Here is a 144,179-nt window from a genome sequence, read left to right on the forward strand (position 1 = left end):
TTTTACTACAAAACAATGCATTGGCAAACTACATCTTACACATACACAAAGTTAAAAAAAATCATACTTTTATTACATATCAGTGATGCAACCTTAAACACAAGATGTATGCAGTATTCTTCTAGAAAGGTCACCGTGAAGTGAGATGAGAACGTCTTGAGGTTGCAATACCCAATGTGAACACTGAATGACACTATAAACATTAATACGCTAATGAAATAAATTAAGAGTGTATTTTACTAAAACAAAGATTCCCAACCTTTAGTTATAACAGAACAGTGCTTGGGGATTTGGGGAACAGTGTTTGGGGGTGGTGTTTGACTGACCGCGAACCTTCAATTGGTAACGCTCTTTGAAGAAGTTTATTTAGCGTGATCGTGCTAGGCCGGTTTAGGGATCAGACTTCCCATACGTTGATGTGGCGACAGGCGGTGGAAAAAGCTCACGTTTCGCTCCGTTCGCAGCCTTATCTTTTTTGGTGCTGCATATTCTTTCCCGATTGCATCACTTCCAGGATCCATGCGCTTCCCCTAGAAGGCGATGCACCTTTTAGTGTCTACCTGCTTTGCGGTGTTTGTTTGTTTTTCTCCTTTTTTCCCATTTTGTTTGTCGTTGTCGTTCTTTTTTTTTTTTATAAATTACTGGATAAATTTCTCTGTTTCATCTTAGTAGGTTTTTTTTTCTTTGTCTTATCTTTTGCTGTGGGCCATACCCCTACACTGGCTCGTAACTGAATTGGTGGCTTTGTTCTCTGTTTCTCTCCAGGACATCTGTTTTTTTTTGGGGAAGACACGTGTTCGCCGTTCGTTGGGAACTCTGGTAAATTAGACGTCTCCAGCCGGATTTTCGGAATCCCTCCATTGGAGTGCATTTGTTGTTTTGTGTTTGTGCCGTTATGGATGCATGTCCAATGCAAGGGCTATTTAACTATCTCATATCACCACTCTGGAGACCGATGAACATTGTCAACAGGTTTACTGACATTCTAAAGAGTAAAACTGAAATCAAAACAAATGATACAATCAAATGAAAATGTGAGCAAAATAAAATATGCTTACAAACTGTATCGTTACTGTACAGCACTTAAAACATGTCTTCTTATATTTATTTGTACTGAGAACGCCATTTGAGATAATCACTTGTAATTAGCATCACAAAAGCATACATTTTACTACAAAACAATGCATTGGTAAACTACATCTTACACAAACACAAAGTTACAAAAATCATACTTTTATTACAATTCAGCGATGCAACCTTAAACACAAGATGTATGCAGTATTCTTCTAGAAAGGTCTCCGTGAAGTGAGATGAGAACCTCTTGAGGTTGCAATACCCAATGTGAACACTGGATGACACTATAAACATAAATACGCTAATAAAATAAATTAAAGTGGATTTCACTAAAACAACGATTCCCAACCTTTAGTTATAACAGAACATTGGAGTGCATTTGTTGTTTTGTGTTTGTGCCGTTATGGATGCATGTTTGTGCCATTATGCATGCATCTCATATCACCACTCTGGAGAATGATGAACATTGTCAACAGGTTTACTGACATTCTAAAGAGTAAAACTGAAATAAAAAAACTGAAATTACTTAAAACATGTCTTCTTATATTAGTTTGTACTGAGAACGGCATTTGAGATAATCATGGGTAATTAGCATCACATAAGCATGCATTTTACTACAAAACAATGCATTGGCAAACTACATCTTACACATACACAAAGTAAAAAAAAATCATACTTTTATTACATATCAGTAATGCAACCTTAAACACAAGATGTATGCAGTATTCTTCTAGAAAGGTCACCGTGAAGTGAGATAAGAACGTCTTGAGGTTGCAATACCCAATGTGAACACTGGATGACACTATAAACATAAATACGCTTCTGAAATAAATTAAGAGTGGATTTTACTAAAACAACGATTCCCAACCTTTAGTCATAACAGAACAGTGCTTGGGGATTTGGGGAACAGTGTTTGGGGGTGGTGCTTTGATGGGGGGGTGTTTGACTGACCGCGAACCTTCAATTGGTAACGCTCTTTGAAGAAGTTTATTTTGCGTGACCGTGTTAGGCCGGTTTAGGGATCAGACTTCCCATACGTTGATGTGGCGACAGGCGGTGGAAAAAGCTCACGTTTCGCTCTGTTCGCAGCCTTATCTTTTTTGGTGCTGCATATCATTCCACCCGTGTCTCTTGGTCTTAGTAACATGTCGTTGCCAGACGAGTTTATTCAGAGCCCTTCATACAAGCTTCTGTTGCATTGCACAAAAGAGAACTTGTTGCAAATTGCTGAAAATTATGTGATTGAGTTTATGAGCGAGCATAAAAAGTTGAGGGAATCTCTGTTTAAAGCAGTAGAACAGGGTTTATTGGGCAGTAATGCCATTGTCCCTGCGTCCCTGGAATCTGCAACCGGTAGTGTCAGTGAAATTGAATTAAAGATGCGCAAGTATTCTTTTCGGGAACGGCAGATGCAATATGAAGCAGCCAAGTGGAGTTCTGAACGTGACAGCTGTGTTGTGCGGGAGAAGGAAATCGAAAAGGAGTTGCAAATTTGTAAGTTGGAGATTGAATTAGAGGTAAAAGTGTGAGGAATGCAAAAGGGAGCCAAACCGGGAAAATGAAAGTCAGAGCGAAAGGGAATAGCGGGACTTTGTTTTAAAGAAGTTAGAATTAGAATTGTCAGCTAGAAAAGACGCCATGGTTTGCTAGGCTGGTTGTGTTGCTGTTCCTGGCTCTGTGTCTCCTCCTCAATCCCTCCTGTTGACCCGACTTCTTCTGATCCAGGGGATCGTGGGTTTGATGTGTCATGTAATATTCGTCTCGTCCCTCCGTTCAATGAACAGGAGGTCGAGAAGTATTTTAGTCATTTTAAGAGGGTTGCCATTACATTAAAACGTGTGTCTGGAGTCTCTTGTTACAGTGTGAGTTGTCAGGTAAAGCTCAAGAGGTTTATTCTGCCCTTACAGTTGAGCAGAGTTTGGACTACAATACTGTTAAAACTGCAATTTTAAATGCATTTGAACTAGTGCCTGAAGCATACCGACAAAAATTCTGTCAACTGTGGAAAAATGAATGAGAAGGAAAAACATTGACCGCTGGTGTACATCAGAACATGTTACAACCCGTGAACAGTTGTGAGAATTAATCCTGTTGGAGGAGTTTAAAAACTGCATTCCTGATGCTGTCGCTACCTATGTGAATGATCGGCAGATAACTACTTAAATCAGGATTTAGACCTCATCGTAGCACTGAGACAGCGCTAGTTAAAGTGGCTAATGACTGGCTGTTGGCCTCTGATCAGGGACGCTTCTCGCTGCTTGTCCTGCTTGATCTGAGTGCAGAGTATGACACGATTGATCACGTTATGAGAATGTTGTTAGGTTTAAGGAAACAGCCCTTGTATGGTTCAGATCGTATCTGACAGACCGATATCAGTTTGTGGACATCAATTGTGATTCGTCTTAAGTAGCTTTCAATGCTAGGTTGATGACACACAGTTGTATCTATCAGCAATGCCAGATGAGAGGCAGCAGCTGAACCGAATAGAGAATTGTCTGAAGGACATTAGACAGTGGATGCTCACCAACTTTATTCTGTTAAACCCTGATAAAGCGGAAGCTCTCGTACTTGGGTCTCAAGCAGCCAGGCTTAAGATGGCTGACTACATCATAACTCTGGATAGCCTATCTATCTCACCAAGTATTGAAGTAAATGATCTAGGTGTTATCGTTGATGCAGGTCATCAACGATAGAAATACATATACACGTGATACACAGCAGCACAGCACACAGTGCACACAGTGAAATTTGTCCTCTGCATTTAACCCATCACCCTGAGTGAGCAGTGGGCAGCCATGACAGGCACCCGGGGAGCAGTGTGTGGGGACGGTGCTTTGCTCAGTGGCACCTCAGTGGTACCTTGGCAGATCGGGATTCGAACCAGCAACCTTCTGATTATGGGGCTGCTTCCCAGTTGTACAGTGCAACCATCTGCCGCTGCTTCTGTTTGTTTTCTCCAAGTCACTGAATCAAGACAGACTACTGGCAGACTCCAGTGAAGAGACCAGCAGATAAATCCTGGTTCCTGGAAACTGCTAAATGATGACCTTAGCATGAACGAACCAGAGGGACACCACAGCCGCCACCACCATAACAACTAAAGCTTCAGGGATTTTTAAATGGACCAGTAGCATCATAATGGACACGTAATGTACACCATGACACTAGACTACACTTTGGACTGTAGGACTTTTTTTTTTTTTTTCGTATTTGGACAATCACAAACTCTGCACTGACACCATTTGCAGGCTCACTCTACCCTGGAAGGGGTCCCTCGCTGTATCACTCCTTCCCAAGATTTCTTCCTTTCTTTTTTCTCTCTCCTAGAGTTTTTTTTGTGTGGAATTTTTCCTTGTGTGCAGAAGGGTCAAGTGTGGGGGTGTCAACTGTAGGGCTTGTCAAAGACATCCTCTATGTGATTATAGACTATATAAAAAATGCTGTTGTTGTTGTACTTTGGCTTAAGCTGCTGTTTGTGCTGATCTGTGCTCTGACACACAAAAGTGTTTTCGTTCCATTCTCTTTGTCTCCCTCACGCTGTGTTCGCATGCCACCTTCCAGTCCGAAACAGAGCTGGAGGAATTCCCGGCTTGACCGTAAATCATCACCCCACAAAGACCCTCGTGGGTGTTTTTACTGTCATGAGCTGGGTCATTTAATTGCTGCGTGTCCTTGTTTACATAAAAAGAATCTAGCATCATCAAAATTGCTCCCAAAGAATGTTAGGCTGGTGCACACTTTGACTTCAGGGAACATTCACAATGAAATTGATCCTGGTTATGAGCCATTTGTTTTAAATGGAGTGGTGTCGCTTACTGGCCGTGGAAGATGATGTGGCTATTAAAATTCTGCGCGATACTGGTGCCATACAATCTTTCATCCTAGATTCTGTTCTCCCCTTCTCTATGGAGAGTTGTTCTCGGCTTCCGGTGAAAGGGTTTTTTTTCTTTTGGGAAATGATATCACTGGAAGAAAGGTCCTTCCAGTTCCGAAAGTCATAGAGATTCCAATGCCATTTACAGACGTGGACTCAAGTCTTGCCTCAGTCTTTCCTGTGGGTGTTGTTACTCGAGCTCAATCTCGTAAGTATCAAGATGCAGTCAGGTGCATGATCAATCTGACACTTTTATGTCGTTTGACCCCTCGCCTGAGAGATCGGCACCTGCCAGATGTCCACATCTGGTGGTCCTGCAGCTACTGAGCGTAGATAAAGTGTTGATTGTTGATTAACAAAAGACCAATTCTTCTCTGGCCCGGTGCCGTACTGCTGCTACCAGAGAAGGAGGGGTAGTTAACACATCAGTATCATTTTACTGGGAAGATGGTTTGTTAAGGTGGAAGTGGACTCCACCACACATTGAAGATTTGGGGTGGAATGCGGTTATGTGGTTTGTGGTTCCTGCTAAATTTAGAGGTCAGGTACTGGCCGTAGGGCACGACCATGACTTTGCAGGTCATTTAGGGATAAATAAGACATACCACCATATTTTACCCCTCTTCTTTTGGCAAGGTTGTTAAATACTATTGGTCATGCCATTGCTGTCAAGTACCAGGAAAACCAAATCAGGTGATTCCCCCTGCTCCGCTCCATCCCATCCCAGTGATTTGTGAGCCATTTGAGAGAATTCTTATGGATTGTGTAGGACCTTTGCCTATGATGAAGTCTGGGCATGATTATTTGTTGACTATTATGTGTGCTGCAACATGCTATCCTGAACCCGTCCCACTACGTTCACTCAGTGCGCCTGTGTTACGCGCACAGATCCGTTTCTTTTCTACCTTTGGGCTGCCGAAGGTTTTACAGACAGATCAGGGCCCTAACTTTTTTGTCATGCCTGTTTAAGGAAGTGTTGAGTCAGTTGTCCATTAAGCATGTTCTTATCATCCCGAGTCTCAAGGAGCAAAAGATTTCTGTACTGTGATGACAGTAAAGAGTGGGATGATGAATTGCCACTACTAATGTTCGCTGTTCGTGAAACACCCTAAGAGTCATTTGGCTTTAGTCCTGCTGATTTGGTCACACCACCCGGGGCCCATTGAAACTTTTGCGTGAGAAGTGGGGGATCTCAGGGAAAAGATCATCCATGGAACATTCTTGAGTGCATTTCGTGAGTGTTTGCATCGAGCATGTGAGTGTGCACGCGAAGCTTTATCAAAAGCTCAGTTAAAGATGAAGGGATGTTTTGACTGTGAGTCGGGAGTTCCAGTCTGGTGAAAAGTGCTTGTGCTCTTGCCTGTTGTAGGATCTGCTTTACAAGCAAGGTTTTCTGGCCCTTACAAAGTTGTGTCTAAACTGAGTGAAACAGATTACGGGGTTTGTAAGACTGATAGACGGCGTAAAACTAGAGTCTGTCACATTAATATGCTGAAGTTTTATGTTTCCAGGGATATGGAGAAAGTAGCTGCTGGGGCAGTTCCAGTTGCATCTGCATCCTCTGTGGTGACTCCTTGCTACAGTCCTAAGGAGGACGGATGTTCCTGTGAATTGTGCCCGTCTCCAGAATTCTGAAATTATATCTGATCTGGACTTGTTTCTGTCATTTCTATCTGATTAGCATGCTTGTGAGATGTGTCATCTTGTAATGACATTGACGTGGGTGACCATGCAGCTGAGGTGGCCTATCTTGCCGACCATAGGTTAGCCGTGCCCAGTTGTAGTACCTGGAGCTCCCCATGCATTCTGGATCGTAAATTTAATGCAGTCACACGACCTGAATTGTTTCCACTGCCTCGTATGGAGGATTGCATCGACCGTGTGGGCTCAGCTAGCTTTGTCAGAAAGCTAGATTTATTGAAAGGCTACTGGCAGGTGGCACTAACCCCTAGAGCTACTGAGGTCTCAGCATTCGTGATGCCGGATAGTTTTATTAAAAAAAAAAAAGTTAAGTGATTGTCACATGTGATACACAGCAGCACGGCACACGGTGCACACAGTGAAATTTGTCCTCTGCATTTAACCCATCACCCTGAGTGAGCAGTGGGCAGCCATGACAGGCACCCGGGGAGCAGTGTGTGGGGACGGTGCTTTGCTCAGTGGCACCTCAGTGGCACCTTGGCGGATCGGGATTCGAACCGGCAACCTTCTGATTACGGGGCCGCTTCCTTAACCGCTAGGCCACCACTGCCCCGCTGCACCACTGCAGTATTCCATGATGGCATTCGGGTTGCGGAATGCACCAGCAACCTGTCAGCGTCTTATGACAACAGTTTTGGCAGGAGTGCCTAATTGTGAAGCTTACCTCGATGATGTAGTCATTCATTTGTCTACCTGGTCTGAACATGTGCAGTCACTCCACACTGTGTTTGACCAGTTGTGTAAGGCTTCGCTCACCCTAAACTTGGCAAAGTGTGAGTTTGCTAAAACAACTGTGATTTACTAGGTAAACAAGTTGGTGAGGGACAAGTTTGCCCCATTGCAGCTAAAGTAGTAGCCATCTCTGACTTTCCCGTACCAACCACTCAGTGAGAGCTGCGTAGATCCCTTGGAATGATTGGGTACTACCGTAGTTTCTGTAAAAACTTCTCTGATGTTGTGTTGCCACTGACTAATCTGTTCCATCTGTTGCAACATTTTGAAGTTTATGTTGGGTCAACTTCCATTCCTGTTGTAGTGTTTACTGATCATAACCCTCTTGTCTTCCTCACCAGAATGAAAAATGCCAATCAGCGTCTTGTGCGCTGGTCCTTATATCTACAAGGTTTTAGTCTGGAGATCAGGTACAAAAGGGGCTCTGATAATGTTTTGGCGGACCTTGTCACTCTCCTACCGATAAATGTGTCTTTTGTGTTGATTTTTACTGGTGGGGGTGTTACGTCCTGGATTTTGTGGTGTGTTTCTGTTCTGCGTTTGTGTTGTGTTTGCAGGATGCCTGGTGATAGCAAATTCAGCCCACCGGTTCCTACTGTGGACAGCCAGAATAAAAGGGGCCTCAATTTCCATCTGCCATCCGCCCCGCCAGCCTCTTACATTTGCTATCATAGTTCCTTTTATAGTAGTATGATTTGTGTAAGAAAGTATAATGATAAATGAAGGACCATATGATTCAACATGAAAGACTGTATAGGAGAATTTGGTATAATGTTGTGTGTGCGAGTATATTGTTGTGTGTGTGAAACCAAGTATGGATCATTTATGCATGTGACAATTTCGAGTTGTTTAAAAACAGCTTAATTAATATCAAACAATATTATCACTGGAGTATCATCTTCTACATTTCACAGAAGCAAACTGTTTTGTCTAATTCCATATCATTATCCTCTAGATTTACCTGATTGGTTTCTGTGCTATATTTGTGTATATTCAACACTGGTATACTTACAGGATTGTGCTGACCTCAGAGAGGGAACTGAGTAGGAACTGAATAAATGAAGGGTAGCTTTTAAATTATAAAACAATTTGGTCCTGCTGGTTTGATCTTAGAACACATACGCACAAACTGCTTCAGCTGCCCAGAAGAGTCCAACATGGTATGCACACACACAGCATTCACTCACGCACCCCTATGGCAAAGCTGAGATTTAAAGCTGAGATTCTTAATTATTGATTATAGATATACATTTTTTAGGTTCAAAGTGCTTAAACACAGCAATACTTTTCTGAGGAGATATAGAGCACCGTTCTATATAGTAATGTTATTCATGCTTGTCATCTGCTATGCATTACAGGGAAATGTATTCTTTGTTGTTTTTTTCATGTCAAGTTGGGTAGTTCATAAAAATTGTTGTAGAACATCTTGTCTGTCCTTGCATAATATCATGCAGAACTTCACAAACCTTTCACAGTGAGTATGGCTCTACAATATTTATATAGCCACTTTACGCAGAACTACTTTCAGTATGATTGGCTTTGTCTGTCCCTTGTTTCCTGCCATAGTCTTATATATTTAATACCTCTGGTTTCCACATTTCATCCCGTTGTCAGAGTCTACCTGTTTTAGAAGTGTTAAAATGAATCATATAATTGATGCATCGTGATGCAGACATAGAGGATTCTGCATTGATGCAGTGCAGAAAATAATTGATCATAGTGACATTGCTTGATGGTTTTCTGGCAGCTGCATAAAATTTCACGTTAAACAGTACTGCTGTAGTGACTGTGGCTGCAGTGAGCTAGTCGAAAAAAAAATTAGTTTGACTGCCGTGCACCGTAATTGGGGAGACCAGTCTGCTCTTCAAAACACACATACAAAGCAGGAATGAAGGAAAAGCTTATTAGTCTCTGAGTGTCCAGAGTTCAACAACACAAAATTATTGTGCTACCAGGAGTTTAGAAAAATTGCTGACCCCACATTTTGAGAGAAAGCACAAAAGCAATTAAAACTTTTATTATATCAGCACAGCCTTATCAAACAGTAGATTAATATATCAGTCATTGATTAACATATCAATGACCTTATTTTACTCAGTTCATACTTAAAAAAAATCCCTATAAAATGTCAGCGTTTACTACTCACTCATTAAAAAGCTGTTGTAAAACTTTTGTGCTTTATCCTGGTACAAATGTCTCTCTCAATAATATATGACTGATCCACAGCTACAAAACAAAGAAGCCATCTGTCCATAAGTGATGAGTTAATGAGCATGCTCATTTCCCCATACGAAATAATAATAATAAAATAAGACATTTTTTTCTGTAAGATAAAATAGCTAAAACATATTAAATAAATAAAGAAAATCTTGTCTTCATGTGGTCCTGACAGCTGATTAATGACGATTCGTCATGATTTTTTGCCCCGTCCATTCTCACATATTGCTCAACAGATATGAGGTGCAGCTCACTTTAATTATCTTCATCATATATTGTACTATGTCATCAAAATGGTAAACATACAAATAATATCACAATAACAAAAGACAATAAAAGTTTGGAGCTTACAAAAACTGGGGGGGAGAGAAATGTAGTGGACACTGCAAACAGGAGCTTTCTTTGCTGCCAAAAACTGCCACTTTGCCCCTGCATCCCAAAATACAAAAAAAAAGTCTTTGTATCTTTTAGTCTGCCTGACTTCAGCAGAGCTAAAGCAGAAAGCACTCAGAGAGGAAGTTGCACTTAAGGCACAGTGACGTGGAAGGGGCTGCCAGGCACCATCTCATCACCCCACTTGACAATGAGGATGTAGTCGCCCTTCTCCTTGACAGTGTAGGTGACATTGTACATTCTGTTGCCCATGTGCTTGACATACACCTCCTCGCATGGCGTCTTGGGCCCATGCACTCCCACCATCAGCATGTTTGTCCCTATGGAACAGAAAGACACACTCATAACTTATATCCATTATATAGAGGTACAGACAATGTATCAACTTAATCAGGTCAGTAATGTTTAGTAATCGCAAATAAAAAGAAAACCCTACCTACAAGGTTGTTGGAACAAACATATATGATCCACTCACTGACCATTTTATAAATAAAAACTCCTGAAAGACCACCCATGTAACCAAACTCTTTGCCCATATTAGGGTACATACAACAGCTGGGTACAGCTGACACAGCACAAAATTACAGACTGAAGCCCATTTTCCTTACAAACATCAGTAAGTAGGTATTTCTATTTCTAATGACATTGTATGCAAGTCAGAAAATATAGATTAATATCAGAAAATGTAAATCTCTTTTTCTGTCTTACCTGCTTTACTGCAGTCAACTGTGAAGGTGTTCTTCTGTCCAATGAAGGCTTTGGACAGACCAGCACCCCTGGAAATCACTTTGCTGGCATCTGAAGAGAACTTTGGTAGGGAACTGAAGGCACCGCCCACAGTGGATGACTTAGTTACTGTTTCCACAAGCACAGACGAGGTTTCATGGAGGCTGTGTCCTCCAGAAAGACGTGGACCTGGGTTGAGGGAGGGAGAAGGTTTGGTGGGGGGTTGATGCCATCTCTACTTAAACAATAAAATTCTTATCTATACATGCCAGTGCTTTCTGGATGCCCACCTGTGACTTGCGTTTTAAACGGACTGCCAACTATGTGCTGCGGGCCCCCATATTTGATGGATATGAGATAGCTGCCAGGTGCCATCGGAGTGTACGTGACCTTGTAGCCTTCCATACACTCCTGGCAGTCCATCTTCACCTTGGAAGGACCATCGATAGTGACAGAGAGAGCCCCTGAGCCGGCGTTAGAAGTGTTCACAATGAACTCGGAGGCCACACCTACAAACCCAGTGAGTTCACAGTGAGGGAGTGCAGCCACAATAACATAGTCACAAGTTAACCTCAGACATAACAGATGTGATTAAGGAGGCTTGTACCTGTGGTGCCACTCTCTAGTCCTGGACCAAATGCAGACACCATTCCTGGGTCTCCATCCTGCCCTGGCTCCCCAACACGGATCTTGAAGGGGCTGCCAGGGATGTGACTCCCATTAAACCGGACATCAATGGAGTGAACACCATTCTCCCGAGGGATGAAACTTATGGCATGTTTATCTATAATACAGGAATATGAGGAGTTACAAATAGAAAAATAGAACAGAATAGAATGTCTATAGAAATAACACCTGACTATAAATACAGGGCTTAAAAAATACCGTAATAATGATATAATAACAATTATTACTAATATTGTTCTTGTGTTTTTGAGTTTCATTCAAACCTTGTCCTACTTGTCTTTTATTACATAGTAAAACTACTTGTAGATAACAATAATTGAGCTTTACCTTAAGTGCAAACAAGCAGTTATACCAAATCTGTGATTGCCTATGAGTGAAGAACACCACTTGCATTGGTATTTCTCCAAAATGTATGTAGTAAAATAAATATTTTACATTCTTAACAGAGGGATCATAAATAAAATTATGGCTTAAACTGTTTAAGCAGCTCCTTATATGCTTGGCACCTGACTAGTTGTTGTTTGGGTCTTGCCTCTAGTCTGATCCTTGCAACTGACTAAGCACTGTAGTAAAGACAAACAAAAAACTGAATGGACAGTGTTGTTGTGGAGATTGCTCACGAATGGTCACCATTGTCAAGATCTGTAATGTAGCACTCTTCCACAGCACCAGATGGGGTGTGGACTTTGGCATCAATCACGCCCTGCGCTCCATTAAGTTGCACTGCAAAAGAAGCCTCTTGATTTACCTTTAGTCCAGTTTCCTGGAAGACAGAGAGAGAGTGGGGTGGGGAATGGCGACCACAATATATTAACTGCTTAAAAATAGCAGTGGTTTAAATGCTAAGGGTACTCAAGGCTCGGATTTGTTATTCTCGGATGTTGGTTGAGTAGCATGTGCCTTGCTGCACTTTAATACAGATCCACACAGCAATTCTATTTTAAATGACAGGTTACATTCCATATGTTCCTTTAATCAGTTGCATTCACTTTATATCAGCAGCGGGAACCTACATTCCCTGCAAAGAAGGAACAACGAAAAACTGTCAACAGGATGTACCTGTACATGGATGTACAGGATGTACAGGATGTACCTGTATTTCTAAAGGTGCTATTCAAATTCTCTCCACATGTTGGAAGGAACCCATCCAATCCACACATGCAAAGAAATAAAACTATTAAAGTCCATAAATTCAGTTATGTGTATTAAAATGAAATGCAAAATAGGGAAAAATATTGAACACGTATACTGACATTTATTTTATACTCTGTGACGACAGCTTCAAGATGCCTCCTATATGGACTCAAGCGTGATTTTGGCCCATTCTTCCACACAAACACATGTAAATCGTAATCCAGTTCCCTATGTTTCTGCACATTTGTCCATTCATCCTTAAATATATTAAAATTTAAGTGTATGCTGACAAACAGCCACAGACCATGATGCAGCCACAGACCAAACTTCACTGCTGGTATGTTGATTGACCTCCAAACATGATGTGTATTATGACATGCAAAGATTACATTTTTGGTCTCATCTGACCAGGCAATATTCTCCCAGTATTTCACAGGCTTGTCTAAATGTTGTTTAGCAAAAATTAAACATGCCTGAACAAGCTTTATTACAGAGGTGGAGTCTTGTGATACAGGCCATGGCAGATAAGGGCATTACTTTTTTAACTATTGTACCTGTTAATTCCATATATTACCGAAGCTCTCCAGTGGTCAAGTGGCCCAGTTGATATAAATTTGCACTAAATGATAGGATTGCCCTGCGCTGTATAGTCGTTGGTACTGTGCTACTGCACTGAGTGGTCAGCAGAGGTCCCTAGCTACTCATGGCTCCTTATTGCCAGTGTCAATATTATTTATCCACATATAAATCTTATATAAATATAAAAATGAAAGTGTTAATAGTTTAATTTTAGTGAACCAGAATTCAGTGTGACCACCCTTTGGCTGCAAAACAGGATTATTTTGTCTAGGTACTCTTGAACACAGTTTTTGTACTGGTGGACTGTTCCAATCATCTTGGAGAACTAATCTCATAACATCATTATTCTACTGCAGATGTATCTGGAATGATGGATTCACCTGTATTTCTCAGAACTGAAGACCACTTCTGGCCAGACCTGGGTTCCTCTGGTTTCTGCCATGCTGATTGCAGTGCTGAACATCTTCTGATTTCAAAATGATGTGATTTTCATGTTTTCTTTAACGACTATGTGTACGATCCCCAACAATGCCCATGTCTTGTGCTTCATCAAAAGAGCACCTTGAAATCTTTGTATGGAAAGGATATTGCTGATGCAGTATAAATCTACCTTGTGTCTTGTTTGTGTGTTCAGTCTTGTCATGGTGTTTGACTTCAGTCAATGTGGTAACAGAGTTTGGCTGTTACTCACTTTTAAATCCTCATACACAGCAGTTTCTGTTTCAGTAAATTACTGTTTTACAACTTAAATGTGAAATTTATGATTACTAGCACCTGTCTGGTATAATTGATAGATCACACACCTCAATAAAATCCTACAAAATCCCTACCTGGTGCAAGTGAACCTATGAGAAGTTATACTCGTTTGAAAACAAAATAATTATTTGATTTTCCTTTTTTTGCTGACTTTGTCATTTCTAAATTGTTAAAATAAATAATTAATATTTGAGTTTGTGTGTATAAGTACTCACCAGCAGACTAGTTACCGTGAGGCGCCGAGCGTCATCAGACAGTGTTGCTATGGGAACAATGAAGGGACTGTCTGGGATGTGTTCATCATTAAACTTAATAGACACCTCATAATCACCTGATAACAAAAACAGGATTATCAGAACAGAGAATGTAATAAATAAAGGTTAAATGTGTAAAGATTACTCATGTAAAGGTTACATTTGAACGATTAAAAAAAAAGCAAATATTTTAAAATGTGCTCATTACATTTATATTGATAAGAGCCCAAATTAGACTAGTGTTTTAGAGTGAGAAAGAAGGTGATGAAGGACTGTGTTTTCACCAGGTTCTTGCACCACATAGGCCACCCCACAGGATCCATCTTTTCTGTCCTCAAAAGAAATTTCAGCCTTGCTCGGTCCTTCCACTGCAATGGACAGACCACCAGCCCCAGCCTCACGTGTCCAGATGCTGAATTCAGCTGCAGAACAGTTAGATATATCATACGCTGACATCTAGTGGATGATTCCATTAATGCTGTGGTCTAAACCTACAAATCAATTGCTCAAACCTACCTGGGACTCCAGCCACACCTTGATCCAAACCAGTGCCACCAGCCCGGACCTTGTGTGCCCCACCTTCCCCTAAGGGACCAACAGTGAACTGGAATGGGCTTCCAGGTACATGCTGGCCTCTGTATTTGACATTCACAGTGTGGGGGCCCATTTCTTGGGGGATGAAGCGAACACTGTACGTGCTGTCCTCCCCCTCTATGATCTCGGCATCTTCTGTCTTCCCACCAGGGCTGGTCACATGGGCAGTCATCTCCTGAGTGCCTGTCTCACCTGAGAGACAAAGAAAAGGCATTAGAAAATGGGGCCAGTTCTCTGTCTGTTTCTTTGAACGATTGAAAGATCAGCATTGACATCAAATTTTCCATCCAGGTTCTTCCAAACACTTTTTTCCAGTCTATGTTTGATGACCATGAAGACATCAGATGTGAAAAGCCACCTTCTGGTACCAGTTGTGTTCACACACAGACACACACAATATGACACATGCATTTATGACTGGAATGGAATGGTTGGCACAAGGAGAAGTGATATAATGCTACAGTTCACCACGCACACAATCACACACACCCTCTGATTGTCTGGCTTGAATTCCGCTGAAGTTTCCCAGGCTCTCACGGCCCAGGAACTCTCCAAACACGTCTCTGAAGGGGTCTCCCCCAACCTGTGTGCTCTCCTCCACCCGCACCTCTCTCTTGGTCTCTCCGGCACGGGTCTTGCTGATCTCAGTGCGCTCTGTGCGAGTGTAGGTGTGGCTGCTGCGTGTGAAGGTGCGCGTCAGCCGCTCCTGGGCTGACACCATCTGAAACCAGTTCCCTGAGGGCAGGCCGAAGAGCAGAGCAGGATAAGGAGGAAAAGAGAAAGAAGGTGGGTAAAATCAGATCCAATAATATGCAGAAGTTTTTTTTTTCAGAAAGTGAAAAGAAGAAGTAGGGAAAATTGGTTGTGTGTGCTGCCATGCATCTGCATATGTCTGTGTGTGTGTGTGTGGGTGCAGTATCCCAGTTTCCCATGTCGGCTTCAGAACGCTACAACATCTGCAACATTTTACAAACAACAGGAAAAGAAATAAGATAAGAGACAAGAGCTGGAATGCTGAACAGAGAAGGTAAAAGACAGAATGAGAAACCCGGGGGGGGGGATGTTTACCCGTGTGCAGACACCTCATGCCTTGTCAAGGTAGTTGTCAATGAGCTTATAGGACTCATGATTTAAAACAGTTTTTTCTTATCTTTGTCTCACCTGGAATTTTGAGATTGAGGTCGCACGTGCTGCCCACTGAGGCAATAGAAGGAGCTTGTCTCCTCCTGGTGATGCTTTCCTTCATCCGGCCCTCTCCCAACACTTTGACTGTAAATGGACTTCCTGCAAGGCCACGATGATATAATCAGAAAAGAAAAGTGCGTAGAATAAGAATTCTATAACATTTTTTGACAGTCCCTGTTTGAGACTTGAGCTAGCACAGCTTCAGAACCACACCCACCTGGGACATGCTGGTCTGCAAATTTGATGTTAATGATATATGTTCCTGGCTCTGTTGGGCAGTAGGTCACCTTGCATGTCCCATCCTCAACATCCTCACAGTTTATGTCCACTTTACTTGGACCCTCAATTGACAAGCCCAGGCCTCCATATCCTAAAAGGTGGAGTGATAGATCAGTAACATTTCTAACATTTTCACTAGAATTCTGTAACCCATATTAATTTATGTCTAATCAATATTTTGAATATTCATTTGTTCATTACACTTACATTTATAGCATTTATCAACATTATCATTTGTTCATTATTTATTATGTTCTTATCTTATTTCAATTATATATTCTACATACAAAATTATGTAGAATATCAGTGAATGAAGTCACGTGGTGACACAACGAAACATGTCCTCTGCTTTTAACCCATCACCCTTAGTGAGCAGTGGACAGCCATGACAGGCGCCTGGGGAGCAGTGTGTGGGGACAGTACTTTGCTCTGTGGCATTTAAGTTGCACCTTGGCAGGCTGGGATTTGAACGCACAACCTTCTGATTACGGGTCCACTGCCCTCTATTTTGATATCTAAATATACTTAGGATATCTGTTACAGAAATGTTCTTCTTACTAGGAAATATCCCATTGACGCATTGGACCAGAGTTGAGCAAGCATTTATTATTGTACAAGGGTACAATTAATCTGACACTCATATATGAAAAGATGGTTAAATATGAATGTATGCTGGTTTGTTGAATATAGTGGAATATAAGGAGTATATTCCAGTGAATGAATAAACCATTAATGAATATAAATAAAGAACAATTTCTTAAATGTCTTTTTCTTAATTGCATCATTTTCTGAATTACATTTAAATATTCATGGGTAGAGCTGTTTTGACAGAGAATTTTAAGGATTTAAATACTGCAGTAGTTACATTACCAGTTTACTAGTTTGTTGTAAGCTCCAGTGCTGCATTGACGTCTTACCTGCACTCCTGGTGTCCACAATGAACTCAGCAACCTCAAAGGTGTGTCCCTCCACCAGGCCTTTCCCAAACACCTTCACCTTACTCGCGTCTCCAATCTCAGACTGTCCAACCATGATTTTAAAGGGGCTGTTGGTAACATGCTTCCCATTCTTCTTCACACTCACCATGTGTTCTCCTACTTCCTTTGGTGTGAAAGAGATCCCTGAGCAAGAAATACCAGAAGCAATAAGAGAGGCAGTAAGGGCCATCTTCAGACCTGTGATGATGTATCAATGAGAAAACAAGCTGCTGACCGATGTGGCGATTGGGCAGCCTCTTCAGCAGACAGGGCTCTTCATGTCCAGATGGGGCTCTGATGCTGGCAGCTAGAGAGCTCAGGTCAGTTTCTGTTATCTTCAGTGAGACATCTGTTGCTGTGCCAACATTCAACTGAGAAGTCTGCATTGAGTCATCACCTAAAGAAAGAAAGAGAAAGAAAAGCTGATGCATATAAGAATGGATTTCAAAGACTCATCAATCTGCTAATCATCCAACATTGTCTCGACAGTGGGAGATGGGAGTCAACCGAGACAGATGGATTAGGAGGTGAGACCACATTATCAGCCTAATTTTGCACATCTTCAGGATTAGAAAGCCTCTGATCTTGTCACTATGTTAGAGACTTTTGCCTTTTTATTTAGTGATGTTCCATAGCAGACTCATGTAGTGCAACATGATGTTCAAACTATTACCACCCTTCCTTTAAGGCAGTGTGCATATCGGAGGCAAGAGGTAGTAAAAAGTGAAATAGATTATTTGTTGCAGAATGGTTTGGTGGTGCCGAGCTTGAGTTCTCGGAGATCCCTGTCTTTGGTAGGTTCTGTACTAATTACCGGCATCTGAATGCAACCAGATTCCAGATTTGTTCCCACTACAGCAAATTGCATAGTATTTTTTTTTAATCAGCAAATTGGATCTTCTGAAGGGTTATTGCAGGTGCTGCTGATACCCCGAGTGTCAGAGTTCATACAGAGTTCGCACGGTGCTTTGGTGACTTTGAATAATGGAAAAATAATGTCGAGCTGCTTTCCATCCCTTCCCATTTGCCATCGATGTGGAAACTGCTCCTGTATAGATTGAGATGCAGGGTAAAAATCATGTTTCGAAAATCAACTGAAGCACTGCATTATTTGCAGTTTGTGTGTCATCAGCGCTTCATATCTAGGGCATCAGGTTTTGCCCATTAATGGAAAAATAGAAGCCATATATAACTACCCGAGGCCCTGTACTCAGTATGAGTTAAGACGATTCCTGGGAATAGCGGCCTACTAATGTAGCTTCTGTAATAACTTTTATGTGGTGGCTGCCCCGTTGACCCCCTTGGTTAGTCCCAATAATGATTTTATTGTGGACCACAGATTGCAAACATACTTTTGTAATTAAACTTTTTATTGGGTTTAATACAATAAGAACAAACATATCAACATAAAATAAAATAACACAAACGTAAGCTAAGGAGAGGTAGAAATAAAATATAATGACGGAAAATTAATAATAATAAGATTAGTTATTATAAGTAAGTAAGCCATTGCACATACAACACACTTGTTCCAAATTACAATTTACAATGTCATGGCACTGTAGAGACATACACACAAAAACTGTCTCATTGGTCAGATCTCTACAGATTCTCTCACATGCTGCATTACCAGTTATTCTCTCCTTCCACATTTTCAGGGTTGGAGTCCTAGGTTCCTCCAAGGCAGGCACAAGTCACAAGTGCCGTGTTTAACACTCTGTAGCTGGATTTATCTAACTGTGGCACTTCACTCCTGTCCCCAAGCAATAGGTAGCTTACCTTTCACCCAGCCTTCCATGTATTTTAAAACACTTTTCCATATTGGAGTGACCAGTGGACATTCCCACAATGCATGCAACAGGGTTTCTTTGTTTCCTGGTATTTCCAACACAAATCATCTTTACTAATGCCCATTTTATGCCATTTTTTCTTGTTGGTGTGTAATAATATCTGTTGAGAATTTTTTATTGGATGAATTTACCTCTAGCATCCCTGATATACAACTCATCTTCTGAGATAATTGACTTCCATATTCTCTCATCAAAAATGCATATATTATACAATTTTGATGCCTTCATTACTAGGGATGGCAATAGCAAGACATTTTCTATGAGGTTTTTCCCATGAGAAAACTTTATTTTATCTTTCCAACAGTCTCTCTACTCAAACAGCTCATTCTACTGAGACTGCCCTTCTGGCTGTTTCTGAGAAGCTACATGTGGCCAGATTGTCAAAACTGTACTCATTCTCCTTGACCTCTCAGCAGAATTCGACACAGTTAACCAATTGTTACCACTGACTTTGTCATAGTCTTCCTCCGCTTATCCGGGTCCGGGTAGCGTTGACAGCATCCCAACTAGGGAATTCCAGACAGCCCTCTCCCCAGCCACCTCCACCAGCTCCTCTGGCAGGACCCCAGACCAGATTAGATATAGAATTTCTCCAGCGTGTATTGGGGCGACCTGCCCAAAACACCTCCCCAGGGAAACATAAAGGAGGCATCCTGACCAGATGCCCAAACCACTTCTACTGGCTCCTTTTGATGAGGAGTAGCGGGAGGAGGAGCAGTCCCTCCCGAATGTCCGAGCTCCTCACCCTATCTCTAAGGCTGCACCCGGCCACCCTACGGAGGAAACTCATTTCGGCCGTTTGTATCCGTGATCTCGTTCTTTTGGTCATTAGTCAAAGCTCATAGGTGAGGATTAGGATGTAGATCGACCAGTAACCCGAGAGCCTTGCTTTCTGGCTCAGCTCCCTCTTCATCACGACAAATCACCTGTCGATCTCCTGCTCCCTTCTTCCCTCACTTCCCCCCGAGATACTTAAACTCCTCCACTTGAGGTAGGACCTCTCTCCTGACCCGGAGATGGCGAGCCACCCTTTTCAGGTCGATAACCATGGTCTCAGATTTGGAGGTGCTCATCCACATCCCAGCTGCTTCACACTCGGCTGCGAACCTACCCAGGAAGAGCTGAAGGTCAGAGCCTGATAAAGCTAGGAGGACCACATCATACGCAAAAAGCAGAGACAAGATTCTCCTGCCAACAAACTTGACACCCTCCACACCACGGCTGCAGCTAGAAATTTTGTTAATATAAGTTATGAACAGAACCAATGAAAAAGGGCAGCCCTGGCGGAGTCCAACACTCATCGGAAACAGGTTTGACTTAACGAAACACCACTCGAGTGAAGATCTTGCGGGCTGTTCCTCCCAATCACACCCCTCCAGGTCATGCTGTCATTACCCACATGACCGTTGAATTCCCCCAGCAGGACAATGGAGTTCCCAGTGGGAGCACTATCTAGGGACCATCCCAGGGACTCCAAAAAGGATGGGTACTATGAGCTGATATTTGGCGCAAACAAGAGTCAGGACCCATTCCCTGACCCGAACACACAGGAAAGCTACAATCTTGTCCCCCGGGTTTAACCCCAACAGGCTGAGAATCTTGGGGCTAACAAAAAGCCAGTCCCTGCCCTCCACCTCTCACAGTGCTATGTGTCGACTGAATCTAGCCGGTACCACTCAACCTCTTCCACAAGCTCCAGCTCCTTCCCCACCAGAGAGGTGACGTTCCATGTCCCAATAGCCAGTTTCCTTGTCCGGGGATCGGACCGCCAAAGCTCCCGCCTCGGTCTGCCACCCGATCCACATTGCACTGGAATCTTCATGTTCCTTCTGCAGGTGGTGAGTCCACATTTGGATGAGCCCATGTATCCGGTTCGGGCTGGGCCTGGCCAGGCCCCATGGCTGAAAGCCCGTAACTAGGTGCTAACCCACGGGCCCGACTCCAGGCCTGGCTCCAGGGTGGGACCCTGGTAACCCTCCGGGCCGTGTACTTGGACTCTTTGTTTTTCCTTTCATGAAAGATCTTCTGAACTGTTCTTTGTCTCACCTTTTACCTAAGACCAATTTGTCATAAGAGACCCTACCAGGGGCACCAAGTGACCCAGACAACATAGCTTCTAGGATCATTAGGGTGCTCAAACTCTTCCACCACGATAAGGTGATGGTTCATTAAGGAGCCATTGACTTTGTATTATTTTTATTCACCTGCATAAGATGTAGTGCCCTCCCATAGTATTCCCTTCCTCTCTTTCGCCATTATCAGCACTTTCTCTCGGGCTGTATATCTGAGAAATCTTATCAATTTGATATAGGGAGGTTTGTTATGCTTCGGGCCCGGGCCCAGGCTCTGGTGACAACATTCAATTTTATAATCACCTCCAGTCAGTCCCAAACCAACTGAAAGTATCTTCTGAACATAACCAGACAAAGCGCCCTCAGTCTCTTTTCCTTCCTGTAGTCCAACTAGTCTGAAATTCTTTCGACAAGTCCTGTTTTCCTGATCCTAGATCAGTTGGTAGGCGCGATTACATGCTTTGCTTCTTCTTGTCTTTTTTACATGCTTCACTTCTTCTTGTCTTTTTTCCACATGTGCCTGTGTCATTTCCCAGATTAATAGCAGGTGTTTTAAAGTTTAATTTTAATTATGTTATCAGCGGGGTTCCGGAGCTCCACTACAGTGCAGCCATTCCCTGACACCTGGTAACAGTTAACCCTGTGCTCTCTACTCCATCTTTTTAATTTGGTGTTACGTGGTTGGTTAAGATATCCTATGGGTTATGTATTTAAGGATTGAGGGGTTGTTACATGTCTTTATGGCTCAATGTTTATGGGGCATGAATCCCGCATGTAGACAAGGTTTTCATGATAATTTAAAACCAAAAATGGATGCGCTGTCCACTCTTGCCAGTTAAAAGGGCATGACCCTGTATTCACAATGGTCTGTGGGGGTGATTAAACCAGTTTACATTCATCCAAATCCCATATTCACACTGGTAGGTATTCCGCAAATTAAGGTTTCAAGTCATGTTGTCGTGCCAGCCAGCTAGTATGCTGTACACAGCTGCCATATTTCTGAACATTAGGAAAAAGTGGTTTCTCTACAGGTCCATAATGTTTGTACATACAGCTAAAGTGCAAAAAGACATGTTTACAACATAATTTTACTATACCTGTGATTCTGGCAGTAAATGGGCTCCCTGGGATGTGTTTGTCATCAAATCTGACTATGATGTTGTAGTCTCCTGGTGCCATGGGCATATAGGAGACTATGCAGGTACCATCTTTGTTGTCCTTGCAGGAGATTTCAGCCTTGGAGGGGCCTTCCACTGCCAGGGAGAGACCACCTGGACCCAGAATGCAGGTTTTGGTTCACAGGCAGAGAAACTTTTTTTTCCTTCATGATAAAATACAGTTTTACCAATTCAGAGTGAAAGATGATCAAGTAGAAAGCATCTACAGTCTCCAGAATTACAGAAATACAGAATTTTCACATATTTTGTCAGTTTCTCATAAGCTTTTGATGCGTCTTTGTTCATCATTATTTTTCTCATCATTATTTCCTTTACATTTCGCAACAGCCACCTTAAGCAGAAAGGCTATGAACAAGTAATGCTCAAGGTCCCATGCTATCCCATCTAATCAAATTAGTTAAAAAAAAATTTCACACCATATATTGTCAATTATATAACCCAACACGAAGAGGACACTTTAACATTAATTAACACAAATTTAACACAAATTATTTACGCAGAAAACCACTGATGTCTGAATCACATATAATGGCATATTTAAGAACCTTCTCCTGCATCCTTGGTGACAATTGTAAAGACTGCTGGCTTGTTGACCATGCCATGACTTAGTCCAGGTCCATAGGCAGTCACGTGACCACTGTTAATAGCATCCACATAGAACTGCAGAGGACTTCCTGTAAAGGACATGAAGCAGATCAGACCTCAGACAACGGTTTCCTTGAGTTGTCCACAGCTCAGTTATACTCAGCAGTACAGTCATACCTGGGATGTGGTTCCCGTTGTATTTGATATCCATCTCATGAAGGCCCTTCTCTGTGGGAGCATATTTCACAGTCACTGTCCCATCCTTGTTGTCGGTGATGTTGGGCTGAGCAATTTTACCAGATGGCATCCGGACCTCACCTGAGAATCATGAGGTTACTATTTATGTGCTGCCTGGGTTAGTGCTGGGGCTGCTAGAATTGTGTGAGTGTGTGTGGTTAACACTGTAGCTTTTGACCATGTCATGATGCATTATGCTATAATGAAATCCTTTCAAATACCAGGAGATGATAATGATGGATAGAAAATAGAAAGGAGCATATCTGGGAAGTGGGAGAGTTGAGTATTTTTTACCCAAGACAACACCAAAAGACAAAATACACAGTGGGCTGGTATGGAAATAGATTTTCTGCAGATAAGAAATTCTTACCTGTGATCTCACCCTTCTGCACAGTGAATGGAATGACAAGGTTGAAAGGGCGAAGCACAGGCTCAATTCCCTCAGCAGCCATGACTGGTTCTTCTGTGGCCTGTAACAGAACAGCATCTGCATTTACGGCACAGATAACTGGTTACAGAAAAATACAAATAGACTGGGAAGATGAAGATTTAGGGAGGACAGGTGAGAATCCAGGCAGTGAAAGATAAAGAGGTGCCTTTGTTTGAGAATCTGGTCAGCATCCCATATATGTGAATGAATGAACACAGAATAGACAGAAAGCTGAAAAAAGTAAACATTTTTACATTTTTAAAGTACTTTTAAATATGATCAAAGTACTTTAAAAACAGTTTTTTTTGCAAAGATAATCAGACATCCTAAATGCAGAAATGTATTCTTCACTATTGAAATTCTTTAGTTCAAATAGCACAGCAGTTTTCCTCTGCACTGCAACTCTGAGCCGAAGAGCAATATATGAAAAATAAATTACAGCGTGAACAAGTCTATAGTCCTTTTTGGGTTGGGAACATGAATTTAGGAAAGAGAAAGGAGTGGAACAGTTCTGAGTATGGGAGTAAACATTCGGGTATATAGGGTTGGTGAGTACCCAGAGAGGGGCATAGCCCTGGTAGGGAGCGTAGGGCTGTTGTAACTGTATCTTATCACACGGTTCCTCAATGATAGGGATGGTGTCACATGCCTGTTAAATATTAAAACATGTTTTTTGTTCAATGCCAGTATTAACATTAATAACAGTTCGTATCATGGTAACTAGAATTAAATTGTGATATTTTATACAATGAACTTACCACTACATGGAAGGGACTGTTGGGAATGTGTTCTCCTCCAAAGCGGATAGTGATGACATATTTTCCTGGCTCCGGTGCAGTATAGTAAATGTCAAAAGTTCCATCGGAATTCTCCACAACATCCACATCCAGCTCTGCTCCATCGGGTGTTGACACCTTGCAGGTGACCTTGCCCTTCCCAGCAGCTTTCGCATCCACTGTAATCACGGTTTCCTCACCGATCTGAATGGTTGGTCCCAGTCCTGAACCTGTTGCACAATAAATAATTAATAAGCATCAAAGAGCAAGAGGAAAATCTTTCACTATACCTTTCAGATACAGACACTCACCCAACCCATGTCCACCAATAGAAACTGTGAGAACAGAATTGATAAATGTTTGTTAAATGTTACAAAAAAAATTTCCTTAGATAATTAAATCAGGTCACAACACTGACCTGTTACAAGACATTTGCTGGCATCTCCTGTAGGTATTGCATGAATGCGATAAGGGGAGTATGGGATCTCGTCTCCTCCATATTTTATGGTGATGGTGTAGCGTCCAGTCATGTCTGGCACATAAAACACTGTGTACGTTCCATTCCTGTTGTCCCGGATATTAACTTTCTTTTGTTTTCCTTCAGGGTCCTGAAGAAGGAAGTTTTAGATTAGTGTGAATTAAGTGTCCTTCACCGTTTAAAAAGAGAATAGTCAATCAGAATCCAGTCCAATCCACACTGATTTCTGGTTGATTAATCCTTAAAGCCTGGGCAGCAAAACAATCCTGAAACATGGTGCAATATTAGATGAAAAAATCCCTATAAAGAATGTCTGCTCTTCATAGATAGTGTAGGTGCTTCTTACATGATACTGAGTTTTATTTGATTTTCCAAATGCAAAATACATTAAAACCTGAAGATACAGGAAGGACTGTATTGAATAAAATTAAAACTAAAAGCACATATTACTCACATATTTTATTCACAACAGAACATAAATGTTCAAACTGGGAAATGTATCCACAAGTTTATCCACTATTTTTCCACTTCAACTTTAAAAAGTTGGGGGAACAAGTAGCAACTAGTTACGTTAATTTATATAAGGACTGTAACATGATTAATTATAAAAGAGTCGTCTTAGAGCGACAGTCTCTCCAATCTGTAAAAGAGTGGAGAAATGTATTTTGAATACTTGAAAAAACAATGTTCCACAACATCAAATTGCAAAGGCTTTATATTTCCCATAATCAGAAGATTCAGAGAAGCTGGAGATATCTTTGTGGATAAGGTACAGGGCCGAAGATCTTTACTGGATCCCTGTGGTCTTCAGGCACCCCGACACTGCATCACTCGTCCGCATTATTGTGACATAACTAAATGGGTGCAGAACCCATAAACATAATCTGCAGTTGCCATCTTAAAGCTCTATAATGCAAAAAGTGAGCGAGACCTTCCAATATGTTTTCAGTGTTCAGTTCGAAAGGTATGGGGGAGAGAATACGGCATGTGTAACTGTGTTTTTAGTACAGCCTTAGTTCACACGCTCAAGCAGCTTACATGTTTTGGAAGGAACTATTATTGATAAAAGGTATATAAAGGTTTTATATACAAACATATGCTCCCCTCCAGATGATCAATATTTGGGTGGTAGTAGCCTAGTGGGTAACACACCCACACAGAAGATCCTTACCCACTAGGCCACTACTACCCCGTGCCCCCCACTATCAGAAATATATTGCAGCTATTACAACAGTATGGCTTCAACAGAGAAGAGTCCAGGTGCTGAATTGGTCTGAAGTCCAGATCTTTAACATATATAAAAAACATTTGGTCCATCATTAAATTAAAAATTTGTCGAACATGACCATGAACTCTTCAACATCTGGAAACCAATGACAGGCAAGAATGGGACCAAATTCCAACTCCAAAATTCCAGAAACTCGTATCTCAGTTGAAAAACATATGCTCTCTGTGTTCTGTTGTGAATAAAATATTTGCTCATGTGATTTGAAAGTTTTAAAGAACGTTCCAACTTTTCCAGAATTCAGGTTGTAATACAAAACATGTCCTCAGGCTTTCAAGGGTTAAATAGAGAATAGTGAAATTGAACTAAACTATAAAATCATGTCTGGCACTAGGAAAATGGGTTAGGCCTACTTCAGAAAATATTTTTTTTTCTCAGTTAGTTAAGTAGCGATAAATCCAAATGTTGTGAGTCCACACAGACCATGAGAGGAGGGACATTTAGGGGACTATCAGCTCCTCTCCTCTGTGCTCAACAGTGTCACAGAAGAGAAGAGTTCACATCCAAAAGCATTTTTTTCCATTTGTCATTTGCTGTTATAAACACAGAGGAAAAACCCTATCAGCATCCCATTTATATGAAGTGAATGAGTGAACAAGGTCTCTCCCCATTCACTAAGCAGCAAAAAGATTATTCAAACCCGAATGAAAGACTATACCTACTATCCATAGCCTGTAGATATAACTCAAAATAAGGTTTTCAGATGAGGTTTTAATGATATATGAAGCTGCCACATCATTGGCAGCCTTTCTCTGCCTTTGGATGTGTGTGGAAGAATCCTGAGCCTCCAAAATTACTGCATAATGTGTCCTGGTTAACTGAACCCAGAACACAGAGGATGGAACAGGCAATCAAGGGGCAAAACAAGGGATCATAGTGGTGCAAGGGTCTAGGGAACATGAATAAGGGAGGCAATAGGCCAAGGGTATGGGTAGAGATGGGGAGACAATGAACATGATGAGGCGTGAGACAGAGGAGCCCCAAAAGTAAGATTGGCCTTACGGAGCATTGCTTAAGAATATGGAAGGGGATGGTGCCCTTTACAATGTGTCTCTCCCACACCCTCCTGCCCCAGTCCTGCACAAAAACCAAGGCCTCCTGCTTGCAACCATCAGGACCCTGCAGCAACAGGCAGACAGGTCACATCAGCCCAGACCCTAACACAGAGGGCAAAGGTCAAGGCACAGAGGAAGCAATTAGTAAGGTCGGAATAGAATATAATGTTGTAGAGGCACATCGAGTGATAAGCACAGTTGCATGAAATGCATCTCTCCTCTCCACCCTTCAAAAGCTAAAAGAAATGAGAAAGAAGAGAAGTCAGAGAAGTATGGTCAGTCACTCACTATTATCTGCACGGTAAGAAGCCCCTCCCCAGCATCACGGGCATCAATGGTGAACTCAACGGGCAGGCTGGCTGGCACCCCAGACGTGTTGAGGCCTGGACCGCTGGCACGAACCTTACTGGCATCGTGGCCGGGTAGTGACTTGACTTTAAATGGACTGTAGGTAATGGAAGCAGATTAGGAACCTAACAGCAATACAATAGTCTAAAATACAGGTCTAAAATAATTTAAAAAATGAATGCTTTAGTCAATCATCAGTAAAATATCAATAAACCAATCATCCAGTTGCTGGTGGTGAAGCACAATATTGCAGAGCAACTACTATCGTCTACATAATCTTAAGATTCTGAAAGACACTCACCAGGAACAGGATTCATTTTTATCATGTCGCTGAATTCATCTATAATCTTAAGGCTTTCATATTGCGACCTCATGCATTATACAATGCCTGTTCCAAAAAGTCACCACTGGGAATGCAAAGGCAAGGCAAAGACTCTCCCATTGTATAAGTACTGCATGGACATTTATGTTTACAGCTGACAATGAGTAGATTTTTATTTCTTAAACCCTCATGTCAGAAGATGCATCCTATGGTTGTGGAAAATCTGTTTCAGAAGGGTCAAGTTATTGGCATGCATGAAATATTTAAGATTCCTTAAACTAATAAAATTGGGTTATGAAATGTTATAACACATTATAACAAACTGGATGGATAGTGGGGAACGATCATCTTCTTGGAAGAAATATGGTTGGAAACTCAAGGGATTGTGACTAAACAGCTGTGGAGCCTTCAGAAAATCACTGATCAATAAGGCTAATCAGAAAAAAGGCTTTATTTTGCTAGGGAATGTAAAGATTGAACTCTTGATATTGGTATTGCTATTGATATTGGATATTAGATATTGGTCATGTGGTCTGATGAGTCCAGATTTACCCTGTTTCAGAGTGATGGTGCATCAGAGTAAGAGGAGAGGTGCATGAAGTGATGTACCTCAAACAAATATGAGTGTTTTGTTTTTGTACACACAGTGTATGTCATATGAAGTCTAGCATATTTCACATGTCATACTGAGGTTAAATACAGTCTCTTAGCCACATGTATTGTTATTGTAAATGTATTATTTTATTTCATTTTAATCTGTGAATATCTGTGAATTTGATACTGTTCCCATCTTCAGGTAAAATACACATACCAGTTAATCTGGATACCAGTTGTCACTTAAAACTGGAATAATCAGTCAGAAATAAGGAAACAAGTGTGGTGACATTCACTTTTGCATGGGGGGAAGCTATGATTAGTGAAATTCATGAGAGGAAATGCCTATTGGTCTCATTTTCAGAAAGGTTGCAGTGATTTAGACAATTTGATGGTAGCAAAAAATTCACAGGGACCGGCATTAAATCCTGGAATGGTCTGTTATTGTTTACCCACTAATGTTCTCTATATCAGATAAAAACAATACAGAAATCAGACATGTCAGTTTATTAATTTTCTATAAAGTCATCCACACAAAGTCATTTAAGGTCTTACCTACGAGGCACCTCCTGATCTGCATATTTGACACAGACAGTGTAAGGTCCATCTTTAGCTGGCGTATAATTAACGGTGTGTGTACCATCGCCATTATTCGTGATGCTCACAGGCTCAGCCACTCCTATGACATGGACACATGGCAGTTAGCACATAGCTGGCTGAATACAAGAGAGACTGAGGGTGTGTCTCTGCTCCCACCTGTGGGTCCATACAGTTGCACCTCCAGTGGGGCCAGGCCTGCCTTGCTGCAGTCCACAGTGAAGGTCTGTGGAACGTGGGCTCGGACACCGCTCCCCAATCCTGGACCTGAACACTTCACCTTACTGGGGTCAACCAGCTCCCTTACAGGCACTCTGAAAGGACTACCTATGGGTCCATGCCCCCCCAAAAAAGGTTGACCATCAAGTCAAGACCATCAAGTGAACCATCAAGTCAGACAATCAAACTGATTCAGAACTGAAACACAAATTATTTTAATGAGATTTGTCAAGTAGAAGTGAAAAAGTAAAAGTGAAGTGATTGTCATTGCGAAACACTGCACCACACCTGTGTTCTCTGCCTGTGACATGTCACCCAGAGAAGTAGGCAACCATGACAGGTGGCCAGGGAGCAGTGTGTGGGGACAATACTTTGCTCAGTGGCACCTTAGTGGCATCTTGGTAGTTTGGGATTAGAATCGGCAACCCTCCAATTACGGGTCCATTTCCTTACTTGCTAGGCCAACCACTACCCCACTGGGCTTTAGATCGGACACAGCTGTCAGCGCAATAACATTGGAGGAGAAGTACTAAGGAATTCAATAAGAAATTACGCAAGTGGTAAAAGTGACGTCACACCTGGAATGGGCAAACCCCCAAACGTAATGTTGACGTCGTAGTCTCCAGGAGTGAAGGGGATGTATTCCACACTGCAGCTCCCATCCTTGTTGTCTTTGCAAGACATCTTAGCTTCAGAAGGACCCTCTATAGCCAGGCCCAGTCCACCTGTACCAGCACCTCTGAGGGAGAGAAGAATGAATTAAGAAAAAGAAAAATGGTAAAGAAAAAAATAATAATACAGTAAAATTCTAAACTGTCTAGCAGGTATCTATAAAATCTATAAAATACTGTTGGTGGTGAAATATTGCCATTTATCCTCTATGTTACCTGGTTTCAACAGTGAAGCAGTTGGGTTTGTTGACGAGGCCTTCCTCCAGACCAGGCCCATATGCTCGAACCCGACCTGGGTCACAGCCCTCTGTTACAGTCACTCTAAAAGGGCTCTTGGGCACTGCTACGTCTTCATACAGTACGTCAATAAGATGCATACCTGCAAAAATATTCATATTCAAACAATTTATCTAGTCAATGACTGCAGGTTTATGCAATAAAAACACTCACCTTACCCAGATATAGCTAAAGGTAAAATGACATCTGGTTCCAATACAAGAAAACAGGCAGCAGGAGAGAAGAATGCAGATCAATTCCTTGGCATATCAGCATTCAACACACAAGCTCCTCACATAAACAATGTCCACTGTGTTTTCACAAGGGACTAGCAATTACTACAAAATCAATGTGACCGTCCTAGGCAGAATACTAATCAGGTGTCACTGCATGACTCTGGGAAGGACATAGGAGGCAATATTTCTGTCTCAGAATACAGCAGGACACAGTATGACAGAACCCCATATCTGCAGCCAGTCACCAACAATTTATAAACCCACACCAGTGGTTCTCTTCAGTTTCTGATTGATCAAAGACACAATGGCTACATGTCTCCTGTTCAGCTAAAAAAAATAAAATAATGGTGCCCAGTAAAGGAATTACCGGACTTTTGCCCACAAGCATAAAGAGTGAAAATGTAATTTTATGTAAAGTACAAGGATAATTGTTTAACATTGGCAAGAGAGGGTTTCATGTCTTGAACATTTGAGCAGTTGATGTGATTGCTTTTGTGATCTGCTAAACAAACATCACAATATAGCATTATTTAAAAAACAAGGAGCTACACGGTGGTACAGTGGTTAGCACATGGCCTCACACATCCGGCTTTGAGTGTGTAAAGATTGCATACTTAATTGTGCTGCAAGGTTCTCCTGTTTTCTCCTGCTGTCCAAAGCCATGTACACTAGGTGAATTGGCAATTCTAGTGTCCCTTGCCCTGCACTGAACATACCGGGTTGGGCTCCAGCAGCCGCGACCCTGTTAAGGACTACTAAACATTTTTTCATTGTGTCCGCTGACTGCCAGGGTAGCTATGTCTCTGTAATGCTTGTTGCGGACAAAGGATATTATAGCATAAAACATCACTCTGTGATGTGCCGTTTGACTTCACCACTGTTATAAAGGTGAATGCCATGTGCAACTCTACTTCTATGCTCGCTGTTTTCAGATGGGATGTAACAAATGCTCTCTACAAAAAGGGCGGAGCAGGCTGTAAATGCTGCGGAGGCAGCATTTAGCTTTTATTTTGGCAGAGGTTACAAACTTTAATAATATGGCATAATAATAGTCAGGTTGTTAGTCTGACATATGATAACCTGCCGTTTTTGCAGCAAACCAATAGAGAGTTTGAAGGGTTGTGAAATTAATAAATACTTGGATAAGCTCACTATTACTGGACTTATTTCATCTTTATGTATTTCACAATTTACTTTTAAATGCTTTTTTAAATGCGGTTTGTTTTTCAAGTTACTGGGAAAAGCCAAACATTTGTAAGAAGGCAGTGTAGTTTAAATGGAATTTTCTGCCTGCCTGCCAGAAGCTGTTTTTATGTAACATTGAAAAATAATTATGATAGAGAACTACTGGTAGGCAGTATGAGTTTATATTTGAGACAATTTATAAGAGTAATAGAACATAATTGTATGTTTTTAAATTGCAATTAATATAATTTACAGAGAATTCAGTTGCAGGATTTAGATGGTTTCACAGTAGAATTGTTTTTAATACTGCAACATACATTATAATATAAAGAAGTGTTTGAGTAAAATTTGCAGGAGAATGCAGTTTAAATACGGTATTATAATGAGGATTTTACAGTTAAATACTGTAGTTTTTATACTATTCTTTAGTGAAATTGAGTGAGATTCAATGGCCAATAAGCAACAACTACATGTAAATATGACCAAAAAAAAAGGTTTGATAACAACATTGTTATGCTAGTTCAACAAAACATGTCAATTAGAGTTACATGTTTAAAATGTTTTTTTTTTCATTTACAACAGTTTTAAACTGTTAAATTTACAGATTGTTCTGTAAAGATGTTTACATTTTTTATGTACTTTTTACATCATTGTATTGGCAACCACAGCTGCCAGTATTTCTTCGTAAAAATAACTTTTTTTTTTTTTACAGTGTAACCACGGTTATATGCATAACCAAATATGGAATTAAATGTCTTAATGTCAGAAGGCAGTCAAAACTTCAATGATTGGCATCACATGAAAGTAAATGGTGTATGTGACCAGCAATGGGCATGAGTCCCAATCCTATTCCCAATGTAACTGGGATGGGCTTTGGAAGCCATAAACCAGATCTGGATCCAGCAGTTATAGATAGTGTGTGGGCATTTTAAAGAGTCTTACCATCTTCATAGGCAGTATATTCTACGTTATAAGTTCCATCTCCCTTGTCTGTGATGTAGGCATCTGTGCTTGACCCTGAAGGGCTAACAATGTGGGTTTGTATCTGTTTGCCCCCAGTTTTGCAAGCAGCATGAGCATCAACAACAAAATGAGTGGTGACCTCTCGAAGGACACCTGAGAAATCCCAAAACACAAAACTACATTAATCCACACACATTTTCAGTTGGACTTGACACAATCAGTATTCAGCATAAGCACTGAATGGAAACCCAAATTCAAACTTTGTGGAATTATGATGTGTTAGAATCACATGTTTTTTATGTTACCATTCTTACCTCTTGGCTCCACTCCTGGTCCATAAACCTTGATATCACTGGTGTCAATGGTGGAGTCCACCTGCACTCGTGTGGGAAACTTGGGTACAGCAAGCCCACCATATTTTATGGTGATGGTGTACATGCCATGAAATGGGGGGATGTATGTGATTGAGTAGGTTCCATCACTGTTGTTTTGCACATGTACCTCTGCCTGTGCACCCGAATCTGAGATGATCTCGATAGTGAGCTCTGCTTCACCCGCTTTGGAGCAGTCCACTGTGAATGAGCCAGCCTCATTGACTTTCGCTGTCTCCAGGCCTGGACCACTGGCCGTAACTTTGCTGGGGTCAAAGACAGACTGGACAATGGCTTTGAAGGGTGAGCCAGGGATGTGAGCATCCGCAAACAGGATGTTGATAGCATATTCACCAGCCTCTGTAGGCAGGTAGGACACCGAACATGAACCATCACCGTTGTCCTGACACTCAATCTTTGCCTCACATGGTCCCTCAACAGTCAGACCCAAACCCCCAGTACCAGCACCCTTGGTGTCAATGGCAAAGGGGGCGGGTTTTCCAACAATGCCGCCCTTTAGGCCTGGTCCATAGGCACGCACCTGAATAAACAAAAAGCATAATGAAACATGTGTCAGTGGCCAAAATAATGATTTTCTGCCAATTCTCCATGAATAGGCCACTGTTTCATTTATTTTGGAAGTCAAAATGAATCCCATATAATGCTGCATCACAAAGCAGCACAAAGCAAAGCTAAGTAAGACGTTGCATAACTTGTTTCATACTAACAATCCTTAGGAAATTCACTTAGCATTACAGCTTTAACACACAAGCATTCTGATTGCACAAACATTCCTCAAAATTAGCCAGTTCACTGTTTGCCTTTTATTAGAAATATGCTTGTCTTAAACTACAGCAGAATTTATTTTAAAAGTATCTAATAGTAAATATGTAATTTCTAAGTGAAGTGATTGTCATTGTGATACACAGCACAGCTCACGGTGCACAGAACAAAATGTCCTCTGCATTTAACCCATCACCCTTAGTGAGCAGAGGGCAGCCATGACAGGCGCCCGGGGAGCAGTGTGCTTTGCTCAGTGGCACCTTGATGCTTTGGGATTCGAACCGGCAACCTTCTGATTACAGGACCGCTTCCTTAACCACCACTGCCTCTGAGGAGGATTTCACTATAGTCTTAAATGAAGGCGATGTCTGCTTGAACTACTTGTAAGTTTGTACTTTCAACTATTGTATTTTAAGGATGGCTTCCAAAAAGCTCATTTTGCAATGAGGGATGAAAGGATTTTGGCCCTCAAAAGCAAGCAACAGGACAAAAAGCTTGTTTAGACATTTGTTACATTCTACAGAATATGGTATTTACTCATCAAACTTACAACTTTACATATTTTGCTATTTGTTTTTATTTTTATTGTAGCATACATCCATTCTGGTGTTCTATTATCAGGAATAGTTTAAATATTTTAACCCATAAATCAAAAGTTAATTTGATTTATTTATTGAATCTGTACATTTTTCAGGGTTTTATGGGGGGATTTGGCAATTTGCTTTATGGTGCCTGTATGTGTTTCATAATTAGTTTTTCATTTAGTTTCCCATTGTGTCATTTGGTTTGGCCAAGCCACTTTAAAATGTTCCCTTTGTCTCTTTGTGTATGTGTGCATGTATGTGTGTTTGTTAAGTTGATTAATTCTATAAATTTGAGTTAGTTTTATGTTTTAGTTGAAGTCTTTTATGGGCCTGGATATGAGCTTGGCCTTGTGTGGTTTTCATTGTAATTACCCCTGCCTTTTGAATATAAACCCTGTGTCCTCCTGATGGTTTGTTTCCTTACAAGCATGTTACACAAGTAAAATAATTGTAAACAAGGAACTGCTACATTTAATCTCTAACCCTGATGAATTTTTCCCATGACAATGTTACGTACGCTTCGGTAACACATTTGCATTTTTTATACTGTGTGTAGTCCTGTCATGACTTTTGTAAATTTGTATTATTGCATTTTGCACCAGGGTCCAGGAGTAAAGTCACTGTGCAGATAGTTGAAAAATGGTAGGCGGCTGGCAATACAATTTTTACCAAAGTAAAAGAAACTATATGGAGTGGGCATGGTGTCACAAAAATTGCATATAATAATTAGATAAATGTGATAGAAAAGCATGCAAAAAAAAATGTATATTGAAATTGGAGACAATGTGTTCTCATCAACATTAGACTGTTCCCCCTCTGGGACAGCAAAATACCACACAGCTCATAATTGTTTCATTGAGATGTGTCATTTGAAGGGGATGACACACACCATGGAACATCTGTCCGTGGAACCATTACCAACATTGTAATGGGTACATAGATATGGCATGGAACCTGCTAGACTAATTACTCCACATGCCTCACCACACACTAGTCTTTCCCATAAAATTCTGGTTAATGAAATCAGAAAAGCATATGTTAAAAGCATAATGAAAATGCTTTCATTATGCTTTCTGAAGTTATAAATTCATTATAATCATAAATGCTATGAGTCTTCTATGTGTCTACTATACATGTACATATAGTATGTACCCATGATTTTGAAGGATTGTGCAGGGAAGTTTTGAACCAAGTCACAATCTCAAGCACTGCATGGTCATGGTCAACTTCATTATGTAAAGCAGAAAATTCCAGATCCATGTCTAGTGTGTCTATTTAGATCCACCATATTATCTGCCAATCTCCCCCTCAAAAAACAAGGACTATCACCAGATGGCCAAAACGTCAACAGATGGCCTCAAGTGTCAAGATGGGAAGGTCTTATGTGGGGTGACCACTGCATTCCTGCATACCTGTAATAAAGGGTTCTCTCTGGACAAAGCAAAAACATCAAAGGACAACCTAGTCCGTGGCAACTTTTTTGAGAACCACATGTCCAGTATGAATGAATTTTTCAGACCTCATACAGGGGGCTCTTCCCCACCTCGCTCCTGGGCTTTTCTCTTCAGCTTTCCCCCTACTTCCCTGAGGAACAGTCTTCCTCTTCAGAGTTTGGGTTCTTGCTCTTTCTCTGGCTTTCCCTCTAGTTCTTTCTCCTTTTCTCCAATTTGGGTCTTTGGATAACATTGGTACCATTTTACATAAAAAATATCCTTGTAACTGCAACAGTAAATTATTAATTCCTCTAAATTCTATTGTGCCATGCATCTGTATGTCCAGGTAACATCAGAAGAGGTTAATAACTTTGCTAATAATTAATGGAGTCATATTAAGAAGATCAATGCAATTTCCACCCTTTCCACATATTTTTCTTGCAGTATTGCAACTCCTGTGATGTTAATGCTAATCTGTAGAGGGTAGGACAGGATACTAAAGACTGATGGTGGAAGCTGTTGCAGAATAGCAAGCATCTGATATGTTTTATCCAAAAACTGGAGGCAATTATTCAGAGGAACTTCCTTCAATTGGTGTCTTCTAATGGCTCCCCAAAGTGGTAGTTCACTTCTGGTTACAGAGATTAAAAAACACTACCTTTGAGGGGTCAGGGGGCATGACCCCTTCCACAGTGAAAGGGCTCCCAGACACAGGATTCCCATCATAGCTGATTTCGATTTTGTAGGATCCTTCTTCAGGTGCAATGTACTTCACAGTGTGCACCTTGTTGGATGTGACAGACTCCACCTTGCAGGGGATTGGTCGGCGGGAAGGGGATGTGATCGTCACCTCCACCTTGCCTTGGCCTCCAGCCCCACGGGTGTTGATGCTGAACTCCTGATCTTTTCCGACATCCACCTCTGTGGATCACACAGATAACTAGAGAGTTGAGATCACTCTCCATTGCCACGTGAAACAGAAAACTTTTAAGAAAATGTCTTCACTCTACAATATATGATTCAGTGTTCCTATCTGTAATATGCTTACTGTTGTTAAGCCCTTGGACTTTGACTTTGTTCAAGTCCAAGGGAGGGGCAATGGTGATGTTGAAAGGACTTTTGGGTATGGGGTCTCCACCATGTAGTACAGATATACTCATATTGCCCTGTAATGTGGATGGATGAAAAAAATGTGAAACACATAGACCGTATTTGCTACAATTAAAAGTTATACATTTATTATAATCATAAATGCTATGAATCTGGGCTGCACCTTCTGAACAGCAGTGTAGCGCACAGTGTAGGAGTAGTCATGATTATCAATGATCTCAAAATCACAGACAACGTCTCCTTTGCCTGAACCTGTGAAGAGCACTTCAGGTGTGGCTTTGCCTGCCCCTTTGGTGTATATGGTAAAGTGGGTCGGCTTTCCCACCTCAACTCCTAAGAGAAAGATAATGGAGGTTTAGAATCAGGCAAGTCAGTTTCATGTACTAATGAAAATGTAAATTACACAAACAAAATTACAAAATTACACAACAGTAAAAAGTACTTAGGATGCCCTGATAATGTGTTAAACACTCCAGGAATGTTCCTTTAAGGTCAGGAAACATGTGGCAAGAAGGAAAGAGCAGAAAACTGCTTGACTAACTAACACAGGGATTTAAAACCCACAAAATTAGGTAGAATGACGAATGACAGAACAAGGACGGGACACAGCAATTTATAGATGTATAAATTTTCTAACAGCAGTTTGGCCAAAAATTACTCTTTGAATAATTCGTTATATTACTTCATAAGGGGGCTGCATGTATTTAATATAAATAGGTTTAATCAATATGAACTGAATTTGGAAATACGTGAACAAAATTAGGCTTAATGAATTTACATTTACATTTACAGCATTTATCAGAATGGTACATTGTTTTCTCTTACCGGTCTTATTTAAACCAGGACCTTCGGCCTTCACCTTTGCAGCATCATGGGAAGGGTCAACCTTTATTCGGAATGGGCTGATGGGTATTTCCTATGTTGGTACCACAAAGACATGACTTTATGACAGATTTTTTTTAGCATGTCACTGTCTGAACAAGCATTCAGGTCATGTCAGGTCATGTCATGTCTCACAGAGACACACCCACCTGGTCAGCAAACAGCACCATTATGGTATAACGTCCTGGACCCGGAGGGGTGTATTTCACAGTGAATGTGTCATTGTCATTTTTGATGATGTCAAAATCGATGTCGGCCTCTGCTGGTCCCACTACACCTGGAGCACACTTGATTCCAATGCTGACATCCCCTGCCAAACACGATTTAAAAGCCAATGCCATATAGTCTCATTAAATGTAATGAGGCATGTAAAAAAGTTATACATTTTGATGTTTAGGTATATGTGTCTGTTTTACCTTGTCCAGCCTCACTGCAGTCAACAGTGAAGTATGTGGGTTCATTAGCCTTCAGTCCACTCTTCTCCACTCCAGGTCCATACACCTTCACGTTCTCTGGGTGGCTGCCTTCTCCAATGGTCACCTTATAACATATTTTCATATTCAAATCACCAAATTTTATAATCAACTCAAGACATTTTCAATAGTTGCAAAAGTGCTGTTGTACCCTGAATGGACTGTTAGGGACATTGACTTCGCCCCAGGTGATGATAAAGGTGTGTTTGATGGGTTTTGATGGCATGTATACACAGAAGTAGGTGCTGTCTCCATTTTCAGTTATCTGTATGTCAATTGGGAATCCTTCTGCATCCTAAACAAGGAGAAGAAACATCAGTAATTCAAACAGAACACTGAGGAAACCATATAAGCCATACCTTCTTTCTCACTTTCCCCCATCAGAGAAAGTAAACTATCAACTTAGCTCACTGTGTCCTCTCCAGCTGTAATGCAAAAGTTTGCATTGTGACCTATACTTGTTGAAATTGGAAGCAAATATATGCCTAACCCTATTCCCCTGCAGCTGATCACTGAAATGTAGATTGCCACACTCTGCTTTCAGCATGATAGTCTTTTTTCTTTGTCTAGCAGACACTGTGAGGGCCAGATGGTCATCTAAAATACAATATAAATATATTATCTTATATATTAATTTCCATACAATTTTTTTGCCTTTTTAGCCTTTGTCAATAATAACAGACTAATATTACCTGTATGGCTGCAAGCCACTTAGGGCCGACATTTCCATGCCTGGATCAGAGATGGAAGCACAGATAAATATACAGTCCCTGACAAAAGTCTTGTCGCTTGTCATTTTATTCCCAACAGCTTTTGTAATAATGTTTCAGTGCAAAACAAAACTGTCAAAAAGTATTGTAATATTCAAAGCTTGGTAAAGCCCATTGAGTCAATTTTTGCAAAGTGTTGGCGCCTTGTCATATGAGCTTTATCTGTGACTAATAATGGATGAATTAGGTGTCAGGTGTGTATAAAAAGAACCCCAGTACACTAGACCTTCACATCAACTGCAACTAGACACATCAACTGCAACTAGATTCACCCTGAGACTAAAGTGTTGATTATCAAGAGGCTGAAGACAAGATCCACTGCTGATGTGGCAGACACCTTCAAAGTGTCTCAGCTTCACGTACAGAGGATTTAAGCAGAAGATTTGAAGAGACTGCCGACGTTTTTTGACAAGCCCAGGTCAGGCAAACCCCGCAAGATAACTGCCGATGGTTGGCTCAAAAATTCAAGGCCAGCCCTTTTCCCACTGGGAGGCATGCAAGACTGCTTTCTTTGCTATTCCTGATGACTTCATCAATAAATTGTATGAATCCTTTCCAAACTGCATGGGTGCAGTCCTTCAAGCTCATGGAAGTCATACAAGATATTACATTTGGATCTCAGAGCACCACTACTTAATTTGCTAACATATTTTTGTATATCCAGTAAATTTGTTCAATTTCTGTATAGGCGACAAAACCTGCCACAATTTGACCTTTCTGTCTTGATTAAATGATAAATCTTTTTTTCAGTGAAACTAATTCATTTCAATGCATTAAACATCATTTGGTAGGGTTTTAGCTTTTCATATGAGCTATTTCTAACACTGATTAATTAAAAGTCAGGTTAATAGCAGGTGTTTCTACAAAATAGATAAACAACAAGACTTTTGTCAGGGACTGTAGGAGAAAGTGAAGGTGAAGTGATTGTCATTGTGATATACTGCAGCACAGGACACGTGCTGCACACAATGAAATGTGTGATTTTAACCAATCACCCTTAGTGGGCAGCCATGGGGAGCCAAAGGTGCCAGGGGAGCAGTGTATTGGGACAGTTTGCTCAGTGGCACCTTGGCAACCTTCTGATTAGGGTAGGGCTGCAACAACGAATCGATTGAATAGATAAAAATCGATTACTAAAAGAGTTGGCAACGAATTTCCTAATCGATTCGTTATGTCGTGCGACGCGGAGAAGTTTGATTATTAAAAAAAATAAACTTTATTTGAGCGCGGAGTGGAGTGAACACACTCGGTCTCTCTCGCGCACAGATACTAGCAGAGTTTGGCGCCTCATAGACAGCGCGGAGCAAAAATAGAAAAAAAACGAGCGGAGGTAGAGGACAGATACATGGCGGAGGCAGAGGAATCTGCGCGAAAATATGCAAAAGTGACATGGCACGGCACGGGAGCACCACGGCAATGATCCAGCACCTGAAACGCGTGTTTGATGAGGAGGAAGGGAGTTCAGCAGCAGGGTAAGTCACTACAGAATCCTACTTTAGTTCCGTTTTGAAGTGCGGAACGTAATGTCCCTGGTGCTGGTGTTTAACTTGCCGCGGAGGAGTGGGTACTTACAGCGCCACCTACAGGTGTGGAGGGGGATGAAACAGCGTTCGGACTGTCCTCTGCGTCTCCGCGTGGACGACTCGCCTATTGTGTCCCTGAGCAAGACACTTAACCCTAAGTTGCTCCAGGGGGACTGTCCCTGTAACTACTGATTGTAAGTCGCTCTGGATAAGAGCGTCTGATAAATGCTGTAAATGTAAATGTTTACCCGTCATCCAGCTTGACAAGCATGACAAGTTAACGTTAATGCGTTAATAACAGTAGTAAAGCAGGGGTGCTAAAGTTACTTTGCATTAAAAGACTAAAGACATGTTTTTATTCGCTAGCCTTTTTTAGACCATTCATTTTTCAATCTGTTGTCATGTATTAGCTACACTAAAAAAAAAAAACGTACCTAGTAATTTTGTCTCGTTTCCAGTCCAAATATCTAAAAAACCTTAAATCAAGATTACTAGACAAGAAAAATGGCATGAGAAAATTAAGTGATGCTTAAAACTTCTGTTTGAGATTATATCTCATTAAGATTAGTTTTCTTACCCCATTGGCAGATAAGTTTTAAGCAAACAATCACTTAATTTTTATTATGTTTTTTCAGAAAACAAGACATCATTTCTTATGCTATTTCATATGTCTAGTAAATGTATATTGATTTAAGATTTTTTTTAGATTTGGACTGAAATCAGGACAAAACTACTAAGTTAGAAAAGCATTTTTTGCAGTGTGTGTGTGTGTGTGTGTGTGTCAGTGTGAGAGTTTGTGAGTGTGTGCATCTGCAGTGTAGTGTAGAGAACAAGTTCTGACATTCAAACAAATCCTGTTAAATTTTCTGATTTGTATTGTTCTTTATTTTTTTTATAAATTATTTATCTTTCTGGCAGCTCAGGTGGCACTTTATTAAAAAAAATATATATATATTTGGCAGATGTAAAGCATACATGTGTATGTTTTTTGTGTTAGTCCATTTTTTTTTTTTTATTATTATTATAACAGCTCAAGGAGCAACATGTTTGTGCACTTTCTAAAGATTTTGGTTCTGTTTTTGAATAAAGGGTTGGAATAGAATGCTTTTCTTGTTTTGTTTTTTTTTAATCCGATTCTACGATTAATCAAAAAATATTCGACAGATTAATCAATTATTAAAATAATTGTTAAATGCAGCCCTAGATTACAGGTCCACTTCCTTACCTACTAGGCTACCATATGCATAATATGATGTTCTAAAATAATCAATTATTGATTCAGATTTTAAATGTGGACAAATAAATCTGCACAAAAGTAAAGTCAGCCTTTTATCATCTCTGAGCTTGACAAGCCAACTTCCCTCAGATTGACAAAGTTCTGTGGATGCAGAATGAAACCTCTCTACATTAAAGAGTTGCCATGACTAAACTTTCAGACAAATTCACCTGGATGACTGAGAATCTTCACAGACATATGTAAGGGACTATTTATCACTGCTTGCAGCTTTAATTACTATTATTAGTCTATATTCTCATAAACTTTTCCTCCTTGAATAAACATGAGATGGGGGGTCAGAGACAGAGAGTAGGACTTTTCATCTGGCTGATTGAAAGCAAAGAAAAAAAAATATTTTTACACATGTTTACTCTGTTATAGATGTTCATATGTTATACATACTATAATATATTTACCCTATGTGAATTAATAACATTCAAATAAAATAAAAAAACACATTTGCAACAAATGTGTTTGTAAAACATGTAACATAAATATTTTTTACAAAAGCCATTGCCATTAGATGTATGCCACTGAAAATAATAATGTATCGACAGAGCACCATGCAATGCCTCAAGAGCACAAAATGTGCTAAAAGTTAGTTGGTAATTGAACTCCGGCCATACATCCAGAAACTTGCCAAAAATATAGGACCACAGCAGTAGGCACAGTGTAATATTTGCTTTGCACTTCAATCGAAAAGAATCTTGACATTTTCCCTATGATACACTGCAGCACTGTACATGCTGTGCTCCCTGTGCACTTGGCTTAGGCCCTATATCGCCAGTAGAGGCTATATAATTTTTTTTGGTCCTGTCATTCCAAGGCATCCTGTGTGCAAGGAGTCATATCAAGCACAGGCTATACCTCCTAGTGGTGATTCGCTTTCAGCTTTGGTCTAAAGTGGATAACATGGATGAAATGGGGCTATTTTAATCACAATAGTTATGTAGGAAATATACAATTTAAGCCAGGCTGGTGTGCTGAATGACACTCTTGTGAACTGTACCTGTGCATAGATCTTTAGCTGGCCTCTGCCGGCTCTCTGGGCATCAATGTTGAACTCGGCTGGCTTGTTAACGATGCAGCCTGTTGGTTCCAGTCCTGGGCCATAGCACATCACCTACACAGAAGCAAATATTCTTCAGTTTGTATAAAGAGGAAGAATTGAATGGTTCAATTTTGGTTTCAACTACATGAAGAGAGAATTTGGAAGGAGTGGTAAACCTTTTCTGGGAAGACATCACTGGCTGCAGGGAGGATGTGTGCCATGAATGGACTGTCTTTGATGTCCTCATCATCACAGATGACATGAACTGCATAATCACCAGGCTCAGTGGGCCAGTAACGCATGTCACATGATCCATCACCCTTATCATCACATTCTATCTTAGCCTGGGAGGGACCTTCAATGGAGAAGCCTGCACATGCACAAAATGTAGTTATAATTAATTTTATGGTGACCTCGTAAATCACCATGGACACCTCATAGAAATGACATTAAGTGTGACAAAAGAGCAGGGGGTTTGCACTGAAACCTAAGACATATGCTAACATCCTGTAAACCCTTTCTCCCATGTCAAAACATCTCAATAGTGAGGCCTAGAAGCAGAAAAGGACCAGACCCTTGGATGCACTTACCCAGAGTCCCAACCTCTGTTCCGATGGCCTCCACCACAAAGTCAGCAGATTTACCAACCATTCCAGTCTCTAGACCAGGACCCCACGCTCTCACCTTCTGTGGTCCAGCATCCTCACTCACCCACACCTCAAAGGAACTGTAAATTAACAAAGAAACAAGCAGATTCATTTTTACAACATTTTGTTCAGATGCACAATAGGAGGTAACCCCCCCCCAACAAAACAACAAACTCAAGATTCTCGCAATATTGTGTTTTTGCTTTTCTTTAACCAGAGTAACTGTTTCCAACTTTACTAAGGGTTTTTTTTAATAATCAATTAACCTTTTTAAGCAACAGACATGCATTAGGCTGCTATTCTATTAATTAACTGTCATTTTTGATAGAAAACTATTTTGAAAAACTATTTATTTTGAAAAATAAGGACATTTTTCAAAATGTTCAAAATGAAATGTTATGGGAGGTAAAATCTAGGGCTGCAACTAACGATTATTTTAATAATCGATTAATCTGTCGTTTTTTTTTATATTAATCGTAGAATCGGATAATAAAACAAGAAAAGCATTCATTTCCAACCCTTTATTCAAAAACAGAACCAAAATCTTTAGAAAGTGCACAAACATTTTGCTCCTTGACCTTTTATAATAATAATAAAATAACAATGGACTAACACAAAAAACATACACATGTATGCTTTACATATGCCAAATATAGACTGCTACCTGAGCTGCCAGAACGATAAATAATTTATAAAAAATTAAAGAACAATACAAATCAGAAAATTTAACAGGCTTTGTTTGAATGTCAGAACTTGTTCTCTCCACTACACTGCAGATGCACGCACTTGCAGACGCACACACTCACAAACTCTCACACTGACACACACACACTGCAAAAAATGCTTTTCTAACTTAGTAGTTTTGTCCTGATTTCAGTCCAAATCTCTAAAAAATCTTAAATCAAGATACATTTACTAGACACATGAAATAGCATAAGAAATGATGTCTTGTTTTCTGAAAAAACATCAAAAAAATTAAGTGATTGTTTGCTTAAAACTTACCTGCCAATGGGGTAAGAAAACTAATCTTAATGAGATATAATCTCAAACAGAAGTTTTAAGCATCACTTAATTTTCTCATGCCATTTTTCTTGTCTAGTAATCTTGATTTAAGATTTTTTAGATATTTGGACTGGAAACAAGACAAAATTACTAGGTAAGAAAAGCTTTTTTTGCAGTGTAGCTATACATGACAACAGATTGAAAAATGAATGGTCCAAAAAAGGCTAGTGAATAAAAACATGTCTTTAGTCTTTTAATGCAAAGTAACTATATCACCCCTGCTTTACTACTGTTATTAACGAGCTAACGCTAACCTGTCATGCTTGTCAAGCTGGATGACGGGTAAACATTTACATCCACACCCTTATCCAGAGCAACTTACAATCAGTAGTTACAGGGACAGTCCCCCTGGAGCAACTTAGGGTTAAGTGTCTTGCTCAGGGACACAATAGGTGAGTGTGTTACCCACTAGGCTACTACCACCCTCCGTCGTCCACGCGGAGACGCAGAGAACAGTCCGAAAGCTGTTTCATCCCCCCTCCACACATGTAGATGGCGCTGTAAGTCCCCGTCTAGTTCTCCTCCACGGTGAGTTAAACACCAGCACCAGGGACATTACGTTCCTCACTTCAAAACGGAACAAAAGTAGGATTCTGTAGCGACTTACCCTGCTGCTGAACTCCCTTCCTCCTCCTCAAACACTCCAACATGTTTGCGTTTCAGGTGCTGGATCATTGCCGTGGTGCTCCTGTGCCGTGCCATGTCGCTTTAGCATATTTTCGTGCAGATTTCTCTGCCTCCGCCATGTATCTTTCCTCTACCTCCGCTCGTTTTTTTTTTATTTATGCTCCGCGCTGTCTATGAGGTGGCAAACTCTGCTCGCATCTGTGCGCGAGAGAGACCGAGTGTGTTCACTCCGCTCCGCGCTCAAATAATTTTTTTTTTTTAATAATCATAACTTCTCCGCATCGCGTGACATAACTAATCGATTAGGAAATTCTTAGCCAACTCTTGTAGTAATCGATTTTTATCGGTTTAATCGTTCGTTGTTGCAGCCCTAGTAAAATCCTGTGGTTTTGTGGGAATTCTTACCTGCGTGGAATTCCATGACCTCCCCAGGTAATGCTAACAATGTACTTGCCAGGTACAATGGGGTAGTAATCATATTCAAACACCCCATCACCAGAATCTTGACCTTTTACAGGCTCATCTCCACCTTCTGTACACAGACACATGCAACACATTATTAACCTCAGTTCATATAATTAATAATTATGTGTGAAACAAGCTATAGTTCTAGTTCTACGGTTAATAATTGCTACATTGTTGGTTGCTGAGTGATGTGTGTGTGTATGTCGTGTTCCACTCACTTGGCCCCTTCACCACAACTTTCAGCTCCCCACTACCTGCCCCCTTGGTGTACACCTTGAAGTCAGCCACCTCCTTCACTCTCACCCCCTTCGGCTGGAGTCCTCGGCCAGTTGCCCGGCAAGCGTTCGGGTTACAAGCTGTAAGACGGAATCAGGACAGAATTTGGAGGAAGCCTACACATCTTCAAACATACACACACACACAGAGCTGTGGTCTTCCAGTATTAGTGTGATAGACAAACTGAAAAGCAGCAGGAGTGATGAAAGCATAATTTTAGGTCATAACAAAGACATTCCCTTTATGATGCCATATTCCTTCCATCAGAGCTGTTCATTTGCCTCACTCTAACCTGACAAGCAGAACATATACAAATACATACACATATAAAACTGAATTATACATCCAATTTATTTTTAATATTGGAACCTCTACCTGGGAAAATTTATTGGCTAAAAAAAATCTTAAAATAAATCTTAAAACTTCACTTTTACTTGTACTATATGACACCACCGAAATAAAAACAGGATGAATGAAGCAATAAAAACACTGATGGATGGATGAAGTCTTTTAGTATGTGATGTGTCAGACACGAATCAACATAATCTTGTTAAATGATCATGAGTTTTATTCAACCTTAATCCAGGTTAACGCATGCATTGCCATTCTCGGTGATTAGAAGATTTTTGGTAAGGTAAGATGATCAGCAGACAGACAGCGCTGGAAAACTTGCAAAGGCTAGGTGGTCACGCTGACATTCGCTCATGTCAGATGCAGCAAAGCTTGGTAATCTGACCTTCCTGCTGCACACTGGCCATCATTCCATTTTTCATTCAGTGTTATTTAAATACTGAAGTCTAAGTCTGTGCTATGCATAACTTTCCTAAAGCAGGATGCTTGTTAAAATTGGTGAGTAAAACCACGTTTCATACATCATGCATATGAGCAGAGATTAGTGGGCTGAGCGACTGTAAAAGTGACCGTCCAACCCCATCCCATCTTTCCACCTGCCTCTTGCCTCATTCTCTCATTTTCACTCATTCTCTCTCTCATTCTCCCAATCACTGGAGGCTGCCTGGGGGGTTGATGCCACAGGAGGCACAATGCCAGCACATGCCAACAAGCACAATGGTCCCCGAGCTGGGGTGCGCGCACAGGGTCTCCCCAGGGGAGAATGGAAAGCAGAGAGGCCAGTCTGCAGCGCAGGCACGTGCTGTACCCCTGCAGCCACTACTAACTTGATCGCCTGGGTTTAGGCGGTGTTGGGGGGGGCACTTTCTTGGTCTTGTCTGAGGGTGGTGTGCGAATAGACTGAGGGATTATCTGAACTGGAGAACTGCATGGTGGAGCACTTTGTGGAGCTAGAATGACAGAGAGGTGAGAACAGGAAACCATTTTTTCACATGTCCACTATGCTGCAGTTGCAGGTCCCAGAAGTACAGGGGTTACAGGACCCAGAGAAGTCCATCAAACCTGTCCAGATACACAAGCCTGGTTCTGGGGAAGGGGCTGCAGGGTCTAAATCCGGTCTCCCAGAACCTGTTCAGACCTTGTGTTAAGATCCAATTTGTCAATAAAATCAAAAGAAACCGTTTGTATTCCTCTTTCTGAGAAACTTTGACTCCTGTTGTAAAGTACCAGTATAAGATGTTCCACCACAGCCACCAACACCATAACTACAGAAGCTAGAGGGCATCAGATGGACCAGTATAATCATAATGGACACACACTGTGGACACTGGACAAGCTGCAACCTACTCTTGCCTGGGAGGGACCAGTACCTGTCCAGTACCTTTAAACATGGACAGGTCATGTTAAAATATTTTTATACCAACTATGCTCTGACAACCCTAACAAACACACATAAGGTTTTGCAGTGCCTTCAATGAAGAACACGCAACCAGGATTGTGAAAGAACTGTACTTCATCTCTGATTGAATCTCAAATCAGATCTTAGCACAAGGTCTATAAAAGGTCTTATTAAGAACATATTCATGCATACAGAGCACCACTTGGTGCTGGCTGCAGATAACTTTATAGTAGAGTAGACCATCCCAGTCCTGGAGTGCTGATGTCCTGCTATCTCCACTAAATGAATTTATTATATAATCTTTCCAGTTAGTGTGGATGAGTGGAGGTTATCAGGTCAATGGCATTCCAGGACTGTGACTGGCTACCCCTGCTTTATGGGATTAGTTTGATACTACCACTACAATCAGATTAATGTATGGTCAAAAAAATCTATACTTATTCACTTATAATAATTAAAAGATTAGACTCAAAATGAACCTTTCAAAGAGAGAGATTCTTACCCTCTGAGATATGGATAGAGAAAGGACTTCTGGGAATGTGCTGGCCAGCAAAAGTGACATAGATTGTATGAAGACCCTCTAGCACTGGAACATATGTGCACCGGAAAATACTGTCCCCCTTATTCTCTAGGATAATCTCCACTGTGTCCCTCCTGCCCAGAGAGTCCACAATGATAACCCCAACATCTCCTGCACCAGCGCCTAGGGACAGAAAGACTTCATGGATCCTCCCAATTCCCAGAATAGTGCAAATCCAAGAAAACCTCCCTCAGTACCTGCAGTGTAAATGTCAAAGTAAGTGGGCTTATTAGCCACATTGCCCATTGATTCCAGTCCTGGCCCCCGAGCCTGAACTTTGTTGGGATCTCCAAGGGCCCTGGATACATTCACAGTGAAGGGGCTTCGGTCAATGTCCTGTCCAGCAAAAAGCACCTTCACCTGTAGATGAGGATGTACAAAACTGAATATTTTGTAACAAACACAATGAATGCAGTAAGTCTTGACTATACCTTGTGAAGACCCTCAACCTTTGGTAAGTACACCACTGAGTAGGTTCTGTTCTTGTCATTGTTGGGTATGACTCTAACCTAAAAGCCAACAAAAATTCACAGATTAACAGAGACTAAATTAAACAAAGAAAAACAAAACAGAAATTTTATGTGGATTAGTTCATGTTCATTGGCATTTTTATTCTATTCTATATGAAAAAGGTAAAAATATAATGAGGTGAATGGGATTATGTGAGGTTAACTCACATTAACGGGGCTTTAAGCTTACTTAAAGCTTAAGATGGAAAAAAAAATGTCATCACACTCTACTGGAGGCTTTGGCAGGGGTATGAGGTGGTCATGACAAACCACACAGTTAGCCAAGTTAATTCCATTAATTGTAACAGAGTTGCTGCAGGTTTAAGGAGGCCAGATTTTAGACTCCTTAAAACCTTTTTATGGCCATTTTCATCAAATTTAAGACATTTCATTTGGGTTGTCAACTACATTTGTCCAAGGACCAGAGTGTTTCTAGGCAGACACTGTGAGGGCCAGATGCTCTTCTAAAATACATTATCAGTTGTATTTTATTTTAAGAAATATATTATTAATTGACATTGATTTTCAGGGCTGCACTAAAAAAAAGTCATTTTGCGATTAATGAGATGAATTCCTCTCACCTCCTCTGTGTGCCCCTCAGGATCCTCCACATACACAAGTACCTCCCCCAGACCCGCCTCCACGGTCTCCACCACAAACTCAGCTGGCTTCAGCACCATGTTGCCCCTGGGCTCGATGCCTGATGACCACAAGAAAAAAAAAAAGACCATTGATAGTCACCTTTGCTACCCCCACTGTTAATCAAACACACTTCTGTCATTAATTATTCACAGAATAATATTTGTTGGAGCTGGCGAAAAGAGATGGGGCATCAAACGGGACAAACTGGCCAACAATCTTATAAAATAATTAAATGTGTTTTAGTGAGTGTGTTAATGCATAATGAAAATAATAAATAGCTACTTAAAAATAAGAAACTGTACATATGATAAACAAACTACTTAAACTAAATTAAGTTTTTCTTTAACGACTGATTGTATATATAGTTCTATTTATAGCCACTATTTTTATAACAACCTGGTCCATAGGCCTTGGCTCTTTTGGGGTGCAGAGTTTTGGAGCGAAGAGGAGCTCCAGGCTTGAGCTTTGCTTTGGGGAACTGGGAAAGGTAGGTCATCACTGAGTGTTCATCCACATTCGGGTCCACAATCTCTTCTGGAGCAATAACCTAGACAGGAACCATAACAGGTCAAATGCACTGACATCAATCAAAGTCAATATCAGATTAAAAAGTAATGCACCTCCAGCACCAAGAAATTCACTCATTAGGACTACTGACCTTTCATTGGTTTCTATAACAACAACAACATTTATTTCGTATATAGCCCAAAATCACATACAGTATGTCTCAATGGGCTTTGACAGGCCCTACAGTTGACACATTAAAACACATTAAAAACAAAGTATTAACTTGAGATCTTAATATTTGCATACTCCCTCATTAATCTTCACCCAGCTACAGTTGTAAGAGATGACAATCTATTTAAACAAAGCTAGTCCATATTCACTTCAACAAACACACACATTCAAAATATTTGATCACCTGCTGATTTTGTAAGTCTGCCCATTAATAAAGAATGCAAAATAATTAATAGTCTATACTTTCACAATGTATCAAATGGTTTTACATTGGTGGTTGAACAAGGTGTGTGTTCATTACATTGACATTTGCTTTGCATGTTTGAAAAGGTGCTGGCAGGGTTAGTAGTCATGTAATCCAGCACATTTGTGGAGTCATGGTCAGTGTTTGCACACTCCAATCATTTCATACCAGTTTCTCTATTTAGACAATCTACTTCCCAGCCTCTACTACATTTAACCCCTAGTTATGGGCACAAGGGGTGTCTGGCAAAGTACAATACAATACACAGTAAACACACATATACACGGCTCCACAAACAGCTTACATGCAGACACACTTCCTATCTTTTTCGGTAAGAATAAATATAATTCTCAGTGTTCATGAGTTTGTCTGGAAGCAAGAACACACCATGGGCATGATATCAAGACACATACAACGATAGGACAGACTCTGAGTTAGTGATCTGTAGGTGACTTCTGGAGGAGAGTCACACTGAACTAAGTGTTCCCTTTGGGAACCTCTAGGACTAGCTGGAGAACATTGCTGATGTAAAGGACGTCTCGTTGAACGAGTTCAGCCCCCTGACTTTGCAAACCTCACCTATATCAAGAAACTGACTGACTGCTCCACTAAACAATGCCTAAATTCCCTGCTGACCATCAAGATATTCTGTGTTTAAATGCAGTATTTATTCTTTGCTAAAACTTGACTACTTTAAATGTAAATAAAGTATTTGATAAATAATGATAAATAATATTTGTGTTAGGGGAAATAGGACGTAAATGTATAACTTTAATAAAAATAAAAATATGAACATAAAATGGATAAAATGATGAATGACAGAACAAGGATAAGACACCATGAGTATACATTTATGCTAATACTAGCAGATGAAGTCAATCAAGGTAATCAAGGAAACACTACAAAGAGCAGACAGGAAATTATGGTCAGGAATACATAAGACTGGAGGGTCATAAAATGTCTGGATATGGTATACTGTATGTACAAAACAATTAATATATATTTAAAAAGTATATAGTTTTAGGCAGTAATGAAATGGTAAGGAACATATCTCCACCATTGCTGCTGATATATCTGTGGTGATACCAAAAAAAATGCAGGTATCAGGATTGAACAGAAAGGACAAGTCCAGACTTGTCCAGAAAGGACAAGTGTGAACTGGTGAGTGCTGCAGTACCTGAGGAACACCCAGCCAGTCATCAGCCTGCTGCATGGCTTCACGGGCATTCTCCACAGGTTGACTGGGGTCCCACATCTCCCAGTCAGGGCACAGACCTGGAAAGGAACAGTCAGAAGGAGTAGATTTGATTGATTTCATTAACCATGATAAGGGTGGCTTACACACTCACCAATGATCCTGAAGAACACAAAGTCACAAGTTCAAACCCCAATTTACTACCATTGTGTCCCTGATCAAGACACTTAACCCTGAGTTGCTCCAGGGGGGCTGTCCACTAGTGATTGTAAGCTGCTGTGGATATGGGTGTGAGGATATTTCACAGTGGATAAATGCTTGGCAACATTAGAAACATATTTATCATTAGACTAGCCAGGCCTTGAAGCATATGGCAAGAGCTCTGTACCAGACCAATTTTCCCACCTGACAGCCACAAACCAAATGCTTCTTTATGAGCCGAGTGGTTTTGTTTAACAGCCCTGCTAGACTCCTACTTGTGCAAGGCACAGGGGAGAACGTGGATTTGGTGCAACCTGACCAGCCGAAATGGCAATATACATCTGGGAGGAAGCTGGGATGGAGTGCATGTAGATCATATTTCATTGTGTGAGAGGAACAGAACACAAGGAACAAAAGTTCTTATAGGTCTTTGGTCTGGAAAGTTAATCTCGTTCTCAAAATGAAGCAATTCAATAATAATTCAATACAATGTAAACCAAAATCTTCAATTTTTTCACTACAAACAATTTTTTTTGCTACAAACCTATATAGTCATGCATGTATGCTTTTCTATGTATAATTATATTTGTAATAGTTAAAATCAAAATATTCTACCAGATAACGTTCTACCAGATGTCAGAATACAAAACCACATAGCACCATAAACGCTGTACACACTGAGCAAGTATGGCAAACTAGGCAGCAACAACCGTGACACAAATCTCTCAGATTTACTTGCACTGGAACAAGTTGGCTTTCATTATGCAGAAGAAAGAAATTAATATTAGTCAACTGGAATTTTTTGAGTCTGATCTGACCCAAGTATGCAAGATCTCACATATATGTACATACACACACTTCACCCTTCAAAATCACACAGACATATGATGAGCACAGAACCCACACTCATATGCATATACAGAAGAAAGGCAGAAAAACACACACACATACATACAGAGGAAAATCATTAGCACCAAACACCAAACACACACAATATAAAATATCCTAAACTATGCTGAGCAGGAAAAGCGCAGTAGGCCATGTGCTTTCAGTTATGAGGCTCGGCTCCGGCTGCCCGCTTGACACTATCCATGCAGCACCACACAGTCTTTAAACACACTGCAGGGTCGGGTTTGGTTACAATAACACAATTCGACACAGTCCTCTATGCAGCATGGTCCATATTGACCCAGTTCAGCCCACTACAAGAATATGGGCCACATGGTCAGTGTCAATTAACTGTGTTGCCTGTGCATGTAGGATAAAACTCTCCTTATCCTGCATGGGACACCCTAGTCAGAAGGTACACTTACCCTGACCAAGAGATATTGTGATTTGTTTAAATCAATGTGAGGGGCTCAGATCAGCATGAGCGCACCAACACAAAGAATATTGTATTATTAGTGTCATTGCCTCAGTTGTCTGCTTGGCTCACCCTCACCCTTGGCTCACCCTCACCCTCTTCTCACTCAAATACGACACAGCGGCCAGTGTTACCACTGAAACGCTACAGGTCACAGCCAGTGCTGAGCTCCTCAAATGGTGTCTGCCACCCAGAATTCAGTGTTTTGACCCCTTGACGCCAGGGTGTAACAGTAACTGTGCCAAGATCCTGCCTACCAGACCCAGCATGTCCAGCACTTCTTCAGTGGTGACCAACACCCACAGTGAAGCCTGACACTGTGGTTAGTTCTCACAAGCTACCCACTGCTCTGCTGGTCTTCGTGGGGCTGCCAAATGCACCGCACCTCCTCACCTGACCCTGTCTGCCATGGTCCCATCAGTTTCTGTAGGGTTGCCATCTTATGCCATGCGCCCTGGTTCCATCACCCACCCAAAAGTGAGTACACCCCCAAGTCAAAATGTCCAAATTATTCCCAATTGTTCTCTTCCCTGTGCATGGCAGAAGCTGACAACCCTTCAGAAACTGGGTAAGGGGCAGGATCTTCCACAGTCATCTGGTTGCCGTCATTCACGCAGATCCTTACCCACTTGTCCACAAAGACAAGTGGTTAAGGAAGTGTGGTGGTGGTCAGACTGTTATGGTTAGGTGCTGAATATGATAGCCAACATGTCCTATGACATATTAAAGCAGAGCATGATCCCCCTCCCTCCAGAAACTGGTTTATTTTTACCCCACAATATAATGTCTAGGATGCATTGGAGGGTCCAAATACACACTGTTATTGTGTATTGCATTCCTAAGCTATTATAAGATACTACATTTCATCTCAGCTGCTGTTTACATGTATTGCTCCATTCATTAATGACAACATTGTGTATTTATTTGAGCACCTGGACCTCACTGTAGCACAAATAATTACATCCTGTGAAGGCAAACACACTGGTGTGCATACACACACACATGCACACACAGACCAAAAGTACACATATCAACAGCAATGCTGAAACAAGGAAGCACACAAGGTTAGCAAACAGGTGGTGAGTTTAATAAAGAGCAGGTGAGACCACACATGTAGAAGAAAGTCACATGTATACACACACACACACACAAACACACACAGCACAGGAACACTGGCCTAAGGATGCTGGGAAACATCTGTGAACATGACGAAGACTCATGGAAGACTCTTCCTTGTAATCACATTACCAGCTCTGCTGTCAAAGCCAGTCTTTACGACATTCATGGCCTGGAGGACTTCATTCAAACCATGGTGGTAAGGGAGAACAGCATTGTCTCTGTCTTTTGAAATGTCAGCACCGGTCATAAGCAATATGCCATGTCTGATGGATCTCTAATGTGGAAACCACTGCTCTGATTAAAAGAAGCTGCAGAAAGACACTCACAACACAAACACACACTGTTGCATTCATCTCATATTATCCCAGGCCACCCTCTCCACCCTCATGTACTAGAAAAGGTTTTAATATCAGCATGAGGCATGAATTCAATAGTATTTATTGCCTAAAACATCTCTATACATAGCATAGACCATATGAAAGGCTGTTTAATGGTGTATTTTTTAACAGTAAAACACTAGGATGGATATTTACATTGCACTGCAGTATATAACAGTATATATTCAATATATAAATTGGGAGTGTTTGCAAAATATGAATTACTTAAGTCTTTTTGAATATGATGCCTGGTACCTCAATATAAGCATATATAAGCTCCTTTGATATCTTGTGTGCTTGTCCTGCTGAAATATGAACAGTCGACCCAGTTCTCTTTGAGCTCTGGAGCAGATTTTCATCCACGAGTCATCTTCCCCTCTATCCTGACTAGTCTCCCAGTTCTTGCAGGTGAAAAACATCCCCAGAGAATGATGCTGCCACCACCATGCTTCACTGGAGGGATGGTATTGGCCTTGTGATGAGCGGTGCCTGGTATTCTCCAAACATGACGTTTTGGCATTCATACCAAAGAGTTCAATCTTTGTCTCCGCAGACCAGAGAATTTTTTTCTCATGGTCTGAGAGTCCTTCATGTGCCTTTTGGCAAACTCCAAATGGGTTGCCATGTGCCTTTTACTACGGAGTGGTAACAGGCCTGATTGTTGCAGTGATTTGTTACTGCAGTGTTTCACAATGACAATCACTTCACTTTCCCTTTCTTCCACTTAAGGAAGTTGGAGGTTACTGTACTCATTGGGACTGTCAAAGCAACAGCCATTTTTCTATAACCGTCCCCAGATTTGTTCCTCGAGAAAATAATGTCTCAGACAATTCCTTTGATGCAATCCATTTTGGAATAAGGCTATAATATAAATTGTGGGAAAAGTGCTGTGCTGTGAATACCTTCCAGATGCACAGTACATATATACACACAAACACACACACACACGCGCACACACCTTCACACCTTTTGACACACCTTATCATTCAATGTGTTTTCTTTATTTTCATGACCATTTACACTGGTAAATTATCACTGAATGCATCCTAAATGGCTCCTAAATGTGTGCTGAAGCTCAACTTGTTGATCATCACTGTGAAGACATGAACACCCAAGTACCAAACACTATGTGATGATTATATTATTTGATATCTTCATAAACAGTTTTCCTCTATAGAATAGTGTCTTAATGTACTACTATATAGATGCTACTAGAAACTAATCAGTGTCTTCTCAAACATTAAAATAACTTTAAATTATTCAAAGTATAATCTCAAAACTTACAAACCTGTCCATTTATTTAGTTAATCAACAAGGCCTAGTTATTATGGAGGGTTTCTTTAGTTGTATTATTTCTCAATAACTGTTGACTTTTGGATAGAATTTTTATTTCAGTGTTTCAAATTGAGATAAGAGCAGAGACCAGAGTCCCTGGATCAGCTCTTACCTGGCGCGCAGTTATCCACCAGGGCACCCAGTGCTTTACCATCTCTCCAGTCACGGTGGAAGTTGTTAATTGGCAGCTGGGGAACTTTGTTCTGGATCCATCCCAGCAGCCTCTGCTTAGGGGTGAGCTTCTTTGCATCTTCATCATCCTCATCCTCCCACATGGGCATGGAGATGGAGTAGTGGAGAATCAGAGTCCATATCAGGCCAAGGATCAGCTTCAAATTACCATCCACAATAGCTTTGCTATCTGTAGAATCAGAGTGAGAACAAGTGAGGGAGAGGATGGACAGAATACAACTTTAACAATAAAACAATAAAATGTCCACTCTTAGGCAGCCTGGGATGTTTGATATCACATAATGCACACATAAACACTAACTGCTTCCATTAATTAGTTAATGGTCTCATGGAATCAGTAAACTTATGGATTTTTCCATATTGATTAGTGTCATAGTATAAAGAGAATGAAGGGGTACTTCCATTTACCAAAAATGATAGATTATTGGACATGATAGTGAAATTTAGCTGGTCTACCACTATGCACCATCCGACCTCATCCAACTCATACAAAATGCAGCACCACGACTGATCTTCAACCTTCCCAAGTTCTCCCACACCACCCCTCTGCTACGTTCCCTCCACTGGCTCCCAGTAGCTGCATGCATCAGATTCAAAATACTGATGCTGGCCTACAAAGCCAAACATGGAGTAGCACCATTCTACCATCCTATTATACCTCACACTGCACCTCATACACTCCAAGCCTCCAGTACTGCTCGCCTGGTCCCTCCATCGCTAAAGGTAAAAGGAAAACATTCATCTAGACTCTTCTCCGTCTTGGCCCCTCTGTGGTGGAATGAACTTCCCCTCGAGGTCAGAACAGCTCAGTCACTGAGTATTTTCAAACGACATCTCAAGACCTTCCTCTTTAAAGAATATTTAGATTAACGTGTAACTTTCTTATTGTCGAACTTGTGTACACAATCTACAACAGAGTGAATAAAAAGATTGTATTCATAGTTGGGGGTCCTAATGAACCAGAATTGATCTCTTCATCGATGGTAACTTGAAAGCACGTTGAAAGTCGCTCTGGATAAGGGCGTCTGCCAAATGCCGTAAATGTAAGTGATAGATTATTCTAAGCATGCACTTCTGTGTTTCTCCTGGGAAACATATTCCAGGAGTATACCAGCTTGATCGCCACATATTTGTGTATTGTGTAGCTGAGTGCAGCAAGGACATTCAACCTGCACCTTAACCCGATCGACAAATTCATGTTACTGGTTATTTCATAGAGTAGCACAGTGGCCTCACACCTCATGCGTTCAAATCCCAGGTTGGATCTTGTGTGTGTAGGGTATGCTTTCATTTCCTGCTGCCATACAAAGACAGTTACACTTTAAGTATAGTGAGTGAGTGGTGATTGATCATTGAGTGGTCATTGATCACCACCTGCCAAATGAACCATTGATTGACACAGTTTTACCATGAACATTTCTAGTTCATACATCAATCAGCCACAAAGCACATGGTAATTTTTTCATTTGTGGCTTGCAGGATGAGATGGAGTCACATGCAGAGATTTTTATTTTTTAATTTTTCTGTGATTTTAAATGTGCCATGTAATAGCCGTTAAGGAAACGGACCCGTAATTAGAAGGTTGCCGATTCGAATCCTGATCCGTCAAGATGCCACAGAGGTGCCACCGAGCAAAGTACTGTCCCCACAGACTGCTCCCCGGCAGCAGAGACCACATTTCACTGTGTGCACTGGGTAATGAGCTGTGGTGTGTCACTAATGTGAACTAATCACTTTCATTTCACTTACTTTGGGCTTCTTGGGATACAGAATGCCTTAAGGACACTGCTATAACTATAATGTCCTTTAGGTATGCATAGAAAGCATCAGTCCATATATGGAGAATCATGAATGTTCATAATTCATGAAATCGTGGTGCAGCCCCTATAATCTGGCTAACTCTCAGCAGCCATCACCACAACACTAGAGCCAAATCAGCCTGGACAGTGCTGAGGATCTCACAGGAGCCATGGCCCTGATGTCATTTAACCCCGGTCTGTGGAATGAGGTCAGTTTAAATAAAACACACTGACTGTGACACACACTCCAAACATCTAAACTGGGACACCACAAACCCCTTTGGATCTGTATACACTAAACACTTCTAAAAAGCTGCATATCTGCTGTCAAACTAGAATGTGATTCTCTCATGCTAACTTCCCTCGAGTCTGTCCATATGTGCTAAATTATATTTATGAAAATAATGCAAAACAATTTCATGTCAGGCAACCCTGAAAATGTTTTGGTCATGATATAAAAACAGGTGATTTTAAAGTGTAGTGATTGTCACATGTGATACACAGCAGCACAGCACACGGTGCACACAGTGAAATTTGTCCTCTGCATTTAACCCATCACCCTGAGTGAGCAGTGGGCAGCCATGACAGGCGCCCGGGGAGCAGTGTGTGGAGACGGTGCTTTGCTCAGTGGCACCTCAGTGGGATTTGAACCGGCAACCTTCTGATTACGGGGCCGGTTCCTTAACCGCTAAGCCACCACTGCCCCTTAACACCACTACCCCTCGATCCCGCTACCTCTCGCATGCTAAGCGAGCACTCTACCATTTGAGCTAATCCCCCCCGGTTTTAGCTGGCTGCTCCACTGAGCCATTCCTCTTATACTGTGTTTTCTGAGGACATGTTGTTTTTTGACAGTGATTACCATAAGGAATCAGTCAACCATTGATGAGGGTCCAGTCAAACACTGGATAAGCCTGATAAAACATTTAAATTAAAAGTTTCCAACAATGTAAATTTCATTGGGTTTAATTAATTTGTTTTAATTGCTATGACCATTGTGAAATCCTGGAGGGACTAAATACTATTGATTGTTACTGGTAAAACAAGAGTCTTACAACTGTTAAAAAAATCAACACCTTGTTCACAATATATCATTATTAATTTTAATTTTAAAAAAAGTAACCCCACTGCATCCTCACACCACCAGTGTTTTCTGGTTCTTGTTCTGCTCTGGTCTTATGCTATTTTTACTGCTCATTTGACATGAATCGCAGTTTATGAAAAACATGTTTAATGGTCACTGGAAGAGCTGTGCAGTAAATCTATTTTGTCAATTCATTTTAAAAATTGCCTTCAGACAAATGTTTTCTTTTTCCTTTCTAAAAACCGTGGTTCTGGACTTCTTAAAATACAATAATGTGTTAGGAATTGGGCCAAAATGTTCTCACCTACTAGACTTGATCACCCTTTTTTGGAAAGTTGCACTGTATATAACCACATCATCAATATATGTAATAGAATTGGAAAACCCAGCTATAATATTATTTATCGCCCTCTTAAAGATGGTCAGTGCATTTTTAATAGGATGGCTGTACATCCAGAAAAACGTGAAATGAAAGTGATTAGTTCACATGTGACACACCACAGCACATTACCCAGTGCACACAGTGAAATGTGGTCTCTGCTGCCGGGGAGCACTCTGTGGGGACAGTACTTTGCTCGGTGGCACCTCTGTGGCATCTTGACGGATCAGGATTCGAACCGAACTGTATCTTTCCAAAATTCAGCCTTGGTGCAGAATAATAGGATTTTAGTGGATCCCACAATGAGATTTCCCCAGGATGTGCCGTTTCTGTGCCTGTAGCTTTAGATGCTAATGAGAAGGAGAGCAGCAGGACGAGGAGGAGAGTGGCCTGCACGGGCATTCGAGGATATGACCATTCACCAACCACAACTTTTTAACAAAGTTTTAAGTCTTGTGAACTAAAAAAAACAACCACTGTTCTCATTTTTACATCAAATCATCGAGCAATGCAATGCTTCACTCGTTTTCAAGCTATGACAGTCGGTGGAGATAATGTTTTAGAGGAGGGGTGGGAAATTCTCTGGCCAGAAAAAGCATGAGAAATGGGAGGTATCCTCTGTCGTCAAAGATACCTCTAGCCACTGCATGACCATAGACAGGCTAGGGGTATTTATGTTAAATAATCTCACCAAGTGAAATTTTCATGATCTGGGACATCTTTGGAAACCATTTACTGGAGGAACTCAAAACTTCATGGGAAAATTGAGAGTCAAAAAAATCTTAAATTTTGACTCTCTCCAAAAAGAATCTGATGAAGAACACAAATCCAGTACACTTTTCAAGAAAGTGCTCTGTTTTTCCATTTCTTTCTCTTTGTCCCATAGATTCTGTCTGTGCCAGTGCCATGACCTCCTCTTCCTGCATGACACACTTTCTCCAGGATAGGCTCCAGGGTGGGAGGTGCAGAAGACAAAATATTTCCAGAAACAAAGTGTTTTTTTTTTCTGGGGGAGGGGGTTCTTTTGTTCTTGTTGTTTGTTTGGTTGCTCTGGGAAACATGAAAGTGTCACCCGGACTCTCAAACAAACACATACTGTAGAGCCTGTTCAGGAATGTGATGTATTTAGAACAATCACTGCTTGTCATGTAAAGGTCACTGCCAACAAACCAGACCAAGACTTTCACTCTCATCTGCCAAATAGCACTCAGATATGTAGGGTCTCAATACTGAATTTAGAAACACATAGCTTTTTGTGCATTTTTCCATGTCGTACACACAGAAGAATGTTTTAGGCCACATATGAAGACTTAAAAATGTACGGTATACAAGCATTACTAAGAGTACTGTATTGCAACATCAAACCATGCATTTTCATCTCCTTTGTTGGACATCATGTAATTATTCAAATGAGTTGATTGTCTGTAATGACACTGTTCCTTATAATACAGCTATTTGAATGCAATATGTGCCACTAACTGTACATGCCATTGAAAAAAAAAAACATTTTTTACCACTGATTGACAAATACTGCTACTGTTCTGCCGTCTGCTTTGTTTTGGCAGCTTTTTGCATTTTCATTGGTATATTTTGCAAAATAAAGCTTATGGGTAAGTTGTTTTAATGGTGTGGCCAGATCTACAACTTCTCAAAACTTCAAGTGGCATGATAAATGTCTGTTACTGTGAATAGATAAGTGACCCAAAAAAATGTGCCTTAACTTATCGTTAGCTCCTAAAAGATCCCCTGACAAGAAAATTTCACTTTGTCAGATTTTTTAACATTAATATGAGTTCCCCTAGTGTGTCTATGGTCTTGCAGTAGCTAGAAATGGCGATAGATGTAAAGAGTGCTTTGGCTATTCTGTTTTGCCGTTCAAAGAGTGGCAGCTCAGAGGGCCCGATCTGGAATGTGTCACAAAAGGAATGTTTTAATTCTGTGCAAATGACAACACGGTGCCAAACATTGTGGTTGGTGAATGGTGCTCCTCCTTACATTTACATTTATGGCATTTCAGACGCCCTTATCCAGAGCGACTTACAATCAGTATATACAGGGACAGTCCCCCTGGACACTCAGGGACAATGGTAGTAAGTGGGATTTGAACCTGGCTCTGTATCACTCCTTCCCAAGGTTTCTTCCTTTCTTTTTTTCACTCTCCTAGAATTTTTTTTTTGTGTGGAGTTTTTCCTTGTGTGCAGAAGGGTCAGGTATGGGGGTGTCAACATTAGGGCCTGTCAAAGCCCATTGAGACATACTGTATGTGATTTTGGGCTATATAAGAAATAAATGTTGTTGTTGTTCTGGTTCATAGGCAATTCTGTTACCCACTAGGCTACTACCATACTCCTCATTAGCATTTAAAGCACACTGTAACTGGCTGAATTTTTGAAAAAGACTTCAGATACAATATTAAGAGACCTCTAAGACCGATATAAAAGCAAAAATTAAAATTAAAAATCATGTCAGGGGACCTTTAAACTTAGTAGCAGACATTATGTGTGCATAGTTTTCAAGAGGCTCAGAGGTTGAAAGAGAAATGGTTGTCATATTTCTGAGATCCTGTAAAAAAAAAAAAAAACTAAGGTTAAGGTCAATTAAATACAGTAAGCTTAGACTTTGTGTTATGAAATTGTTTGACCAAAATGCTAATTGAGTAGTTTCTGTTAAATGTTACATATTAATACTTGCTTATATATATAAAATATAAAACTAGTGGGGTTTTCCATCCAGGAATTATGATTTGTGTGTGTGTGTGTGTGTGTGTGTGTGTGTGTGTGGCAGAGGTCATGGTCAAGTGAGGTACAACAAAATTCCATTACTGCATCTCCTACACAGATTGAGCAAGAGACAGTTAAAACAAATGCCAGGGAGGATGCGTGCCTCAGAAACTCACTTTTTTCCACAGGATATGCCTGAGACAAAGTGTTAGAATTCACACGCAAACACACAGTCACAAATGCTTATAGCCATCTGGACTTTATGACATCCCATATGTATATCCCACTCACTTCCATGGTATTTACTTCACTAGTCATAATGTTACAGATGATATCAGTGGAAAAGGCCGTTTAGACAGTACAGGGGGCATCTTCCCTAGACAGATGTATTTTGCTGACCTGAAATGTCTAGTATGCAGGATAAGGAATCTGGTTCCTCTGTGCTCCCCACAGGAACTCTGGACTCATCCTTGTTACACAGCACTTAGCGTAAATCACCGCAGGATGCAAACAATCTGGAGTGTTCTTATTCATACCGTTTACTTACTGTACAACTTTTTCAACACAGAGCTATCTTTGCTTCACCTACTGGTGGACTAGTAACGCACAGGGGCACACACTAAACATCACATGCTGCCAAATAAGGTCGTATATAAGCAGTGTTCACACATTTTTTGCCCTCACACATTCAGTCAGAGACAGGAGGAGGAGTCTCACCTGAGGCCAATTCCAAACAGTCTCACACACCAGGGCATCTGATGACAGATAGTCGCACACAGATGCACAAACAACAGCTGGACAAATTTTCAAGGTGTAAAAAAAACACACACACACACAAAAGACAGAATATTAGCATCTGTCTTGGGAGGCCATTCTTGTCTTGTTTTTTGTGTGATTATGAGGTGTATTTATGTCACTATACCACAAGGGCTGTAAAGACATATGTGAATTAGTGAATTTAACATTTGCCAAAATGTCTTAAAGGGCTATAAAGACAGGGCAAATGTTAAATTCACTAATTCACATATCACAATGCATTAATCTAACTCACAATTAATTTCAGGTAGGAATCAGACAAAAAACAATTCAAAAGAGGGTCACAAAATGTCACTTTGAGATTCAGTAAACAGAAAGCAGAGCTTTTGGTTTTCTGAACCGCATATAGACTCTCTCAGCTGCTCTTCCTCCAGCTGCTTGCACAACAACAGCTGGGTCCAAACCCCTTATTCAGACCCCCACAGCCTGTAGTCACAGAATATAACCTGACAGCCCTAACCCAGCTCCAACTGTCCCTCTACTGTCCCCTCCACCCAAACGTCTTGACCAGAGTCCGGCACTGAAGCCTCCATGCAGAGCACATGGTCATCATGTGAGAGCTAATGTCGGGCAATGTTGTCACCATCAGCATATTACTGTCTTCAGTTTTAAAGTCACACCCCTAAAATAAAAGCATACAAAAATACATTTAAACTTTGCAAATATATAATGTTTACACAGAGAAGGCGTGTGTGAATTTATGATTTGTCAAAGCATCCAATCAAAAAAATTCCCTCAGCAAGATTCAGAAATAGAAGCCATTAGAACAGCTGTCAGGGGTAGATAAACAAACAGAAAGATTAGTATTGCTCCTAAGGTAAAATCATGATATGTCAATTAGCTGTAGGCAGTGACTCTCTATGAAAATTCTTGTAAAGATGCCTTTCCCATGGAATACAAATTTCGTAAGTAGTTACCACAAAAACATGTCCAGTAAACACTCTCACTGTTAGTCCATGTATGATATGAAACATAATGTGTATGAAGGGAATTGGCTCTTAAATGCCAATCATGTGTCTCATGTGTTACAGAAGTGCTGGTCATTCATAAAAAGCGGGCAACAATCCAGCCATTTGCTGGCAAACTGAGGCAGAAAATAAGGAAATGAGGAAAATTGTATTTTTAACTGTTTGCCTGAGACACAGCCATTTTAATGTGGTCACAACAAGTAAGCCATAAGTTACATTTCAATCATTACAAGTAACCTACCTCCAAACTACCATGTTTGCCATAAAATTGAATAAGAAACACAAAAATACAATAGTATTTTTGTATTTATACTAACATATGTCATATTTTACTGCTTACAGCTTAATCAGCCTGCTGATTGTCCAGTGCACTGGAGGGGATGCTGGTGGGGGGTTTGTTGAGGAGAGGGGCTGCTGGCAGTGCTTGGAGCTTCAGCATTCCATGGAGCTGACTGGCCCTGACACATGGTAACAATTAGAGAGATTGTTGTGAGGGGGTAGAGAGAGAGAGAGAAAGAGAGAGACTCACTCACTTCCCTCGGCAATCTGTAAAGTGGAAGCAGCTGAAAGCTCAAGGCAAGAGCTGCTTGTGATTCATGGAAAGAAAAAGCCCTCCCCCGTCCACTGCTTCAAAGGGTAAAAAATGAATCAAATTTTGCTCTTACATGTACTCATACACTGAATGGTGAAAATGGTTAAAATTGTTTCTGGTCATCAATCTGATGAGGATGATAAGGCCATGTTCAGGTCAGTCTAAGGTTGCACTGCACAATGCTTAGATAAATGCCACATTAAAGGGTCTGTTGGCCTTGATCATTATATTCATATACAACTGTTGGCAGCATGGATAGTTCGGCAAAGGTGATTTGGGAATCATACTAAATATTTTAGTATTTTTGGTCATAAAACAGAATCAATATATATTATGTATATATTGAGTTTATATATATATAGCATTTGGCCTCTCGGATCTCATATACATTTTCAAGTTTGTTTGTGGATCTAAGGTCTCTGAATTTATTGACCTGCTCTTTAAAACATGGCAAATTATGTGTTCTGAAACCAGGCAAAGTAACCCAAATCACATCTTCAAAGTTGTTACCATCACTGGTGATTTAAAGCCACTCTGGAGAAGAGATTAAAACTCCAATATAATGTAATTTCATGCTATGCAGAAGCCCATTAGCAAATATACATTTGAATAGAAAATAAGATAAAGCTAATGATAGAGGTGTCAAGTTCAGAGATCTGTCTTATCAATACTGTAAGTAATTGGTTATAAACGTCTATCTATACTATAATGAAATACGCCCTCACATTGTTCTGTTGATGTAGTAGCATCTGTTTTGCATTGAACATCTGCATTCTCCCCATTGACTGTCCATCGATCCTTCTAACATACAAATGAAGACATGTCCCAAGCCCTTCACACAACCCCTGAGATTAGCCCAGAATGATGGGCCAGTGTGTTGGGTATTGAAGTGACGCCTCAACTTTCCCCTCATTAAATTCAAAGAGATACTGCATGGACTCCACTCAACTGCCAGTCATAGTAAAACTCCCATCAACGATGCCTGTTTCCCTCATTACTGACTCACAGATGAAGTGAGGACCAGAAATCAGAGACACAGAGCCAGAATCTTTCCAACTCTTTAGGGTATACTGACCAGACATCACCCATTCATTGCTATCAGCTACTTCCATCATGGTTGGCTCCAATAATCTGTTTTGCACTGGATAAATATTGAATTGCATTGTATTTGAGGTCAGAAACTGACTATGTTATATGCTATGTTTTAAAAAGATCCAACAGGAAGAAACACGAAAAAAAATCTAGATTTTATATCATTTTATATATATTTAATGACAAAACGGGAATATAGGTAATAAATAAGCAAACCAAGAAATAGTCATTTTAATTATCAGTATCAAGCAAGAATTTCACTGTCACTCCTAGTACTCACTCATTCATTTCTAATGCATATACTCATCTTCCCTCACTTCCTTCCCTGGGTCAGCAGAGAGGCTAGGGTTATTTAAAGCACCTGTTACTGGATAGAGCCCAGGATCCAGCTGTCTGTCTGTCAATCACATAAACAGATGGACGACAGCCGGCCCAGAGACCCACGGCCCTGGCGCCAGGTTGCTGGATCGTCAGGTAGCTGTCAGTTTCACAAGAAGTACTGATCAACAGTTTAATCCACAAGAGTGTTATCACCACCTTAAACCAATAGTTAAGCCACTGCTGTGAACTGATTCCCTAAGCAATACATAAACTTAACAATGCTGACCCTGGGGTCAGACAGGCACTAAAATGAGGTCAAGCTTAACAATCACATTTTTTTTCGTCTGTGAAACCGTCATGTTAAGTTCATATTTACAAGTTAATAATCTCCAAAATGTATCTGAATTAAAGATAGGATCATTTTTACAAAGCTTCTGTTGTTGCGCAATAAATAAAAAAACAGTGCTGTACTGCTGATCTGGCTGCATTTTTTAGTTGGAGTGCAGGGGGTTTTAGAAGCACTGCGTAAATATAAGTTGCTTGGAATACATGAAAAAAATAGTATTTGTGTGTTTGAGCACAAGAAAAAAACATGTGATACTGATTTCCAGTTCCAGAACCTTCGCTCAGTGAGCAGAGGCCAAAGCTGTATGTGGTGGACATGTGTGTGTACGTCTGTGCCAGATCTGATCCAAAAGCTTTATGTAGTCCTCTGTTACCTGACACTTTGAGGACTGGAAGGGGCTCTTCTGGAAAGAACGACACTATCGACCATGTCACACAGCCAGCAAGGCATGTGACCTGTCCAACTCTTTTTCGCCACCCAAAGCATTCTGGGTGCTGTTATATGTTGAATGGACATTTTGTACTATATGTCATAAAATTCCAATCAGCTAAATATATGTCTGAGGTTGAAAAGGATGCATCCCAGTTAGTGTTGTGAAATTAGGAACCTGACACTGAAAATTTGACTTGAATAAAATTACATCTATTTTCACAACAAATGTTGACTGAGGATCACTGCTCAACAGAATGAGCTTATTTGGCTGTTTTAAACACACAGAAGTCAAGCACATGGTCTGGGGGCCAGAACCAGCACATCATGTTTTTTACAAGTGTGACACCATATGAGACTCAATAGCCTCAGGATATTTTTTTAACTAAAATAAGATCACATGAGACCCAATCTTTACTAAACCCCTAAAACAGAGTCAGCTTTAAGATAAAATAGCACATCATTAACCCATTATTTGCTTTGGGAAAAGGGATATAATCAGTCTTAAAAGGGTTTGGTGTCATTTGTTTAACCAATTGCAAGAGTCAAAATGTCATTATACATATCCTCTGCAAACATGGTGATCGCATCTATCAATAAACACTTTGATAAAATGGTTGGAAGGGTGATGTTTAAAAAATGAGAGATCAAGTATTATGTCAGGCGAACTAAGCAACCTTGGTTCACTTCATGAATGTGACTCAGACTTTCATGCTGAAGATGCTTTCTTTGACATACTTTGACGCAGATACATGCACCCTGTGTGGTGTTAGCCACGATTTTGTCTGATATTCTATTCACATCTCAATCCAGTGTGACAACAATAGTGCAATATATGGCCATAATATCATTGCTCTGTTCATAATGCCATGACCTTCTTTATATTAGGCTGATTGGTGATTTTCTCCACATTTGTGATAAACTGCAGTCAGATAATCTCAGGGTCGTCTGGAAATAATGGCAGACAAAAAATTGAATTTAATAAGGTGGTTTCATGGATACGTTGTGATAATTATAGATAAGGAGATTTACTATAATATTTACTGTGACATGGCCTAATGCTAAACTGAGGGGTAAACTGAAAAAAGCAAACTATAGTCATTTGTTTAATGTGTTTTCTCTCATTACAGTAGATAACAAAATATTAGCTTGTTCTTTTAAACTGAGCTGTCTACTTTATGCTTATCAGTAAATTTTTTTGTTTTGTTTTGTTTACTATAATGCTACTAACAGGAGGTTTGTGCAGTTTATTCACATTACGGCAATGCTTAAATATTAGGAGTGACAGATTAATTAAATTTTTTAGTTTAGCCATTGTATTCTGTATTCAAACACACTCCTGTATCTACTAAAAAAAAACTACAATTCCTCCATTAAAAATATTGCAGTGCTGAATGCAAGTACACATTTCATTAAACCAGTTGAATCTCACTTTAATTTTCTGTGAACTTTGAAGCTATGTATACCTCTATCAGTATCTGAGCATCAGTTAAGTCTGCTTCACTTGTACATGAGTTTCACAGAGAAACAATCTATAATCAAAAAGCTTAACACCAAACCACAATAATACCTGCATAATTCAAATAATTCAACATAACTTCATATTCATTTATATAAATATAAATATAAGGGTGGTAGTATAGCCTAGTGGGCAACACACTATGAACCAGAAGGCCAAAGTCACAGGTTCAAATCCCTCTTAATGCCAATTATGTCCCTGACCAAGACACTTAACCCTCCAGGGTGACTGTCCCTGTAACTACTGATAGCAAAAAAGCTAAAACTCGCTTATATCAGGCGGACCTGGCAACCTTGCTTCTTTTCGTGAAGGCGAATGGGTTTTTTTCCGCGGTGGACGCCTTATCCAATCGCGCATTGCAAACTTTGACGCCTATACATGCACTCTGTATGCTCTAAGTCACGCTTTTGTCTGATGTATATATATACACCTGTGTCCAGTGAGAGAACAGTAGTACATTAATGATGTACTGCAGTCCCGTAATCTCAAGGTAGCCAAACTTTATCGCTAGTAGTTGCCAGGTTAACAGAAGAAACAAACACTCAGCTTTCTGATTACGTAGTGTCGGGAAAAAACGCGCTTACCTATAGAAACCAGTTTGATGTGTTCCCTTTCGAGGAACTCCAGCGCCACTGACACGTTTTCCAGTTTCATCTGCCTAAAATTGGGTCTGGCGTGGTACTTTCTGTACATTTTCTTCTGGCTCAGCACCTCCAGCAGCCCGATGAGCTTCAGCCCGTCGCTCAGGTCTTTCTGCAGATCGTTGATCCGCTTGTTGATGCATTTCAGGTGCTCGTTGCACCACCTGGTGAAGGTGTTCTGCTGGATCTTTTTCCAGGGCGCATCCTCCGCCAGGTCCTTCTCCGTTGCCGGCATCTCCTCTTCACCGTCTTCCCCGATTTCGGTGCCCTGGTAGTACTGCGGTGGCTGCTGGTCGTAGTAAGTACTATTGCTCATCATGTTTGCGCTTTTCCGTGCCCCCTCCTTTTTATACGGAGATCTGCGAGGCCGGTGCACCAGTGAGGGGTTTGCTGCACGAAGGGGAGTTGGGCAGTGCCAGGGATACCAAAAAAGATAGTAGTAATAGAAATCAGAGAGAAGGCGCAAGAATTCTTACTTTCTTGTGCTGGTGTCCGGCGATGGGACGTCAGATGGTATGTTCTGGCTTTGACACTCCACGATAAGTTTCTTTTTCCTTCTTTCTAAAACTGTACGGTCCCCTGAATATTAGCCAATGAACACAGCCCCTCTGGCAGTGAGGACAGCAGAATATAAGTGTTGTTTGCAGATGCTATAACAGCTTGAGAGCTTAAAATGAGGTCAGGAAGAAGAACGGCATCAAACATCTGAGACCCCCAGGCTCACGTCAGACGACTGGACTCTTTGGAATGGCCCTGTCATGACCATATTCAACTACAGGGTGCCTTTCTCTAATCCTCAGGAGATAGTGACCAAGCATGTGATTGGGTGACGTGCGGGAAGGTGATTACTATTGGATGGCCGGACCCCCAAATGCTCCAACAGTTGTGACTGTCAACTTTATTTTTAGGCACACCAAACTGGCTGTGGTAGGAGGTGGGGTTCTGACACCAGGAGTGCTGGGGAAGTGGCTGCGGGTTGTAAAAAATATTGATCTGCCAGTTGGGGTCAGGAAAAGCATGACAATTCTTGGGGTGGAATATTTCATGTGATCTGAATTTATTAAAGTGGACAATATAAGATGTAATTGTAATTGAATGTAATTGCTATAAGAATATCAGATCAGATATCTCAGTTATGCAAATAACACCGTAGAATTTCCATATGGATCACATCTAGTGGTCTGGTAGTTTGTGGGCCTTCTGTCATACACTAATTTGGTATTAAATAGCAACCTTTACATCCATTCCCCAGTCAAAAATAAAACTAAAATAATTGCACATGCTCTTTAATTAACCAGGTTGGGGAAGTGGTAAGGTGGTGAGGGGTGCGTGTGAACACTTGCTCTAGGCAAATATGTAAATTACCTATATATCCAATTATAATCCAAAATTAGTTAATATACATTAAAATGAATTAGTCCATACTCATTGTTTATTTATCTATTTATTTATTTATTTAAATAAATAGTTCACTATATCATCAATTGTTTGTTCATAAACCCATTCACATTCTCAAAGTATTTGCTAACCCACAGATGCCATTTGACTCAGGCCCTGGTACTTCAATGGGGGGAGAAAGAATGATGCAACCGGCTGAACGGTGGTCACCGGTGGTGGTGCAGGAGAGAGTGCCACTTAAGTCGGATTTGCCACAAATATTTTTCTAATACATTTTTTTACCTTCAAGCAGTGTTTTCCAAGACAGAAGATGGGTGACTTCTCGATCCTAATTAAGAAAATAAAAACTTGATTATGATTAAACTACTTTATTTTTCCAGTTCATTTACAAAATGTACAACACAGAGAGCCCACTGGGGCTTATACATATGCATTAAGGAGGGCTGACTATAATCTGCATAATGACTATAATGACATGACAGAGGTACACAGACATGTAGCAGACATAGACAATGACAACACACCACATACCTACCAGTCACATATTAACATTTTTCATTTTTACAGAACATAAACAAAGACATTTTAATCACTAGAACAGAGGAAAATTATAACTGGGGTTTTGTATATATCATGGATACTTCATGCAGTTCTAATATCACTGATGAGAGTAGAACAGATAGAGGCTGTGGAATCTACAGAGAGCATCATGCAAAGTCAGCCTGCAATAATAGGAAATCATGTCTTTTGTTCTATCAGATGAAAATTTATATCAAGAGTATTTACTTTACATAAAATATTGAGTGTGCACATAACTGAAACATCCATTGTTTCAGAAATTATTAATTTTTTTGTCTCAACTATGCTATTTACAATAATTTTTAAACAACTTGAAAATTTATACAGTGTTTTCAGCACATCATGCATTGGCTGGCCTTGGAGAACTTTGTCTAATCATTACTCATATATCTTCTAGTGCTAATCACATAGAGAAAAATGTTGACATTGAACATTGATGCTGAAATTCTGCTCCATATAACATACAGGTGCTAACCCAACAACAAGATACCAGAAGACAGCACATTCTAGGCACACTTCAAAAGTCCCACCACTTCACCAGCTGATATTCATGCCAAAGCCACAAAATGCTGCAGAGCCACAGATTCACACAAAATATAGTGTAATAATTATATATATATATATATATATATATATATATATATATATATATATATATATATATATATATATATATATATATATATATATATATATATTTTTTTTTTTTTTTTTTTTTTTTTTTTTTTATTACTCTATATTTTGTGTCCTTAAAATAGACGTGTAAAGTGCCGAGAGGTCTGAATGGATAGCATGCAACAAGAGAAAATACAGGCAGACAAGACCATGTGGGCAACAGAAAATAATAAGAAATAAAAAACAGCTAAAACTTTCATTTTAAAAATGCAATTCACCATGCAAAAATATTTGGGGTTCAGTTTCTAGACAGAAATTTTCCATGTACCCATGTCATTTACAAGATTCAGATACTTAATGAAGTTATTTTCTGTTCACAGTAAAATATTTGCGATCTGTGATCATCAGAATTTGTGCATATCTCTACAAAAATAACCCTCTTTAACATAACTTCTCACTTAAACAGACAGAAAGAGATCAAGGATACAAAAATATACACATTTAAATGCAAGTTAAGATAAATTTTGTCACTCTGGGAAGTCTGAATCAGAACATTATCTTTGCTGCTCTTTACTGAAAATCTATGAAAAGATACACAATTTAATACACAATTGGAAAAAGAAGGCTGAGGGTGGTGCATTCAGCTGGTTGTGGTTTGCAACCTCAGTGCTACATGCTGTTACATAATGCACCGTAAACTATCAAGAACATGCTGGAATGAAACCAGGGAAGCAGCAAATATGAAGTGGCAAGAATCCCATCAGCTGTAGCATAGAAGGGTCTGAAGTGGAAAAATCATTGCTGACAATAAATGAGAGGCTCCGGAGGACTCTGGAGAAAAATATCACTGTCACTGTGTAACAGAATAAGGCCAAAGATAGCAGCTGCATTTAGGGCCACTTCTACCCAAAATGAAAATCTTCCTCCATCCAGCGAGGACAAGCATGTGCAAAGAGATAAGGCAGAATGAAATCTTTTCCTGTGCTAAAGCCAAATGTAGAATGTCATACATGAGGTCTTCTGGAGAAGTGTGTGCTAGAACTCTTCACTGCTCAAGGCAGGCTGTTTACTCTGTTTTTTACTTTCTACCTGAAGAAATACAAACAAGTGATATGGATTATCAAGCCTAGAATGAACATGTTTGTGTTGAAAAGTGCATCATTTTTTGGCAGCACAGTGTGACTTTACTGCATCAGAAGCCTTTATTTGTACAGTTTTTTGTGTTTGCTTCCTGGTGATGATAGCAGTTGGAGTTGGAGCGGACTCCTGTACACCCAGAGGCTGAGTGACTGGAGAGGTGAAGGTGAAGAATGGTAGTAGTGAACAAGGTCGCTTCCTGTAATGCTTCTTAGAATCACGACAGGACTCTAGTTAAGCTTGGGACAATAAAAACCACTGCTGCTGCGACTGCAACGACAATCGCCAGGTTCCAGTCTCCACTGTCATCCTAAGAAAGAGAAAGATTAAAAAGATTGGTTTGATTGTCTCATCAAAGACTTATGTTATGCTGTGAAGCCCACAGAGTCACAGGCTTGTAAACTCCAAAACTCTTCCAGCAAAGACTGTGAAACCAGTAATACAGTCAGAAATGCATTCACATATGAAAAAGCACTCATCAGCTCATACACACAAATATACAGCGATTTCACACAGCTCCAAAAAATGTGCCAAACTAGCCCCAATTTCACAAAAAAAATCATGATGTTCGAATCCTCGCTGGTCAGAGTCCCTTCCTGAAACAACCCTCCTCATTTACCGGGGCTTGGGACTGACACCATAAAAATGGCGCCAGTTGCTGGGTTCTCAAAATAACTATGGTACATGTTTTTATTTTGTTTTTTATCCTGTGGATATGGCCCTCTTATGATAAGGCACTTCTTGAAATTACTGGTCATGATAGAGACCTGAGACCTTTTCCATGTATGTTGAAGCCTGCAAACTCACCACCAGAACTTCTGTTTTTTTTTTCAGGGAATCAGGTCTTTGAACATGGATAGGCCGGTGGCTAAGTTGGTGAACTGATTGTGCACTAGTCCATAGAACCTGTTCCAACTGCTTCCATCAGGCAAGAGATACAGGAGCATTAAAACCAGGACAAACAAACTAAACAACTGCTTCTACCCTGTTGCCATTAATGACATTTAATCCACTTTTCCACCTCCAACTCAATTTCTACTTCATGTACAATGAGGTTTAAAATTATATATTTTGTATCATATTTTGTATTATATTAGTGTATGTCTTCTTTTAAGCTTGTTTTTTAACGCAGTGTATTAAAGATACCTAATTTCATTGTTCTTGTTACAATGACAATAAAGATATTCTGATACTGATTATGAATATGATCTGATTCTGAGAAGATAATGGGACCAGGATAATTTGCTGGTGGAGCAGTAACATCGTAGCTATTTTTGACCACATCACCCCAGTCTTACAATCACTGCACTGGTTACCCATCAAATTTAGGATTGACTACAAAATCCTACTTTTGATCTATAAAGCTCTAAATGGTCTCGCCGCGCAATTCCTGAGTGAACTTTTGATTCTTTACGAACCGCCACGCCCCCTTCGATCAATGGGTGTGGGGTCACCACTGCTACCAAAAGTACAGAAGGTCACAGCTGGGAGCAGAGCCTTCTCCTGTAGAGCTACGCAGTTGTGGAACGGCTTGCCTGTCAGTATCCGGGACTCAGACACAGTCTCAGTGTTTAAATCCATCTGTTTTCTCTGGCTTTTTGTTAAAATCCTAGACCCTCATTTCACTTCAATTTGACGCAATGGCAATTATAAAGTCCAGTTTATCAAAGAGTCCCCCTGTTAGACACAGACAAAGTTAAATTCACCCTAGTTAGGCTGTCCTAGTTAGGGTCCCGGGCCACTGTATTACCAATATACCACATATTTCAGTATCGCTCGTACAGTGCAACCGTCTGCCGCTGCTTCTGTTTGTTTTTCTCCGAGACACAGAATCAAACACACAGACAACTGGCAGACCCCAGTGAAGAGACCAGCAAATAAATCCTGGTTCCTGACAACTACTAAACAAGGACATACCATAAAACATGCCAGAGGGTCACCACAGCCACCACCACCGTTACTACTACAGCTATAGGGATCTTCAAATGGACCAGTAACATGATAATGGACACGTAATCTAGACCATGACACTGACTACATTCTGGACTTCTCCAACCCTACAACTGTAGGACTTATTATTATATCATCCCCAACCCCAATCATCCGATTTGGCATTCTTATAGCCAGGTCAGTAGGAAAGGGTGAAATTGAACCAGTTCCTTATTCTTATTAAGTGAAGTGATTGTCACACGTGATACACAGCAGCACAGCACACAGTGAACACAGTGAAATTTGTCCTCTGCATTTAACCCATCACCCTGAGTGAGCAGTGGGCAGACATGACAGGCGCCCGGGGAGCAGTGTGTGGGGCCGGTGCTTTGCTCCGATGCACCTCAGTGGTGCCTTGGCAGATCGGGATTCGAACCAGCAACCTTCTGATTACGGGGCCGCTTCCTTAATCACTAGGCCACCACTGCCCCACCAGTCCAATCACGGTCTGCCTGGGCCCCTGTGATGGCTGCCTACTGCTCACTAAGGGTGATGGGTTAAAAACATAAAAAACATGTGCTGTGTTGCAGTGTATCATAATGACCATCAGTTCACTTTCACTTTTTTACTTTCAGATGAAAAAAAGAGGGTACTCCCACTTGGTGGGGGTTCAAATGGAAGGCTACATTGATGTGCTCAATGTTCAAGCTAAGACTGTGTGTTGTACTACCTCCAGCAACTGGCACCCCTCTTCCAATGCCAGTTAGACCGCCAATGGGGCAGTGGTGACCTAGGGGTTAAGGAAATCAGAATGTCGCTGTTCGTATCCCAATCCACCAAGGTGCCACTGAGGTGCCGCTGAGAAAAGCACCATCCCTACACACTGCCCCCCAGGTGCCTGAAATGTCTGCCCACTGCTCACTGAAGATGATGGGTTGAAAGCAGAGGACACATTTTGTTGTGTTGTGACAATCACTTCACTTTAACTTCACTTTCAATGGCTATCTGTTCCCCACATTCTCTACAAAGTCTCTGAATAAAGAATGAGTGACGTTTCTGATCATGGGTGGTGTATTGTGAGATCTAGGCGAACAAAGGCAGTATGGTCAAGGAATTCTTAAAGCACATTACTATGCATTTATAGTGGCCCCTTGGGGCAAAGAAACCAGTCTTCAACTCATCTTCTTCTCGAATGCAAACCAGGTTGTAGGCATTTCTAACATCCAACTTGTTGAATATGGTGGCTCCTGCCAGGTATTCGAAGGCAGAGTTGATGGCATGATTGATGCTATGGTGGAAGCTTCTGTCTTTTTTCCTCACAAAGAACTTGAGGAAGGTCTGTAGGGTCTTGGCGGACAGTGAGACATTTCCCAGGAGTGAGTTTTGAGGAACTGTGAAGTCTGCTATGTTATGTTGTTCTGTTATGTTTTGGGATACAACACTACTTGGTTTGCACGTCACAATATTGGCATTTCCTTTTTCACCTCCACCACCTTCCCCTAGCCTTTCACAGAGTGGAGCCAGCGGTATACATGTGTGCACATACATGTCATGTTTGACAAGGGAACATGGGAGCATAAGAAAGGTAAGTAGGTAAGGAAAAAGTAGGTACACATGCTGAGGTTAGGACACTTGACAAACAAGCATATGGCACCATGCGGTGGGCCTTTTTTTGTGAACCACTTTTACTTCAAGACTATAATTGTTATTATTACTTTTCATAGTTACAGGTGGCGACAACCACGTTTTCTCCATGTTCCAAACATATGAGCTTCCTCCTAGGCCATATATCAAGAAACCTTTCATGTGTCCTACTTTATCTTGTATATGTACATGAAAATCTTACACATAAACCTAGTCAAAAGTTTTGACAGCACATGTAGCATGTGTGCGAGGCAAAGGTACTGTGTGTGCATGCTAACATTAAAATGAGGACCAATCAGAGCTTTCCCTCTGGACAGGCCTGCCAAGCTCTGGACCTCTAGCAAGCACAGCAACAGCGTAGAGCTACATCCTGGAAAATAGCAGGAACAACTCAAAAGCTACGACTGGGAAGACCTCCAGATGAAAACTGACCATATTTTTCATCTTACCACAAATTGATTTTTGCATATTTACTTTTATGCTTTTTAAAATACTTTTTCTTTGGGGTGATCTGTTACATTTTCTGAATGCTTAACTTTATAGATTAACATTTCAAACAAATGTATGCATGCCACACTATGACTATGGATTCAGTAGCGTTGACATTAGTTTTATTATTATTTTTATCATTTGTAATTTCTTGAACGTCACTGGACAGAATGCTTAAACAGGTCATTAAATCATTACCCTCACTTAGCCAAATCCTGAACTGACAAAATTCCTTTTTCTTCCCTATCATTGTGAAACATTGTGCACTTACATAATTGGTGACATACTGTGATACAATGTGTATCACAGCCTGGAAAGAAACTCACACACTAATGCACTATTTTGCGTACCCACTCCTTCCCTGTGCATTTCTCCTGCTTTGCTGGTCACAGTGGCGATGTAGTTGAGGCTTGTCTTTTTTTGGCATGAATACAAAGAAAGGACAGAGCCATACCTTTTCCCCATTTATGAAGACAGCTCCGACCACCAGCACCAAAGCAGGGCCACTATTACAATCATTCCTATGAAGGGGATGGAGAGAACAGGGGACTCAGATGGAGGTGTGGAGTTCTGAGGAGAATACAAAACAAACAAACAAAAAAGATAGAAAGGTGGGGAGAGAGCGAGGGACAGGTGAGAGAGATAAAAAGAAATTAAATGCCCAAATAAAATGGTAAAAGATATGATAAGAAAAACAATTACATATGGAGAGATTGGTATTGTATATTGGTAATATTGATTGAAAAACAATGAGGTCATACAGATATGAAATAATTAGATAGATAGATATCATCAAATTTGTTAAGAATTTGATTAGGTTGGGTGTTTTGAGGAGTGTAGGGTGATTAATGAACATTTAATGGGTGGTCATGAACACAACAGAAAAGCCATGGCAGGCCACAGAGGGGGGAGAAAAAGAAAGAGCACGATTAGAAATACACCAAAGATGCTTAAAGACGACACAGAGACCTCCAAGCTTCCATTAGTTAAAAAGCTGAGGTACCTGTGCTGTCATTTAAAGATCTCTGCCCATACTGACCTGTGTTCCTACTTCCTCCAGGAATAAAACAAAGGAGATCTTACTTAAGAAGCCCTGGGAGTAGGCAACACCACAGTGTAGGTTAGGGGAGGGTTTAATCACAAGATAAACTACAAATATGGAGTTAGGTGGGTGACATGAAATATTGGAAGTCAGACTGGATAAACACGCTGATAATCTGATATCCCCTCATAGGGAATCCATGAATGGCCTTTTATAGTTTAACAGAGAAATATTCTCAAGTCCTATATGTAAGTGCACATTGGTACACAATCGTATGTGTTCAGGCAGTTCAGATACAACTTAATGTATTGGACTGGACAAGGCCCCTGCAAGACAAACACATTATGACACACCTGAAAGCCGAGCCAAAAGACGCGACCCACATAAACCACGGCAGAGGTGTTAGATAAATACGCACACTAGACACACAGCATTCAGCAGTGACCAGCATACATGCACATACATTAGTAATGAACTGGTTCATGAAAGTGAATAGACCAGCAAACCAAGATCTCAGATTTAAAAAAATAGATTTGTACATCTATATGCATGTTTTGTGTTTACATCCTACTGACATTTGCTGGTTCCCATTTAAATAAATGAAAATGAAAGTTTTGTTACATTAGATACACACAGAGGTACTACTGTGTAAATTTAGCTGATGTTTTAATATACAATATTATACAGAAGCATGTTGTAACGTTATGTATAAAGAAAAGAAAAACAAGAGCTCTGTAATACTGATTCTCTGTTCTATCACATGGCCAATTTTTGTGTGATTCTGATTTATAGTGGGGTTTGGGTTGATAAAATAATAATTGCCCTGCAACTGCCACTGTCACGTCCACAAGCTGACAGGGGAATGTAGCATAGAAACGGGACATAATGGAAACGAAACAATGATTTATTAAACAGAAACCAAACCAGGCTCGATGGCCAAAAACAGGGGAAACAAAAGGGGAGAACATAAACTAACCCGCAGGCATTTGCCGATTGCCAGAACTGAAAAGAACTACACTCATAAGTTGCACGGTCCACATAAAAATGTTGCAGCCTCCGAATGGCTGCTCAGAAGCGCCTTATAACGCCCTGCTGTCATGCAGATTAGTGCCAGGTGAGTCTCCAGCTGCACCTAATCGTGACAGCCACCCTACATTTGAATTGTTAAACTTACATTTATATTTACGGCATTCATCAAGAGCAATCAGTAGTGACCGGGACAGTACCCCTGGAGACACTGAGGGTTAAGTGTCTTGCTCACTGCCCCAGGTAGTGAGCCTGGGACTTCTGGTTCATAGGTGAGTGTGCTACCCACTAGGCTACTGCAACGCTTGATATATTTGATATCCACTTTTATTACATATTTTATTATACACTTGATTCATTATTTTGTGTGAAAGAAAATAATGTGTAAAATGCGTCTTTGTTAGTTAAAATGTGTTTTTATTGAGTGGATTATTTATTTGGATTACACTGTAGTCAGTGATATATCGTTTTGTAATTGTTGTTCAATTGTTGTTGACAATTGCACTGTATTTTACTTACACTGGTAAGAACACTGGATTATAAGTAGTATATAAGTAGATAGTTTAAAAAGTGTTAAATATCAGATTTTCAAAAGGGTAAACTGGATCCAGTGTCTTATCTAACCCCTAACCGAAACCCTTCACACATACACACATGTACTTAGTGACCTACGACCTATTGGAAGCCCTCACCTGGGCCTTCTTTCCAGACAGCCGATCAAGCTCCGTCTTACAGTAGTGGAGCTCTGCCTCCAGCGCTGCTCTTTCCTTCTGGCTATTCTCATACAGGCCCTGTAGTACCTGCAGCTCTCCCTTTAGACCCTCACACTGAATAAGAGAAATTCCATCAGTGTGATTATCACTGTTTTACAAAATAGTCATGCAGAATGTAGAAAGAGAGAGAAAGGAAAGCAGAAAAAAATATCCCATCAAGAGCATAATTTAATGGGTTTGTTTATTTCAGTATGTGTATATGTGTGTTAACTGCACACCTCCTTCTGGACCTGGAAGGCACGTTTCTCAGCCTGATGCAGCTGGTCTCTGAGGGAACACACGTCCTCCAGGCCTGCATGCCAGCCTGTGGGAGTGAGGGCTTTGCCATCGAAGGAAAGGTTTTTCTGAATGCTGGCATCCACCAGGCAGTCCGACTGAGCTGTGCTCATGAAGGATCTGCCTTTGCTGGACTCTAGGGGAGCCTCATCCACCCCGCACCTCCTCTCTCCAGCCTCCACCACCTCTAAAAACTGCTTCGTTCCTTCCACAGAGCTGCAACAGAGGGGTGGTGATATATATCAGTTGTTGTCTTTTATTATTATTTAATGCTGTGTTAGAAAAATAGTTGTGCACTTTATTCCTACTCTCCTAGCTCATCCATCACTGTCTTTTGAGTGCAATAACCATTGTGCAGTATCACATCCTCAATCATTATATTTACAGCATTTATCAGACACCCTTATCCAGAGCGACTTACAATCAGTAGTGACAGGGACAGTCCCCCTGGAGCAATTTTTTTTTTTAGGGTTAAGTGTCTTGCTCAGGGACACAATGGTAGTAAGTGGGATTTGAACCCGGGTCTTCTGGATCATAGGCGAGTGTGTTACCACTAGGCTACTACCACCCATTATCTTACCTGCACTTTATGTATGCAATCATATGTATGCATCTGGGTCCTATAAATTTGCCAAAAGTTTAAGTAAACTTTTGTCATTATGGGGTGTTATGTGTAGAATTCTGTGGAAAAAAAGGAATTTAATCCATTTTGGAATGGATGGAATGTAAACTGTAACATGGTCTGCTGTGAATACTTTCCGGATGCACTGTATATTCTATGTAGTGTTGTTTAGGAGACACCAGTAGCGAGAACCAAATTCCTTGTATGTACACCCCTCACATATTTATAAATACTTTATTATATCTTTCCTTGGGACAAGACAAGAGATATGACACTTTTAAGTAGTCAGTGTACAGCTTGTATAACAGTGTAAATTTGCTGTTGCCTAAAAATAACTAAACACGAAGATTGGGCAAGATGGAAGGCCAGACCTCAACCCAACAGAGTTCTGCAAGGAATAACGAGCAAATATTCCTTCTGAACAATGTGAAGGTCTGATCCACACATACAGACAGTGCTTGTTTGAGGTTATTGCCTGTTGAGTTCAACCAGTTATTAATTTTAATGGTTTGCAAATGTTTTCCAGTAGCAATATGAGTTTTTTATGGTTGTTTTCAATAGCGACATAAAAGATTTTAAAAAAAGTTGTGTTATTATGTTATTGTTTTAGGCAAATTATATTTGTCAATACCCTTGACTTAGATCAAGGTGTCAAACTCATTTTCACCAAGGGCCACATCAGCATAATGATTGCCCTCAAATGGCCAGATGTAACTGTATAGACAGAATAAACATTAACAGTTAACATTCAACTTCAACAATATATATACACACACACACACACATGCACGCACACACACACACACACACACACGCATACTTCTCATTGTTCTTGAAACAGCCTTCCATCTGCATCAGATTTTCTCTTCCTGGATCATTGTTTATATTTCTCTGGGCTTGTTCGGAAAATGGTATTAATGTGGAAACCCTGCAGTCTAGTGGCTATGTTTTCACAGGTAACATTATCAGTATGCATTATGGAAAATTTAGCTTGTTGTCAATGCACCCTTTTGAATTGTTTATTATACAACAATCAAACATTTTTAAGGATCTAAATGACATCTGGCCTGCTGGCCTTCAGTTTGGGACATGTGACTTAAATAAAGAACTGATTGCATTTTATGACAAATAAATGAAGAAAACCATGATACTCTAAAGGGTTCACATACTCAAACTGTGAGACAGGTTCAAAGCTGGACTGTCACGGTCTTGTGATCATAGATGCAGTATTAGCCTGCAATCACTTTCTGACCATCTAACAGTGTGTGTATTGCTACATCCTTGGTGCATTCAATGGACAATAAAAGTGCAACATGAAGTTGCAGATTGATCAATCACACACCAAACACTGTTGGAAAGGAAATCAGTCCATAGAAGGCTTCAAACTACTCCACGGAAATGTACTGCATTGTGTGAAGGACACGTTGTGTAAAGACTGTTGAACGCAATCCCAAATCCCTTCTCTGACCTTAACTTCACTTGGAGCTGGACCTCCCAGAGAGAGGGAAAAAGGCAGGGAAAAATAGATGGAGGACACTTAAAAGTATGGGATCATGACCAGGTTATAATAACACATTGAACAGGAGAATGATGAGTGATTGATTAAAGAGAGAGAGTGTGCAGTCACAGGGGTCAGGGGTGTGTTATTTTAAGGTCTGGTTTCATTGTTCTCTTCTCAAATAATCCTTTTTCAGTCCTACAGACAAAATATTGCAGAACTGTATATAACATTAGGCATAGTTATTGCAAAATTTCAGTATAAATATTTAAAGTTAAACATTCAGGACATTGGGTCTTTAATGTGTTGGTGCAGACACTCACCCGAGTCGCTGTTGCTGCAGCAGCTGTAGCTTTTCAGACAGCTTTGTGTTGTTGTCCCTCAGGCTCTGGCATTCATCCATCAGCATTTGACATTCTTCTTTTAGCTGGCCCACCTCACCTGACCAATCACAGAGTCTTGGTTATTGGGCTGTTGGTGAGCTGGGAGAGATATTTACAAACATCTAACCCACACCTGTCCATCTGCCTCATAAACACACATTTATGGAGATTAGACTAGTTTTAATACATATTATACATTTGACACTTTCCTCATGAAAATATTGTGAAATGTACTTTTAAAGGATATATTGGGTGATGACTATGGTTGTGCAATTGATCCCATATTATGGTGGTGTCCAACATTACGGAAATCCACCCTGTGTTTAGTTGTGGCTTAAAAGGACACTAAACATAAAAAAGCAATGTATACCATTACAAGTTGATTTGTACAAAAGCAACTAGTAAATATCTGACACGAGCAGACATGAGTCAGTAGTTGCTGTGTTATCACACAGTTTAGCATCTAAAACCAGCTCACAATGGCTAAAACAAGTAAAATACAGGAATGACAGACAACCCAAATGTAGACTACCCTACATGTGGGTAGACAACCCACAAATCACCTCCAAAGACCTGCAAGAACATCTTGCTGCAAATGGTGTATCTGTAAATTGTTCTTCAATTCAGCACAAAGATCATCTCACAGGGTGATGAGAAATAAGCAATTTCTGCTCTCATGTCACAGAGTCGTTTGTTGTATGCAAAAGCTTGTTAAGATTTTTTGGGGACAAAGTGCTTTGAACTGATGAGACAAAAATTTAGTCATAACAAAAAGCACTTCATATGGTGAAAGAAGATCACCGCTAACTATTGTCACATTTGGTGCCGGTTCCATCATGCTATGGGTCTGTGCATAGTTCAGGGACAGTGAAGGGCCAAATGAATGTTCATGCAAATGAATAATGTTCATGCATCAGTCACAAAGTTATGCAAGGGTTCAATATTCCAACAAGAAAACAACCCAAAACACAGTTCAAAACCTATAAAGGTATTCATGCAGTGGGGGATGTTCTAGAATGGCCACCTCAGTCCTTATGACCAAATATGACCAAAAATCTAGGGGATCCATGCTAGCCATTGAATTTAACGTAACTGGAGAGATTTTGTATGGAAGAATGATAAAAATACCTCTATCCAGAATCCAGACACTAATGAAAGGCATCCAGAGGCTTTTATATTTGCACCTGTTTAATTTTGTTATGATGCATATTGCATATTTTCTATTTATCCAAAAAACATAATGTTAAAAGGATGTTGCTACTTTGAAAGCTCAGCCAATGATTAAAAAATACTTGTTCATATGACTGTAATCTAGTGCGTAATAATTTAGTGAAACCCTTCAATTTCCTCTTTAGTCTGGCTAAATATTTACTAAATATTTATGCACAGCAATTAAATGTATACTTTCCTTTAAATATGGGTCTTGGTTGTGGTGGTCATACAATGGTATCAAATGTGCTAACAGCACTACAGAGATAAGGCATGGGAAGTTCTCCAATTCAATAAAAAAATAAGGACATGGGAACATGCTCTTACAGCAGATGGCTCAAATCTTGGTCCAAGCAGAGACACTCTAATGACATATGAAGCTTGCGGTTACCTAGACGGTTACCAGAGGGTGTACAACTTGTATTAAGACAGCAAGTCACAAGAAGCCTTTATTTATAGTTATTTTAATAAAGGTTCTATTATGCATGGAGCTATGTGTCCTATATACAAGGGTGGCAAGGGATTTTTTTCATGCTGAGAGGCTATTGTCAATTAATAGACTACGCAGTGGGATTGTTGTTTAGTTTTACTAAACTGAGCATCCTGTATAAATGTCTGATTTGGATAAGCAACTTGTCATGGCGGCATGGTGCGGGGATGGACACATAAGCACAGCTTCATATAACAGGAACACGAATCTGAACAGGATTTACAGATTAAGGACCTGAAGATCTTCCCGAGCAGGATAACTGAGTGAAAATAGTGGCAGGGAAGATGATATGAAGTGGATGGCAATAGGAGGCAGAATCCATTTATTAAATTAGATTTTAAAAAACTTAAACATTATATATTTTAAAAATATAAATAATGAAGCGTAAATCCACCTCTAAAAAAACCCAATAAATCTCTTCTCCATCTCATCTTAATTCTCTGTATCCCCTCCAATTGCTTCCACAGGCCAGTCTTTATTAAACCTGGGCCAAATAATTTGTCTAACAAACTATCAATCATCTTTAGACAACCAGTTCATAACATTTACATAATACTTTCACCTTTTAAACATTTCATATACATTTTAAAAATACAATATTTCACTTAACTTAATAAATCATTTTAACAAAATTACCAATACTCCCCTCTTCAACTAAGTTTCTAGCTCTGCCCCTTCCCCATTACTGTAGGGAAACCCTCCCTACAGTGTTTTCACTGGTGGATTTTAGCAAAACCTTTTTGATCAATAATATTACTACCAACACCCAGCTAGTTGACATCTTTAGTACCAGGTAACAGACTGTAGCTCTGTTACAAACTGACAGGGAAGCAATACAAGAGGTGACATTTAAACACTCTCAACAATTGCACACAATCAGGATAACAATGAACAAAACACAACAAAGCTCTGGCCCGAATCGTGGAGCCGCAGTGCCCCCTCTAGGGTCAGTCCATGACACAAATACTTATTTGTGGTTTGTCATTTTCACCACCCAGAATATCATTGGCTGAAGTCTTCCTTGCCTTGAGAATCTCAGTCAAGAGCAGGGAAAACTGCAGTTCACCAGTTCACCTGCACTTTCTTCCCCAAGAACTAGCTACAGTTTAACCTAAATTATTGACAGCAATAATATGACAGGATTTATTCATGAGAACAGTATTATGCTGTTTATGAATCTATGGAAGAAATAGTATGTTTGGTTATACATTAGTTATCTAATTCATGTTAGCTTAATTACCTGAGCTAAAATGCTATCTATACTTATATACTACTCAGTAGCATTACTGTTTTACTAGCCTGTAGGCCATATTTTTTTGAGTAACATTTATTATTACCAGACTAATTGATTTAAGGAGAGACGATGTTTCAATTTTACCTTTTCTTGAATCAGTTGGGCCGACTACAACAAACTGCTTGTTCCTTGGAGAAGATATTGGAGAAATGAGTAAGATGGCTGTTTCACCCAACAGTACAGTCACCCCTATATGTTGCCCTAACTTGTGACTGGTAAAGGAAATCCAATGTCTTGACCAAGATCCAGCGACTATTGAATTGTCATTTATTATATGTGTGTATAGGGGAAGTAGAGTCCATTTGTCTGGTAGAACTTGTGTGCTGTGAGGAAGCTTTTAATTTTCACAACACATTAACTAAACCTGGAGATTCTACCACACTACACATTAATTACAGAAAAATTATTAGTTGAGAAGTATTAGTACTTCTCTGGCTGTGTTGTATGAACTCATTCCCTCTCTTCCTGCAAATGGACCCAAGTGCCAAGCATTTTCTTTGAACGGAAAACATCCACACAAGAATATTAAACGAGAGGGGAAAATAACATAAATCCTCTCCAGGCAGGAGGGCGTGGACTTTGGCAGTCCACAAACTTTATTTTCATATGTTGGTTTGCAGGCCCAACAGGGATAGCTAAGTCAGGAATAGCTCCCAGCTTTTGTGCTTGCTACAGCTGCACATATACTAAATTTGGATAGATACAGAGAAGATTAGAATGGCCCCTCCGAAAGGACCTGCATGAGGCAGGTGAACAGAGAGGAGGACAAAGAGGTGACGAGATGACGAGGACGAAGGATGCAATCGCACAACGTCATCTCATTATACATGACTAAACATGCCTTTTAAAGTTAAGCCTGCCTAGCAGTTAAGGAAGTGTCCCTGTAATCAGACTGAGGTGCCACTGAGCAAAACACCATCACCACACACTGCTCCCCGAGCGCCTGTCTGCTGCCCACTGTTCACCAAGGGTGATGGGTTAAATGCAGAGGACACATTTTGTTGTGTGCACCGTGTGCTGTGCTGCAGTGTTTCACAATGACAATTACTTCACTTTCACATCACTTACAGCATAGCCTGAAGTCATCCTGACTTCTAACTCTTCTTCTTCCAGACTTGATTCCTTGTTGTCCTCCAGTTTCCAACATTCACCACAGCCACCACCGCCATTACAACTACAGCTTCAGGGATCTTCAAGTGGACCAGTAGCATCATTATGGACACGTAATCTAGACCATGGCGCTGGACTACATCCTGGACTTCTCAAACCCTACAACTGTAGGACTTATTATTATTTTGTACAAATCATCACCAGCCCTGCACTGACACCATTTGCAGGCTTAGTCTACCCTGGAAGGGGGTCCCTCTCCGTATCACTCCTTCCCAAGGTTTCTTCCTTTCTTTTTCTTTTACTTGTGTGCAGAAGGGTCAAGTGTGTGGGGTGTCAACTGTAGGGCTTGTCAAAGCCCATTGAGACATACTGTATGTGATTTTCGGCTATATAAGAAATAAATGTTTTTGTTGTTGTTGACTGGGTGCAGTGATGTTTAAACATTGGAGAGGTTGGACCCGTCAACCTGACAGTGTAATTTACTGATGAGGTGGTAGCCATCACCCTTTTTCTTTCTTGGTGAGTTATTGTCAGCTTCACCTCTTTCATAGGTCACTCATTCTGTTATGCCAGAGTGAATGCACGAGGCACAGTTACAAGACTTTTATAATGTTTAATGAAAGAAACCCAAAACAGGAACACAAAGTGTCACAAGCGACACAAGAACGAAGGAACCTGTAGGCTATATAGTGACTTAAATTACACATAATGTCAACGGGGGGACAAGTCGTTGTACAGAGAAAAGACACTGAAAGAGCTGGGGAGGATGACCAGAGGTGCGTGGCCGGTGAGAGGGAGGCAGTGGGGTGCTGAGTGGGAACAGGAGTGGAGCAGTGGATGTGCCGCAGCACGGCGGGGATGGAGCTCTGGTTCCGTGGGGAACAGCGGGGAAGGAGGCGAAGGGATGAGGCTGGGGTTGCACTCTGAGCTGCGGCTTTCAGATCTAATGTCAAATCACTGGGAGAATCCGATATTCACTTATTTAGCAGTCACGTTGGTACGCTGGAAACCTGACATGGCGCCTGAATGCTATCAGCCCTGTACATGCCCCCTGGACTGATTCATGGTACAGACTATTTCTGAACAGTCTCTTGCTCACTCAGCCAACTCCAGCCAACCCAGCATGTCTGGGAATCAAGCATGTCTGGGAATCACTTCACTTTGACACAGTGTCAATTATAAAGTCCAGTTTATCACAGAGTCCCCCTGTTAGACACAGACACAGACAAAGTTAAATTCACCCTAGTTAGGCTTTCCTAGTTAGGGTACGGGGCCACTGTAGCACCAATATACCACTATAACCACATATTTCAGTATCGGTCATACAGTGCCACCATCTGCCGCTGCTTCTGTTTGTTTTCTCCGAGACACGGAATCAAGCGCCCAGACTACTGGCAGACTCCAGTGAAGAGACCAGCAAATAAATCCTGGTTCCTGACAACTGCTAAACAAGGACATAGCTTGAAACGAACCAGAGGCCACCACCACCGTTACAACTACAGCTTCAGGGATCTTCAAGTGGAGCAGTAGCATCATTATGGACACGTAATCTAGACTATGACACTGGACTACATTCTGGACTTCTCCAACCCTACATCTGTAGGACTTATCATTATATTGTACAAATCATCACCAGCCCTGCACTGACACCATTTGCAGGCTCACTCTACCCTGGAAGGGGGTCCCTCTCTGTATCACTCCTTCCCAAGGTTTCTTCCTTTCTTTTTTTCTCTCTCCTAGAGTTTTTTTTGTGTGGAGTTTTTCCTTGTGTGCAGAAGGGTCAAGTGTGGGGGGTGTCAACTGTAGGGCCTGTCAAAGCCCATTGAGACATACTGTATGTGATTTTGGGCTATATAAGATGTTGTTGATGTTGTTGTTGTTGATGTTGTTGTTGGGAAGGTTTTTTCTTAAACAATCCTGAATGTCACGCCCAGCAACAGACAACAACAGACGACGGCGACCTGGAAATGAAGAAGGACAGGGGTCAACACACTGAACACACATGCCTACCGCCAGCCAGCCATTACCCCAGCACTGAGCTCACCTCCTTCCCAGTCACTGGATCCAAACCCGCAATGTTTGTCTGTTCGCCCCCGAACTCTGGCAGTGCCAGTAAGAATGGGCCATCATCTGGCGCAGGAAAAGTTTGGTCAGCTGAACACATCATTGGTTCAGCACCAGACTGCCTCTGGTTCTCACGGCTTCATCACACAATGCCTACGGCTCTGCCTCAAAGCCTCCCACTTCCAAGATGAGTGGCTGTGGCCTACGTCATCACCCGTCTAACCGGGCACACTTTAGAATGGGTCCTCCCCTTGTGGAAAGACGTGACCCTGTTTGTCAGTCTGTCACCGCCTTCCTGTACCACCTTTAGACTGTTTTTTTTCATGGGGAGGCCGGGCGACGGGCAGCGCCACTGCATGTCATGATGTTGCGTCAGGGGAATTGGAGCATAGCTGACTACGCCTTTGAATTCCGTACCCTGGCGAACAACAGCAAGTGGACCAATGCTGCTCTCCCAGTTGCCTTTTACCAAGTCCTCTGGGAGGTGTTGAAGGATGAAATGGTTAACCGGGATAGGGGATTGGACAGTATCATAGCGCTGGCGACCTTCATTGAACAGCGTCTCACAAAACGCAGCCAAGAACAATGCACACACACCTCCCCCTCGCCCTAACACGGTACACCAATGAGGCCACCGACCAGTAGCTACGGAAGAACACATGCAGGTGAGCCAAGCATGACCCCACTAACATCTCAGGAGCACTAACGGCATGAAGAACTGGGGTTGTGCTTTTACTGTGGCATCCTCGGGTGCCCGAATTGCCAACTGCGACCACAGCTCAGGGGGTCACGAGCCCCCTGGTGAGCACAGCACTTAACCCCCTCCCCCCCCGCTCCACCACCTGTTGCCTGCTTCCCGTGACCATTCGCTGGACAAATCCATGTCCTGGCCAAAATCAGGGGCAAGCACTGGGGTGGCCATGAATCTTATAGACGTCGATGCGGCTCAACAGATCATGACTGCCTCGTTTCAAGCCAATCCAACCATACCCATGTTCCAAACCAAATACTGTTAAACCCGTCCAAACCAAAGCCCACGCCCCAAACCACGGACCATGCCCCTGTACAAACCACACCCACGTATAACCCTGTTCGGGCACTACATTCTCCGGGACATGCTGGATCACTATGTGTTTGTTTACCTCAACAACATACTCATCACACACATTACCCATGTAAGTACAGTCCTCCAATGCCTATTACAGAACCGCCTCTACATTAAACTGGAGATGAGAATGTTCCACACCAGTGTTGTTTCTGGGATTCTACATCTCCCCACATGCTGTCGCCATGAACCCTACAAAGACCCAAGCAGTCACTGACTGGCCCACGGCCACCACGGTCACATACAGCAATTCCTAAGGTTTGCAAACTTCTACCGCAGATTATACCGCAACTACAGCCACATCGCACAATCAATGCAGACTCTGCTCAAAGGCAAACTGTCCCCCCACTGGAACCCACAAGCTCAACATGCCTTCCTTACACTGAAGTACCAAGGTTGATGCCCTGTCTCTGCGTTACAACATGGACAAGGTTGTACATATGCAGAGACAACAACAACAACAACATTTATTTCTTATATAGCCCAAAATCACATACAGTATGTCTCAATGGGCTTTGACAGGCCCTACAGTTGACACCCCCCACACTTGACCCTTCTGCACACAAGGAAAAACTCCACACAAAAAAAACTCTAGGAGAGAGAAAAAAAGAAAGGAAGAAACCTTGGGAAGGAGTGATACAGAGAGGGACCCCCTTCCAGGGTAGAGTGAGCCTGCAAACGGCGTCAGTGCAGGGTTGGATATGATATAATAATAAGTCCTACGGTTGTAGGGTTGGAGAAGTCCAGGATGTATTAAGTGTCATGGTCTAGATAAGGTGTCTGTAACGATGTTACTGGTCCATTTGAAGATCCCTGGAGCTGTAGTTGTAATGGTGGTGGTGGCTGTGGTGACCCTCTGGTTTGTTTCATGTTTTGTCCTTGTAAAGCAGTTGTCAGGAACCAGGATTTATTTGCTGGTCTGATCACTGGGGTCTGCCAGTAGTCTGGGCGCCTGATTCCGTGTCTCGGAGAAAAACAAACAGAAGCAGCGGCAGACGGTTGGACTGTACGACCGATACTGAAATATGTGGTATATTGGTGCTACAGTGGCCCGGTACCCTTACTAGGACAGCCTAACTGGTGAATTTAACTTTGTCTGTGTCTAACAGGGGGACTCTGTGATAAACTGGACTTTATAATTGACACTGTGTCAAAATCAAGTGAAATGAGGGTCTAGGACTTTAGCAAAAAGCCAGAGAAAACAGATAGGTTTTGAGATTGGATTTAAACCCTGAGACTGTGTCTGAATCCCGGACACTGACAGGCAAGCTGTTCCACAACTGCGGTGCTCTATAGGAGAAGGATCTGCTCCCAGCTGTGACCTTTTGCACCTTTGGTATCAGTAGTGACCCCGCACCCATTGATCGAAGGGGGCGTGGCGGTTCGTAAGGAACCAAAAGTTCACTCAGGTACTGTGGGGCGAGACCATTTAGAGCTTTATAGGTTAAAAGTAGGATTTTGTAGTCAATCCTAAATTTGATGGGTAACCAGTGCAGTGATTGTAAGACTGGGGTGATGTGGTCAAATTTCCTGGTTCTGGTTAGAATTCTGGCTGCAGCATTCTGTACTAGCTGGAGTTTACTCATGCACCTACTAGAGCATCCAGACAATAATGCATTGCAGTAATCTAACCTTGATGTAATAAATGCATGGACCAACTTTTCTGCATCATGCATTGAAATGATATTTCTTATTTTCGCAATATTTCTAAGGTGAAAGAATGCTATTCTAGTGACATTATCTATGTGCGAACTGAATGAAAGACCTGCATCAATGATGACACCTAGATCCTTCACTTCAATACTCGGTGAGATAGAAAGGCTATCCAGGGTTATTGTGTAGTCAGCCAGTTTATGCCTGGCTGCTTGAGGCCCGATTACAAGCGCTTCTGTCTTGTTAGGGTTTAACAGGAGAAAGTTGGTGAGCATCCACTGTCTAATGTCCTTCAGACAATTCTCTATTTTGTTCAGCTGCTGCCTCTGGTCTGGCATTGCTGACAGATACAGCTGTGTGTCGTCAGCGTAGCAATGAAAGCTAATACCGTGTTTGCGGATGACGTCGCCTAAAGGTAACATGTATAGAGAAAAAAGTAACGGACCTAGGACAGAACCTTGTGGAACACCAAATTCTACTTTACTGTGTGAAGACGAAACACCATTGATGTCCACAAACTGATATCGGTTGGTCAAATATGATCTGAACCATTCAAGGGCTGTTCCCTTAATCCCGATAACATTCTCTAACCTGGCAAGGAGAATAGCGTGATCAATAGTGTCAAACGCTGCACTCAGATCAAGCAGGACAAGCAGCGAGATGCGCCCCTGATCAGAGGCCAACAGCAGGTCATTAACCACTTTAACCAGCGCTGTCTCAGTGCTATGATGAGGTCTAAATCCTGATTGATATACTTCGTGGATATTGTTACAGTCTAGGTATGTGCTCAGCTGCTGGGCTACAACTTTTTCTAAGATTTTTGATATGAACGGAAGGTTGGATATCGGTCTATAATTTGAAAGCTGACTGCGATCAAGATCCGGCTTTTTAATCAGGGGTCTAATGACTGCTACCTTGAACGAACTCGGTACGTGGCCGGTGCTAAGCGACGAGTTAACAATTTTGAGGATAGAATTTATAACATTGGGTGCTATTTGCTTAAGGAGTCTTGTTGGAATCGGATCCAAAGCGCAAGTACATTGATTTGATGATGAGATTAATTTGATTAATTCATGCTCTTTAATAGGGTTGAATCGTTCTAATCGGTGGTCAATTAGAAGATTATTTTCCATGGAAATATCGGCGGAGCTATTTGTTGTGCTTTTAATCTTCTCTCTATTTGCGACAATTTTCGTATTAAAGAAATTCATAAAATCATCGCTACTATGATTATATTGAGTGGTCGCATCCGTTTCTGTCTTATTCCTGGTTAGTTTGGCTATAGTTTTAAACAGGAATCCGGGATTATTTTTGTTTTTGTCTATTAACGAGGACAGATATGTGTCACATGATCCCATCATGTGACCGGGAGTAACACGGAAACGAGGTAACGTGACTCCTATATATTAGGCTGGAGAGCAGCTGCCAATTGCTCAGTCATTGAATGACGCACGCCATTCGACTCGGCTCCGAAAACCCGCTCCCAGTAAGACCGTACCTGTCCTCTATGTTCTCCTGATCCACGAACTCCTTCCTGTCACCCTGTCCTGCCCTGTCTTGTGTCTTAATACGCGAACGACAACATCAGTGTGGTGTTGCGGCTCGCGCCGTCCCCGTTCGCAGATTAACGTGGAGGAACTTACCTGCCTCCCTGCGTCCCACCGCACTGAGGTCTCTCGTTTCCTCCTACACGCCTCTCTCGTTCTGGTCCAGGTTCGCGTTACAGAATGACTGAGCCAGAATTACGCGCTTCACAACTCGCTGCTTTGTGCGATCGGATAGCGCGGCAGGAGAATCTTTTTGGAAGTCTGTCGCAGGAGGTTCGCTTACTGCGGCAGCGCGTTCAGGAAGTGACCGCCGCGCACCGAGACCATGAAGCGGCGAGCGTGGCGCAGAGCCCTCGCCCCCCCCGCGGTTCCCGAACCCAGTTTGCCGCTCCCGGAGCGCTGGAACGGGACCGAGGGGAGCGGCGAGGTGCTCCTCACCGCTCTCTCGTTGATTTTCGAGTTACAGCCTAGCCGCTACCCCAGTGCCCGGTCCCGAATCGCCTTACTCCTAACCCGGCTCGGTGGTTCCGCCGCAGAGTGGGCGGCTGCGCGAATTAGTTCCCCAAGTTCTGCGTCCCTCTCGTATGCCGAATTCGTGGAGGAATTAAAAATCACCTTCTGTCATCCGGACGGTGTGGAAGACGTCGCGTCACAGCTTTACCATCTGCGCCAGTGTACCTCATCGGTCAGCCAGTTTACCGCCAGATTCCGGACCCTGGCTGCAAAGACTCCGCTGGGCGACCACGCCCTCCGGATGATGTACTATGAGGGACTGGCCCCACGAATTCGGGGTGAGATGGTCAGTCGGGAGATGCCAGCAACGTATGAGGCCCTCATACAACTCGCAATGCGGATTGATCGCCATCTGCTGGCTCTCCCGAAAACTGCGGCCCCCACTCCGACCCTGCATCAGACCCCTCGACCGCCTCTATCACCACTTCAGCCCACCGTCACTCCTCCAGACCATAGGGGGGAACCCATGCAGCTGGGACGGACAACCCTCACGCCTGAAGAGAAGCAACGGCGTTTTCGGGAGGGTTTGTGTGCATACTGCGCTTCCCCCTCACACATCCGCCTGACCTGCCCTATTCGTCCGGGGAGACGGGACACCCAGCAGATCAGCACGGCACGGCCATCTAGGCCCCTTCCTCCACATCTGATGCCACCGACCTCCCGACTCACTCTCCCGGCCGACCTGGAATGTAATCAGCGAAGCATCTCCACCACAGCCTTTGTGGACTCCGGGGCGGCTGGAAACTTCATAGACCACTCCTTCATCCGACAACATCACATTCCCCTGGAACTCCTCCCAAGTCCCCTCACAATCACCTCCGTGGATGGTCATCCTATCTCCGCAGGACCCATCATTCACCGTACGGTCCCTCTGCAACTCCGGCTGGACTCCCATGTGGAGAAAATCCAATTTCTGGTGACCAAGATCATCACCTCACCACTCCTCCTCGGGTTCCCCTGGTTGTCCCTACATGAACCCCATCTCTCCTGGTCGTCGGGCATGGTGTTGGAGTGGGGAGCGCACTGCCATCACCATTGCCTTCTGCCACAACCCTCCTCGTCTGTCTCCACGAACCCAGAACCGAGTCCTCCAGTGTTAGACAACATCCCCTCCTGTTACCATGACCTAGCCACCGTCTTCAGTTCAGCCAAAGCCGCCCAGCTGCCTCCCCATCGACCAGGCGACATGGCCATTGATCTGCTGCCAGGAACCACTCCTCCGAAAGGACATCTCTACTCCCTCTCCAAGGCAGAGCAATTGGCCATGGAGCGGTTTGTGGCAGAGGCGCTTCAAAACGGCACCATCCGCCCCTCGACCTCCCCGGCCGCGGCAGGGTTCTTCTTTGTGACCAAGAAGGATGGTGGTCTGCGACCGTGCGTGGACTATCGGGGGCTCAATAAAATCACCATCAAAAATCGAACACCGTTACCCCTCACCAACACCGCCCTGGACGCCCTCTCGGGAGCCAAGTATTTCACGAAGCTGGATCTCCGGTCTGCCTACAATCTGATTCGTATCCGGGAGGGCGACGAGTGGAAAACCGCCTTCATCACCCCCACTGGTCATTTTGAATCCCTAGTAATTCCATTCGGTCTATGCAACGCACCCGCCGTCTTCCAGCAGTTCATAAATGATACTCTCCAGGACATGCTGGGACGGTGGGTGTACGCCTACCTGGACGACGTACTCATTTATTCACCCACTCTAGAATCCCATATTCAACACGTGAGGGCAGTACTAAAGAGATTGCTCGCCCACCGACTGTACTGTAAGCTGGAAAAATGCGCCTTCCACCAGCGCTCCACCACGTTCCTGGGTTTTACCATCTCGTCCCAGGGTGTGGCCATGGAGCCCAAGAAGCTAGAAGCAGTGGCGTCGTGGCCCCTACCCACGACGCTGAAGCAACTGCAACGGTTTCTTGGGTTTGCAAATTTCTATCGTCGCTTCATCCGTGGCTACAGTACGGTCGCAGCACCCCTCACTGCTCTCACCAAACCGTCACCAGGTCCGCTTCGCCTAACCCCGGAGGCCATTCAAGCATTTAAATCTTTGTGTCATCATTTCACCACCGCCCCCATTCTTCAACACCCAGACCCTACCCTTCCGTTTGTTGTAGAAGTGGACGCGTCAGAGGTGGGTGCTGGCGCCGTCCTCTCTCAACGCGGTCCGGACCGGAAATTGCACCCGTGTTGCTTCTTCTCGCGGAAGTTCACCCCTGCACAGCAGCGATACGGGGTGGGGGACCGTGAGCTGCTGGCAGTCAGGTGGGCCCTCGAGGAGTGGCGGCACTGGCTGCAAGGCAGTGACACCCCCTTTCTGGTCTGGACCGATCACCAAAACCTAATCTCTATCAAAACCACCAAACAGCTCAATCCTCGCCTTGGACTTCATCACCGGCCTCCCTGAAGCTAGTGGTATGACCACCATCCTGACCATAGTGGATCGTTTCTCCAAAGCGGTCCACTTGGTCGCCCTGCCCGGCCTACCGTCCTCTGCCACAACCGCTGACCTCGTGCTTCAACACGTGGTCCGCCTCCATGGGTTCCCCCAAGACATCGTCTCTGATCGGGGACCCCAATTCGTCTCAGCTGTGTGGAAGGCGTTTTGTCGCCTTATCGGATCCACCTGCAGCCTCTCCTCTGGCTACCATCCCCAGACCAACGGTCAGGTGGAGAGGGCCAACCAACAGCTGGGACGATACCTGCGATGCTTCGCGTCCGAACACCAACGCACTTGGCCCGGGTTTCTCCTGTGGGCAGAGCTGGCCCACAACCTGCAAATCTCCTCCGCCACCGGCCATAGTCCCTTTGAGATCTGCCATGGATATCAGCCCCCCATCTTCACGCACCAGGTGCCTGCAGGTGGGGTCCCCTCGGCCCGTCAGATGATCCGCGGTTGTCGAAAGGCCTGGAAATCGGCGCGGTCGGCCCTCCTCATCGCCTCCCGAAGGATGTCCACCCAGCACGATCGCCGGCACCCTCGTCGACTGCACTTCCGAGTGGGACAGAGGGTGTGGCTGTCCACCAAAGACCTACGTCTCAGGACTGAGTCACACAAGCTGTCCCCTCGATACATCGGACCATTCCGGATCCTCAGTCGGATCAACCCCCTCACATACCGTCTCCAACTCCCTCCTGCCATCCGTGTCCATCCAGTCTTCCATGTCAGTAAACTCAAACCCTTTGTCCGATCCTCGCTTCATCCTCCTGCTCCGGATCCGCCACCGCCACGCATCGTCGACGGGGGACCCGCCTACACTGTGGAGCGCATCATTGCCTCGCGCCGCAGAGGTCGGGGGGTCCAGTACCTGGTGCATTGGACCGGCTATGGACCAGAAGAACGGTCTTGGATCCCGAGTCGTTTCATCCTGGACCCGTCTCTGGTGGCTGAGTACCGGCAGCGTACCGCCGCCGCTCCGGGGCCGTCGGGGGTCGGCCCTGGAGGGGGGGGGTACTGTCACATGATCCCATCATGTGACCGGGAGTAACACGGAAACGAGGTAACGTGACTCCTATATATTAGGCTGGAGAGCAGCTGCCAATTGCTCAGTCATTGAATGACGCACGCCATTCGACTCGGCTCCGAAAACCCGCTCCCAGTAAGACCGTACCTGTCCTCTATGTTCTCCTGATCCACGAACTCCTTCCTGTAACCCTGTCCTGCCCTGTCTTGTGTCTTAATACGCGAACGACAACATCAGTGTGGTGTTGCGGCTCGCGCCGTCCCCGTTCGCAGATTAACGTGGAGGAACTTACCTGCCTCCCTGCGTCCCACCGCACTGAGGTCTCTCGTTTCCTCCTACACGCCTCTCTCGTTCTGGTCCAGGTTCGCGTTACAATATGTTGATCGAGCCGCGCTAAGAGCCTTCTTATAGTTAAGTAGGCTCTCCTTCCACGCTATTCGGAATATGTTTAATTTACTTTGACGCCATTTGCGTTCTAATTTCCGGGCGGTCTTCTTAAGCGAGCGCGTGTGATCATTATACCAAGGAATTAAGAGCACATATGTCTCACCACCGCTCTGCCTACTTGTCCTTCAGTGGGCGCATAATGCCCCCCTGGCCGTTCACCCGGGATGGCAATGCATTCTGTCCACTGTACGCAGCACATTCTGGCGGCCCAACCTTGCAGCTGTCGTCATGGCGTACATAGCACCTTGTCCCACCTGTACAGCCCATAAAGCAGACAGCCAAAGACCCCAATTGGCCATGGAGCGGTTTGTGGCAGAGGCGCTTCAAAACGGCACCATCCGCCCCTCGTCGACTGCACTTCCGAGTGGGACAGAGGGTGTGGCTGTCCACCAAAGACCTACGTCTCAGGACTGAGTCACACAAGCTGTCCCCTCGATACATCGGACCATTCCGGATCCTCAGTCGGATCAACCCCCTCACATACCGTCTCCAACTCCCTCCTGCCATCCGTGTCCATCCAGTCTTCCATGTCAGTAAACTCAAACCCTTTGTCCGATCCTCGCTTCATCCTCCTGCTCCGGATCCGCCACCGCCACGCATCGTCGACGGGGGACCCGCCTACACTGTGGAGCGCATCATTGCCTCGCGCCGCAGAGGTCGGGGGGTCCAGTACCTGGTGCATTGGACCGGCTATGGACCAGAAGAACGGTCTTGGATCCCGAGTCGTTTCATCCTGGACCCGTCTCTGGTGGCTGAGTACCGGCAGCGTACCGCCGCCGCTCCGGGGCCGTCGGGGGTCGGCCCTGGAGGGGGGGGTACTGTCACATGATCCCATCATGTGACCGGGAGTAACACGGAAACGAGGTAACGTGACTCCTATATATTAGGCTGGAGAGCAGCTGCCAATTGCTCAGTCATTGAATGACGCACGCCATTCGACTCGGCTCCGAAAACCCGCTCCCAGTAAGACCGTACCTGTCCTCTATGTTCTCCTGATCCACGAACTCCTTCCTGTCACCCTGTCCTGCCCTGTCTTGTGTCTTAATACGCGAACGACAACATCAGTGTGGTGTTGCGGCTCGCGCCGTCCCCGTTCGCAGATTAACGTGGAGGAACTTACCTGCCTCCCTGCGTCCCACCGCACTGAGGTCTCTCGTTTCCTCCTACACGCCTCTCTCGTTCTGGTCCAGGTTCGCGTTACAATATGTTGATCGAGCCGCGCTAAGAGCCTTCTTATAGTTAAGTAGGCTCTCCTTCCACGCTATTCGGAATATGTTTAATTTACTTTGACGCCATTTGCGTTCTAATTTCCGGGCGGTCTTCTTAAGCGAGCGCGTGTGATCATTATACCAAGGAATTAAGAGCACATATGTCTCACCACCGCTCTGCCTACTTGTCCTTCAGTGGGCGCATAATGCCCCCCTGGCCGTTCACCCGGGATGGCAATGCATTCTGTCCACTGTACGCAGCACATTCTGGCGGCCCAACCTTGCAGCTGTCGTCATGGCGTACATAGCACCTTGTCCCACCTGTACAGCCCATAAAGCAGACAGCCAAAGACCCCAATGCCTCCTCCATCTACCACGACTCCATCTCCCCTGTTCTCACGTATCCATGGATTTCATCACCAGACTTCTGTGCTCCCAGGGCATGACCACAATAATGGTCCTTGTGGATTCTCAAAAGCAGCCCAGTTCATCGTCCTCCCAGGATTACTCTCCTCTGCACAGACAGCTGACATTCGGACTCCCTAAGGACCTCTTGACTGACCAAAGCCCCCAGTTTGTTGGCAGGTTCTGCCGTCACTTCTGGGGACAACTGGGGGTGTCGGTTTAGTCTGAGTGGATCAACCAGGAGGTGGAGACATACCTGCGGTGCTAGCTCTTCCTCACGGTGCTAGCCCGAAACCACCACTGTTCATCCTCCATGAGGCGATCCCCCTTCGAGGTATCCAGCGGCCAACAGCCCACCTGGTTCCCCTCAGTTAGCACAGACGGACCTTACCTTCCTTCTGTCAACAACTGTCTCGGCCAGCTCCAAAGAATCTGGATCCAGGTACATCAGGCCCTCGAGTACAATGCAGAACGTATGAAGAAGCAAGCAGACCGTCGGCAACAACGGGCATGTGACAGCAACAGACGACGGCAACCCGGAAGCAATGGAGGACGGGGTTAACACACACTGAATAAAAGCCGGGCAGCCATCTTGGGGGCTTATTCTTTGAGTTTAATTCAATGATGCTAGCCTTCTACTGACACACTGATCTCTCGATTTACGACCCTTTTGCCCAAACTAACCACAAAGATTGCCTTCTCTCTTCGGCACCCCTTTTCTCTCAGTCAAAGGCCAGCACAAGCTCCCACTCACCAGGCGCCTCCCTCCACCACGCCTCCCACCAGCCAGCCACTACCCCAGCATCCATGGAGCTCACCTCCTTCCCAGTCACCGGATCTGAACCGATGCCTGCCTGTGCGCCCCCGAACTCTGGCAGTGACACTTCCATTAAAGTCTAGGGTTGCAAAAATATTTGAAATTGCAGGTCTGGCTTAGATTCAAGAAATATTTCAGCCCTAAAATAAACACACACATACATTTTTTATGGTCTTGAGTTAATGATTTGGACTGGAGTTTGGCCAGCAACTTGTGACTCGGAATATGATTAGAGACAGGATAGAGGAGTAGCCTTATGCCCTTCATTTGAAGATCCCTAGCTGTATTTTACACAAGGCAGACAGTGCTCTCACTGTTTGTGTTGGCTCCATCATCCCGATTCTGGTTCTTCATGGCAATCTCGGCCCGCAGGGTGGTGATTTCCAGCTCATATTCCTGAGTTGTAGCACGTAGCCGCAGCAGCTCTGCCCGTAGCCGGCACAGCTCCTCCTGCAGGCTTGCTATATCATTCTCCCGCTCTGCAGCTGCCTCCTCCGCAGCCTGCTGCAGAGCTATTACCTCCTCCTGAGCCACCCGGAGCTCCTCCTGTGCCTCCTGTATCTCACTTTCCTTCTCCTCCTCCAGACTGTCCATCTCCTCCTGCACTGATCGCAGCTGGGCTGAACGGGAGAGCAAAGGAAAAGCACTTGTCTTATTAGTTCAAGCATTATAAAATAAATAATAATCAGCCATACATTGTATCATCATCAGTGGCAAATGTGTGTTTCATCAATTTTATTTTGTTGATTAGTTGACAACAGTAGCTGTCCCAACTTGAGATGGAATAGATGGTGCTGAGGAGCAATTAGTGTAAAAAATCCTCCACCCAAAGATTAAAACAAGTATTTAAATTGTATAGTAAATCATGTCAGATGTGCAGGGTTTATCCTCATATGGTTGACTAATATCCATTTGTAATGACTGTATTGTTTAGAATTGTCTGTATTAGAGTGATTATAATGAGGCTGCAATGAACATTTGTGAAAATAACCCAATAAAGTTATTATTGCAGACCCCTTTTTCTCACAATGCAATAGGTCTGAGAAAATGAGCAAAAAAACTACTTTTGGAGCCAACAGCCTATTTGGAAATTCCTTTGAGTTGTGTGAAAATTGACAATGTGGAATAGAGGTCTAGGTTTGCGGGTGTTGTTTACTCCACTCTTTCATTTCTAATACCCTTTCTCATAGTCCCCCCCTCACACAGGACATGAAGTGTATCATGATCATGCAGATATCTGTTACCTTGTAGTCTCTGTATCTGCTTGGTGAAACTCTCTGCCTGATGGGCACTGGCTAGTCGCTCATCCTCTAAAAGTCCTGCATATTAGACATAGGTAGTGAGAAAAGGAATCAAATTGGAGACAGTAAAAGATGAAGTTGGCTTGACATCTGAGTCATGTCCCAGTCATGTCCATTGAATGACTCCAGCAATGTGGTGTGAGTGTGTTTGTGTGTGTGCGTGTGTGTGTCTAGTGACTCAGCAGAAAATGTTCAAATCCATGAAAGGGACAGCTGGGAATGTTCAGGCATTATGCCGGTCTGAGATTCAGGACTCCCGTCTACTACCGGAGTCTAAAGGGCTGCAGCTGTCACACGCACAAACACACGTATTCTACAAATACATCAATCACTTCACCAAAACTCATATACTCCTAAACACACATTCCAAGATATAAACTATTGTCATCATACACACATTTAACACATATATACCTGCCTCCCACTGTGCCTACAAGCATTAAAAGATATACCAACAGATATATAAAAATACTCATTATATATCTTACTTCTAAACTACAACACATACTGCTTATTTGTTTTTCTGTCTTCTTTAATCAATTCTAATTTTAGTTTGTCTGTGATATATTTTTGTATTTAAATATATTTATAGTGTAGTTTCTGTTTTAGATCAAATCGTTTTGAATAACAATACAGTATAAGATGAAATCTGACAGTCAAATATATTTGTAACTGAATTAAGGTACTTAATTTTGTTAATAAAAAATATATATCCATTTCTATTATAATTGTTCTGGAGCTATGTTGGTACATACTCCTACATGTAATTTGTTTGGACTGAAAGATGAACTCATTAAAACTGCCAAGAACGTGATGATGGTTGTCACATATGTATCAGTCCAACATTGTTCTGAATATCATGCCCACACACACCTTGCAGCTCGTGAAAGCTCTCCTCATGACGTTGTGAGACTTCACGTGCCTCCTCCAGCTCCAGGAGGAGCTGCAGCACCTGGGATCTAAGCTCCTCCAGCTCGTCTTCCTCTGTCACTCCTCTCTCCTCCCTCTCTTCCTGCTCCTTTTCTTCTTTTACTTCCTTTTCCTGTGCCTCCTCTTCCTGTCCTTTTTCTCCATTTCCCATGTCCTCCACTTTTTCCTCTTTGTCATCATTCTCCTCCAGAGATTCTCTCTCTTTGGCAGTCAGCTCCTCCAACATTCTGGGCATTTCTGCTTTCAGATCACAGATGTCATCTGGGGAATCAGCAGAAAAATAGAAAGAGGAGCTTTTGAAAGAGAGTTCAATTGATATGTAAAACGAATACTTTTGATTTATGCAGCATCACAATACATATCCCATGATGAACAGATCTGATTGGGCTCAGTCGCTTGAGTCCCATTGTTCTGACATAGCAGCGATTCATGTGGCATGATTGTGCCAATCACTCATGTAAAGAGGGCAGGGAATTTCCATAAACAGGTGAGTTATTTACTCTCACCAGACATTAGGCTTTAATAACCACAGAAACTAATTTCTCTAGAATTACAGACTGGTGGTCTAGTCTAGAACGTAAGAATGTGCTTTTTAGCTTCTGACCATGTCTGGCCTGAAACAATCCAATGTCTATTCTGTGATCCTGTAAAAAAATACCAGTGTTCCTCCACCCACCCCCCGACAGTGTTGAATGTGGCCACCTGCATGTGGTTAAGATGCACCTAATAATGATACTATAACTACACCGTGTCAGATTTGTGTCTTAAAGTAGTAATCTAAAGTAGTCTTTAGGTCAAATCTATACAGTACCAGAAAATGACAATTTTTCAGATTCAAAGGATGAGAAATGTGAAGAATATCAAGTTCCCTTTTCCAGGATTTTAAATGTGAGAAGACAGATTATCGATGAACTCCCATAGGGATGACTTCTACCATGGTCTTCTCACAGCACCCACTAAGAAAAATACTAAACAGCATCAACTCAGCCGCATCAGATCTTACAAAAACTTAAGGAACCACCCATATCAGTCCAGTTCATCACATAGGCTTCTTGTCACCTGTAGAACTGAACAGAATGGTGATGCAGTGTTTAGGCTGGTTTATGAATCAATTAATGGATTAGGCCTGAAGTAACTCATTAAAGTTCTAAGATCCTTTAATACTATACTATAATATACTATATTATATAAATACTATACTATAATTTACTACACTATAAAAGTGGAGGTGGGGTGATTCAATTAGTTTCCTCGCTGTGTTACGATGTTTAATTGAGAAGCCAGCAGAGAGGAGTCTGAGGAGACAGGGTTGATTTTAACAGGTTCTTGTTTGTGAATCACAGCTGTGTTTCCAAACCAACCCCTTGGTCATTTATTTCTTCTCTCTCAGCTCACACCTGCTGTCTGGGTATGGGGGAGGTCTCATTAAAATGTTCCCCTTTAATGCGCTCACTAGTCTCCCCAGAGACTCATGGACCTGCACCCACCTTGTCTTAAATTAACACATATAGGTTCATGCACATCTATTCTCCCATATGAGAAAAACAACATACATACACACAGGCCTGCTGATAAACAAATTACCCAGTCATGGGAACTGTTTCCATGGAAACGGTCAGATTTACTGTAACACAATATGTGAGCACCATCTAGTGCTCAAAGCAGAAATATAAGAGAGCTTGTAAACTGGGAATTAGCTTAATAAGTCAATAAGAGCAAGAGAGGTCTGGCATGGAATCTCCAGTCATTCAGCCTGCCGTTGCCCTTCCATTCCTGTCTGTCATCATCAAGGTCCTGACTGAGGCGCATGTCTGTCTATAAATAGACCTCCCCTCATCCTCCCTTCACTCCCTCCTTCTCTCCACCCTTTAGCAATAGACTGTTTGTCATAGGCTGTGTTGTCAGGGCAGGTTGCTAAAAAATGGTAAGGCTCTATTTACTCCTGCTTCACTCCCAATCTCCTACAAACATGCATGCACACAAGCACGGTCACATTTGTCCTTAAACCTTTAAATTGTATGAATGCTAATACATGAATTCAGTATTTACATATTTACGTATTGATAAAATGATACATGTGAACAGACTAGTTGGTGGTGAACTGTTTTGATGAGAAAAATGTTAACGGCTGTGATGCCACCGGGTCTGTGCTAGTTTCAAAAGAGCATCACTGTGTTGGCAGACACGGTGCCATTCAGATTAGATGGATTTATTTAAAGAGCAACTGTAGCACTGTGCCCTCATAAAGTGTGGCATGTGTGTGTCTGTGTAGTTTTGTAGTCATTGCATTAATAACATGTAATAATAAGGTTTTTAGGGGTTAACCAATTGAAAATATGCATAAAATGGTGCCAGTACAGACAGTACAGATGACCCACAATCCTGACAACAGTGAGCCCTTCTGCTGTGGGTCTGATGAGAAGATTCATCTTTTTAATCCTCTTCGAACAGATGCCTTTGGCAGATTAGCGCACTTCTGTCGTATGTGTGTTGGAGTGTCTGTGACCTGATCACACTACTATGTAAAATATTTACTCTGCCACATACAGTACAGGCACGTTTGGACACACCTTCTCATTCAGTCTGTTTTCTTTATTTTCATGACCATTTACATTGGTATATTCTCACTGAAGGCATCAAGACTATGAATGAACACATGTGGAGTTATGTACTTAACAAAAAAAAGGTGAAATAACTTAAAACATTTCAGCTGAAATGTTTTTCCAAATTTCTTGAAGGAGATCTCAGAGGTGTTTAGCACTTGTTGGCCCCTTTGCCTTCACTCTGCGGTTCAGCTCACCACAAACCATCTTCATTGGGTTGAGGTCCGGTGACTGTGGAGGTCAGGTCTCCACTCTTTGTTAAGTACATAACTCCACATGTGTTCATTTATAGTTTTGAAGCCTTCAGTGAGAATTTACCAATGTAAATAAAGAAAAAACATTGAATGAGAAGGTGTGTCCAAACTTTAGGCCAGTACTGTATATATATCTGTAAAACAGTTCAACTTCATTCTGCAACTCTGCAGAAACTCACTGAAAAACCTTTGACTTTTTGTGAAATTCAAAGCCCGAGGATGGAATTTCCCTGACGTTTCAAGTTTCTCCTAATGCTCCTGGTACAACATACCAAATGACTAAGAGGACTAGACTAGACACATTAATGTCACATCTATAGGGCACAAGGCTAAAATAAATGTGAAGCTTACAAACGCACAAAATAATTAAATTATAAGATAAGAAAAAAACGAAAAAGTTTATTTATTTATTTTTTTCGTAATAAACACCCAGATATTTGCCACTGATATGCTGGCTCATCTACAATTTTATTCACCCTGTTACAATGTCCCAGAAAACTGGGACTCACTGAGGGTGAGTATCAATGTAACGCCATAGAGTCCATGGCGCCTGTCATGGCTGCCCACTGCTCACTTAGGTGATGGTTAAACGCAGAGGACATGTTTCTTTGTGTGTAGCATGGTGCTCTCTAGTGGAGGAGGCACTGATGGAGACACCCTTGGCCAGTTTGAGAGGCAACCCCAGGTCAGTTGGAAAGCAACCCTATGTTTTCATGGACAGACAGACCCACAGGATCCACATTGCTGAAAAGTATCATTTGCACATCTTCTCACCAGCAGTTTAAATAAAATATTTATAAGGACTGACACCCCCATCATATTTGAGGTGTGAATTAATTTCTCAAAAGTAGGGATTGAAAAAGCAACATTAAATCAGCATGTACTACAGAGATGAGTAATTATAAGATTGCGAGCAGAGGCACAACGAGGGATTGGAGAATTGTCCAGGGAGATTTTAAGTTCCTTTTGTGTGGAGGAATCAGGTATAGCAGGGATAGCAGTTTGGTTTTGCTGGGGTTGAGTTTCAGATGTTGTGCTGTCAGGATGAGATGACAGACAGGCAAGCAGAGATTTTGGTTGACATGTTTACATCTGATGGCGGAAAAGAAAAAAATAATTGGGTGCATAGGAGTGATAGGATAACCCTTGCAAAGATATTACCTCACCAAGAGATTTGGTAAAGGGAGAACAGAAGAGGGCCAAGTTCGGAGTCTTGAGGAACAACAGTGGAGAGTTTGTGAGGTGCAGATGTGGTCTTCTTTTATGTCACCTGATTAGATATATCCTTCAGATAGGAAGCTATCCACTACCCTGCCAAACCACTAATTCCCAGACTCCTAAGGATGGGTCTTGTTGGAGAGTCTTGTGGTTGACTGTGTCAAATGCTGCTGAAAGGTCCAGAAAGATTAGCACTGAACAGAAAAAAGCAAGTTTCTGTTGAAACCAGACTGATTTGGGTCCTGAAGGTTGTTCTGAGTAAGGTAGGTAGAGAGCTGATTATAAATGTTACATTCTAGGATTTTTGAAAGAAAGGGTAAGAGATAGACAGGTCTATAATTGGAGATATCAGAGGGATTGGCAGATTTCTTGAGAATTGGGGTGATTATGGCCTTTCTGAAGACTTTTGGGATGAGACCAGATGTTATGGATTTATTAAAAATAGATGTGATGAAAGGGAGGGGGCCATGAGCGATAAAATGAAGCATTGTAGAAGGAATTGGATCCAGTGAACAGGTGGTTGAGCTGGATGAAGGGGGATCTCATCTGATGGCAGAGAAGTGATCCAATGAGGAAGATGGGGAATCCTGGATATTAAATAGAGGTGGATCTGTGGTAAATGACTGACAAAGGTGTTAAATTTTTTTGTAAAAAAAAATGTTGGCAAAGTCATCAGCAATTTTTGAGAATAGAGCTGGGGGAGTTGGTGGTTTGAGTAGAGAGGAAAAGATGCTGTGTAATTTGTGGGGATCCATGATGCATGAGTCCAATTTATTTTTGTAAATGTTTGTTTTAGCAGAAGTTACTTCAAACTGAGAATTCTTAAGAAGAATGTTTTGATTAGTTGGCCAATTTACAATTTACAGTTGGTCAATTTTACAATTTACATTTATGTGGAACTTTGCACCTTCACATTTACAGCATTTTTTACATTTACAGCATTCACCTTATTAAATATATTTTAATGTGTTTCTTTGATGAACATAGACAAATGTAAACTTTTTAAATTTTATTAAAGTAGATGATTCAGAGGAAGATAAAGCAGGCAAAGTCTGGAACCACTGGTCTGCATTAATTTTAAGTCTCCCATTCGGGACCGCGACCACGACATGTTATGGCTGATGCAGTGCGCCACTGTGGCCCATGTGTGACTGTGTGCGATTTTGTATCTGCTCTCTCGTGGCCAGATCTGCCATGATAGAATACGATGACTCTTATTGTTCTTAATTACGGCGGTTTCTTTTACCACCCAACCCCCTGCCCCCCATCATCACCTACAAGCACTCTCACACACATAGAAATAAAAAACATATTAAGAATTATATATTACCATATTTTATTGCAAAATCTGTTGTCGGAACCATACCGAATTTAACCAGATAACCGTGTGAAGGGCTTTGATCTTTTCTTGTCTATCTTCCATTGGTGTTAATTTTGCACTCCAGTATCAACACCTATTCTCCAACCTGAGGATTACCACAACGTAAATTAAAAGAAACTTTAGTGCACAGATTTGGTTTGTATTTTTTCTGTGATTTTGCACAACTCAGACATAACAGCAGACCACTCAGTGCAGACAGTGAAATGTGGTTTCTGCATTTAACCCATCCCCTGAGGGAGCAGTGGGCAGCCATGACAGGTGCCCGGGGAGAAGCGGGGACATTGCTTTTGCTCAGTGGCACCTTGGTCGGGATTTGAACCAGCAACCTTCTGACTATGGGTCTGTTTCCTTACCCATTAGGCCACCTCTGCTCCCCTTTAGACACATGTGAAACTTCAGCCCAGCTGCAAATGGTGTGATAGAATTAAGAGTACACAACGATGCTGAAGTTAGCTCCTTTATTTGAACTCTCTGTTCCACCTTACATTTTTGCTCAGCGGGTGAGAAGACTGCAATACAATTTATTTTACAGTAAACTGTCCATATTCATCATCACCATACACAGATTTAAAAGCCTGCCGAGCAGAATTTAATGTAGAACTGACAAATCGAAGAAGGAGCTACTTCAGTGTCATGTTTTATTTTTATAAACTGGTTATTAGATGCTGCTCCAGCCAGCCAGAGAATCTCCTGCCACCCCCTTACTCTGTGGCCCTTACTCTCAACAAACGGGAAATAGAAAACCAACCAGTGGCCATGCAATCATGATGCCATATAAAATAAATAATTTTGCCCGGCTTCACACCCCCACTACGATGTTGCCATTTCAAAAACAATGTTACATTGTAGGGATACAACAACGAATCGATTGGCAACGAATTTCCTAATCGATTTGTTATTAAAAAAAAAACTTTATTTGATCGTGGAGCGGAGCGAACACACTCGGTCTCTCTCGCGCACAGATGCTAGCAGAGTTTGGCGCCTCATAGACAGCAAAAATAAAAAAAAACGAGCGGAGGTAGAGGAAAGATACATGGCGGAGGCAGAGAAATCTGCGCGAAAATATGCTAAAGCGACATGGCACGGCACGAGAGCACCACGGCAATGATCCAGCACCTGAAACGCATACATGTTGGAGTGTTTGATGAGGAAGAAGGGAGTTCAGCAGCAGGGTAAGTCGCTACAGAATCCTACTTTTGTTCCGTTTTGAATTGAGGAACGTAATGTCCCTGATGCTGGTGTTTAACTCGCCGCGGAGGAGAACTAGACAGGGACTTACAGCGCCACCCCAGAAAGCTAGGACCACCCCAGAAAGCTAGGATGGCCAATTGGTATGCCAATGAACCAATGAAGCGTCATTGGTTCATTGGCATACCAATTGGCCATCCCACACACTCTGCGCGTCAGCCCTGTGTTCCACGTTTCCCTCCTCCGTAAAGCTCACTCCTCGCCTCTGCAACCCCCCTGTCTCTAGCGCCGTCTCCACGTCAGGTTGACGGCTCTCTGGCCTACACGGTCCGTCGCCTTCTGGATGTACATCGGCGGGGCCGCGGCCTGGAATATCTGGTGGACTGGGAAGGATATGGGCCGGCGGACCGGTCTTGGGTTCCCCGGTGGGATATCCTGGATCCTGCCCTGCTCCTGGACTTCCACGACCGACACCCTGATCGGCTGGGCCCGTCAGGTGCCGGGCCATGGAGGGGGGGGCTCTGTCACAGCCAATACACCTCCAGCCCACCAGAGAGTGCCAGACCAGCCAGGGAAACGGCAACCCGGAAACGGAAGTGAGAGCAGGCAGCGGCAAGTATAAAAACTAGGTGACACTGAGGAGACACTGCCCGGTCTTTGACGAATTTATTTCCATAGATGCCAGCCTTATTTTCCCACGCCCGACTGATTTATATCCATGACCTTTGCCTGTCCCCGACCTAGAACTTTGCCTGCCCCTCTTGTGACGATGATCTCTAATCGGATTCTCCAGTGTGAGCCCAACATTAATGGGCTGCACTACCTTGCCCAGTGTCAGGCAGTTCTAACAGCTGGATAGTATAGAAAATGGCTCCTGAGTGCGGAGCTTATCTCTGTGTATGTCAGTAAATAATCATGACAGCAGTTGCAAATTATTCTATATATCTATGCAAGATGCTCCAGCCTGAGATATAGCTGTGTCTGAATACATGTCCTTTTCACTCATATACACACTATAGATTCAACATATTGCTTCTGTTGCACAACACAGGTAAGACAGTAAGAAAGGGCGAATGCAATTTGCTGCATTGTCTAATCATATCCACGTCTTCTGGACTGGACTGCACTTTCTCAGCTGTCTGACCTTGCAGATCAGTACCCTTGCTGCCATTATCAGTTACGTTATCTTTTTTGACAACCTTATCAGTTATCATTCCCTTCATTCCTTATGCAAACGTTTGCCATTTCTCAGAACACAAACACAACTGTGCAAAAGTCTAAATACTTTGTTCATATTTCCAAACATGCAGAGTCAGTCAATTCAATTTTGTCACTAGTAAAAGAAACCTTTTCACAAGTGCTTTAAGACTTTTATATTTTCAACAGCACCTTAATGCAGAAATATAATGTATAATGTAAGAGAGTAGACACAAAAATTAAATGTTTATGTTTCCTCAAAATAAATGCTGTAACTGTGAATTGCTAAATGGTAAACATTAAATGATGCATTGGTACAGTCACAATGCATGTATACTATATTAAACTGAAAATGTCCTTTTAATTCAAGTACAAATGTGTTATTCCTGAATGGGCATGCATGATGAGGAATGGGGATGCTCATGTGCTGCAAGAAAAGGTGCATGAGGCGCATGTTCTACTTCTCCTCACATATGTAGCAGGGTGGTAGTAGCTCCCTGTCCCTATAACAGAATCATGATATTTTTTAATCATAGTTTTAATTCATAATGCAAGTGGGCACAACTTTTTTGTACTCCAACTTTTTTTTTGTAAAATCCACACCATGCATGTTGTTTTAGGACAATAATATATTGAAAAAAAGTGAAAGTGAAGTGATTGTCATTGTGATACACAGCACAACACACAGTGCAAACAACGAATTGTGTCCTCTGCTTTTAACCCATCACCCTTAGTGAGCAGTCGGCAGCCATGACAGGCGCCCAGGGAGCAGTGTGTAGGGACAGTCCTTTCCTCAGTGGCACTTCAGTGGGACATTGAAGGATCAGGATTCAAACCGACAACCTTCTGATTACAGGGCCGCTTCCTTAACCACTTAAACAACAATAAAAATGGTACACAGTTGCTCTCCAACCATGTGCACTGTCATCAGCACAAAATATGTCTGATAAACGATGTCTGAGAAATTTGCCATTGCCCCTGATTTGTTACAACAACTCGACTACTGACAAGAACTACTGATTGTAAGCTACTCTGGATAAGGGCATCTGAGATTTCTGAAAATGTACATGAAATGCTTGCACACAAACCAGTTTTTCTTGCATGTGTACATCAAATGCTTGTGCATACATTACTTTTTGTTACATATGAAAAGCTTTCAGATAAATCAGCCTTTGCAGATCCTTGTAAACAGGTCACACACACACTAATTTGGACCAAGCATAGCATTGTTTTTGGCAGGCCCACCCAGCTTTCTTAATGAAAAAAAAAAAGTGGTATGTGCGCAAGCATTTCATTTACATTTGTGAGGAGAATGCAACACGTGTAAACTGTTTTTCATATACAGGGAATGCAGAATTATTAGGCAAATTAGTATTTTGTCCACATCATCCTCTTCATGCATGTTGTCTTACTCCAAGCTGTATAGGCTCGAAAGCCTACTACCAATTAAGCATATTAGATGATGTGAATCTCTGTAATGAGAAGGGGTGTGGTCTAATGACATCAACACCCTATATCAGGTGTGCATAATTATTAGGCAACTTCCTTTCCTTTGGCAAAGTGGGTCAAAAGAAGGACTTGACAGGCTCAGAAAAGTCAAAAATAGTGAGATATCTTGCAGAGGGATGCAGCACTCTTAAAATTGTAAAAAACTTCTGAAGCGTGATCATTGAACAATCAAGCGTTTCATTCAAAATAGTCAACAGGTTCGCAAGAAGCGTGTGGAAAAACCAAGGCGCAAAATAACTGCCCATGAACTGAGAAAAGTCAAGCGTGCAGCTGCCAAGATGCCACTTGCCACCAGTTTGGCCATATTTCAGAGCTGCAACATCACTGGAGTGCCCAAAAGCACAAGGTGTGCAATACTCAGAGACATGGCCAAGGTAAGAAAGGCTGAAAGATGACCACCACTGAACAAGACACACAAGCTGAAATGTCAAGACTGGGCCAAGAAATATCTCAAGACTGATGAAATGAGAGTGAGTCTTGATGGGCCAGATGGATGGGCCCATGGCTGGATTGGTAAACGGCAGAGAGCTCCAGTCCGACTCAGACGCCAGCAAGGTGGAGGTGGAGTACTGGTTTGGGCTGGTATCATCAAAGATGTGCTTGTGGGGCCTTTTCGGGTTGAGGATGGAGTCAAGCTCAACTCCCAGTCCTACTGCCAGTTTCTGGAAGACACCTTCTTCAAGCAGTGGTAAGGAAGAAGTCTGCATCCTTCAAGAAAAACATGATTTTCATGCAGGACAATACTCCATCACACGCGTCCAAGTACTCTACATCGTGGCTGGCAAGAAAGGGTATAAAAGAAGAAAAACTAATGACATGGCCTTCTTGTTCACCTGATCCGAACCCCATTGAGAACCTGTGGTCCATCATCAAATGTGAGATTTAGAAGGAGGGAAAACAGTACACCTCTCTGAACAGTGTCTGGGAGGCTGTGGTTGATGCTGCACGCAATGTTGATGGTGAACAGATCAAAACACTGACAAAATCCATGGATGGCAGTGTCCTTGCAAAGAAAGGTGGCTATCTTGGTCGCTGATTTGTTTTTGTTTTGTTTTTAAATGTCAGAAATGTATATTTGTGAATGTGGAGATGTTATATTGGTTTAACTGGTAAAAATAAATAATTGAAATGGGTATATATTTGTTTTTTGTTAAGTTGTCTAATTAGGCACAGTAATAGTCACCTGCACACGCAGATATCCCCTTAAAATAGCTAAAAATAAAAACAAACTAAAAACTACTTCCAAAAACATTCAGCTTTGATATTAAGGAGTTTTTTGAGTTCATTGAGAACATGGTTGTTCAATAATAAAATTATTCCTCAAAAATACAACTTGCCTGATAATTCTGCACTCCCTGAATGGCCTAGGGGGCCTCATAAACGTGTTGTACATTTGAACATTTCAACTGAACTTATTCTGTAAGACTTTAAATAGTCACATGAGAAATGTAAATATGAAATGTAAATATGAAGTTTCGGGGGCAGTGGTGGCCTAGCGGTTAAGGAAGCGGCCCCGTAATCAGAAGGTTGTCAGTTCGAATCCCGATCTGCCAAGGTACTACTGAGGTGCCACTGAGCAAAGCACTGTCCCCATACACTGCTCCCCGGGCGCCTGTCATGGCTGCCTACTGCTCACTCAGGGTAATGGGATAAATGCAAAAACAAGGTCAAAAACTGTTCATAAATAAACCATATATCTGGTTTCTATTTGGTTTTCTATTTGAAGATCGATATGAAATCTGTGCACATACTGTGTACTACTATAGATTCAGCAACAGATTTCAAACCCATTTAGAATCAAGACCATCTTTAAACAATCATCCAAAATGACCTAACTGGTTGAAACACTGGGGACGCCTCTGATACTTAATACATCAGTCACCTCACAAGCAAAGGGTCCGTCTTGTGGGTGTAGGACTCAGCATGCATACCTTATTGTAGTGAGAGCACTCAGACAATCTGCTGCTCCTGAAACACAACAGATTAACACAGTTCTATGATCTTATATGATAACAGCATTTTACCACAAGCAAATTTGCTAATGAGTCTAATGAGAACCCAAACGAAATTGGGAGAGTCCATGCCATTTGGCAATGCAGAAGTGACAGTTAGCTGGATAATTTAACAATGTCAGCAGTGTCAATAAATACAGGTTCCTTTTCCTGCACATTCCAAACCCAAAGTACCAACAGAATACAAAAATTCTCACACAAAATTCATACACACAACAAAATGAAACAATCCACTTTCTTTCTTTCTTTAGGCTAGTGTCTTCAGGGTACTTTAAAATTGTAACAGAGGAAAAACAATTAATACTCTCTGCGCTGAGGTCTGGCCAACAGATGGTCAACAGTGTTAACCACTTCCTGAATGTGTAATAATGAGCATTTAGAGTATAATAGAGCAATATAATATGCAAGCGAAGTGAGAGCATAAATAAAAGTTAGCATGCAGAATATAGGAATAATTAGCAGTATTTTGTGACAGTACTTTTAGAATGACTAGAATAGAATAGTTCTCAGTCTCACACAATCCCTCCTAAAAAATTAGCATTCAACATAACAAACTCAGCTCACTTCGCTTAACTGATATGATATTTATATTCTGCAACAGGTCTCCAGAACACTTTACACTGTGAATGACTCATCTTCCGATCTGTCTGCCCAATTGCAACTTACCCAGAAAAGCATCATAGAAAGCTATCACCCTTGTTAGATATCTATGGGGTGCTGTTCTGAAAATATGTTTCCTGTGTTTTTTGTGTCTTATTTGTTTATGTCTGATGAGATTTGATATGTTGGATTACTGGTTACATACATCTTGTAGTCAATATTGGTAAATTTTTATTTCCATTTGCATACTACTACCAAGGGTGTTAGTAGCCTAGTGAGAAACACACTCGCCTATGAACCAGAAGACCTGGGTTCGAATCCCACTTACTACCATTGTGTCCCTGAGCAAGACACTTAACCCTAAGTTGCTCCAGGGTGACTGTCCCTGTAACTACTGATTGTAAGTCGCTCTGGATAAGGGCGTCTGATAAATGCTGTAAATGTAAATGTAAATGTAAATGTAAATACTGGAAAGTGTACTGGAAAGTGCCTACTGATGGGTTGCCATAAAGCTTCTTGATTTTCTAGCACTTCTTATGCATAAAAATTAAACTTGGACTATCGTCATATGACTGCTTTACAAGTGCCTCCACAAACCAATTCAATTCTAGTTAACCATCCTCCAACTCTAGACACAGCCATCAACCAAACCATTTATACACAATATTATAACATAATAACTTAATCTTTAAAATACATTAACACTGTCCTCAGAAACATGCTGGGAAGATTTGTGCCGTGTAACACCATCTCTGTGTAGAGGCAGGTAAATTCTCATTTCGCAAGACCTGTTTAGACCAGCTTCCAATTGTAATTAATCAGGAACTTCTGCAAAGAGGGTATGTGAAAGTGAAGTGAAAGGCAGTCTTAATGTCACTATCTTTGTGGGCACAGTTTGGTGAAGGGCCTTTTCATTTACATTTACATTTACATTTATGGTATTTATCAGACGCCCTTATCCAGAGCTACTTACAATCAATAGTTACAGGGACAGACCCCCCCCTGGAGACACTCAGGGTTAAGTGTCTTGCTCAGGGACACAATGGTAGTAAGTGGGATTTGAACCTGGGTCTTCTGGTTCATAGGCGAGTGCATTACCCACTAGGCTGCTACCACCCCAGTGGTAGTTCTAGACTGTCCCCAGTACACAAAGGAAGAACCAACTCCAGTTTCAAGTCTGTGTGTTGGATTGCAATGTTATGCACAAGATATTGAGAAAGAAGCCTGAACAGACCACCATCCTTCCAGTGAGAACATTTGCCAAGGATCACTCCAAGAAATTGTGTCTGTTTCCCACTATAACAGGAACATCTCCTGGTCTCACACCTTCCCCTCAGCCAGATATCAAGGTCCAACTTTGGAGTACGTGGTACATTCTGCTACATTTTGCTACATTCTGGTCTCTGTGGTGGATCATTTTCCTAACTTGTGCAATTTCTTCCTTCTGTCTATTCTTCCAAATGTATTCAGTGTCACAGTTCTGGGTTTCAGGCAGTCCAGAATGTGTCTCTCATCTATAGACAGCAACCTGCCCAGACATAATCTGGAGAGGGATTAGCTGGTTCAACCTCTCCTTGACTCCCAGATACACTGCCTAATGCAACCTGCTGTAGCCATGTGGAGCTCATTCCATCAACACATTTAAACTCGCAGGACCTGAGTCCAACTTGGAAACTCTAATGTGAGAGTCTTCTTAAAGAAACAGGGTGTCATCTCTTGAGGAGTATTCTGCATGCTCCTCCACATCTTCACCTCCACATCCACTGTCTCTGCAGCACCAGTCTGTGCTGTTATTTGTCTTTGGTGAGGTGTGATAAAAGAACAATAAAACCACTATACCACTATACAGAAGAATTTGGATTAAGTAAAATCTAATTTAAGTCCTTCAGAGCAGACATCATGGCGCGTGTGTGTGTGTGCGTGTGTGTGTGAGATATATATCAGATTTCTTCTGCATTGTGGAGAACCATAAATTATTCACACCAGCCCAGCTTACTCCATCTTTTAAGCACTGTTTAAAAGAAATCGGGAATGGAAGACAATAACACTTCATTGCTCCACCTTAACCACTCTCAACCCTTTCCACCTTTAATTCCAACAAAACAAACAATATTTCGTTGAAAAACCACACACTCCACCCAATGTTTCCGTGGAGATTATGCCCCTGCTAGATTTTCATATGCTCATAAAATACCCATTCACCTTCTGCAGAACAAATGTTCCCCTTCAGAGCAGCAATATGATCACAACATAAACATGTTCATGTCCCAGTTATTATAGGGTTGTTATGAGGAGAGACAGAGCAATGCTTAGGTCTGACTATTCACTGCATCTCATGGAAGAATGCCTTTTTTTCTTTCACTCTTTTTAAAGAAATAAAGATGGTGAGCCACCTGGGTGCAACTCAGGAGCTTTAGCATTATCCCATTAGAAAAGTATTACAAAGCCTTTATCTAGTACTGCAGAAAATATTCTGCACCACGAAAAGGAATGACAAAAGGTTTCAATATAATCTGATAAAAGATTGTATGGGTCTCCAGGTGTGTGCCTTTGTTTTTGTGCATGTGGATGTTTCTATTTTATCTGCGCAAATGGCACAGTAAGCCAGTTGAATATTTTATATTTGGCTTTGAAAAACACTCAGGAAGGGGAGCATAGGGAAACAGAGGAAAGCAGGAGGAAAAAGGTGCCAACAGGAAGCAGGAGAGAAGAAGAGAGTGGAAAGGCTGACAGTATATTGAATGTCACGGAGTCAGAAGCCAGGAAAGCTATGGAAGAGCAATGAACTCTTGAAACATTTCTAAATGGTCACTTGATAAAAATCCATTATCAAGACATAGCAGCATACAATATAATATGACAAAATGTAAGAAATGGTGCTAATCAGCAAATTCTGAAAGAATGACTTCAATAAATTGTCTGCACGTTGATGACAAGATAGCAACATTATTTTGATCATTTTAAACTTGGTTCTTTTAGCATTACAACCTTAATTAGGCATATGGCATCATTATTAACATTATTTATCAGCGGCACTGAAATGCTGTCATATCCACTGTATCAGTATAATACTTTTATATTTTATATACTTCATCCAGAAAAAAATGTATATTAAAAATGCTTACAAACTCAGCTTTGTTTATCTTGTGAATGAAGGCATTAGGTTAGGACACACAGTGACTGGCTGACACTCTCACCCTTCTTTCTAATCCACAAATAGACCCGTACACAAACCCCACACCAACAAACTCACCTGCAGGCTCCATGACCTCCTCAATGACCGGTGGCAGACGCAGTCCGCAGTCCATGGTTGCTGTGGTAACGGGGTGTGCTGTTGGGGTTGGATGAGGTGGGAGGGATGTTCACACACTCAGAGGCACAGCAGTCTGTGATGAGTATGTTGTTGGTAGGCAGAGACTCAGCGGCAAACGGCTGCCAGGACACACTGCACAAACACAAATGCGCCCTCACGCACACACACACACACAGTCAGATCACCAGTGCTCCTTAGACCCTGCACAGAATGTGGCTTACAGAATGTGGCCGTGGCTTCTCCATCCTGAAGGACAAAACACATGTGCACACATGAGAAACGTACTACATCAGATTATGCCTCAATTTAGCTCTAGTCTGTCATGCTCTAGCCTTTCTCTCTCTATTGCCATCTTCCCTCGCTCCGTGCCTTTGTTTTTCTTCATTCAAGCTGAATAATCAGCTCTCCTCACTGCCCATCATGGATCTCATTAATTTGACCACAGATCCAGCGCTGGTGCGGTCTGTAACATAAAACACAAAAACATGCACATGCCTTGGTGTGTTTACCTTTAACCAGGTCCAGAATCTGCAGCTCACAGGGGTTGACGTCAAATTCTCTCGCAGCCCACAGCTCATTTCCTTCTGTGGTTCACCCTATATCCTCCCTTCCCTACCTGCTCTCTCCCCCTCCCGCCCTCCCTCTCCCTCTCTCTCTCTCTCTCTCTCCCTTAGCAGAACAGAAGTGGTCTATTATTTCCAAATAAGTGGTTTTGTCACCTTCTCTGCATTTCTCCCTTTGACTTTACTGCTCTTACTTTTTTCTTTTCTGCCCTTTCAACACAGTATCATCACTTTGATTTTTCATGAAGAGCTCGGATACTGTGAAGGATTATACCACCCTAGCTAGATACTAACTACTGACTGATGTCCTGACAATGTATACAAAATATATGGCACTCATTTGCATGGTTCTAGAAGGAAGCTCTATCTAGAGATTCTTATAAAGATTACTGAATAAAACGGAGGTCCAAATTCTAATGAAGGTGTATTATTGTATACCATAACCCCACTTTTGGTAATAGCCTAGCGGGTAACACACTCGCCAAAGTCACTCTGTAAGTCGCTCTGGATAAGGGGATTGGTTAAATGGCAGAAATATATAAATGACTGAGGAGGATTGAACTCATCCTCACACACAACATTGCATTATTCATAGAGTCGCAACATTTTCTGATTTGAAGTTGCATACAGAGGTAATGAGCCTCTACAGAATGAGTCTGAAAGTTGAGTCATGGCAACTGGACTTTCTTTCTGCATCAGCTTTGTCAATCAGATTAACTCAACTCAGAAAAATTCACATGGAGGTCTACAGAATGAACTTTTCTCACCTTAAATGTTACATGTATATGTATATGTTATTTGAGTTTCTCATACATAATCTGAAATGCTTTATATAATACAAAACATACAATATAGTGTAATGCAAATCATGTAGGATTTGCATTCTCCAATATCATTTAAGAAAGCATCCCCGGGTAAAGCTGCCTTACTGTGAACGTGCAAACAAGTTAGTGTCCCCTTGTGGTGTTCAAAAACAGCTAAAATAAAATAGTGATTAAAATATAGCTTTTTCTTATTGAGTAGGGCACTCTCTGGTCTCTAATGTCATTATCTTTTGTATTAATGATTATTAACTACAACAATGTTAAATCATAACAAATACAGTCTTACAGTCCTTTGTCGACTCTATATATATCTGTACTTTTATTGCCTACACTTCCACAGGAAATACATACAAATTTGAATGAGAAGTTTTACACAGACAACTAGCCACACCAGAGAGACCCTTTTGCCTACCCTCAAGTTTTTAAAATGGAACAGTTAACTTAAAGTCATAGTACTACTTTACAGTGTTGCTAGGCAACCATAGTCCACTAGATTAGGTCTTAAATAGGCCAGTTGCTCACAACTTTACAAGGCGATACAATGCAGTAAAACACACAACAGGCATATTGGTTTCATTTCAGCACAAGTTTATTCTGTTTTGAAGAGGTTGATGACAGCATACTGCAGTGTTATAGAAGGGAGAAAACATGTTAACACAAATGACATAATATGTATTGCATGAACCAAAACCATTTGGGTGTTCTATATAAGGACACTGACTAGTGACATTCATGCCTGGCACCGGAATATGCCGCAAATCTGTGAGAAGAGCTGCAGTTGTAGGATTGCATCTGTGTTATTAATATTCAATGTCTGTCAGAGGAAAGAAGATTTTGTGTTAAAGCCCCACTAAAATAGAGGATGCTTTTTGTCATTACACGAGACACGAGGTCCCAGTGGTGGTGGTCCCATAGATCCCAGTAGTGTTGGCTAATTTGTTAAATATGTTCCTGTCAACTGAAGCGCAGAGAACTATTTGACAGTAGAGCTTAGACAGGTTGATCCTCCTTACCCTGCAAGACACAGTTTTCACCCAGATGCTCCAGACTACACAGGCATACTAAAATGGAATGGAGGATGGAGGAAACAAAAAATATGTATATTAAAGAGTTTTGTTCCATTGTTACTTGAAAGCTGCTGTGTGTTGACCTGAATAATAGGAAATAAACAGAGAAGACCAGTATTTCTGATGGCATGCTGAAGAGTTGGAGGTGAAGGCTAGTTATTACTGTCACCACAGGAGCTGTCAGGAGGCAGTGTCCATGTGTTTGCCTACTGGGATTGGCATTGGCAGCCTGCTCATGATCCCTTCTGTCTTGGCCCGTTGAGAGCTAAGCACATGAGGCTTTCAGGGACAAGCCAGTATAATTCCAGGGTGTGACAATGTTTAGCATCACACATAGCTTTAGCATCTTATACACCAAAGACAATGCACAGCAGGGTCCTGTGACAATCTGAAAACATATCCGAAGCCCCAGACCAAAAATCTCTTTAGGTTTTGAAGCTGAGGGAGGAAAGAAGGATAGGCCAAGGATTTACCTCAAGGATTTTTGGTAAAAAATTTACCTCAAAGGCTACTGCTTTGGGTTTGTTGACAACAGGTCAGAGACTAAACCAGGGAGATATCAATGTCCCTGCACACCTAATCCAGCCACAATTCTGGCACATCCAGTACATCCAGTGTTTGAGGTGGGCAGCATATTCCTGGAGGAGCAACCACTGATTTTCGCTAGAGAACATACCTTTGTTTGGTTCGATCGAACGTTTAAATAAGATTTTTGTTATACCCAGGAAATCAGTCCATGTCTTATTCTTTGTAAAATGGTTGTTTTCACATTCTGTCTCTTCTGTCTTGTATAATTTAATTAGACACTATAATATTTACAGCATGTTTGTGCAAAAATAAAGAGGAATCGAACCTTTATGGAAGCATGTGGAATGAAGCAGTGTCCTCTAGCGTCCAAAGAGCAGACCTGCAGCTCATTCGCACTGGTGGCGAATCTGTGATATTAAAAACTGTTTACCTATTTTTTTATTTACCAAGCAATATAAACTGAATGTCAGTTAACAATATAAATATTTAAATATAGGTGTTATTATATATTGCTTACGAGTTACCTAAAACTGTTAAAGAATATTGTTGAATCGGTTGGTTTGAAACCGGTGATTAATGTACTTGAAGGAAACTACGACTAGGTTACATGTGAAGGCTGTGTAGGACGTTGGAGTAAGTTTTGCAGAATTTCGAACTGTATAAAGCGTGATATTTTTTTTTAATTTTACATTTATTTTACATTGCTTGTTAGGATTTACCATTTAAAAAGCCATTTATCGTTGGCCATATTTTCAAGGAGGTGTGACCAGGCGTTGCTATCTTCCTTCGTATAGCGAACGACTGTCTGAAATTGCGTTTATATGAATGTGGTTTAAAACCAGTAGGAAATAGTGGAGCAAGTGGAGCGAGTTTATCGTTAATCTTTTATTTTCTAGCCCTGGTTTTCCGTTCTTTTTTCAGACTATTAAAATGTCATATAATCAATGCGCATTTTGTAGTGTGTCCCTATATATTGAAATACAGATCGATTGATCAACATTACATTTCTATATAGTATTCTTGAATACATGGGTTGTGATGATTGATTTGTGAATGGATCATCTTTCAGGATGGTGGGATTCCTGTACTTCAGCAGGTGGAACGTGGTCACATGGAGTGTGCTTCAGACCTCCTCCACCCATCAGTTGATCAACCACATCTCAAAGGCCAATTTCTCCCTACGTTTAGAACCCCTTTCAAGCTTTCATATTTGTCATGGCAGATTCCAACCCCTCCTTAAACACTCTCCTACTCCCTTACAACAGAGGGTCTCTTTCTCCCAGGGTCCCACACAGCCCCAAAATCCAGGCTCTAAGGCAGGACTGCGGCTGAAGACGAGGCTAATTGTTACCCTGCTTTTTGGTGGAGGAATCCTGGGTGCGTGGTGGTATGTTTGGCAGGAGAAACAGGAGCAATTGCAGCAGCAGCGGATGGAGCAGCTACGGCAGGTAGCAGTAGGCCAGGGGAACTTTAGTTTGACTGATCACACAGGTCGTCGCAGGACCAAACAGGATTTTCTGGGCAGCTGGGTTCTGCTCTACTTTGGCTTCACACACTGCCCAGACATATGCCCTGATGAATTGGACAAGATGAGCAGTGTGGTGAAGATTCTGGACCAAGACTCCAGTCTTCCTAAGGTGCAGCCTGTCTTCATCACTGTGGACCCAGAAAGAGATGACGTGGCCGCCATGGAGCGGTACATAAAGGAATTCCACCCACGCCTAGTGGGGCTTACAGGAACACCGGAGGAGGTCAAACGAGCAGGTCAGGATTACCGGGTGTACGCCAGCATTGGACCCAAAGATGACGACGGGGATTATATTGTGGATCACACCATCCTCATCTACCTCATCAACCCAGATGGACTCTTCCTGGATTATTACAACAGGATGAAGAATGAGTACCAGATTGCAGAAAGTGTGCGAAATCACATGGCCACCTCAGACAAATTAATTCATAGATGACCAGGATTTTACGTGTCATCACTAGCCACTTCACTTTAATGTACAACCCCACTTCCCTTCATTAGTAATGGCACTGTGGTGGCAGGCTAGTGATGTCTGTGGGAGTGTTTTAGGCAAAAGTGTTAGATTCTTTCAAGTGATGGTTCTCTGGTCAGAGGTTGATAAGTGAGTGTCTAAAAAATATGACAGTTGCGGGAATGTGTGACAAAATGTTGCAGTGGGATTTTTGTTCTGTGTCAATAATATGTAGACTGTTGAAAAATAAATATTTCCTTTGTTTTGACATGCATTTTTTTCTTTAACAAAAAGAGAGGGGAAAGGTTTGGTCATTTATTTAGCTTACATTTGATTGATGATTGGTCATTACCACGGACTATGTTGAAAACATCATCAACTAGAAACACTAATATTAAGAATATAGAACATTTGTTTCAAATATACTTTAATCTTTGCAAGTGCACAGGGAGACACATAAGTCAAAACTAAAACGTCCTTTTGTATAAATGCAAAACTGGTCATGTGACCAAGCTAAATCATAGAACAGCATTCACAAATGTGTTAAAATAGCATCACTACAGGCAACAGGCATTTGGCTGTTTGTCATTTGACTAGTCGCTGGTAGAGGGGGCGCTGTAGGTATGCAGGCGTTCGTGGGCCCTGTGCTTGCTGATGAGGGTCAGGTTCATTGTGTCTAGAGACTCCTCCATGCTATCGCTTTTGCCTATCTCCACAGTGTAGTCATTTGCCTGGGGGAAAAAAGAGAAAGGGGGAAAAAAAAAAGCAAGTTCTCAGTTAAAAAAAAAAAAAAGCTACTAAAGTTAATTTCTGTGGCACATTGTTTGTATTCAGGTGAAAGACAAAATGGCTAGATATCTGGATATGTTTTACCAACTTAACTCGGAATTAATCTGGCAGGCACTTTTATCCAAAGCAACTAACAGACAAGGGCTGACATAAAATGTATTGATTAGAAAGGAAAGCAAAATAAATTTTAACCCGTTATGCCAATCTACAGTTTGGAGTTGTCCAAGATCACCGGGGACTTCACTGGGTAATTTTTAGACTGAGAATATTTGTAAATATTGATAAATATCAACAAAGAATTGTTTGCATAGATGTAAAATCCCAAACATGTTACACAGATTCACCAGAACTTTGTTACATGGAGGTTGGGGAGAATGACAGAAGTGTGCTCACCAGCTGCAGAGTGGCCAGCATGTACCTGCAGACCTCGTGGTTGTCTTTGCCCTGGACGATGGAGGCAAACAAGCGTTTCTCCTTCACTGTGCTGAAAGACTGGACGATCTGATCTTGGTAGTCTCTAATATCAAAGGCCAGTCGCTCCTCCTGCAGGAAGAGAAGCAAAAACTGCTGAACAAAAACGGATGGATGTTGAAGAATAATTTTCCCCAGAAAAAAGTACTTCAGGCAGTTAACCTGAGAACCACTGAGTAAACATAATTTGGCATAATTAGCTATTGATTATACATGTTTGATGACATTTTAATTGGATTAAAAAAGTAACTTTAATTCACATGACACCTCCTCCTTGAACCATCATCTTATCGTGGTGGAGGACTTTGAGAGGACTTTGAGTGCCCCTGGTAGGGGGTCTCCCATGACAAATTGGTCTTCGGTAAAGGGTGAGACAAAGAACGGTTCAGATGAACTTTCATGGAAGGAACCACAAAGAGTCCGAGTACCCGGTTTGGATGGTTACCGGGGACCCAACCTGGAGCTTTCGCCCATGGGGCCCGGCTGGGCCCAGTCCGAACCGGATACATGGGCTCATCCAACTGTCAATGTGGATTGGGTGGCAGACCAAGGCAGGAGATTGTTTGTTGGGGTTTAACCCGGGGGAAGAGAGGGTAGCTTCCCTGCGCCTTTGGGTCGGGGAATGGGTCCTGACTGTTCTTTGGGCGCCAAATAGCAGCTCAGAGTAACCACACTTTTTGGAGTCCCTGGGATGAGTGCTAGGTAGTGCTCTGACTGGGGATTCCATGTTGCTGAGGTAGTTAAGCAGCTACACAGCGGAGGAGCCCCGGGGGTGGATGAGATACATCCTGGGTATCTCATGGCTAAGGATGTTCTAGGGCTGTCGTGGTTGACATGTCTCTGCAACACTGCTTGGACATAGGGGCCCTTCCGGTGGAGTGGCAGACTGGGGTGGTGGTCCCCATTTTTAAGAATGGAGACCAGAGGGTGTGTTTCAACTATAGGGGGATCACACTCCTCAGCCTCCCTGGAAAGGTACTCCAAGGTACTGGAGAGGAGGGTCTGGGCATCTGGTCAGTATGCCTCCTGGACTCTTCCCTAGGGAGGTATTTCGGGCATGTCCTGCTGGCAGAAGGCCCCGGATCAACCCAGGACATGCTGGAGAATTTACATCTCCAATTTGGTCTGGGAACCCCTTGGGGTCCTGCCAGAGGAGCTGGTGGAGGTGGCTGGGAAGAGGGCTGTCTGAGATTCCTTACTTGGGATGCTGCCCCCGCGACCCGGATAAGTGGAGGAAGAAAATGACGACGAAATCACATGACACATAAAGGCCATGGGTTATGAAGAAAATTGCTAAATGTGGTGCTTACCTCAGCTACCAGATGAGGCTTGATTTTATCCTCCCACTCCTGCACTCTCAGAGACAGTGCAGTTTCTCGAGCATACCTCTCAGAGTTCATCAGGAACTGCTCCTGCAAAAAAACAGAGCCAAGCAGGGATTACAGAGACTGCATGAATCAAGCACACTTAGTTCCATTGAAAACTGAAATCTTAAGCATGTTTTAGGATTTAAACCAGAATTCATAACAAAGGAACAATTGGATTTAAAACACACTATTCATTATTTAATAAGCTATTATTACTCACCACACTCTGCTTTACAAGATCCTCATAGCTAAGTTTACCCATATGGCAATCTGAATAGGAATGGTCAAGAGAACCAACGTAAGAATTTTTCCAATAATTAGCACTGCATATATAACTAGATTTCAAATGATAAATTTACCAGACAAACCAAGACTTGGAACTTCAGGGATGTTTTCAGGAACTGAATCATCCAATACATCAGCAGGATTATCATCAAACAAGTAATCACCTTCAGGAGGGAAAATCACATATTGTTCACTTCACTTTCAGACCTTCAGAAGTCATAATATGACATCATATAAAATTGGGAAGCTTAGTAGCCTACCCTTGCAGAGCTGACAGTCCCTGGGTTTGATACTCACCTTCTGCACCATGGCCTCGTAATAGCTCTGGTGCATCCGGCTCCTCTTGATTTTCCTCTAGTTCTAGAAAGGTCTTTTTCAGCTCCTCTTCAGATACATGCGTACCCTGAGCAGAAGAATTCCCAAAACAACCAAAATTTAAAAAGTCACCATTGGTCACATTTTATGCCCAAATGTGTTTTTATTCATATAGATGAGTGTTAAACAATTTAGAATTAAAAAAAGATGTTTTCTCTCTATTTCTCTCATTCACACACACACTACCATTTTCTTGAGAAAGGTCCTCCGAACTTTCAGTAGTTCCTTCATTTTACTCAAATAAATATAGGTCAGCTCTAGAAGAAAAAAAAGAGGGAGTGGTGTGTTAAAAACATACAATAAGAGCGATACTACATTTCTATTGGTGGATCATTACCTGGATACAGGGGCCCATTTTTCAATTTACGATCAAAGGTCTTATCTACAAACCAAAGAACACTTGTTATGGCAATTTCCAATTAATAGAACAGTTTCAGCAAGTTCTTGTTCAAACGTACAGGCATTTGTGCACCAGGTACTGAAATCTTCCAATTTAGAGGAGCCTTTCCTTTTCCTCTTTCCAGACTCTTCCAATCCAGGTGGCACATTATAGCATTTACCTTAGTAGAAGAAAAAAGAAAACTGTCACAATCATAATTATTAACAATTATTATCATTTATAAGTATTACTCACATGGAAGTGTGTATATAATTACACACATATAATGAAATACATGAAAATACATAAATGAACAAAAATAAATTAATCGTGGATGACTATAATGATCTTAAATTCACAATTTAATCAGACAATAGAAATCAACCATATTTTATATACAGGCCCTCACCTGTCTTCAGAGGTTTATCTTCACCAACTGGAGCATAAGGATCATGCCACTTCCAGGGATCCAGATACTCCTAAATTATGCCATAAGCGCTCAATCAGGAGACACAAGAAGCTTGACAATTAGTAAGGACATGGGTGAAGATGAACCCACCTTTTGTTTTTGTTCAACGGCAATTTGCTGCAGTGCTGGCCTCTCCCTCAACACTGGCCTCTGACTGGGGCTCTAAGTGAATGGGAGCAGAAAAATGTCACGCATCTTTGTAAAGCTACCTAAATATTAGCTGATGTATATAGAACAAGCTCCAGGTGTTCATTTGTCCTCCTTTAGATGTGCAAATGTTAAAGAAAATCAGAGGCAATACGTAAAACTGATTTAAAGTCCCTTATATTAAAGTGATCCTTTGAACTAATTCTGATGGTGACATGTTCCATACTAAGGATGCTGCTATCACTTTGCTTAATGGGTTTCAGCAACTTATGAACTTAAGAGGCAGACAATAAGAAATTTAGTTTTTTATTTCAGAATAAACCCATTTTCCAGTGCAAACATCTAATCGAACAGCCATTATGGACTTCTCTTTTTCAACAGAACATGATGGTGTTTTAGACCAGTTTAATCAAAGATTGCCTGTGATTTTTTTTTTGGTTTTTTAACTCTTTTGCTTTCTCATTTCAGTAATTTATTTTAGAGATTTATGTAAAAACCTGCTGCATTCTGATGATCTTCTCAGGTTCTGCTGTCATATCTATGTCATTGTCCTCTAGGGGCATGAAGGCATCCCCTTCTCTGACATCATCCCCTCCCATGGGTACAATGATCTCTGCTCCAAAACTAGTCAACCCTGGATAAGAGACAGCCAGTGAGCAAACACCTCTAAACGAACATTATTAAAAATATAAAACATCCATTATCTGTAATAGAAAACAGGCACAACTTAGGGCACCAGATAAAGCAGGCATCTCTACTGAGGCTAGCGGCCCTCGTGTTTCATTTGACAATCCCCACAGAAAACGAGAGCGAGCAGAGCCAAGGCCCAAACGAATGACCCCATGGCCGTCCATGGTGAAGATATTCATGCGGAAATCTTTACAACTTCCAAGGACCTCGCCCTGTTGACTGAAAGAAACACAGAAACACTGAAAGTTTTGAAATTGTTTTAAAATTAACAAGACTAAGAGAAAGCAGAATATGAGGGATTCACCTTATCAGGGGGTATTCCTGTTTCTCCACTGACTCGGGTGGTATAAGAGCTTCAGGTGGAATCCGAGATATTTCCACAGCCTGTAATATTATTACAGTTGGGTAATACGGTATGATCAAAACAAGTGCATATGACTGATATTTACAAAGCATACTTTGAATAATAAAGATTTGAATATGAAGGGTCACCACAGCCACCACTACCGTAACAACTACAGCTTCAGGGATCTTCAAATGGAGCAGTAACATCATAATGGACATGTAATGTAGACCATGACAGTGGACTACACTCTGGATTTCTCCAACCCTACAACTGTAGGACTTTTTTTTTTTTTTTCTTATTGGACAAATCATCACAAACCCCGCACTGACACCATTTGCAGGCTCACTCTACCCTGGAATGGGATCCCTCTCTGTATAACACCTTCCCAAGGTTTCTTCCTTTCTTTTTTTCTCTCTCCTAGAGTTTTTTTTGTGTGGAGTTTTTCCTTGTGTGCAGAAGGGTCAAGTGTGGGGGGTGTCAACTGTAGGGCTTGTCAAAGCCCATTGAGACATACTGTATGTGATTTTGAGCTATATGAGAAATAAATGTTGTTGTTTATGGTGATTAAAAACAGCACATACATCAAATGTGTGCTTTAGTCAGATAACATACTCTGTTAGGGTCTGTCTTGATCTCCACTAAGTCAGATCTGGTATCCGTGTCATCATATGAGTCAAACTGCAGGCACATAAAAAAATTTGATTTGCATGAAGACAAGATGGCTACTGATGATAGAGATGTTGAATGGCCCTGTGGAGGTTACCTCAAACCCATCATCATTATTTTGTCCTGCTGTATTCTGCTCCCCACCCTCAACGGCCGCAGCGTTCTTCTCCTTCCTGTGCAATAGGAGAAAAAAAAAAAAAAAACGCTAATGATTCACTGTACAGGCGATGGGTATATTTTAGATGGGATAACCAAACAATATTACTTTTTGTTTTTGTCAGATATGTAGTCCAGAGTTTGGAAAACCAAGTTGTGAAGGAGCTCTACCTGAAAGTCAGGTAAACAGAGAGGACGATCTAATGAGCCACAAAGATAGAATCTCATGAAAAACAATTGTTCTCAAAATTTTATTTAAAGTTACATAAAATCCCTTGTTGCGTCAGATACCTTTTTGCCATAAATACATGTTGTCCCTTGAATAAGCAATGCAGCTTCAGCAAAATTCAACATGGTTTTGCCGCCATCAAACGAGATGCACATCTGGTCCAACTACAGGTAGAAGAAAGAGGACAAGGGGAAAAAAAAGAAAAGAAGTGATGTGATGCTGTCTCTAACTTAAAATAATGGTAATAAGGACACATGATGTACGTTATACATAAAGGGACTGTGGTCAGGCAAAAATAAGTGATCAAACATATTAAACTATGCACTACACAAACTAAGATTCTTGCACATGCATACACAAAGTCTTTTAACAGCTGCTAGAGATGCTCTTTCCATAACATTGGTTTCTTTCACATGCTTGTCCAGTCATATCTTACTGGAGTATATAATATAAGTGTAAAGAAATTAATCACCAAAATTATATTTTGAAATATATCTACTGCAAGAATCCGATTTCTCCACTAGTGATCTGATGTGACGCCAGATGTGAGTAGAGTAGGCAAATATTTTACTCAAGTATGTGTAGTGTTTACTCCAAAATAAAAAGTAGTCAAGAAAGAGTTTTTGCACTGGAGGCAGTCACATCTCACATTTTTCATTCAGAGTCTGTGCTTCCTTATTTATATTTACAGCATTTATTAGACACCCTTATCCAGAGCAACTTGCAATCAGTAGTTACAGGGACAGTCCCCCTGGAGCAACTCAGGGTTAAGTGTCTTGCTCAGGGACACAATGGTAGTAAGTGGGATTTGAACCTGGGTCTTCTGGCGAGCGTGTTACCACTAGGCTACTACCAGCCTATAATGAATTTGTGACGCTGCTTTGCCGCCCAGTTTTAGCATGGTCTAGTGACTGCATGGCTACATCTGGCTACTTTGTTACCAGCTAGGCCACCACTGCTCAATGTATGGGATAAATGCTTATGTAGCGAGTCAAATATTGCCCAAAAGTAGCGACAAATCTACTAAAGTAAAAGTGGCATTGTAAACTTAATCTTAGAGGTAGATTTTAAAGTTAAATGTAACTCGTTAATACCCACCTCTGTGTGACACCTACTATGCAAACACATTAACGTCAAAACTTAGTTCGATCAGGTGCTCATTGAAAGCTTATCTGCTCACCTCCTCCAAATATCCTGCGAGCTGCGAGGCCAAGTCGATGTCCCAGTTCTGAGTCAAGTCCCTGATCGGCTGGAGCAAATGGGCGAAACGGGTCTCGGCTGACTCCATGACGTTTTCGATTCTGCTAAAAACATCAGTAATTGATGTTTGATTCAGCAGGAAACATCAGAAAAATACATAACTATCAGCTTTTCATCACATGAATGGCAAGGTCTACTCTAAGATTTTAAAAACAGTAATGTCTACGTTGCATATGCATGCCGAGTATCATGTTTATAAACATTCATGTTTATACAGAATACTACAAAGTAAACGAATGGGATTTACCTTCGCCAAAATGCTTAAATATATTTGTATTTAATTGGCTTCCTTGTATTAACTGATCTCTAATTAATCTCGAAGTAATAAAAAAATAAGACAAAACATTTAGAGCGCTGTCTGCAAATGCGCGCAATGGCCTTTTTGGTTTTTACCGCGCCGGCGGTAACTACTTCGTTTGGCAGAGTTTAGCCCGTCTCGCTCTGTTAGCGCCACCGTGCGTCGTGGTGTACAGCTGCTCAAGCCTGACAGGAAAAGAATCCATGCTGAAACATTTTAAATATTTAAGATATTGAGTAAAAATTTAGTAAATGTAAGTTCAAAAATACGCCGATCTGAACTGCATTTATTACTATGACATACAATGCAATAGTAACATGATTTACTAATGTAGTCAGGTTTAGTGTAACTTGCTCAATTTGTTGTTGCTGGTGATAAATATTTGAAATAAAAATATATGAATCAATATATCGTTATAATTTTATAATGAATATAATTTCTCGATTGATAAAAGTTTACACCACGGATCCTTTATCAATGATTTATTTTTCTCTTTGTCTCTTTGCATTCAAAAAAATAATAATTTGTTTCAGTATCTCCATTACTTTGATGTTCTTAGGAGGATTTTATTTTTCAATCTATTTTGATTTGATTGGTGGGCCACTGCATCTCCAAAACGGCGGTTTCTGTGGAATATTTCTGGTTGGTACTGGTAAGGATCTACCCTTGCCACCCATGACCTTGTTGGTGCTTACTGATGTCCACTAGGAGTGGAGTGCAGGCTGCTCCGTGTCGTCTGGGCCACTGAAAGAGGTACCGTCGCTCATATTGTAAAGCGAATATTGTCAGTTCCCTCGAGCCTGAAGGTACTGTTCAGCTGCTCTCTTTGCCACTAGATGGCGCAGTCCTCAACGCTTGATCTGCGTAATGAACTCTCCACAACGCTCTCTGTATATGATGAATTCGCTTTCTCTATATATATATATTCTGATTAGTAATAATGATGGTGTGGATGGCAAGTGGTCTCTTAATTTTTCGTGTTTTCCACTCCAAAATAAAATTGTCTGAACTAAATTACGGCAACAATAAATATGAATAATATAATGTCAAAACTGGAGCATAAAATGAAAGAGCAACACGATGTATTCCGTAGAGTATTATGATGGTTTTCATTGTTGACCAAATAATATCAATGAGAAAATAAAAGCGGCGCTTTATGGTGCTTAAAATTATATCCTAATCGTTCGCTTTAATGAGCCCGTGAATAAGTTCAATTCGTTAAATTTAGTCAAAGAACAGAAAATCTTCAGTCCATCTGTCGCTCGCTGCCATTGTGTTTTCCATGAACTCACCAACTCACGTTTCCTCGTAACGGAATTTCCAAGAACCCCGTGTGTGTGTGTGTGTGTGTGTGTGTGTGTGTGAGCGCTTATTGTGTGTATTGGATCTGAAGGAGAGTTTGTACATTACACAAACTAAAAACGTAGCCCAATATCATTTTTTCCTTCTTTCTGACAACAGGATACAACCAATAAAATTCGAGGTTATTTCTGTATATGAACTTTTGGGTTTGTTCTTACAAAAAAATCTGCAATCAGCTGAAACTCGAGATACCATTCATTAGTTTGAACAGTTTTGAACTAACCAAATACTACTGTTCAGGCAAACGCCTAACTAAAATGCGGCTTTCAGAAATGAATCAAAACAATTCACATTTAATACTTTAAGTGAAGATAGGACGAACTGTATCCTGTTGATTTGTTGGTTTGTCAGCGAATATAAGCTAAGCATGAAACGAAATGTTCGGTCCACACGTTCCAAACTTCAGGAACGTTTCTATAACATGTATTATTGGACTTGAGCAAAGAACATTATTTTTGTTGATCAAATGAGTCCGTGTGAAAAAGTTTATAGAAATAATTAGTCAGTTGCTGGACAAAATGTTGGTATGTTACACGTTTAGTCGGCACGAAATCGAACACGTAAAGACTTTATTTTGTTGCGATCAGTCAGTAAATCAGATTTTTAAGGTCGTACCGTAAATCGGCTTGCGGTGGCGTAACAGCGCGACCGTCGCACGTGAATGGAGTGGGCAGGCGTCTCCAGACGCTTACGGGAAGGTGGATTCAGCCAGCGGACGCGACACGGCCGGACGCCGGCGGGGGACATTTGCGCTATACTCACAACGACTGACGCATCCTTTCTTTTGCCTACTTGGGATGCAAAAACAACTTAGTGGTTGTCGCGCTGATTCTGACTCTACGTGAGGAACAAGAAAGCACTTAAGTGATTTTAATAAACGAGGCGTTCGTTCGCCATGTTCTCCTGGTCCGAGCGTCGCGACGATTTATTAGTCGTATTTAGGTGGCTCTACCTTAAGGAGCAGCCGCTTGATCGTACCACGTGGTGCGATTCCTGGAAAGTTCCTGGAAATCGTGCTTTTGTGTATCGGTCGTGTTTATTAGGCATAAGGTTGAAATCGGCCCACGCAGAGGAAGAAGGGCATGCGGCGCGCGGTCCGCGTGGTCTGGATGCGTGTCCTGCTCGCACCTCCGGGAGTGGGGATGGTAGGTAGAGGGCGAGGCTCGCGCCTTTATTTTGTTCGAAGTCGTTATTGAAATAATTGCATATTTAAAACGGCCGTTTGTGGTGTTTGTGGTGTTGGGTTTTAGAAGCACCTCGGCTGCTGGACTGCCGCCATGTGCGTGAGGTCACTGGACTGAACCGATTCCAGTTAAAAAGCAAGGCACATTTCGAGGCGCCTGACCTGGGGACACCAGAATGGACCTCTAGCTATTTAATACACGATTATGTAACGGGTAAGTTATGGTTGCTTTTTACCGTTTCCATAAAGATGATTATGATTTATTTCGCATCCACGGGCTTGGCAACTGTCACTGCCAGTTCTCAGCGCTCCGAGTTCGCGGAACCGCGTTAAGTATCCCTTCCCTTTCCAAACGCGCCCGAGATGCAGCGGATTCGCAGCTCATCCGGGGATGAAGGGATGAAGAGACCCCCCCCCTCGAGGCATGGGTCGCTGTTTACGACGCGCCGGATTTGTTTGTTTGTTTGCAGGCGGGCGGGCGCGCGCGCGACAGCGCTCGCTCACGCATGCGGCTGGAAGGGACCGAGACGGACGGACGGACGGCGTCGAACCTGCCGGACCTGCTGGGCCGCTGGATGCGCGTGGGCGCGATCCGGACTCTTCTCCAATGACCTGCCAGTCATCTGACTCCGGCGAGTCCGTCGAGTACGATAGGAGATCGGAGACCGTGAGCCGGGCCGTGGACTCCGAGCAGACCCGGATTGCTTCGGCCATGAGGGACCTGAAGAACACAGGTAGCCCTCTGTCCTCTCTGTCCTGCCAAAAGAGTTCTTTTTATGTAGATAAATAAACGTGAGACATCTTTTCCAGAATTCGTAATAACTGCACAAAACTAACAATTCAACCAGGGTTCACTTCGGTGTAGTTAGTTATTATATCCTTACTGAAGCTTTTTTATTAATTAATTTTATTAGAGAAGAAGCAGATAAACAATATAATGAATGCTGAGGAAAAATACACCGTTTGTTTTATTAATTAACCCCTGCATCACTACCCCACCCAAAGCAAACTGCGAGAATATGGGAATACAAACAAGCAAATTAAGCAAAATAAGTAAATCGGTAAAATCAAAAATGTAAATCACATTTGGTTTCTGTGAGTAAGCAGGTCAGGGAATGTCGACGGTCCATCAGAATTAAAGTTAGAATTTATTTGTTTTGTCATACACAAAGAGAGGCAAGAGAAAATTATTTTTGAGAAATGCACACATCCAGCTCAAACACTTCATTTCAACAGAAACTATCCAGAAATCATTACAAGACCATGAGGCGTGTGGTGTCCATATATGTGAATATTGGCTTTGGGATTGTCCCAAATTAAATTGAATTTGGCTCAGACCTGAACATGATGTTGTTGCATTTAGGTTAAATGTTTTTAAGGGTCAGGCTTACAGATAATGATGTTCAAAAATATAAATATCTTATATTTTCTACTTTACAAAGTAGGTTTTTTTGTCTTTAGTGTCTTTAAAGGAAAAATGTACATTTCTTGAGCATGACATTTGATGTATTGTCTGGTCAGAAAAACTGAATGACTTTGAAAGTGATCAGAGATGCACAGTCATAGACATAACTAAAACACAAAATGTTGCTAAGTAATCATGAAATAATCCCTTTTCTACACTTCATTAAACCGTCAGCAGAACAGTTCTTGATTGAGTGTCATTTGAGATTCGAAACTCAGCATAGTCTACCTTGTTATGTCTTTGTCTGGGTGCAGGCTGGTACTGGGGCAGAATCAGCGCCAACGAGGCCAAAGAGATCCTCCAGGATGCATCAGAGGGGACCTTCCTTCTGAGAGACAGCTCCCAAAGGGACTATTTATTTACCATTTCAGCCATGACATCTGCAGGCCCCACCAACCTACGCATTGAGTATAAGGAGGGCAAGTTCAAGCTGGACTCTGTGCTGCTGGTCAAGCCCAAACTCAAACAGTTTGAAAGCGTGGTCCACTTGGTGGAACACTACGTCCATCTGTCCAGGACTTCCTGTAAGGGCATCTCCCCCGCTCTTGGCTCCTCCAATGGCGCAGTGCAGCTGCTCCTGACCACGCCCGTGTACATGGCTACACCCTCTCTACAGCACCTCTGCAGGATTGCCATCAACAGGTCTACACGACAGGTACAGGACTTGCCACTGCCTCAAAGACTGAAGGACTACCTGACGGACTATAACTATCATGTGTGATGCTCGGACGTGGCATGAAGGGCTGCCATGTCATTCATCATCTGTACTGTGTATAGTACCTTTTACAAATAACATCACCCATACAACAACACCATGATGTGTGTTCTGACGTGTGGACGTGGCGCTTTACTGGTGCTGTCAGCATCATGAATGCTTTTTTTTCTGCTTCCTGTGTTTGAGACATGGGCGTCCAACACTGTGTACACTTTTACATTTATTTGCTCATTTTTGTACTGTAATCCTAGAAAAGAGGAATGGTTTATGCTGACTTCTTTTCAAACATGAAGACAAGCTCAGTGCTTGAAAATTTTCTCTTGGGTCTCACTTGTATAGTGCCTCCATCTCGACATAGCAGTAAGGGATGGAGCTTCAGATTCCTGATAATGAGTAACATCAACTGGGGACTTACTCAGCAAAGAGCGCACAATTTTCACTTTGAGAAGGAAGGAAAAAGGTTGGGGTTAATAAAGCTTGCCAAAAACAAGCTTTTTGGGCAGGGAGGAATAAAAATCTGACATTGTTTTGTCCTTTCCTTTCTTCTAAAGCTACAGTACAGAAAGATGGACACATTCGTTCCTTTCCAAAATACAAAATACAGGCTTCATTTTTACCAGTACTCAATTTTACTGATTGTTCATTTTGTCCAGAAGACAGAAGTAATAGTAAAATTGAAAGCATTCCATTAACATGCTCACTGAATAATGTTTACCTGAGGATAGTGAGGTTCAGAGGGAGAAACAGGTTCAGTATAACAGTATACTGTAAATTTAGGAAATAAGTTTAGATTGAATCTGTTCAATCTTTTCTTGTCAGTATTAAACAAAAACCAAGTACTGGACAAAATGAGACTATGTCAATAGACAGACAGACAGACACACACACACACACACACACATATATATATATATATATATATATTATAATTAAATCTCATACACACACACACACATATGAAAAAATATATATGAGATCTTAATGATGTCATTAGCTGCTGCACTTAAAACATGATAAATGTCTGGTTTTTTTTTATATTGCTGCGGTCAGTCACAAACACCACAACTATCACCACACTACTTTTCAGGAAACGACCAACTAAAAAACAGTTTCATAGCTTAGAACCTAATGGTCAAAGTTAATATTGTTTATAGTCAGAAACTGTGTATTGTTTAATTGTTTTTTTTTTTTGATAAAATTTTTTTTCATAACAGGTTAATGAAGACACTGTGACTAGTGTGAATTCATTATCCTTCATGAACTTCATTTAGCTACACCCCTGCATAGAACCAAGCAGAGATGTAATGTAAGATATGAATATTTACAGTATATAAAGCTATATGCATATGTGAAGGGCACAATAAATGGATATTTAGAAGCCGAAGAATCCATTGGATAGAGGACACAACGTCAGTATGAAATAAACTGGCAATTTCTTTTCCTCTTAAAAATATTACGGTAGCATAAATCATATTTTGCCAGAGTGATAGGAGGGTGGAATTTGTCACAATAGGAGACAAGCGCAAGCAATTCAAACACATATTTTATCAAAACGTCTTTTTATCTGGCACTTTGACATTAAATGGTCATACATCACAATATCACATTTCATGTTAGATTTTAAAGTTAAATTGTGTGCTGTAGAATTACGACTTGAAATTTAAAATCACAACAATGTAAGAAAGTTAAATCATGACCTTAAGGTCAGTCTTTCTGTAGAATCAGTCCTCACAATGGTTAGATTGAGCACAGGAAACATAATTACAATTTAGGTGGGATGATGCATAAGCAGATGACACAAATGATTTAACTGACTACCCGTTCATCTGCAAGATGTGTTCATCCATGTTTGGTGCAGGAGGAATACAGTGGAGGAACTAATTATTTGACCCCTCGCTGATTTTGTAAGTTTGTCCAATGACGAAGAAATGAAAAGTCTCAGAACAGTATCATTTTAACGGTAGGCTTATTTTAACAGTGACAGATAGCACATCAAAAGGAAAATTGAAAAAATAACTTTAAATAAAAGATAGAAGCTGATTTGCATTTCATTGAGTGAAATAAGTATTTGAGTCCCTATCAACCATTAAGAGTTCTGGCTCCCACAGAGTGGTTAGACACTCCTACTCAATTAGTCACCCACATTAATGATACCTGTCTTAACTAGTCACCTGTATAAAAGACACCCGTCCACAGAATCAATCAGGCAGACTCCAAACTCTCCAACAGACCAAAGAGCTGTCCAAGGATGTCAGAGACAAAATTGTAGACCTGCACAAGGCTTGAATGGGATACAAAACCTTTAGCAAGAAGCTACAAGACTGTTGCTGCAATTGTTCGAAAATGGAAGGAGCACAAAATGACCATCAAACGACCTCAGTCTGGGGCTCCACGCAAGATCTCACCTCATGGGGTCTCAATGATTCTGAGAAAGGTGAGAAATCATCCTAGAACTACACAGGAGGAGTTAGTTAATGACCTCAAAGTAGCCGGGACCACAGTCACCAAGAAAACCACTGGAAACACATTACACCGCAATGGATTAAAATCCTGCAGTGCTCGCAAGGTCCCCCTGCTCAAGAAGGCACATGTGCAGGCCCGAAGTTTGCCAATGAACACCTGAATGATTCTGAGAGTGACTGGGAGAAGGTGCTGTGGTCAGATGAGACCAAAATTGAGCTCTTTGGCATTAACTCAACTCGCCGTGTTTGGAGGAAGAAAAATGCTGCCTATGACCCCCCCCACTGTCAAGCATGGAGGTGGAAACATTTTTCTTTGGGGGTGTTTTTCTGCTAAGGGCACAGGACAACTTCACCGCATTAACGGGAAAATGGATAGAGCCATGTATCGTAAAATCCTGAGCGACAACCTCCTTCCCTTTGCCAGGAAATTGAAAATGGGTCGTGGATGGGTGTTCCAGCACGACAATGACCCAAAACATACAGCAAAGGCAACAAAGGAGTGGCTCAAGAAGAATCATATTAAGGTCATGGAGTGGCCTAGTCAGTCTCCTGACCTTAAACCAATAGAGAACCTACGGAGGGAGCAGAAGCTCAAAGTTGCACAGAGACCTTAATGATTTAGAGATGATCTGCAAAGAGGAGTGGACCAAAATTCCTAAAATGTGCAAACTTGGTCATCAAGTACAAGAAACATTTGACCTCTGTGCTTGCAAACAAGGGTTTTGCCACTAAGTATTAAGTATTTTTTTGTTAGAGGGTTCAAATACTTATTTCACTCAATGAAATGCAAATCAGTCTCTATCTTTTATTTTTTCAATTTTCCTTTTGATGTGCTGTCACTGTTAAAATAAACCTACCATTAAAATTATACTGTTCTGAGACTTTTCATTTCTTTGTCATTGGACAAACTTACAAAATCAGCGAGGGGTCAAATAATTACTTCCTCCACTGTACATTATAGATGGTGAGTGAGTGCCCTTTCAGTCCTATGAGATTTGTAAAATTAGTAAGTATAAAGAACCACGTCAATATTCTTCTCCTTTCACAATTAAAGATTTAGACTTTTTAAAAATAAATGTCCTGGTTAATCTGCAACTCAGCTTTTTCGGGATGGCTGCTGCTGTGCAACTCCTCCACTTTGCTTTCTGACTGCCAGTTTTAACAAAAACAGAAGAAAATATAGGAAGTGGTCAATATATAAGAAGAGGTACAATATAGAGGAAGAGTGCAAAAGGTTGATGTAAACCATGTAAACAGTATAAATACATCTATGCATTTTTTGTATGTTTACATAGCAATAAAAGACACCTTTTTTCTCTTTGCACAAAATCAATGCTCTTTTTACTTTTTTTTTGCTTTTTTAATCTTATACATTGTCTTTCACTCATTTGCACACCTTCACCCAACCTGTTACACATATTTTATGTTAAAGACGTAAAAGTGTAATATTTGGTTATGTTTGCAATATTTGCATATTGGCCTTCATTGTATTCTTGCAACATTTGCAATACTGTGGTCTGTAGCAGTTGCAAAAAACATTTCACTGCATATCATACCGTGTATGACTATGTATGTGACAAATAAAATTATTACTGCTATTATCATTGCTGTTGTTATTGTTTTATTGATGATAATAGAAAAAAATTATAATAACAATATTATTAATTCACCTGAATTAACCAACCTTCTATTACACTTACACTTCAGGGTTATATACATTTACAGCATTTATCAGACGCCCTTTTCCAGAGTGACTTACAATCAGTAGTTACAGGGACAGTCCCCCAGGAGGAACTTAGGGTTAAGTCTCTTGCTCAGGGACACAATGTAAGCGGGATTTGAACCTGTGTCTTCTGGTTCATAGGTGAGTGTGTTACCCACTAGGGTACTACCACCCACCCATATATGAGTACCCAATAGGCAGGAATGATAATTTATCACAGTTGTAGGGGCATGGAATGCACCATGGAGAAAAGCAGTAGAGGAGATTGTTACTAGGACTGTGGCTGTGCAGGAAAATGAGAAATAAACAAGTTCTCCATGATAGAGATTGGAAGGGGGAGACTCATTTGGAGGGAGACCTGGAATTTTTTACCAATGTATAAAAAATAGATGAGCACAGAAAGGAGAACTGTACATGTATTTATTACAATATTGTGTACTAATAACAATAATAATTAGAACGCTATTAGTCACTTTTGCAGTATAGAATAGAACATCAGTTATTTGGTAATCACTGTAATAAATTGGCCCTGTGATCATTTGTCATAACCACAGATGAATATATGACATTAAATGATATTGAATAATATAAAACTAAATCAAATGGTTTTAATGTGTTCTGACAACATTCAGTGCATTGCAAATCACGGGTTCTTGAAATCAGATTTAACTGTTTCAATAGACTAAAGAGGGTAAAAAAGCACATTAACATTTTACTGCCTCATTATATGCCAAATTCATCTGAATTTTTACATTGCTAATTCTTAAGATTAAGCTTTCGAGTGTGAATCTGAGTCGCTATTTGTTTGACAGTTGTGACAGGCGGTATGAAACTACAGTATGTTTGTTTCCCGACGGGCCGTGATTAATGTTGCACTACACAAAGAACAGCCATACGCGGGGTACTTTTAAACCCCCTCTGCTCAAAAAACTAAGCAAGCTATAATACAAGAATACGACAAATGTTTGTATTATACATCCGAATTTTCTTTTGCTTTTGTAACTACAGCTAAATTCGTTTACTTTAAAAAGCTTTTGTTTATTTACATGAATTCGGACTAGGTATGAATGCGTCACATAAAGAAATTCTACTTAAGCTCCGTTTAAAGCTCTCCGAAAACATTTCAGTAGACGATACAGTCCTCCAGTACCTGTACCAAGAGGGCGTTCTTACACAAAGTCACGTCGAGGAGATTCAGACGCTGGCATCGAATAAAAAGAGGACTTTAAAACTGTTAGATGTTCTTCCCACCAGAGGATCGACAGCCTTCGAACTGTTTCTCCAGTCTCTGGAGTTCGAGTATCCGTGGGTTAAGGAGGAGCTGGAGCAGGAACTGGACGCCAGCGGGCAACGGGACACTGGAGGCGCAATAGGTAAGTTTTACCCGGATATTTTTCGCACGCACACCACGCGTTACATCGTCCTGTGTCCAGTGTGTGTTGTGAATGGGGTGAAGGGGTGCAGTAAATACATAGAGACTCCGTATCCAGTATTAAATACCGTGTGAGCAAGTTTGTTTTGATGGGCAAAATCAACTGAAGATTTTTTGCCCTTTCAAAATTAATGTAAAAATAATCACACGGGAGATTGCACCGTTTTAACCCATTTTAAAAATCTGAAATAATCAGCTTCCCACTACATAGATATCGTAGTTACATCATTGAAAATTTACTTAAGGATTGCACTGCGTTTATCTTGGAGAACATGATCATATCTCACATTACCATAAGAATGAGACAAAGATTGAACTCTTTGGTGTGAATGCCAGGCGTTTTGTTTGGAAGAAACCAGGCATCGCTCATCACCAGGCCAATACCTTCCCTACAGTGAAGTATGGTGGTGGCAGCATCATGCTGTGGGGATGTTTTTCACCTGAAAGAGCTGAGAGACTAATCAGGATAGAGCGAAAAATGACTGCAGCAATGTACAGAGACTTCCTGGATGAAAATCTGTTCCCGAGCACTCTTAGAGCACCGTGAAAACTACATTAAAATACACAGAACCATACATTTTACACATAAATAAGAATTATAAATACACATCATGAAAATAAACATACCTTCTTGCGCTCACCACGGAATGCAAACATACAGCATGACAATCAATTCCTCTGTTATCTTACAAGTGGCCAAGACCAACTTCAGCAGTACACATGCAGCTCAAACTGGGTGACAAACTAATCCAGTGAACAACATAACATGAACGGCTCACTTGACAATCGAAACCTGCTGGACACATTAATCAAACTCCTCCTCCCGCGCAAACCACAGCACCACTCACAGGACAAAACACAAGACCACATGGACGACCCACATTGTAGAAAATACATAAATAAATATAATTAGAAATATTAATATTATTATTGTGTCAAGAAAAATGTGTATACGTGTGTGTACATTATAGCTATTCACTTTTAAGTAGCAGGCCTAGATTTTGTATCTTTCTATAATTAAGGGTTTAAATAGGGAATTCTGTTTAAGTGATTTCTGTTCCCCCACTCGTACTCTAACTCTTCGAACCAGACCATCACTTCCACAGTCGTTTCCATCATGCGCCCCAACTGCCACTGATTTCTTCATCTCTTGGCTGAATGACTGCTATTGGACAAGCCTTATTAAAACTTTATATGCTAGATATATGCTAGAGTGACTTGAGAATCTGTCCAGAAGAACTCTTTATCAATCTTCATGTTCAGCTCTGATTTCAGCAAAACACTCAGTCGAGCTGCAATCACAGCAGCTGAAAGTTATAAGCGAGCACTCCTTGTGACCTTTGATGGTGCAACCCTTGCCTTAGCCATGACGAAACTGTAATGTACTTTGTTGTGGGCATTCTTGTATCAAAGGTAGAAACAGGCACCATATACTACGGTACTAGCGTCAAAAAAATTGTGTTATTCGATGCTCACATTCTTGCCGAAGTGTGATGGAAAGTATCATCAAGGTATTAAAACTTCTCTCAGCCCTTTAAGACCTATCTTCCATTCCTCCCGACGTGGATGCAAGTCCTCGGGAAGTGGCTCATCCCATTCGATGCTCCTGCGACACAGCTCGAACACATTTTCCTCTCAAAATAAATGGGGTGACAAACCCCAACAGATTATACAAGGAGGCTGTGACTGAAAGAATGCTACAATGAGTATCAGGTTTGTTGTTCAAGTTTGCATCAAAGCTAAATTGGTCGCTTTCGATTAGCCACTGAATGCCCAGTGCATGTTCTACTGAGGCTGAATCTTGATTGAGGTCAAGGCGTCCAACACTAGTTGCTCTTTTGGATAGATCTACAGAGCCAAGAACTTCTCTCTTATTTGAATTTAACTTAATGGTGCTTCAACAATCAGCAAAGAGGCTTCTTGGATTGAAGGAACACTCACTAGCCCATCATCCACATAGAAACTGTTTGCCACAAAGGTTGCTGCAGAGGGGTAGAGTGCCTGTGTCAAATAGCTTAAATCAAAATTGGCACATTCTGGAGAAGAAGTAGCACCAAAAAGATGTACTACCATCTGATATTCTTTAGTCTCACAATCAAGATCTCCTTGCTCCCACCATAGAAACCTTAAATAGCTGCGATTCTCAGGTGTAACAAAGAATTGATGAAACATTCTTTCGATATCACGGGAATCGGCTCCCACCAGTGAATTAATCAGGTCAGGACCTCACAAAAGAGTGTCATTTAAGGATAAGCCACGAAATTTAGCTGAGCATTAAAAAAAAACTCTTAGCTTGCCAGGTTTCTTAGGATGGTACACACCATGATGTACACCATGGTGTACAGAATCTACAACAGAGTGAATTAAATAGATGTATTCATAGTTGGGGTCCTAGTGAACCGGAATTGATCTCTTCATCGATGGTAACTTGAAAGCACGTTGTAAGTCGCTCTGGATAAGGGCGTCTGCCAAATGCCGTAAATGTAAATGTAAATGTAAATGATGAGGTATACAGTACAGGCCAAAAGTTTGGACACACCTTCTCATTCAATGTGTTTCCTATATTTTCATGACCATTTACATTGGTAGATTCTCACTGAATGCATCAAAACTATGAATGAACACGTGGAGAACTGGCCTCTACAGTCACCAGACCTGAACGGTTTGGGGTGAGCTGGACCGCAGAGTGAAGGCAAAGGGGCCAACAAGTGCTAAACACCTTTGGGAACTCCTTCAAGACTGTTGGAAAACCATTTAAGGTGACAACCTGAGAAGGTGTGTCCAAACTTTTGGCCTGTACTCTCCCACCGCTGCCTCTGGAACTGGCTCTTAATCACCATTATTGATCACATCTTCCATAAAGGCCTTGTAATGATCATTTTAAAACCCTAGCTGCAGCCACCTTGACATACATGTCTACTTGCATTTTCTTCAGCTTAGTTGTCTCTTCTTCCAGCTTCAGCTCAACTTCAGCTTGCTTCTGCTTCATTTCAACCATCATCTGTGACTCATGAAGTTTCCATTCACCTTCAAGCTTGATGAGTTTAATCTGTTGATCTTGCATAGACTTTGCTTGTTCTAATTTAGCTGCAAGATCCACTTCTGCATCTGCTCGTTTACTGGAAGATTTGGAGTTAGCAGCAGATGCATTATCAAACCCCTCAGGCTCTTCTGAGATTGTTCCACCGAAGATAGATTGATATTCTTCTTTATTTAAAATCATCCTTTCCTTTTCAACATCTGTTTTAAAGGTACCAGGAACAAAACATGCTTCCATCCATATACTCACTAAATCACATATTTCAGTTGTCAGTGTATTACAAGCATCCAGTTTTTTCACAATCTCTGGAGTGTTAGTCGAATTGCGCTGGAGTGGCTCATAATTCTGATTTACACGATCAAATCCACGTTGAATGTGTTGAATTATTTTATCCAGATCCTCTTTCAAACAGAATTTTTTTAGACTTTTCCTACATTCCTTTGCAATTTGCTTCCAAGCTTCATAAGATTTCAAGAATGCTTTTACGTGTTTTTTAGCGTCTTCTTCACGCATCTGCTCGCCTCGTTTAGTGAATCGCCTCTCCCGAGAACCAGCGACTATTTCTTGCGTGAGGACTAAATTTTCTTCTGTTGGAGGTTCTTCAGATAAGTCTCTCTCATCAGTGGATTTACTTTTTACTACAGACACTGACATAATTATAATGATGCGATTTACAATTATTATGTGAATAACAAACTAAAAGTGAGCTATACCTTTAAGAGTGTTCTATTACCTTGCACTTTAGACATTAAAACATCAACAAAAAAATGAGCAATAGGCCGATCACAAATAAATATGGCTTACACTGCATTAAATATCCATGCTTATGCTTGCTTGATTTACACAGGCTTATCTAAACCATC

At 41.7% G+C, this 144,179-nt stretch overlaps 6 protein-coding genes, 1 long non-coding RNA gene and 1 pseudogene across 28 annotated transcripts in view; 5 read left to right on the forward strand and 3 right to left on the reverse strand.

Moving 5' to 3' along the window:
• Positions 1 to 9,382: 9,382 nt before the first annotated feature.
• flncb (filamin C, gamma b (actin binding protein 280)) lies at positions 9,383 to 69,545 on the reverse strand. Of its 11 annotated transcripts, XM_028954439.1 has the most exons (50): positions 69,280 to 69,544; positions 68,747 to 69,193; positions 56,018 to 56,266; positions 51,493 to 51,590; positions 49,730 to 49,880; positions 49,273 to 49,391; positions 48,614 to 48,691; positions 48,380 to 48,542; positions 48,105 to 48,305; positions 47,031 to 47,153; positions 45,795 to 45,932; positions 45,517 to 45,643; positions 43,366 to 43,502; positions 42,952 to 43,145; positions 42,734 to 42,847; positions 38,307 to 38,450; positions 38,099 to 38,222; positions 37,832 to 37,992; positions 37,626 to 37,716; positions 36,964 to 37,133; positions 36,739 to 36,856; positions 36,349 to 36,611; positions 32,834 to 33,431; positions 32,499 to 32,672; positions 30,076 to 30,238; positions 29,767 to 29,927; positions 29,129 to 29,296; positions 28,928 to 29,051; positions 27,397 to 27,553; positions 24,709 to 24,898; positions 24,602 to 24,625; positions 24,273 to 24,520; positions 24,071 to 24,163; positions 23,455 to 23,554; positions 23,025 to 23,165; positions 22,808 to 22,936; positions 22,182 to 22,355; positions 17,398 to 17,559; positions 17,103 to 17,306; positions 16,124 to 16,276; positions 15,883 to 16,005; positions 15,211 to 15,456; positions 14,644 to 14,913; positions 14,412 to 14,549; positions 14,089 to 14,204; positions 12,035 to 12,167; positions 11,325 to 11,501; positions 11,008 to 11,226; positions 10,700 to 10,906; positions 9,383 to 10,311 (listed from the first exon to the last, which is right to left on the reverse strand). In XM_028954439.1, the coding sequence occupies exons 2-50, from the start codon at positions 69,120 to 69,122 to the stop codon at positions 10,124 to 10,126; spliced, it is 8,319 nt and encodes a 2,772-aa protein (XP_028810272.1). In that variant the 5' UTR covers positions 69,123 to 69,193; positions 69,280 to 69,544; the 3' UTR covers positions 9,383 to 10,123. The 11 variants fall into 11 exon arrangements, with proteins under 11 accessions (XP_028810272.1, XP_028810271.1, XP_028810275.1 ...); XM_028954438.1 differs by having other exon boundaries at positions 68,747 to 69,544; XM_028954442.1 differs by lacking the exon at positions 48,105 to 48,305 and having other exon boundaries at positions 68,747 to 69,544.
• LOC114764651 (uncharacterized) lies at positions 68,632 to 73,554 on the forward strand. Its single transcript, XR_003742539.1, has 3 exons — positions 68,632 to 68,909; positions 69,001 to 69,101; positions 73,367 to 73,554. It is a non-coding gene; the product is annotated as an uncharacterized LOC114764651 (long non-coding RNA).
• Positions 71,505 to 117,669, reverse strand: ccdc136b (coiled-coil domain containing 136b). Of its 8 annotated transcripts, XM_028954453.1 has the most exons (12): positions 117,556 to 117,669; positions 116,987 to 117,292; positions 113,053 to 113,089; positions 105,532 to 105,664; positions 101,715 to 102,035; positions 100,785 to 100,859; positions 99,855 to 100,160; positions 82,155 to 82,272; positions 79,654 to 79,927; positions 79,355 to 79,489; positions 77,049 to 77,164; positions 71,505 to 72,842 (listed from the first exon to the last, which is right to left on the reverse strand). In XM_028954453.1, exons 5-11 carry the CDS (start codon positions 102,004 to 102,006, stop codon positions 77,060 to 77,062), a joined length of 1,305 nt encoding a protein of 434 aa, XP_028810286.1. In that variant the 5' UTR covers positions 102,007 to 102,035; positions 105,532 to 105,664; positions 113,053 to 113,089; positions 116,987 to 117,292; positions 117,556 to 117,669; the 3' UTR covers positions 71,505 to 72,842; positions 77,049 to 77,059. The 8 variants fall into 8 exon arrangements, 7 of the variants coding, with proteins under 7 accessions (XP_028810286.1, XP_028810285.1, XP_028810287.1 ...); XM_028954452.1 differs by lacking the exon at positions 113,053 to 113,089; XM_028954454.1 differs by lacking the exon at positions 105,532 to 105,664 and having other exon boundaries at positions 101,715 to 102,032.
• LOC114765464 (uncharacterized) lies at positions 85,870 to 85,942 on the forward strand (annotated as a pseudogene).
• A 2,935-nt stretch (positions 117,670 to 120,604) lies between the features above and the next one.
• Positions 120,605 to 122,277, forward strand: sco2 (synthesis of cytochrome C oxidase 2). Its single transcript, XM_028955194.1, has 2 exons — positions 120,605 to 120,661; positions 121,098 to 122,277. The coding sequence occupies exon 2, from the start codon at positions 121,099 to 121,101 to the stop codon at positions 121,990 to 121,992; it is 894 nt and encodes a 297-aa protein (XP_028811027.1). The 5' UTR covers positions 120,605 to 120,661; position 121,098; the 3' UTR covers positions 121,993 to 122,277.
• Positions 122,278 to 122,398: 121 nt separating this feature from the next.
• On the reverse strand, positions 122,399 to 132,208 carry ncaph2 (non-SMC condensin II complex, subunit H2). 5 transcript variants are annotated; one of them, XM_028955012.1, is made up of 20 exons: positions 131,227 to 131,250; positions 129,557 to 129,680; positions 128,439 to 128,540; positions 128,257 to 128,318; positions 128,089 to 128,164; positions 127,938 to 128,003; positions 127,284 to 127,363; positions 127,014 to 127,198; positions 126,787 to 126,923; positions 126,233 to 126,304; positions 126,083 to 126,152; positions 125,753 to 125,854; positions 125,632 to 125,676; positions 125,481 to 125,551; positions 125,217 to 125,322; positions 124,994 to 125,083; positions 124,855 to 124,904; positions 124,578 to 124,679; positions 123,190 to 123,339; positions 122,406 to 122,738 (listed from the first exon to the last, which is right to left on the reverse strand). In XM_028955012.1, the coding sequence occupies exons 2-20, from the start codon at positions 129,662 to 129,664 to the stop codon at positions 122,601 to 122,603; spliced, it is 1,812 nt and encodes a 603-aa protein (XP_028810845.1). In that variant the 5' UTR covers positions 129,665 to 129,680; positions 131,227 to 131,250; the 3' UTR covers positions 122,406 to 122,600. The 5 variants fall into 5 exon arrangements, with proteins under 5 accessions (XP_028810846.1, XP_028810845.1, XP_028810842.1 ...); XM_028955009.1 differs by lacking the exon at positions 131,227 to 131,250 and adding an exon at positions 132,059 to 132,208 and having other exon boundaries at positions 122,407 to 122,738; positions 127,026 to 127,198; positions 129,557 to 129,677; XM_028955011.1 differs by lacking the exon at positions 131,227 to 131,250 and adding an exon at positions 129,884 to 130,141 and having other exon boundaries at positions 122,407 to 122,738; positions 129,557 to 129,677.
• socs2 (suppressor of cytokine signaling 2) lies at positions 131,977 to 136,453 on the forward strand. Its single transcript, XM_028955014.1, has 4 exons — positions 131,977 to 132,441; positions 132,547 to 132,693; positions 132,950 to 133,213; positions 134,199 to 136,453. The coding sequence occupies exons 1-4, from the start codon at positions 132,192 to 132,194 to the stop codon at positions 134,663 to 134,665; spliced, it is 1,128 nt and encodes a 375-aa protein (XP_028810847.1). The 5' UTR covers positions 131,977 to 132,191; the 3' UTR covers positions 134,666 to 136,453.
• A 3,274-nt stretch (positions 136,454 to 139,727) lies between these two features.
• cradd (CARD and death domain containing adaptor protein) overlaps positions 139,728 to 144,179 on the forward strand; it is an 18,645-nt gene continuing 14,193 nt past the window's right edge. The window contains exon 1 of the mRNA XM_028955015.1: positions 139,728 to 140,217. Within this exon, the coding sequence (XP_028810848.1) occupies positions 139,908 to 140,217 (310 nt within the window). The 5' untranslated portion in view covers positions 139,728 to 139,907. The remainder of the gene's footprint in view (positions 140,218 to 144,179) is intronic.

The sequence above is a fragment of the Denticeps clupeoides genome, chromosome 15 (genome assembly GCF_900700375.1).
Source record: "Denticeps clupeoides chromosome 15, fDenClu1.1, whole genome shotgun sequence".
Lineage (NCBI taxonomy): Eukaryota > Metazoa > Chordata > Actinopteri > Clupeiformes > Denticipitidae > Denticeps > Denticeps clupeoides.

What these genes read in the sequence shown, in the direction of transcription:
- flncb (XM_028954439.1), bottom strand. Translation starts at nt 69,122, where the DNA reads ATGATGAGCAATAGTACTTACTACGACCAGCAGCCACCGCAGTACTAC. An exon ending in GCAGAAGGGTGAGATCACAG is followed by an intron (nt 23,166 to 23,454) that starts GTAAGAATTTCT and finishes CATGATTCTCAG; the next exon opens with GTGAGGTCCGGATGCCATCT. An exon ending in GCTGCCCAATCGCCACATCG is followed by an intron (nt 17,307 to 17,397) that starts GTCAGCAGCTTG and finishes TTTCTTGCTCAG; the next exon opens with GGATCTCTTTCACACCAAAG.
- ccdc136b (XM_028954449.1), bottom strand. Translation starts at nt 117,041, where the DNA reads ATGGACTGCGGACTGCGTCTGCCACCGGTCATTGAGGAGGTCATGGAG. An exon ending in GGAGGTCATGGAGCCTGCAG is followed by an intron (nt 102,033 to 116,986) that starts GTGAGTTTGTTG and finishes CTGATTCCCCAG; the next exon opens with ATGACATCTGTGATCTGAAA. An exon ending in TGTCTGGAAAGAAGGCCCAG is followed by an intron (nt 77,165 to 79,354) that starts GTGAGGGCTTCC and finishes TATTCTCCTCAG; the next exon opens with AACTCCACACCTCCATCTGA.
- sco2 (XM_028955194.1), top strand. Translation starts at nt 121,099, where the DNA reads ATGGTGGGATTCCTGTACTTCAGCAGGTGGAACGTGGTCACATGGAGT.
- ncaph2 (XM_028955009.1), bottom strand. An exon ending in AGATAAACCTCTGAAGACAG is followed by an intron (nt 125,855 to 126,082) that starts GTGAGGGCCTGT and finishes TCTTCTACTAAG; the next exon opens with GTAAATGCTATAATGTGCCA. An exon ending in TCCAAGTCTTGGTTTGTCTG is followed by an intron (nt 124,905 to 124,993) that starts GTAAATTTATCA and finishes ATTCCTATTCAG; the next exon opens with ATTGCCATATGGGTAAACTT.
- socs2 (XM_028955014.1), top strand. Translation starts at nt 132,192, where the DNA reads ATGTTCTCCTGGTCCGAGCGTCGCGACGATTTATTAGTCGTATTTAGG. An exon ending in AATACACGATTATGTAACGG is followed by an intron (nt 132,694 to 132,949) that starts GTAAGTTATGGT and finishes GTTTGTTTGCAG; the next exon opens with GCGGGCGGGCGCGCGCGCGA. An exon ending in GAGGGACCTGAAGAACACAG is followed by an intron (nt 133,214 to 134,198) that starts GTAGCCCTCTGT and finishes GTCTGGGTGCAG; the next exon opens with GCTGGTACTGGGGCAGAATC.